General features: G+C 39.3%; 11 protein-coding genes, 3 long non-coding RNA genes and 3 pseudogenes across 19 annotated transcripts; 6 read left to right on the plus strand and 11 right to left on the minus strand.

Annotated features, from left to right (window-relative positions):
* The first annotated feature begins 951 nt into the window (after positions 1-951).
* On the plus strand, positions 952-4139 carry LOC120290222 (annotated as a pseudogene).
* A 6813-nt stretch (positions 4140-10952) lies between these two features.
* On the minus strand, positions 10953-13476 carry LOC120290214. The gene is made up of 2 exons (XM_039306017.1): positions 13078-13476; positions 10953-12978 (listed from the first exon to the last, which is right to left on the minus strand). Exons 1-2 carry the CDS (start codon positions 13444-13446, stop codon positions 11077-11079), a joined length of 2271 nt encoding a protein of 756 aa, XP_039161951.1. The 5' UTR covers positions 13447-13476; the 3' UTR covers positions 10953-11076.
* Positions 13477-18720: 5244 nt separating this feature from the next.
* LOC108957784 lies at positions 18721-21391 on the minus strand. Of its 2 annotated transcripts, none has more exons than XR_005548069.1 (2): positions 21076-21391; positions 18721-20329 (listed from the first exon to the last, which is right to left on the minus strand). It is a non-coding gene; the product is annotated as an uncharacterized LOC108957784 (long non-coding RNA). The 2 variants fall into 2 exon arrangements; XR_001984810.2 differs by having other exon boundaries at positions 18721-20335.
* Positions 21392-22411: 1020 nt separating this feature from the next.
* LOC104446821 lies at positions 22412-27285 on the plus strand (annotated as a pseudogene).
* A 912-nt stretch (positions 27286-28197) lies between these two features.
* LOC104445264 (DNA-directed RNA polymerases II, IV and V subunit 8B) lies at positions 28198-31885 on the plus strand. Its single transcript, XM_010059436.3, has 5 exons — positions 28198-28319; positions 28412-28485; positions 29945-30102; positions 30620-30735; positions 31526-31885. The coding sequence occupies exons 2-5, from the start codon at positions 28419-28421 to the stop codon at positions 31635-31637; spliced, it is 453 nt and encodes a 150-aa protein (XP_010057738.1). The 5' UTR covers positions 28198-28319; positions 28412-28418; the 3' UTR covers positions 31638-31885.
* Positions 31886-32171: 286 nt separating this feature from the next.
* On the minus strand, positions 32172-33483 carry LOC104429976 (annotated as a pseudogene).
* Positions 33484-36371: 2888 nt separating this feature from the next.
* Positions 36372-37496, minus strand: LOC104444468 (endochitinase EP3). The gene is made up of 2 exons (XM_010058474.3): positions 37053-37496; positions 36372-36971 (listed from the first exon to the last, which is right to left on the minus strand). The coding sequence occupies exons 1-2, from the start codon at positions 37471-37473 to the stop codon at positions 36565-36567; spliced, it is 828 nt and encodes a 275-aa protein (XP_010056776.2). The 5' UTR covers positions 37474-37496; the 3' UTR covers positions 36372-36564.
* Positions 37497-51535: 14039 nt separating this feature from the next.
* Positions 51536-52699, minus strand: LOC104443583 (endochitinase EP3). The gene is made up of 2 exons (XM_010057433.3): positions 52234-52699; positions 51536-52152 (listed from the first exon to the last, which is right to left on the minus strand). Exons 1-2 carry the CDS (start codon positions 52652-52654, stop codon positions 51746-51748), a joined length of 828 nt encoding a protein of 275 aa, XP_010055735.2. The 5' UTR covers positions 52655-52699; the 3' UTR covers positions 51536-51745.
* A 1071-nt stretch (positions 52700-53770) lies between these two features.
* On the minus strand, positions 53771-61251 carry LOC104442691 (2-(3-amino-3-carboxypropyl)histidine synthase subunit 2). Of its 2 annotated transcripts, none has more exons than XM_010056384.3 (10): positions 61032-61251; positions 60298-60521; positions 59992-60100; positions 58836-59190; positions 56894-56963; positions 56688-56755; positions 55973-56088; positions 55776-55882; positions 54565-54704; positions 53771-54459 (listed from the first exon to the last, which is right to left on the minus strand). In XM_010056384.3, exons 1-10 carry the CDS (start codon positions 61110-61112, stop codon positions 54212-54214), a joined length of 1518 nt encoding a protein of 505 aa, XP_010054686.2. In that variant the 5' UTR covers positions 61113-61251; the 3' UTR covers positions 53771-54211. The 2 variants fall into 2 exon arrangements, with proteins under 2 accessions (XP_010054686.2, XP_039161844.1); XM_039305910.1 differs by having other exon boundaries at positions 60298-60551.
* An 840-nt stretch (positions 61252-62091) lies between these two features.
* LOC104441813 (membrane-associated 30 kDa protein, chloroplastic) lies at positions 62092-70024 on the plus strand. The gene is made up of 11 exons (XM_010055427.3): positions 62092-62322; positions 63265-63389; positions 63486-63596; positions 63885-63949; positions 64023-64104; positions 65366-65440; positions 66123-66193; positions 66316-66398; positions 67716-67780; positions 68841-68915; positions 69707-70024. The coding sequence occupies exons 1-11, from the start codon at positions 62190-62192 to the stop codon at positions 69818-69820; spliced, it is 999 nt and encodes a 332-aa protein (XP_010053729.2). The 5' UTR covers positions 62092-62189; the 3' UTR covers positions 69821-70024.
* A 508-nt stretch (positions 70025-70532) lies between these two features.
* On the minus strand, positions 70533-73273 carry LOC104440960 (signal recognition particle 14 kDa protein). The gene is made up of 4 exons (XM_010054302.3): positions 73153-73273; positions 72161-72254; positions 71933-72042; positions 70533-71072 (listed from the first exon to the last, which is right to left on the minus strand). Exons 1-4 carry the CDS (start codon positions 73153-73155, stop codon positions 70926-70928), a joined length of 354 nt encoding a protein of 117 aa, XP_010052604.1. The 5' UTR covers positions 73156-73273; the 3' UTR covers positions 70533-70925.
* Positions 73274-74633: 1360 nt separating this feature from the next.
* Positions 74634-80809, plus strand: LOC104439408 (anthranilate synthase beta subunit 2, chloroplastic). Of its 2 annotated transcripts, none has more exons than XM_010053300.3 (9): positions 74634-74778; positions 76711-76886; positions 76973-77133; positions 78167-78237; positions 78381-78418; positions 78523-78633; positions 79032-79131; positions 79762-79897; positions 80523-80809. In XM_010053300.3, exons 2-9 carry the CDS (start codon positions 76772-76774, stop codon positions 80625-80627), a joined length of 837 nt encoding a protein of 278 aa, XP_010051602.2. In that variant the 5' UTR covers positions 74634-74778; positions 76711-76771; the 3' UTR covers positions 80628-80809. The 2 variants fall into 2 exon arrangements, with proteins under 2 accessions (XP_010051602.2, XP_010051037.2); XM_010052735.3 differs by having other exon boundaries at positions 76729-76886.
* Positions 80810-81081: 272 nt separating this feature from the next.
* Positions 81082-83900, minus strand: LOC104438442 (pentatricopeptide repeat-containing protein At4g01570). Its single transcript, XM_010051927.3, is given in 3 exon segments — positions 81082-82526; positions 82529-83029; positions 83032-83900. Coding segments are annotated over 3 exon segments (2400 nt in total). The 5' UTR covers positions 83792-83900; the 3' UTR covers positions 81082-81387.
* A 4131-nt stretch (positions 83901-88031) lies between these two features.
* Positions 88032-89294, plus strand: LOC120288360. Its single transcript, XR_005546677.1, has 3 exons — positions 88032-88071; positions 88153-88233; positions 89246-89294. It is a non-coding gene; the product is annotated as an uncharacterized LOC120288360 (long non-coding RNA).
* An 11-nt stretch (positions 89295-89305) lies between these two features.
* Positions 89306-96313, minus strand: LOC104430123 (2-isopropylmalate synthase 1, chloroplastic-like). The gene is made up of 12 exons (XM_039302299.1): positions 95515-96313; positions 94457-94670; positions 94295-94375; positions 93181-93273; positions 93020-93106; positions 91812-91912; positions 91624-91657; positions 91457-91531; positions 90541-90624; positions 90319-90453; positions 89776-89921; positions 89306-89689 (listed from the first exon to the last, which is right to left on the minus strand). Exons 1-12 carry the CDS (start codon positions 96264-96266, stop codon positions 89542-89544), a joined length of 1950 nt encoding a protein of 649 aa, XP_039158233.1. The 5' UTR covers positions 96267-96313; the 3' UTR covers positions 89306-89541.
* Positions 96314-108957: 12644 nt separating this feature from the next.
* Positions 108958-114051, minus strand: LOC104436423. 3 transcript variants are annotated; one of them, XR_005548719.1, is made up of 8 exons: positions 113965-114051; positions 113077-113182; positions 112566-112609; positions 112393-112475; positions 112029-112137; positions 111521-111534; positions 110771-110871; positions 108958-109442 (listed from the first exon to the last, which is right to left on the minus strand). It is a non-coding gene; the product is annotated as an uncharacterized LOC104436423 (long non-coding RNA). The 3 variants fall into 3 exon arrangements; XR_005548720.1 differs by having other exon boundaries at positions 111521-111797; XR_005548722.1 differs by having other exon boundaries at positions 111521-111797; positions 111917-112137.
* Positions 114052-138773: 24722 nt separating this feature from the next.
* Positions 138774-139472, minus strand: LOC120292745. The gene has a single exon (XM_039311129.1). It carries the CDS (start codon positions 139470-139472, stop codon positions 138774-138776), a length of 699 nt encoding a protein of 232 aa, XP_039167063.1.
* Positions 139473-142115: the final 2643 nt, after the last annotated feature.

Consider the following 142115-nt stretch of genomic DNA (forward strand, 5'->3'; position numbering starts at 1 on the left):
GCACGCATCGATTGAGCTCGGCGCAAGAACGGCCAAGAAACAAGAAAAACATAACAAACAAATCGCGCAGAGAGAGAGAGGGGGGGGAGACCTCGAATCGGAGAGGAAGGAAGGCGCAATCCAAATCCGAACGGGGACGCGGACGGAGGAGGCGAGTCCGACGGGACGACCGGAGCAAATTGGACGGTCTGAGGATGGTGGCGACGAGATGAGCGACGAAGAAGGATGCCCAAATGGAGAAAAGCCCATGAACAAAGAAGAATGCCCAAATGGAGAAAAGAAAAAAATTTCTATTTCTATTTCAGAAACCGAGAAATTAAAAATTTCAGCTTTTGATTTCTTCGATTTCTCTAATTTTGGAATAGAAATCTGTTTCAAAATATAATTATATTATCAAACGAATTTCTGTTCCAAACTTATTTCGGGAATAGAGAAACAGATAAATTGAGAAACAAAAATTTTATCATGCACACCCTTACTCTATTAATAATGATCTTTCTTATGTTGATATGCTCACATAAACATTATTTTTTGGTAGAAGTAAAATTATTCTTTTCCCCTCAAGAGTGCAAGTACGTGAACATAATTTAGTTAGATTGAAAAGCACTGGACCAATTATAATTAAGCTTTTACTAAAATCTAGCACAACATACCATATTATATTAATAGAAAGAGAACTTATGCTCCTCAAGGAAAAGTTATTATAATTTATATTTAAAGAAAAATGGCGTTAAGAATATGACAGTAATAATACTAGCAAAAGAAAAAAAAATTAAGAACCAACACAATTGATTATTCAGTAAATACAAAATACCCGATAAAAAAATAGTAAATACAAAATAATAAGGGGAAAAGTAAGCCCTCTTCTCGTCTCCTCGTATCCCCGGCCTTCTCCGCGTCACTTCGCACCAGTCGAAACGTTTTGATGTGTCTGCTCTGGTATGGCTCGCTTTCCTCTCTCTCTCTCGTTCTTTCGTGTGTGAATCTTATGTTGGCTATAAACCTCAATTCGGGTTCTTGATAGGTGAAAGATGATGCTTCTCGATGATGTCTTCAATGTCGAGAGGCTCGACCCCCGACGGCAATAAGTTCGACAAAGGTATGCCCATGCTTTTTCCGTTGCTCGTTTGCTTCTTCTCTGCTAATTTTCTCGTTATGGGTTCGTCAAAAAACTGTTATTTTTCTTCCGTTTTTCATTCATCTTTCGCGCAGACGCCAATTTACTGTTGAGCCTGTTCATGGGACCTAGCAAACAGGAGAGTTGGTTCGTTTGTATCGGTTGTGTTTGTGCTTGTTGAGAGATTCGTTGCGTGGAATGTTCTTCTTTTTTCTCCAGTTGGTTTGTGGTTTGCGAAATCTAGCTATTGGTCCTTTGCTGTTTCGCGGTTATGGAGCTAAGTATGGAGTAGTTGTCGCTTCTTTTGAGACTCCTTAATCTTGAAGTCTCATTGCCCTAGGTTGGTCAAATGTTGGTGTGGCTCTTGTTGCGTGCGAACACCTTGTGACCAAAAAATGTGACGCCGGAAGGGATAAAAAAAAAGGAAAAATGTGAAGGGGAGAGATCGCTTAAAGAGCTTTCACAATGTCTTCTGGTCACTCCAAACTTGAAAGAATGATGGTGGCATTTGGGAAGGGGAGTATTAGAATACCCTAAACAAAGGGTGTTGCTACCTGGGGCATGTTTACTTTCTTGTGTGCTGATTGTTATATGCTGGGCTAACTTAAGTTGAACTCGTTGCTGCTTTAAGAATTGACTGGGGATGAATTAGGCGGAGAATGAGCTATATGGGACATGACATGCACCTACTGAATTCATTTATTGCGTTGGAAGAAGTTTCTAGTTGTTTGAAATAACTTGAGTTTTAAATCTAATCATTCAGTAAAACAATGGAAGCGTATTGGAATTAGGGACCAGTGAATGGAAGAAGAATTTTACTCCTTTCCTTACATAGGCAATTGTGAAATTTGGCGGACATCCTTAGGATTCTCATTCTGTGAGGTGCCTAAGATAGGAATTTTCTTTTGATGTGCAAACAATCTTTTTTAATCCATGGATTATGGTTTCTGGTGTGCCCTAGTGAAGTTAAGTAGTCAAGTTATGTGGTTCCTGCCGTCTTCAGCTACATTATTTTGTATATATTTCTTACTTACGGTTTACTTTCTTTCTTTAGTAACTTGGACTGAAGCACGAAGCAAAGGCTTTGACATGTTCATGCATCTGGATGTGAATACCGAAATATACCCATTGAAAGAAGGACGAAAGTTCACCATGGCGTTACCTACTAAATCAAATTGGGATGGAACACCTGACACAGGAAATAATACCCTGGTAAGATCTTCCTGCTTTTGTTCACAATCTGTCGCCTATTTTAATGGCAGTAGATTGTCGTTCTTTTGTCTCTCCATAACTTGATGCTTGTCTATATCATGGGTCACCTTTTCTCTATGCTCTCTCAATTTTAAGCCTGAGCTGTTTTGAGTAGAATCAGCAATCCGCTTGGAGGTCTGAATGCTCCAAAATTGTTGTAGATAACAAAGAGGAAAATTTTCTCTTTTCTGAACCCATCAAGTTGGTTTTGCCGTAACCAGTGGTTAGCATTTTGAACTATAGAAATGTATATCTCTTGCTGTCTTTGGATTCTCCAATCTAGTATTGTTAGTAGTTAAATGTCATTTGCTAGAAAGCCAGCAATTTAATTCCTTTAAACTTTGGGTCTTTTCTGGAGGACTAATTTTTAGCATTTTGAACTGAACTATAGAGATGATATCCTCTCAACTCAGAATTCTCTCTCTCTCTCTCTCTCCCCCCCCTAGTTTTTCGTACTTTTTTTTTTTTTTTTTTTTTTGGGCATTTCATACTCTTATAATAGCTTTGAGTCTCTGACCGGTGAAAACCATTATCAGGGTAATAGGAAATCCATTGCTGACAAGTATGAATGTATCATGCATGGGAAGCTATGCAAGATATCTGAGGATGATCCTGGAAGGGCTTCTAAAGGATCAATAAAAGGAGTCAAAGCGTGAGTTCTGCTTAATTTGACTTGCAATTTTTTTAGTCATGCTTTTCACGTCTCTTCTACAATTCTTTGGTAAGCTACAGTTAACATCTAACTTTTAGCTTCATATAGAAGAATCTTTGAAATTTCATCTTTTCTTTTTTTAAATCTTATAACTTTTATGGACATCTATGTTATGGAAGGATTCTCTTTTTAACTCTATAAATAAATCCATTGATGGAGTGTCATGGTTTTTCTTATTAATGTCATGTCTTCAACGAGCAAGAATGTATCATGCATGGGAAGCTATGCAAGATATCTGAGGATGATCCTGGAAGGGCTTCTAAAGGATCAATAAAAGGAGTCAAAGCGTGAGTTCTGCTTAATTTGACTTGCAATTTTTTTAGTCATGCTTTTCACGTCTCTTCTACAATTCTTTGGTAAGCTACAGTTAACATCTAACTTTTAGCTTCATATAGAAGAATCTTTGAAATTTCATCTTTTCTTTTTTTAAATCTTATAACTTTTATGGACATCTATGTTATGGAAGGATTCTCTTTTTAACTCTATAAATAAATCCATTGATGGAGTGTCATGGTTTTTCTTATTAATGTCATGTCTTCAACGAGCAAGATGTCTGTCTACTTTATGTCATGTCATTTGCTTCCAACAGGAACTGGAGCCTATTTCTTACCAGCTTAGAGCTTTGGGAGTAAATTAGCAAGTGAAAGCATGTTTTTTCATAACAACGTCCAGTTTCATTTGTACCTCTTATCTTCATCTGTTGCTTCCACTTTCCCTCTACATGCCAATATAACTTATTCATGCACTGATCGCTATCCGGTGTCTCGACTCTTGGGAATGATTTCAACCCTCGCCTCAAGTTACTCAAAGTCTTCGAATGAAAGCTTTACTTTTTTCTGCATTGACAGGTTAATTTAAAGACCTTTAGCTATAGGGCCATCTAGTCAAACACGAGCCAAGTTTGTAAAACTAATGATGCAGTGGATATTTTAACCTAGTACTACATCGGGACCTCATGTTTACATGTCTAGTCTTGTGGTTTTCGCATTTTGTATTTAATATGAACGGATGTATTATGATATTTTTCCTACTTAAATCGATTTACAATTAACTGTGACAGCCAAGGAGGGCTAATCAAACTGGTTATTGGGGTGGTATTGAATAAGCTGAAGATAATACATTAGTCCGTGACTGAACATTTGGTCGAAATGAATAATGGAGTAGCAGATCTGACCAATCGAAACAAGTGGTGTGCGGCTGGTCATAATTGCCAAAGGTTGTCTTCAATCAACTATCATCTCACTTTCGAATGTGCCGTAGTTTCTTTGAAGACATCTAATAAAAATTTAAATGAAGAAATGGGGGTGTAGGCAAGATAACTCTGGCTAAAATCATCTTGAATCAACTGTTACTTCGCTTTGAAATGTGCAGTAGTTCCTTGAAGACATCCAAGAAAATGTTATTAAGAGATGAAGTGACTAGACATCCAAGAAAAAGTTATCAAGAGATGAAGAAATGGTCACGTTACAAAAAAAGTCAATATTATAAGTTCTTCTACGGCGAACAGCATTGATGACGTTGATTATGGAGAGCACAGGATTGAAGAAACACTCTGCAAAAAGGTCTTCGATGATGTGGAAAAGAGTAAGCAAGTCCAGAAGTTTTTCAACAAGTTAACCTTGTGCTTCAGGTTCTAGAGTTATCACTACAACTAGGAGCAGAACTTCTAGCTGCCCAATGCTCGCACGGCTGTAAGTCCTCAAACAAGATCAAACGATCTCCTCTTTGGCTGTAAAAGAAAAAGAACAGAAGTTAAGAACTTCATCTTCAAGAGGCCAAGTTTCAAGTGAAGATATGTCAAAAGTAAAGTTCAAGCATCAAGAAAGCGAAAGGATGGTAAAAGCTAGAGTCGATGCAATAATACTTCTCTCAGCCACAGGAAGTTTTCATTAGTGAATGGAACATTGGACTCAAACAACAAAATTGCGTCATACATCCCAATAATTTGTTATAACCAATCATTGATGAAAAGAAGGAATGCATTCTTAGTATAAATGTAGAACATGCACGGAAGCAAAACATCTCTCAAAGAAAGCAAAAAACAAATTGGACCACCGACCAGAAAGTACTGCTGTTAGGGGTAGTATGTCCAAAACTCCTACTTAAACAAGCCAAGAGTATAAAGCTCTAGTTCATGTTGCATCAAACATTCATTTTTGAGCAATGATGACAGGCGTTAAAGGAAATTCATCTCCAGACAACATCCAAGAGACATGAGCACTTACATCAAAAGATAATCCCAGAGCTGCTGAAGACAGGAAGGATCAGAGAGAAGCCCATGCAGAAAGAAAGGCATATAGAGAACATAATGCTAGAATGAGCATGGAAGAGTGAAATCCTACGTATTTCTTTCAAACTTCTTCTAGGAACTTCTCAGGAGAGTCCAAATATTCAACACAATCTCTCTTCACAAACTCCACCAGATCTTTTTCTCCGGCCTTCTCTAGATTTCTTATCAGAATCATCAGGGTAAATTCGTTTGAGGTACAACCAGCTGCTTTTCGTCTTCTCATAAGTCTGCATTCCCTTTTCAATCATGTCCACCCTTAGATATGTTCCAATCCTCTCGGCATAAGCCCTTGAGTCAGGTTCAACCCCTTCTTTCAGAAGTCCTGAGAAAACAACTTCAGCGAGAGCAACCATTTTGTTCTTTCCCAATAGTTGGATCATGTCGCAACGCAATGCAAGATCCGTCCGTACCATTCCTCCTTGCACACGGCACCTATAGCTGGAATCTTTTTAGATGGAATGAGAACAGTAAAATGGAGATATTGAAATAGTGCATCCAGAATTCACGCCACCTGTATAGAATATCTCGAAAATAACAATCTTGACCATCCTGCTTGGACAATATAAACTGAGGTGCTTGTGCTCCTGGTCAATGTGGGACTCTGCCTGATTTCAACTCATTATAAGACTGGCAATTGGGTTCTCGTCGCTTGACGTTTTTTTATTCATATAAGGCCCATATTTACTTCCAAAGTTTGGACATATGGTCCAAGCAACTTGGCCATTTGAAAAAGAACTGTATTATATGTCCCTTTTTTAGTATATAATGCAAGACTTAAGTGTTCTGCTTTTGTGACCCTTTCTCTTTCAGTGTATTGGCTATTGTGTAGTGTCTTATGTATTTTGTTGTCTTCAGGGTTCATCTTGACAGAATCATGTTCTGCCGTTATCTTCCACCTTAGTGTGTGGTATCTGCACTGTGATACACTGGAAGAGTAGATAATCAAGTTGGCCTGCCAAATCTTTGCTTTCCTGCCTTCTCCTACTCTCTTATGATCCAAGGTAGCTTTATCTAAAGTAATCTACTTAACAAAACCACTTTGAGTAGTATTATTACGTATAGTTAAGGGAATATCTTCACCAGTTGCTAACATGGAAAATATTAGAAAGACAGTATATAACTCAAGCTGCCAAACAAACAATAAGCAGTGATGACTTATGATGCACTTGGAGGCTGATCTCTGCAAACTTTTAGAGTCTGGAATGAGTAGCGACGGATGTGTTTGGAGGCGAGTACCAAGTGTTTTTGAGCTTCAGAAGATCAGACTCTTGCCATGGATTCACCAATTGCCTCTACCATGGCTTGGTGGACGTCGGCTTTTGTGTTTTTAGAGACAACGATGAATTCCAAGCTGGCAAAAAAAATGAAAGAAAACTTCCCTGTGCGATAGAGAATTGCATCATCTACATAGCTTCTAGCCATTGATGCCTCTGCAAGCTCAAAGGCATGGTGCAACGAACTTCTAAATTGGAGGGGTTGAAAGAGATTCTTCCCATTTTCTATCATGTGGAACCCAAGGATGTCAAATTTAAAACTCCATTCTACTGTGATGCCTTATTGAAATTGGAGCAAGAGTAGAAGTTGAGTATTCTTGAGGTAGTTGAGTATTCTTGAGGTTGAGGCTTGTCGAAAGGCTCTTCAAGAAGTCGATGAATTAAAGAGATGAATCTGATAAAGGATGATGGGTGAGCTCCTCACTTTTTCTTTTTCATAGAACACATGTTCTTGATAAGCAGCTTTACCCGTCAGAAAAAAAAAATTGTAGTAATCAGGATTTCTATTGTTTAGTACATGTGACGTTTTCGTGTTTTGCTTAGTTTCTGCTGTTTTAACCTTTTTTCTTTTTTCTTTTTTTAATCCCTGGTCTTTTACTTGGAAAAGGAAAAGTAAATTTGGAAAAGGAAAAGTAAATAAAGCGAGTACAAACATGAACGGATGTATAATGATCTTTTCCCACTAAAACTGGTTTGCAATTAATTGTGACAGCCAAAGAGGACTGATCAAACTTGTCGTTGGGGTGGTTTTGAATAAGCCGAAGACAATACACAAGTCTGTAACTGAGCATTTAGTCGTAATGGATGATGAAGTGGCAGATATGGGATAGTTCTTAGATATCAAAGCAAGTGGTTTCTGGCTGGCCATAGTTCGTGGAATGGGAGGCATAGGAAAAACAACTCTTGCCAAAGTCATTTTCAATCAACTATCGCCTCATTTTGGAATGTGCAATAGTTTCCTTGAATATATCCAAGAAAAAGTCATCAAAAAATGAAGGAATAATCAAGTTGCAAAAAAGGTTATCATCAGATATTGTAAATCTTCTGCAGCGAACAACATTGATGATGTTGATTATGGAGAGCAGAGGATTGGAGAAACACTCCACAAAAAGAAGGTCCTTATTGTTCTTGATGAGGTAGACAAGAGTGAATAAGTCCAGAAGTTAGTCGGCAAGTGTACCTTGTGGTTCAGGTTCTAAAGTTATTATGACTAGGAATAAAAAGTCTTGCACAATAAAGAATTAATGTGAGTCGTTCTAGATTACGAAATGGAGGAAAGAGTTTTGATCATTGACTGTGGCTTTCCAGCAAGTATGCCTTCGAGAGAGACACTACTTTACATGACTGCCACATCCTTTCAAGAGACGTTGTCTTCATGACTGGAAGACTTTCTTTGGCTCTTGAAGTGTTAGGTTTGTTCCTTTGTTGGAAAAGGAAGGAGATATGAAAAGAGATGATAAATTCAGTGAAGTTCCTCACGAGGATACTGCAGGAAAGTTGGAGATCAGTTTGACGCCTCAAGTACTGACTGATGACAAATGTTTTTGTAGATATTGCTTACTTTTTCATTGACGAGAATGGGTATCAAGAAGCATATCCTCAATAAAGGTTCAAAATGACGAGGTGTCCTGGATGGATGACCAACTAAGAGATCTTGGAAGAGAAATTGTCCATCAAAAAGCTCTAACAGATCCTGGAAATAAGCAAAACAACAACGATCAACACATTTTTTTTTACTAAGTATCTTTCTTTTGAGTCGTTTCTTCTTCTCTGTGAAATGTGGACAGAGGAAACGAAATGTGGACAGAATAGTTTTTACTGTCACAGAGGAAACAAAATGTGCAAGCACTCCATCTAGCCTCACATAGTTTTCCAAGATTCCATTTTACTGTTGGAAATATGTATAAATTTGGACAACTAAGGTTCCTTAAATTGGACAGAGGAATTTTTGTTGGGGATTTCAGCCATTGACTTTCAAACTCAAGATGGTTTTCTTGGGCTTTTCCTCAACCAGATTTTTGGGTGGCCAGTATACATTAAAGAATGAAGCATGGAGCAAACTTAAGGTATTTTATGAGTTTACTTGAAGCCTAATTGTCTCATCCTGTAGCGTTTTTTTTTTTTTTTTTTTTTTTTTAGTTGTTTATTATCTTCTAGTATGTATATATTTTTCTTTCCTTCAGTTATATGATCCTCTATAGATGATATTTCACTTCTACAATTCATTGTTCTGTTTTGCAGATTGTAAGTTCTGACGATGAAAAACTGTTCTGGCATGACTAAAACCCCAAACTTTTCTGGTTGCTCTCAAGTTTGATGGAAATTGACTGCTCAACGGGAAAACTGAAGTGCTCGACTGACTTGGGTATTGAAAGTTGCTGGCGTCTAAAGAGTTGCCTGAAGAAAGTGGAGGGCTGGTGAATCTTAAGCGCTTCTCTTTAAAGGGATGTTTTTTGGAGAAGAAACTCCTCGACTAATTTGGTAAGTTAGCATCATTGAACAGAGTCTTATGTATGGAGCACGGTGATCCATTGCTTTTTAGTGGACTAAACTGTTTTGTCAACTATCAGCATATCACACACGCCAGTCACCGAACTTCTGGAGTCTATTGAAGGGCTGGTGAAGCTGGAGTACTCGTCTTTCTTTCACCAACTTTAGGATACTTTCTATTCCATCAGAAAGTTAAAATCATTCCATGTGTTGGAATTGTCAATACTTGGAAACCGATGGGAGTTTCCTAGTAATATTGGAATGTTGGAATATTTGGAAGAGCTACATGCCTATAGTCGTCCTGTGTTAGAGGTCAAAATCCCTGCCGAACTCGGGATATTGTCTTGTTGAGATTCCTAAATTTATGGCGTACAGGAACTGTCAGTTTGCCAGGTACGATGAATCTGCTTCCTTGCCTTGAAAATTCGAACTTAGTATAGCGTGTGATCAAAGAGTTGTTAGAGCTTTCCATGAGTTTGATGTATTTACAATGTTGCAGCTGGTTCCTAACCTCTCAAATCTGACAAATTTGTTGGAATTGATTCAACAAGCTGGCACTGGTTATACATAAGGATTAAAGTTAGTGCAGACTTGTGACCTATGGTGGATTGGGAGATTGTCTAAATAGAAAGAAATTACGTTGTATTTTAGGAATATAACTGTGCCCCCAGTTAGGTTCGCTTTCTCTTCTAAAAACCAACTTCGTCTGTACTAGACCTGCAATCCTGCACGCAACTTCCATCTTTTCTGGTGGATTCTAACCTTGATAAAGTCAACCCGCCAAGATCAATCTTGTCCAGCTTGAAAAGCTTTGAAAATATGTTGGCTTTAAAGCTCTCTCCTTCTTGAATGAAAGAGATCACTTTGAGGGACCTCCAAGTTGGAGAAGTCTGGTCATGTGGTGTGAACTGGAGAGATCACCCATTTGATTAAGCTTAAAGAAACTAAACGCATTAGAGGTGAGCTGGTGCTCGTTTTGGGCAGCGTGCTGGAACTGCTGAAGAGATTAACTAAGTATCTAGGGCGGTGAGTCTTTAGAAAGGTCAGGTTCTGTCAAGGAACTAGAATCGTCGAGTGAGTTAGCTGCTCGTGGGTGGAGAGTTTTCCTTCTACCGAGCGTCTTAAAGAATCCACAAGAGAGTTTTCCGAGTGCCAAAGGCTACCAACATCCATGTCGTCTGCAAGTTGCATTCATATTGTATAAGTGGGAACGTTGCAAAAATAAACAAAAAATACATTTTTTTTTTCCTATTTCAACATTATCTTTCCATCTTGAACTACTTAGCTTTTTCCAACTTCGACTGCATAACTTTGTGGAAAGTCGATCCTTTCCGGTAGTTTTAGCTTTACCGCGGTGAATTGAGCTACTTTCTCGAGGGCGAGAATATAATCATGTAACTCGCTAAATGAAATTAAGAATAATTAATCGGACTGGTTGTCTTATAAAAATTTATTGAATCTAGTTGCTGATAAAACATGATAATTGGAGAGGAAAGTGAAGCTGGAAGAAATCTGTAACGATGGAAACTGATTTTTATTGTTGTATCTATGATGATAATTTTTTCTGTCTTGTTTTGACCGGACACCGCCTCTTTGCTTCGCTTTTATGTCTTTGATGCAGTCTTCATCCATTGTGTATATCATTCAGTATTCATTATATTCGCACAGGCCATCCGTTATTTTATTAGCACAGGGATTGCATGTAAACAGAAATCACCAGACATAAAATTGCACGTCGAAATAAATCATGCATTGATTATTCTGTAGCTGTTGAAAGATAGCTTCCGTAATAAAATATGATAAAAAAATATACACCGATTTTATTCGTTAAAGATATAAGAAATACAAATGGAGGGAATTAATAATATCGCACGGAATGATAAAATTCACTAGTGAAGGCTTGGGATTTAGAAGATTAATGATTCACCATCATGATAGTGAATCAACACATTCGCAAAATATAATACGGGGCCCATTCAGGTCTGTGAAACAAACCAAAATGAGTCATTAACAACCAAACAAAGGTTAGAAGCTCTCCACCTTTACTCAGCACCTGCGCATGTGCCTCTCCCTTAATATGACCTGCCGCATATGACAGCATCTCCACCCACACTCCGCTCATCACCTCCCACTTCCCTTCCCCGAACTCTTCTAATTCTCTGGCCAATTTGGCCCCACCGGAGATCAAGTAACCCACCTTTACTTCAGCGCCCGTATAAGCGAGATCTGGGACATATGAAAAAATTCTCCTGCATAAGCCCTTCACATTGTTGGGACGGAAGTCCCTCCGTAGAATCCGCAATATATCTGGCAATCTAATTTGGGCAATGCCGGCCACAGCATACACCAAATTAGGCTGATTAAATAAAAGATAACACATATAATCGGAGAGAATCTTGCTGAATTCCCTTTTATCATTTCTTTCGTCATTTCCGGGTGTGGGATCCTCTCTGTTATACCAGATTTCGGTAGCAAGGTGCCACAATATAACACTCTCGTAGTAATTAACATCGGTGACACTAGGCATAGTTATCCTCCCACGGATATTCTGGTTATTCTGGGGAAACTCATTATCTGTAGCCTCGTGTATGCCCTCCGTGTCACAATCATTGAGGCTACGAAGACGGGCCTCACTCTGGAGAATCCTGAGAAACCAATTACCTCTAGCCTCATATATCTCCTTCGTCCTTTCTACCTCCCCCCAGTCATCAATTTCCAGCTCATTATGTCGGTAAATCCAAAGATTTTTATTCACCGTCGTCCAATCTCTCTCACTCCAACCGATCTCCGGACTCCAATCCGGATCAAGTGTGTAGATGGATTTACGTCTCAGCTCCTCAAAGATAAAAATCCATAACTTCAAAATAAATGGATTCGTTGAGACGTACCTCATATTCGCAATCACCGATCTTTTTCCATCCATTGTCATCAGACCACAGCCTCCAGCGATTGAAATAACAGCTTGATGGAAACAAGAGATGGTTTTATCAGCCATATAAAATGGAAAGCTGCAGATATTAGAAAAGGCGATGTTTCCCCATTGCCAGCCGTGCTTATACATCTTCCGCGGACTCTTCTTTAAACTCTCAGATAAAAGGTTGCAAGCACAAATAGATTCTGACCACCTTCGAATTAATAATGGAGTATCTAAGACCGCATAAGTAACCTTGTTGTCAGGCTCTGCTTCACATTTGGCGAATCGGGGCTTCCGTAGGTCATCTGCAGTGGATAGTAGGCGGTAGAGAAATGAATTTAGTTTAGATGATCCTGTTTTGTGCCACTGGATTTTGGCAACAGTCCAGTCAGAGAAAACGAGCATGAGCACTGCGATCACATCAAGAGCAATCCCTCCAAAAAGAAGTAAATACGTAATTTTCACATCGAGTTTAGGGAGCTGATGCTTTTTCAAGCGATTGAAGAAGACAAAAGCCATCACAACGTCAATGAAGGCTATGAAGCGGAAAACATAGCTCCACTTGGAACGTATTGTCAATGCTTTTGTGTGGAGCACCTCATAAATGAAATGGAGTTTGACTGATATTACCCTCAACGCATCCACCGCAGACACGCTGCGAAAATATCTTCTGCTTATATAACGTTGTCTATATGTGAAGATGAGATCTGTGAGGAAGAGTTTAGAGATTTGAAAGAAGTAATAAGCATGTTTCACTACAATGCTCTCGGGAAGCTTTGCTTCTTCTTCACCATGAGAATATCCATCCAGTTCGGCAACGATATCTTCATCGTCAAAGATACTTTCATCATCAAGAGCCACATCCTGTGAGAGCACCCGTTCCCTAAGCCTTGGGAGGCTTGAGAGATTAAGTGCTAGTGTCCTCTCCACCTTTTTTATGACCCCAGCAAGAAAAATCAGCATTGTTGGGAGCACCAGGGACTTGTCGCTGGGAAATATTTGCACAAAGACATAGATGGCAGCACCGACCTGGAAGGTGAGATTGAGCAAGTGCCGTCGCCAAAGCGAACTGTCCTCGAGAGAAAATGCAGTGATGGTGTCCGGACCGCCGAGATGTAACAAGAGAAATGAGGCCCAAAATGCCCGAAGTGCTCTATCTACTTCAGCTACATGAGCGCATGAACTGCCTTCATTGTGAGAGATAAGCCCGATCCCAAATACAACTACTGAATCGGCTATCAAATAGGCTAACCACAAGAGGAAAACGATATGATTGTTTTTTGTTTTCTTTCTAAGGGGTGCAAATAGAATGAGAATGATTTGAAGCAAGAGACTTAATAGAACGAAACCTCGGATGTTCCATTTGTTCCATGGATACAAAGTGGAGCTAACTGCCATATTTTTATTGAGGTTGAATTTTATCGATTATCTCTAATATAACTCTGAGTACAACATGTTTAGGACAAATAATGACAAATATATTGAGATGGTCCCTTGCTTGTTTGTTAGAAATAAGTATATATTCAAAAACCCAGCGGGGAAAAAGAATTGTGAACCCATTCGGCGAATGAACACAAGTAAGGTATCTCGTGCATTAAATTATAGAAGAAAAGCATCTCTTGCGTGAACAGATGATGCTTGCTGCTTTGTGTTGGGTTGATGTTTTATCGTCCAAACGGTCCTATCTCAATTTCATTTGCACATCCACTTCTGGAATTCGAATTATGAAATTTCGATATCCGTGATTAGTTTATTGGATTCTTTAGTGATACTACATCTAACAAGACAATTGATGTTATTGCTCAATAAGATACTATCTAACAAGTCATAGGAGTGTGCTTGTATAGGATGAGTAGGTTATCCTCCTGTTAGGAAAATAAAATCCTCTTAAATTAACTTAAAATTGAGAACTCATCCGGCTGAATTTATAATTATATTTGGGTTACGTTGAATGGAGGTAATCGTGGTAGTTGCATCCCCTCGCCCTTTCGAGTGTCAAAAGGTTAAAGAATAAAATGGTTCAAATTTATAATATTATACATGCTACTCTCTTCCACATGTCCAGTAATCAAGAACTAACAAAACCACATCCCACCCAACAAATTGACTGCAGTGCTATACGTTTAATTAAGATACGATAGAGTCATATCCAGTAATGATTGTAATTTCACAGATTAAAAAATTTTGAATTAGTGTACATGATATTTTCCCTATATTTGGAACGGGGGAGGAAAATACAAAGGAAATACGCACTAATTTGAATTTTATAGTCTTAAAATTTTCCCCTTTTCTCCCCCTCCGTTTTCCTTCTCTCAAAGATAGAACTGATTAATTTCACTGTCTATAAAAAAAAAAAAAAAAAAAAAAAAAAAAAAATTCAAGATCCTGCTACAAACCATGGGCAATGATTTCGATAGAAGTGGGCAAAAGTGGTGCGTCGTTTCATGGCTGGACAGAACTTCGAGCTGCCCGTGCCTGCATAGCTGAAAGTCCTCAAACAGGATCACTCGATCTCCCCTTCGGCTGGAAAAGAATAAGTATAGAGGTTAAGAAGTTCGTCTTCAAGATCCCAAGTTTAAAGTGAAGATATGTCAAAAGTAAAGTTTAGGCATAAACAAAGGGAAGGACAATAAAAGCTAGACCCGTCACAATAATATTTCTCTCAGCCTCCATAAGTTTTCATGATAAGCAACTGGTAGTGAAAAGAAGGAATACGTTCTTAGTATAAACGCAGAACACGCATGGAAGCAAAACAATTCTTGGTATGAAGGCTAGGCCGCCATGGCCTCAACAACCACGGCTGAAGATCGCCATGGCCTTGCCAGCCGCCGGCGAGGCCACCTTTGCCTGCAGCAAGGCCGTGGTCAAGGTCAGTGAGGTTGGACGAGGGCAGTGATCCTTTCTAGAGCCTTGCCAGCCACTACGGGGAAAATAAGTCAAAGTGGAAGAAGAGAAAAAAGAAAAGAAAAAAAAAATAAAATAATTCGAATAAATAAAATATTATTAAAAAATTGTCATGTGAATGCCGGTAGGTCAAATTTGGCCTAATGGATTGAATTGGCACAATTGTAAAAGGTTTAAGATTAACTTAACTTAAAAAAAATTAAGATTAAATAGGCACAATTATAATAGGTTTAAAATTTTTTTGGTAAATTTCTTGCGAAACAACACTCGAAAGAAAGTGAAGAATAAAGTGGATGATTGACAGAACGTGCTGCAGTTAGGGGTTAGCATGTTCAGAACTCTTGAACAATACGAGGGTATAAAGCTATATTTCGCGTCGCGTCGAACACCCAATTTTTGAGCAATGACTACTGGCTTTAAGGAAAATTCAATTCCAGATAACATCAAAGAGACACGAGCAATTCATATCTGATCATAAAGCTGCTAAATACAGGAAGATAAAATAAAGATGTAAGATAAAATAACACTAGAGTGAGTGAAGTATGTTAATCGTAATATTTGAACTTAAGTGATATTCATTTGTGTTAAGTGAAATTTGTTCATTCAATCAAATAAGCTCTGTTGCAAATTATAAATGATCTATGTAAATATTATAGGATCTTCAAGAGAGAAGGGAGAAAAAAATGAGTAAAGACTATATCTTTACTCAATTGGCTATTTTTTTTTAATTCACTAAGTATTAAATAATATCCATAATATTTAACAATATCTCTAACAATATTCTACAACAAGGAAATCTCTAATCTCCATAAATATTCTTCATCACTCCCCCCTCAAGTTAAGCATGCAGCTTGCGTATGATTGGTGCAACTTTCTTTGAAAGTCTGTGATCAGACACCGTGTAAATCTGACCTTACACTAAACAAACCAGATTTGACAAGCGCTAAAGCAACACATGCTTAGAAAGTTGACATATCTTTCTCATACAATTTTGATAGAATTGTGTGGAAGCCCAACTTGAATTGCAGCAAACTAAACCACATCACCCCACAGTGCTCATCTTTGGCTACTTGATGAAAGTGTGTTTGACTCCGGTGTTCACAGCTACCTGGATACTTGATGACACCACCCCACGACGCTCATCTTTGGTTGTTTGATGAAGGTGTGCTTGACTCTGATGCTCACAGCTACCTAGATATTTGACGACGACTTCACTCATCAATGGTGGTCGTTATTAGAAGAGAGTACTGCAACAAAAAACGTCCATAGTAGTGTTGTTGAATGCCAACAATATCAGAAAGTTATTGAACATGAGATGACTAAAGACAGCATAAAAACAGAAAAAGCTAAGGTTTGATTTAATTGCTTTTCTCTCGGTGGCTCTGATATCATGTAAATATTATAGGATCTTTAAGAGAGAGGGAGATAGAATCAATAAAGACTACATCTTTACTCAATTGGTTTTTTTTTTTTTTAAAATCACGAAATACCAAATAATATCCCTAATATCTAATAATATATCTAATAATATTTTCTAACAAGGAAATCTCTAATCTCCATAAATATACTTCATCAATCAACTTATTAATTGGATGACATATTATTGTTGTTATTTACCATCTTATTTTAATTGTAAATCAAATGGATGTCCTTGACTTTGTTAACATAATTTGTTTTCAATATAACTTACATAAGCATTTGAAACAAAAGTTATATGATTCAGGAATAATTTTAAAGATTGTGCTCATTTGAACTCCACTAGAGATAACAGTTTGTGGATGATCAATAAGCTAAAGCTTGTTGTTGAATCACGCAATGACATTTGTGAGGTCAATTGGGATGTGGCAAGGACAGACAAAAGTATTCTCTAAATTTCGACTTTAAATTTCGTCATTAACTACCTAGCTTTGTGATGAATTGATTCCTTTTTGGTATTTTTGGCTTGATCACCATGATAAATTGAGCAACTTCCTTGAGGGTCATAAATCATGTAACTCTTAAATAGAAAAAGCTTTAACATTGCACCCTTAAGAATAACTAATTAAATGCCTGTCCGATAGAAATCAATGAATCCGGTTGCCGATAAAACCAAGATACTTGGAAAGGATAGGGAAGCTAGCCTTTTAGCAAACCTGAAACAAATCTGTAATGATTGAAATTGACTCTCTTGTAATCAATTAGAAGAGTTGTGATCATTTTTTTTTCTTTATATTGTTTTGCTTCGCTTGGATATCTTAACGGATTTTTCTCCCCTCGTGCGATTTCCACCGTATTCTCACAGCCATCCATTATTTTATTGGCATAAGGATTAAAATTGCATATTGTAACAAAGCGTGCATTAATTATTCTATAGTTAACAATGCAATGTTCGTTGTTTTTTTTAAGGGGTGCAAACATAATAAGAAGGACCTAAAGCGTGAGACTCAATATGACAAAGTCTAGGATGTTCTATTTATTCCCCAAATCCAAAATAGAGCTAAATGCCATGTTTTTGCTTAGTTTAAATTTTATTGATCCTCTCTAACATAATTTCTGGTACAACAAAATTTATAGACGAATAATGGGATTGATATTATTCCTTGCTTAATTTTAGAGAACAGTCTATTCCAAAACCCAACTGGAAAAAAAGCCACAAGCCAATATATATATGTTGAGATTGTTCCTTACTTGATTTTTAGAAAATAGTATCTATTCCAAAACCTAACTAGGAAAAAGAATTGTGACTATTATATGTGCATGTGATAAGATTGTTCCTTGCTTGATTTTTAGAAGACAGTATCTATTCCTAAACCCAACTAGGAAAAAGAATGGTGAACCTTTTGTTACATATGTGTGTGCATGTGATGAGATTGTTCCTTGCTTGACCTTCGGAAAATAGTATCTATTCCAAAACCCAATTGGGAAAAAGAACCATGAACCAACTATGATATATGTGTATTGAGATTATTCTTTGTTTGATTTTTAGAAAATAGTACCTATTCCAAAACCCTACTGGGAGAAAGAATTGTGAACCAACTGTTATAGGTGTGCGTGCGTGTGATGAGATTGTTCCTTACTTGATTATTAGAAAATAGTGTCTATTCCAAAACCTAATTGGGAAAAAGAATCGTGAACCAACTATTATACATGTGTGTTTTGAGATTGTTCCTTGCTTGATTTTTAGAAAGTAGTATTTATTTCAAAACCTAACTAGGAAAAAGAATCTCTAACCAACTATTCTGCGAATGAACGCAAGTAAGGCATCTTATGTATTAAATGACAAAAGAAAAGTATATTATGCACGAACTTATGCACGAATGATGTTGATTGCTTTGTGCTGAGTTGATGTTTTATTGTCAAATCGACCATATCTCAATTCAACTTGCACATTCACCTGTAATTACTGAGTTTCAAGCTAGGAAACTTCAATATCCATGATTAGTTTATTTAAGTGTTTATAGATTCCACGTGTAAATAGACACTAGATATTATTATTCAATGAGATACTATTTAAGAAGTCATGTGTGCGCGCTTAGACAGGTTAGGAAAATAAGATCCTCTTAAACCACCTTAAAATGAGGGCTACATTCAAAGGAGGCAATCACGCTACTTGTCTCTCCTCACCTTTTAGCGTGTCAAAAGCTTAACGAATAAGGCGGCTCAAATTAATAATCATACAAGTTACTCTCTTCAACATATCTAGTGATTATACATCAATCCGAGAAAAATCAACCTAGCCGAAGAACTCAATAAATTTGCAATATACCAGATAAACATTCAAATCGAGAATTAACAAAATCACATAGCACCCAACGAATTGATTGAATAGTTACACGTTCGGTTAAAATAGGACAGAGTTAATCTAGTAATGATTGAATTTTCACAATTTAACTAATTTGAATGCGTATCTATATCACAATAGAAGAAAATATTCAAGATCCTGCTGTGAACCATGGGTAACGATTTTGACAGAAGTCGTTCAAAAGTGGCGCCTGTTTTCATTGCTGGAGCAGGACTTGCAGCTGCCCATGCTTGCATAGCCGTGAGTCCTAGGTCAATCGATCTCCTATTCGGCTGTAAAAGAACAAGAAGAGAAGTTGAGAACCTCATCTTCAAGAGGCAAAGTTTCCCATGAAGATATGTCAAAAGTAAAGTTCAAGCATCTAGAAAGCGAAAGGATAGCAAAAGCTAGAGCTATCGCAATAATACTTCTCCCTGCCTCAGGAAATTTTCGTTAGTGAATGGAACACTGGACTCAAACAACAGAATTACATTGTAAATCCCAAGAATTCATTATAAGCGACTAGTAATGTAAAGAAGGAACGCATTCTTATTATAAATGCAGAACATGCAAGGAAGCAGAACAACTTTCGGAAGAAAGCGAAGAACAAATTTAACCACTGGCCAGAAAATACTGTGGTTAGGGGTAGCATGTGCAGAACTCCTACCTGGACAAGCCAAGAATATAAAGATTTAGTTTATGTTGTGTCAAACATTCATTTTTGAGCAATGATGACTGCCCTTAAAGAAAATTCATCCCCAGATATCATCCAAGAGACATGAGCATTCGTATCAAAAGATAATCTTAAAGCTGCTTAAAACAGGAAGGATCAGAGAGAAGCCCATGCAGAAGGATATGCATATAGAGAACATAATGCTAGAATGAGTATGGAAGAGTGAATTCCTACAAATTTTCTGTTGACATCTTCTAAGAACTTTTTAGGAGAATCCAAATATTGAACACAATCTCTCTTCACAAACTCTACCAGATCTGTTTCTCTGGCCTTCTCTAGATTTCTTATGAGAATCATCAGGGTAAATTCATTTGGGGTACGGCCAGCTGCTTTCATCTTCTCATACATCTGCGTTGCCTTTTCAATCATGTCCACTCTTAGATATACTCCAACCATCTCGGCATAAGCCATTGTGTCAAGTTCAATCCCTTATTTCAGAAGTCCAGAGAAAACAACTTCAGCAAGAGCAACCATTTTGTTCTTTCCCAATAGTTGGATCATGTCGCAATGCAATGCGAGATCAGTTTCGCACCATTCCTCCTTGCACACATACCCGAAGACGTATAGCTGGAATCTTTTAAGATAGAATTAGAACAATAAAAAGGAAATATTGAAATAGTGCATCCAGAATTCATTTGGGGTACAACCAGGTGCTTTCATCTTCTCATAAGTCTGCATTGCCTTTTCAATCATGTCTGCTCTAAGATATGCTCCAATCATCTCCGCATAAGGCCTTGTGTCAGGTTCAGTCCCTTCTTTCAGAAGTCCAGAGAAAACAACTTCAGCGAGAGCAACCATTTGTTCTTTCCCAACAGTTGGATCATTTCGCAAAGCAATGCAAGATCAGTTCCATAACATTCCTCCTTGCACATGTACTCGGGGACCTATAGCTGGAATCCTTTTAGATAGAATGAGAACAGTAAAAAGAGAATATTGAAATAGTGCATCCACAATTCACACCACCCGTACGTACATGGTGAGTGTATTACTTTACTTCTTTTTTTGCTCAAAATATTAATGAGAACAGTAGTTTGAATATGCCCTATGCTGTTTCCCTTGATGAACATGTAAAACCTGCATTTCTGCTTTCTTTTAATTTAAGACTAATCTGCACAGTGGTTCTGCTTTCTTTATGAACGCCTAGTGTAGAAGATTAAAAGGAGTACCCAAACCCAAACTAAGAAAATCCTAAACACAGTTAAAATCTATAAGGCCAAAAAAGCCTACAAGAATCATTGTTACAAGGTAACCCAATCTCATTGGTCAGCACTCAACCCGTTCTCTACAATTCACCCATGCCACTCACTAGCTTGATGTACCGGTTGAATCACCAATAACCAATACGAAAAACGAATTCACTGAACTTCAGAGCAACACTCAGTTGCCAGATCACTTGCTCTGCTCATACCAGTTAAAGCATCCGCTACAATCAAAGAATGTAACTCACACAGACATCAAAAATGGCCTTCTAAACTTCCAACTCCTATTTTCACGGGCAGATATTGTTCACACACCACACGCCAAAGTTACAAAGCGAGAATTCAAAAACCAACGAGAAAAGCAAAGAATATAAAGACCCAGAACCACAAACTCCAACAAGGGAAGGCCCCGGCTGCGTAAAAGGCGATACCTCGAGGGCCAAGTCGACCTCGTTCAGTCTCTTGAGCTCAGCGAAGGCGTTCGAGAGATGGGATTACGAGAGCCGAGCGAGGATCGTGCCGAGGGCGTGGTTCAACCGAAGAGTGGATTTGGGCAGCATGAGGGACTGGACGGCTCGTGTGGCCTCCGTCGACAACAACGTTCGACCTCCACAGTGGCCTTCTCGTACTGTTGCGAAGCCCGCAGGTGACGATGCTCGTGGCGGGCGCTTGGTGGAGACGCCGTCGTACAGAGCGAAACGGAGACAGAGAAAGCCTCCATGCCTCCACTTCGGATTTTGGGTTCGGTATGTCCTAAATGGTGAATAGGCGTATGAAACGAGCGGGTATGATCGGATCGGATCGAATCGAATCGAAAAAGATCGCATACAACTTGATGAATTTAATCCATTTTCATTTGGAAAAGTTATCTAAAAAGTCCTAATCTTATTCTAATTTTATCAATTTAATCTCTAACCTTTAAATTTTATTAATCAAATCATAATTTTTTCCCTTTTTGTCAATTTAGTTTGTCTAAGCAATTTTAATCGAAAATCACTGAGGAGGATAACGGTGACATGGATAACTTTTAACAATATTTAAATATACCCTTTCTTCCTCCTTTAATCAATTGTGGGGGCATCTGCGACTAGCTAGAGACGTGACCACGCCAGCCTCTAGCGAAGCTTGCCCTCATCAGCCATTAGCGAGGGAGAATGTTGCCATTGCTGGGTGAGATCAACTTTGCCCTACCATGATGAGGCCAACTTTGCCTAATGACAGTGAGATAGGGTGGGCTTCACTAGAGGTAAGTGAGGTCCTCTTGTTGGTTCTTGCTTTGGCCTGTCGTCGAGGCTTTAGCGACTAGCTAGAGGAAAAAGAAAAAAAGAAAAATTAAATAATTTCAAATAATAATAATAATAATAATAATAATAATAATAGTAATAATATTTTATTAAAAATTATTTAGATTAACACCAACCATACCATATAAAACGCTAAGTATCCATCTTAGTGAAATTAGCTACTCGGTTGGCATAACATAAAAAAATTTAGTACTGAATTTATAAATTAAAATGTTCATAATTGAATTAGGAAGAATGTGAAGAGTCACCTTGTAATATATTCCAACAGTAGAAGGTGATTCTTTTATAATCATAGTAGAATTAGTTCCTTCTCCGTGTCCCTTCCTTCACGCCAGTCGAAACGTCTCCGTTTGTCTGCTCTGGTATGGCGCTCTCTCTCTCTCTCTCTCTCTCTCTCTCTCTCTATCTGGTTCGTTCTTTCGGGTGTGAATCTCATATAACCTCAATTGGGTTCTCGATAGGCGAAAGATGATGCTTCTCGACGATGTCTTCAATGTCGAGAGGCTTGACCCCCGACGGCAATAAGTTCGACAAAGGTATGCCCATGCTTTTTCTGTTGCTCGTTTGCTTCTTCTCTGCTAATTTTCTCGTTATGGGTTCGTCAAAAAACTGTTCTTTTTTTTCCGTTTTTCATTCATCTTTCGCGCAGACGCCAATTTACTGTTGAGTCTGTTAATGGGACCTAGCAAACGAAGAGAGTTGGTTTGTTTGTATCGGTTGTGTTTGTGCTTGTTGAGAGATTCGGTGCGTGGAATGTTCTTCTTTTTTCTCCAGTTGGTTTGTGGTTTCTGAAATCTTGCTCCTGGTTTGTTGCTGTGTCGCGGTTATGGAGCTGACTATGGAGTAGTTTTCGCTCCTTTTGAGACTGCTTAATCTTGAAGTTTCATTGCCCTAGGTCTTTGTTGGCGGTCAAATGTTGGTGTGACCAAAAAATGTGACGCCGGAAGGGATAAAAACAAGGAAAAATGTGAAGAGGAGAGATCGCTTAAAGAGCTTTCGCAATGTCCTCTGGTCACTCCAAACTTGAGAGAATGATGTTAGCATTCGGGAAGGGGAGTGTTAGAATACCCTATACAAAGGGTGTTGTTACCTGGGGCATGTTTACTTTCTTGTGTGCCAATCGTTATATGCTGGGCTAACTTAAGTTGAGCTCGTTGCTGCTTTAAGAATTGACTGGGGATGTATTAGGCCGGAGAATGAGCTATATGGCACATGACATGCACCTACTGAATTCATTTATTGCTTTGGAAGAAGTTTCTAGTTGTTTGAAATGGCTTGAGTTTTAAATTTAACCATTTGATAAAACAATGGAAACGTATCAGAATTAGGGACCAGTGAATGGAAGAGGAATTTTACTCCTTTCCTCAGATAGGCAATCGTGAAATTGGGCGGACGTCCTTAGGATTCTCATTCTGTGAGGTGCCCTAAGATAAGAATTATCTTCTGACATGCAAACAATCTTTTAATTTTTTGTTTGTGAGCTCATGGATTACGGTGTCAAGTGTGCCCTAATGAAGTTAAGTAGTCGAATTATGTGGTTCCTGCTGTCTTCAGCTACATTATTTCGTGGATATTTCTAACTCACAGTTTACTTTCTTTCTTTAGTAACTTGGACTGAAGCACAAAGCAAAAGATTTGACATGTTCATGCATCTAGATGTGAATACTGAAATATACCCTGTGAAAGGGTGTTTACCATGGCAATACCTACTACATTAAATTTGGATGGAACTCCTGATACAGGATATCATACCCTGGTATGATCTTCCTGTTTTTGTTCACAATCTACTGCCGTTAATAATCTCTTGCCTATTTTAATGGCAGTAGATTTTTGTTCTCTAGTCTCTCCATAACTTGATGCTTTTCTATATCATTCGTCACCTTTTCTCCATGCTCTCTCCATTGTAAGCCTGAGCTGTCTTGAGTAGAATCAGCAATCCACTTGGAGGTCTGGATGCTTCAAGGTTTTTGTAGATAACAAAGAGGAAAATTTTCTCTTTTCTGAACCCATCAAGTTGGTTTTGCCGTAACCAGTGATTAGCATTTTGAACTATAGAGATATATATCTCTTGCTGCCTTTGGATTCTCCAGTCTAGTGTTATTAGTACTTAAATGTCATTTGCTAGAAAGCCAGCAATTTACTCCTTTGAACTTTGGGTCTTTTCTAGAGGACTAATTTTTAGCTGGATAATATCCTTTCAACTCAGAATCTCTCTTTTTGCTTTTTTCCCTAGTTTTTCATACTTTTTTTTTTTTTTTTTTGGCATTTCATACTCTTATAATAGCTTTGAGTCTCTGACCAGTGATAACCATTGTCAGGGTAATAGGAAATCCATTGCTGACAAGTATGAATACATCATGCAGGGGAAACTATGCAAGATATCTGAGGATGACCCTGGAAGGGCTTATAAAGGATCAGTAAAAGGAGTCAAAGCGTAAGTTCTGCTTAATTTTACTTGCAATTTTTTTGGTCATGCTTGTTACGTCTCTCTTACGATTCTTTGGTAAGCCACAGTTAACATTAACTTTTAGCTTCATATAGAAGAATCTTTGAAACTTAATCTTTTCTTTTTCTAAACCTTATAACTTTTATGGACATTTGTGTTATTGAAGGATTCTCTTTTTAACTCTATAAATAACTCCATTGATGCAGTGTCATGGTTTTTCTTATTAATGTCATGTCTTCAACAAGCAAGATGTCTATCTACTTTATGTCATGTCATTTGCTTCCAACTGGAACTGGAGCCTATTTCTTACCAGCTTAGAGCTTGGGCAGTAAATTAGCAAGTGAAAGCATGTTTTTTCATAACAACCTCCAGTTTCATTTGTACCTCTTATCTTCATCTGTTGCTTCTACTTTCCCTCTATGTGCCAATATAACTTATCCATGTGCTGATCACTATCCAGAGTCTCGACTCTTGGTAATGATTTGAATCCTCGCCTCAAATTACTCAAAGTCTTCAAATGAAGGCAATACTCTTTTCTGTATTAACAAGTTAATTTAAAGACCTTTTAGCTGTAGGGCCATCTAGTCATACACGAGAGCCAAGTTTTTAAAACTACTGATGCAGTGGATATATTAACCTACTACTACATCGGGACCTCATGTTTACATGTCTAGTCTTGTGGTTTTTGCATTTACTATTCAAATATAAACGGATGTATTATGATCTTTTTCTTACTGAAATCGGTTTGCAATTAACTGTGACAGCCGAGGAGGGCTAATCAAACTGGTTATTGGGGTGGTAATAAATAAGCCGAAGATAATACATAAGTCCGTGACTGAACATTTGGTCAGAATGGATAATGGAGTGGCAGATCTGAGAAAGTTATCAGCTATTGAAACAACTGGTGCGTGGCTGGTTATAATTCATGGAATGGGGGGCATAGGAAAAATAACTCTTGCCAAGGTCGTCTTCAATCAACTATCACCTCGCTTTTGAGTGTGTGGCAGTTTCCTTGAAGACATCCGAGAAAAAGTTATCAAGAGATGAAGGAATTGGGGGCGTAGGCAAGACAACTCTTGCTAAGGTCGTCTTGAATCAACTATCGCCTCACTTTGGAATGTGCAGTAGTTTCCTTGAAGACATCCAAGAAAAAATTATCAAGAGATGAAAAGATACTCTGCAAAAATGTTATTGTAAATTCTTCTTTGGCAAATGACATTGATGACGTTGATTATGGAGAGCAGAGGATTGAAGAAACACTCTGCAAAAAGGTCTTCGATGATGTGGAAAAGAGTGAGCAACTCCAGAAGTTTTTCAACAAGTGAACCTTGTGGTTCAGGTTCTAGAGTTGTTACTACATCTAGGAATATAATTTTTTTGCATAATAAATAATTAATGTATGATGTTTTGGATTATGAACTAAAAGAAATGAGTTTGATCATGGACCCCGGCTTTTCAGCAGGCATGCCTTCAAGAGAGATACTTCTTTAGATGACTATGACATCCTTTCAAAAGACGCTGTCTCCACAACTGGACAACTTCATTTGGCTCTTGAAGCGTTATATTCTTTGCTTTATCTGAAAAGGAAGGAGATATGAAAAGAGACAAGACAAATTCAGTAAAGTTCCTCATGATGATGTCTTAGGAAAGTTGAAGATCAGTTATATGATGCCTCAAGTACTGATTGATGACAATTTTTCCAGATATTGCTTGCTTTTTCATTGATGAGAACAAGAATAAGGCAATTCACATGTGCAAGGATTGTGCATTTTCTCCAAGAATGGGTGATCGGCATCCTCAGGAGCATGTCCTTGGTGCGTGATCAACTAAGAGATCTTGGGAGGGAAATCGTCCATCAAAGTGGTGTGACAGATCCTAGAAATAAAGCAAAGCTTCAACAAGTACCTTTCTCTTTCTGTGAAATGTAGTTATTGAACAGAGAAGAGAAGAGGAACTTCGACTTACTGGCTATTTTTTACTGCCACAGAGGAAACAAAACGTTCAAGCACGCAATCTGGCCTGGCATTGTTTTCCAAGATTCCATATTACTATTGAAGAGATGGAAAGGTTTGGGCATCTAAGGTTCCATAGATTGGATGGAGGAACTCTTAATGGGCAACTTCACCAATTGTCTTTTGAACTTAAGATTGATTTCTTGGGCTTTTCCTCGACCAGATTTTAGGGCAGCAAATATTCATATAAAGAATGCAGTCGGTTTTGAACTTTGTTACAATGGCTTCTCAGGTGAAGTATGGATCATAATCAAATTGTGTTATATGTCTTGTAGTATGCTTTTTTGTCCTCTGGTTATATCATCCTCTAATACTTGATGTTTCATTCTGCAATGGATTGTCGTGCTTTTGCAGATGGCCAGCAAACTAAAAGTTCTGACGCTGAAAAAACTGTCCTGGCATAATTAAAACGCCAGTCTTTTTCTAGTTGCTTGACGCTAGAGAGGATGGCTCTTATAGAATGCTCAAGTTTGATGGAAATTGACAGCTTCATTGGAAAACTGAAATGCTTTTGATTGACTTGAGTTTTAAACGATGCGGGCATCTTATTGAGTTTGCCTGAAGAAAATTGAGGGCTGGTGAATCTTAAGCACTTGAAAGGCATGTTTTGTGGTCGGGAAACTCCCCGGCTCATTTGGAAAGTTAGCATCATCGACAAAGTTTTATGTATGGAACGCGGCGATCGGGTGCTTACCGGATTCGATTGGTAAACTAATCTGTTTACTTACGGGATTCGATGGGCTGGTGAAGCGGGAGTACTCTTATCGTTCTTTCACTAGTTTACTTCATCTATGTTTTGATGAGATAAAAGTATTTTGGTCCTAAGATATGTGGACACCAAATCTGAAAGTTGGTTTTTTATGTACCAGCAAATGTGCACACTCATGCCATATGGGTTATTATTATTATTATTATTATTATAGTTTAGTAAATCCATTTACTAGGAAATAATTAAATAATTAATAAGGAGACATATTATTGGTAATCTACACAATCTAAAGAAATTGTATATACAGTTGCCCATGGATACGACATTTATAAAATAAAACACTCTGAAGATATTCGAGGAAAAACAGAGAAAAAAAGATTTAAGGTCCCAAAAATTACAAAGTATTGTTCGTACTTTAACATTTGATATTAAAAAAACATGCATAAAACGACCAATGAATTATTCTGTCGTGTCAAATAATGTGGCGCATGCTTTTACATCGTTGTCTTCAACAATTGAATTTAGCATGTGCCTTACTTTAAAATAGAACAGGTAAATTATGTTAACTTGGATAGCTCGGCGTCTCAATCTTTTGAAAGAAAAAAAAATTTATGGTCCTCGACTTTTATATTTAAAATAAAGAAAAATCAAATGTTAAAAAGTTCCTCGAACATATTCTTTTGATAACCGTCAGCTATTACCTCCTAAATTTATGATTGCATGGAAGTAACTCCATTGATGGTGATCTTTCTTGTATTTATCAATTGTTAAAAATGTAAATTTTCAATAGAAAGAAAATTATTGATTTACGACATAACTTAAAAATCTTTTTTTTTTCACCTTAAAAGTGCACATGGCGACTACCATGAACATAATTTAGTTAGATTGGAAAGTGAAAAACCAACTATATCTAAGCTTTGCTATAATCAAGCATAGAATATTTTTTTAAATATTAATAGAACTTATAATCCCCAAGAGAAAATATAATATAGTTTACTTTTTTTAAAGAAAAATGACCACAAGAATATGACATCAATTATATTCTAGTAAAAAAGAAAAAAAAAAAAACCAACCTGCATAGTTGATTCTCCATTAAATAGAAAACAAAAGGCAAAACAAATAAGCCCTCGTCTCCTCCAGCTGCCGACCTCTCTGTCTCGCCTTCCTTCACACCAGTCGACAACCTCTTCGCCTGTCTGCTCTGGTATGGCGCTCTCTCTCTCTCTCTCTCTTCGTTCGTTCTTTCGTGGGTTGAATCTGATGTGGGCTATCGACCTCAATTGGGGTTCTTGATAGGTGAAAGATGATAATTCTCGAGGATGTCTTCAAGGTCGAGAGGCTCGACCCCGACGGCAAGAAGTTCGACAAAGGTACGCCCTTGCCTCCTCTTCGATTGCTCCGCTTGCTTCTTCTCCGCTAATTTTCTCGTTTCGAGTTCAGTCCCCTTTGACCCGATGATCTCGTCTTGACGACACCAGGGTGGTCGGCCTCGGTTCGTGCCATCTCGAACCTGCTTGTGGGCCGCCGTCGTCGAGCCGAGTAGGGCCCCGTCACCCGAGCGCCTCCTTTTATTCGAATCTTTTTTTAGTTCACCGGACCGGAGCTCGCGGTTCTCTGGCCCGCTCGAGTCTCCGATGTTGCTTCTGCCTTGACTGTTGATTCATCTCCCAGTTGAGTCTTCGTTAGCTTTTCAGTCGGCGCACCCCGGGTGTTCGACATTTTGTCTAGGCTAGGTCTACATATATTTTCTTTCTTCTTTTTGTGGGTTGGTCGTGGATGGTGCCAGGAAAGGGAAGGTGACCGGTGATGGCACTGGTAGGTGTTGGAGGATGTCGGTATCAGGGCTATCTCGAATGGTACCTGGTCGTTTAGGCCGAGTTTTGTCCCTCGGTTAACCTCAGTGGGGGCCGAGCCATGTCTTGGCCAACGACCATGGCCGGCATCGGTCGGACTGAACGACCGATGCCGGGTGGTGGTTTGGCGGCGATCCCAAACGTTGGTGAGGCCTCTTCAACCACCCTGGTTTGTGAAGTTTTGCTCATGGTTTCTTGCTGTTTCGCTGTAATTAAGCTAACTATGGTGTGGGTTTCACTGCTACTGAGGCCCCTTAATCTCGGGTTTTCGTTGCCCTAGGTCTTTGTTGGCAGTCAACATGTAAATGTTGTGCTGGTTGCCCTGTGAACGCCTTGTGATCAGGAAATATGATGCCACAAGGGATAAAGATTAGTAAAATTGTGATGGGGAGATATTGCTTAAAGATCTTTTCCATTTTCGTCTTGTTGCTCCAAACTTAGAGTTGTTGTGCACCGATTGCTATATGCTGGGGTAACTTAAGTTGAGCTAGTTGCTGCTTTAAAAGAATTGACTGGGGATGTGATAAGCCAGATAATGAGCTATACTGTGCATGACATGTGCCTATTGATTTTATTTATTGGTGCGAAAAGTTTCTAGTTGTTCGAAATAGCTTGATTTTTAATTTAACCATTTGGTAAAACAATGGAATGCATTGGAATTGGGGAGCAGTGAATGGAAGTGGACTCTTTTATTACATAGGCAATGGTGAAATTGGGCGGACATCCTTCTTGCTGCTCGGATTCTTTCTCTGTGAGGTGCCCTAAGATAAGAATTATATTTCGACTCGCAAATGAAGCTTTTAGTTTGTTGTTTAATTGAATAAGGAGCTATTTGTTGGAGTTGTGAACTAATGGTTTATGGTGTCTGGTGTGCCCTAATGATGTTAAGTAGTCAAACTATATGGTTCATGCCTCAAGAGTTTTTTTACAGTATTTTGTGGATATTTCTTACTCACGGTTTGCTTTCTTTCTTTAGTAACTCGGATTGAAGCACGGAGTGAAAGATTCGACATGTTCATGCATCTAGATGTGAATACTGAAATATACCCAATGAAAGAAGGACAAAAGTTCACCATGGCGTTGGCTAGTACATTAAATCCAGATGGAACACCTGATACAGGATATTATACCCCGGTATGATCTTCCTGCTTTTGTTCACTATCTCTTGCCTATTTTGTTAGTCAGTGGATTGTTGCTTCTTTTACTCCATAACTTGATGCTTGTCTATCTCACTCGTTACCTTTGGTGATGCCAATAATGTAAATAATTGGGCTGCTGTTCTAGGGTTTTCCAAACTCTCTCAATCATAATCCTGAGCTGTTTTTTAGTAGAATCAGCAATTCGTTTGGTGGTCTGGAGGCTCCAGCATTGTTGTAGATAACAAAAAGGAAAATTCTCTCTTTTCTGAACTCATCCAGTTGATTTTGCCGTTACCAGTATATATATCTCTTGGTAGTCTCTGTGTTCTCCAATTTATTATTGATGTTATTGGGTGCCATTTACTCAAGAAAGCCAGCAATTTACTTCAAACCTTGGGATAATTTGCTTTGAACTCATAAACCTTTCTTTTTCCTTAGGATTTCATACTTTTCTTGGCATTTCATACTCTTATAATAGCTTTGAGTCTCTGACTAGTGATAACTATTGTCAGGGTAATAGAAAATCCCTTGCTGACAAGTACGAATATGTTATGCATGGGAAGCTATACAAGATATCTGAGGATGACCCTGGAAGGGCTTCTAAAGGTTCAGGAAAAGGAGTCAAAGCGTAAGTTCTGATTAATTATACTTGCATTTTTTTTTAGTCATGCTTGTTCCATCTCCGTTTCATTACTTTGGTATGCGACAGTTAGAATTTAACTTTTGGCTTCATATAGAAGTCTTTGAACCTTTATCTTTTCTTTTAACCTTGAACGTTGATGGAACATTTATGCTATGGGAGGCTTTTTGTTCTTAACTCTATAAAGAACTCCGTTGATATAATGTCATGGTTTTTTGTGACAATGTTGTGTCTTCAATTTGTCGATCTACTTTATGTTGTGTCATTTGCTTCCTACTGGACCTTGAGCCTATTTCTTACCAGCTTAGAGCTTGGAGAGTAAATTAGCAAGTGAAAGCTCTTTTTTTTTTTTTCATGACAACTTCCTTTTCATTTTTACCTCATATCTTAGTCTGGTGTTCTGCTTTCTTTTTACATGCCCTCACCTCAAGTTATTCAAAATCTTCAATTGACAGCAACAATTTTTTTTCTGCATTAACAGATTAACTTAACAACCTGTAATCTTAGGGCCATCTAATCATACACGAGAGCTAAGCTTTTGAAACTACTGATGCAGTGGATATTTTGATGTGCCACTGCATCAGGACCTCATGTGTACATTGGGATACTAATGCGGGAGATTTCGCATTGGGACCTCATGTCTAGTCTCGTGGTTGTCTGCTGATCATGTGGATGCTAATGCACGATATTGTGTATTTAGGAATCTTCAATTGATCTGGTTAGCAAATAAGTAGGTGTTTTTTAGGATTTACTGATGCTGAAGTTTTCTTGGCTTCAGGGAGATATATGTTTCATTTGGAGGACTTCTCATGATGCTGAAAGGTGACCCTTCTAATCTCCATCAGTTCGATCTCGACCAAAGGCTGTTCCTTTGTATCAGGAAGCTCTGAGATTTTAGCTGCCTGTATCATCTGAATTCTCTTGTTAACTATATCGAGTTGTAACTAATTTAGCAGGCCCTGAAGGGACTACGTTCTCCTCTGTGTGTCGTGTCGACTGTTGCTTTGTGCTTTCACCAGGGCAAAGGCACTTGATCCTGTTGGTTCTTTTGCTGAGGACTATACTCATAAAAACATTTGTTAGGGTCCAATTTGTTGCCATCGTTTAGTCCCAACGGTTTAGTTTGATCGAATCGAGATACTCGATTGCAATTTTCTTCATGAACTCGCGCCCTCATTGTCTTTGCAGTTTTGCCTCCAAAATCCGTTGAAGAATTACATGATCGAAGGGATAATATGGTGAAAATGATTAGTGTTGCCACTTCATTCAGCAATTTTAGTTCACGATATCTCAGTCTGAAAGTCACAACTATCTATTTCTCATCTGTTGTGCGCATCATTGTCATAATGAATCCACCTGAAAACTACTTGCCGGTTCATCGGCGTTCCACACGCTACTTGCTTTCACTTAATGGTCTACTCCGGCTAGCAAGTGAGATTATCTCCTGGAGCGACCCCGAGTTGGTTACAGTATTCAGTGTAATACTGAACCTGAGCCTGAACGGAGGCCGTGTTCTTGCCACCGCACTCAAGCACGCCGTTCATCACTCTGATGGTGGCTCTGAACCCTTGGTCCATGACCGGCTGGATGAAGTTCATCCAGTACCACAAAGAAGCCTTGAGGAGATCAGCGGGCCAGTGGACACGGTCTCGGGGGAGTTGAGCCCGTCGAACCCGATGCACTCTCCGGCCAGGCCATAGTTGAAGTTCCAAGAGAGCTGGAGGGGGCGCGGCCGTAGTACCCCTTGTTCGGGTTGCATGGGTACTGGTGGCTGTCTCATCGCAGAAGTCCATGGATGCTCCCTTTATCTCGTTTATGTAGCACACATCTGCACGACCGCAAGCAGCAATTTTTTCGCTTTAGATCAGTCGCAAATTAGTCTTGCATTCGATTTTGCATTCAATCACGTTCTACAAGAGAGGCAACTTACATCCATTCTCAAAAGTGACATGACCGAAAAATGTGGCAATCTCGTGTATCGAATCGTTGACGCTCTCGACTCTGCCGAACAGAGGATAGCTCCCCACGGCCTCCAGAAACGTTCCTCTCGAGTAGAAGCCCTTCCCTTCGCAGCTCTCCGTGGCCTGCCCGATTATCCCGTCGAAGAAGGCCTCCGTCACCACGTCCACCACCGACACATTGCTTGCCGGTGGCGGCGTGCTGCATGGGCCCGCCTGGCAGCCGATCCCGCAGTAGGTGTCCCCCATGCAGCAGTAGCCCCACCGGCTGCAGCACAGGTCGCGCGGACTGGCAGTGTTGGGCCGAGGTGGTGTCGGGCAGAGCGGAGACAATGATCACAGCGAGCACGGCGGGCAGGCAGGAGGTGCTTATTGAGTTGGAAGGTTGTCATCTTGTTGTTGAAGGGAGGAATGACGGATTGAATTGTGGTTTTGATGAGGTGAGGCTTGGATATTTATAGTGATGAACGAGAGGAACAATGTTGATGGAACATTGCAAGAGCTCCAAAGCCGGCAAATTTGGAACATGCAAAATGGGAAGAGGATAAAAATAAAGACAGTTTGAAAACGATGACTGCGATGATGGTGTTGACGTGGGGTTTTGGACCGGAGGGCATTAATCTAGAGATAAAAAGTGGCCACACACAAATCACCATGCACATTGCACTGCAATTCCTGACTTAAATTACGACGGCCAAATTAATCCTAAATCTTTAATGATGTCAATTTGATCATAAATCTATTGTACGATAGCTAGTTTGGTTCTAAACCTTTCCATTGTACCAAGTTAGTCTTAAACCTTTTAATAATTTACCAAGTTAGTCATTTTGCATAATTTTGGCCGGAAATTGCTGAAGGACCACATTGGACCACATTGGCAAATTGACCTTAAAAATTTGACAATTGTCTTTTAATTTGAGCAAGTTACTTTTGCAAAATATCTGACAACTCTCTTGAGTTGGCTATGAAGGGATCAATCACCCACAGGAATAATCAAATGGGATTTCCGGCTTCTATTCCGTTGATACAAGGGAATTACAATTATAAGGATTGAAAGTTCGTGTCTCTTTATAAGGTGCTCCGAAGTGGCGGACCTATGGTGGCGGGTGGTGGTCGCCGGCCCCCTAGGTCCAATAATAATTCTATGTATAGGTAAGAAATGATTTACATTATAAGGGTTCGAGTGAACCGGTCAGCTCTAACCCTAAATTTTTGGTCCGAAGTAATGTTATGCGCTTGAGAGTAACGTCTACTTGTGAACCGCATTCTTTTTTGTTTTGCTCTTGACATGGGCATCTGAGCATAGTTCCTCTTTGCTCTTAACCATAAATTTTGTCACTATATTTGTCCTTTTATTCTGGATTGCTTCTTTGCTCCCAGTTGGATTTTGTCCCCTCTCTCATGTAGATCTAACAAGGTTAGCGTCAATTACTTCGACCGCTTGTACATAGTCGAATGAACGTGAAATGCATGCAAGTGACATTTCATTTTGCTAGTTAAGTTTATAAGCCGATGTCGCTTATTTAATGATAATGATCAATTCGGCAAGCATATAATGAGATGTCGATTTTGATTCCATAGACAATTTCAAAGTTGCAAAATGCATTAGAAGTCAAAACGCTCTTGCTCGGAAGGAGATTTCTATTTGGACTCGAGTTTGTATGAACAAAATTTGTCGTAATTATTGATCGTGTGGGTACCACGTGACCAAATTGTGAAGTGAATCTAGACAAGTCTTTTCTACGAAAGCATAAAGCGTATTTCACAAATCTAAAAAAAAAAAGGTAGAGTATTAGACTTGAACCTATCACCAAACTTGTAATTAAGGGCATACTTCAAATAAGGCCATGAATTGGGACAATTTTCTCAAAAGAAGATTCATAGCAGATCTCGTCTGGAGTAAGACCTTAGGATGGCTAATTTAGTCTCAAATAAGACTAAGAGCTCGTTAAACAATGCCCTGAGCTCACTAGATAAAATCAGAAGAAGAAGAAAAATGAACTTTTACCAATTTCTAAATTTCAATACTCATAGGTCTTTCTAGGGATTTGATTGATCGATGAGTCTTTACCATTTTAATTTTAGGATAATTACAGAAAAGGTCCTTATATCGTCCCTAAATTATTAATTTGTTCAACATGATTCCTAAACTTAAGCTCAATAAGTAATGTCATTCTTGAGTTTTTAATTTGTTTAATATGATTTACATTCAAGTTAGTCATGAGTCAGCTGATTTGTCTTTTAATCTGAGAAGTTTGAAATCTGAACAAAATAAATATACATAACATCGTACGTGAACTATTTATGTAAGATATTAAACTCAAATCGCGGTAGAGCAATCGAAAGGATACTTATCCTTGTATGTGATTGTTGTAGCCATTGCTAGTCTTCGTCTCTCTCTCTCTATGAAAATAAAGGGAGCTCAGGCGGGGGGTCTCGACAGTCGACAAAAGAGCGACAATGACTAAGGAGAGGTTCAGGCTGTGCACAACGGAATCGGAGGAGGATTCCAACCTCACACACTCAATATCAGTACTTACTAACAACCTATGGAGAAATGCAAATCTAGTTTTTCCATCATCGGACCAAAACCAAGATCATGGACAGCAATAGCCGCGACCAAGTGTTGGCGGGACATTCATACAACAATTCACACGGCTAGTTCACGTCGGTCGGCATGTGTAAGAATGAAAATTTCATTTAACGATCATGCCCATTTTAGGAAACCCGCCTCTGAGCCGCGACAACAAGGATCAATCATCCTCGGCTCCACGAGGGCTAGCCCGGTGCGTGACCGGTAAAGCTACAAACACCAAGGCGATGTAGTCGGGGCTCAATTCGAATAAACAGCGGAACATATGTGTTCCGGACGGTTCATGAATGAAGTGACCGGTCGCCAACATTCTGGCCCCTAGGACGGACGGTCCAACCTCCGATTGCAGTCGCCCGAAGCGCCGACCCAGCATGCCCAAGAGATCATGGCTAGAACTTCGGTGAAGGCGACCGTCGACAAATGAGGTCCAATTAGAAAAGTGAAAAAAGGAATAAAAAGAAAAAGATGACATCGATTGGCACGAGTACGAAAATCTTAAAAACAAAGACTGGAGCCACAGTCCAATTAGAAAATGCACAGTGGATACCACCTGTCATTAAAAAAATAGAACTCACATGCATCGACTCGCATAAAATGAGACAAAATGCGTCTGCAAATTCAACCAATCAATCCAAAGCAACGCTAGAAAAAAGACTTTCCTCCTACCATCACCGTCGTCGCTACCATCGGTGTGGTATTCCATGATTATATGCCCACACCTTGTCAAGGTGTTAGTTTCAACAGGCTGCAATCGCCTCCTCTTGGGAGAGCGAAAGATCAGTCGCGTCAATTTAGGAAACTCACCTCGGTCGAAATGATGGAAATCGGAGGGACTTGAAATTTACATGGAATATACACTTCTCCGGCCAAGTTGGGACTTTTACTCAAGACTAACTTGTTCATTTCATACCCTTATTTGAAATAGGATTTACTCTCGACTCTCTTTTCATAAAACGACTCCACCTCACATGCTCTTGTTCGAAACTTCCCTTTTAATTAATTGCGATTCCCTTAAGCTTAGACGGGTCCATGTCATCACCGAACAAAATACTTAATACCTAAATAAGCAGATGATATATGAATGTCTTGTGAATTGAAAAAAATCTAGAACTTGCTATTTTATTTCCATTTTTCTCTATGAAGTCCTCATCTTCTCTCCATTTTTCAAGTGCTGTGCGCATTATTGATAGAACGAACACACATGTAAACTACTTCTAATTGGCGTTCCGCATGAACAACTTGATTTCGCGTACAGTCTACTCTTGGCTAGCAAGTGAGATTATCTCCGGGAGCGACCCCGAGTTGGTTGCAGTACTCGGTGTAGTACTGAACCCGAGCCTGGACGGTGGTGGGGTTCTTGCCGTCGCACTCGATGGCGCCGTTGATGGCTCTGATGGTGGCTCCGAACCCTTGGTTTATGACCGGTCGGACGAAGTTCATCCAGTACCACAGAGCGGTCTTGAAGGAGATCAGCGGGTCGGTGGCCACGGTCTCGGGGGAGTTGAGCCCATCGAACCCGATGCTCTCCCCGGCCGGGCCGTAGTTGGAGTTCCAGGTGAGCTGGATCGGGCCGCGGCCGTAGTACCCCTTGTTCGGGTTGCATGGGTATTGAGTGTACATCTCATCACAGTAGTCCTCTGAAGCTCCATCTATCTCGTTTATGTAGCAAAAATCTGCATATCCACAAGCAACAACTCTCTGATCACGTTCTACTCGTAATTTGATTCATTAAGTGATTAAGAGAGGTAACTTACGTCCAGTTTCATGAGTGACGTGAGCGAAAAATGCGGCAATCTCCCTTTTCGAATCGTCGACGCTCCCGACCCTGCCAAATTGAGGATAACTCCCTGCGGCCTCAAGGAACGTTCCTCGCGAGTAGAAGCCCTTCCCTTCGCAGCTTTCGGCGGCCTGCCCGATTATCCCATTGAAGAAGGCCTCTGTCACCACATCCGCCACCACTACGTCGTTCGCTGGCGGCGGCGTGTTGCACGGGCCTTCCCGGCAACCCTCCCCGCAGAAGTCATCCCCCATGCCGCAGTAGCCCCACTGGCTGCAGCACTGGTCGGCCGCGCACCCACAGTTCTGGGCCAAGGTCGTGTCAGGCAGGGCAGAGACGATGATCACAGCGACCGCGATGGCGGTCAGGAGGAGCTTCCTGAGCTTGAGGGTTGTCATCTTTTTGGAAGGGAGGAATGATGATGGCTCGAAAGTGTAGTTTTGATAAGGTGAGGCTGGGATATTTATAGTGACGGATGAGGGCAATTTGCAATTTGCATGAGCTTCAAATTAAGCAATTTTCGACCATGCAATACAAAAAGAGAATAAAAATCCAGATATTTGGAAAATTAGGACTTTGAAAGTGGCGTTGACTTTTTGAGTGTTTGACCGGGGGCATCATTCTAGATGTAAATGAGTGGCGGGCCTGGACTTGAACCAGTCAAACTTGTGTTTTTGTTTTTCAAAATGCTTAACTCGCTAAAACTAGTTCAATTATTAAACCTTTAATCAGCCAAAGAGGCTTAGATTGCTTTGGCAGAACTTAATATCCGAGCAAGTGCATTTCGCTAATCGCACCTTCTGGAATCACTACTTCAGTTCCTGTTCTTGAGTCGGGTTTCAAGGGATCAATCGCCCGCGATTGCCGCTAGGCTGAATGCGCAGTAGCTGGTCAGATGGGATCGTTATCTCGGCCTTTACACGGCGATCGTGCTACTGAAATTAGACTGAGAAAGAAGGATCATTAAGCTAATCAGATAGGAATGCTTCAAGGGTTCCAGAAGGTCAAACCGCAATATTTGATGATCTCTACTCATTTTCAAACGTGGGCATTCGAATTCGAGAGAGTCCGTTTCATGGATGAAGCTTCCCACATTATCGTCCCAGACACAAGTTCTGGGAAACATCCTCACTGCAAAAATCCCAAAGTTGACCACAATGCCATTCGTCCCTTTGTTTCTAGATTCATTCTGACCGATTCTCAGAGCCATCACTTTCGTAACGAAGCGGTCGTTGACTTGTGTTCCGTCTTTCCCCGTCCTTGAAAATGATCTACAGCCATGTATGAACTCGAAAGAGCGGTCACGCGTTTCTCTTTTCCCATGAAAAGAAGTCAAAAGTTATAATCCAAAATGCCGTACGGGTAGCTGTGATTGCGCATGCTTGCTGTGTTTTCTTTGGTGAAAGGAGCAACCACAACACAGTATCAAAAAGTGGCTATGGAACCGTAAATGTAATTTACAGAACGCAGTAAAGCTAAAGCCATGACACAGCAAGAACTAAAACCCGAAAGCCACTTTGGGGGGCAAAAAAAAAAGGAAAGAGGAAACAAGAACCCAAACAAAGCATAAGCCCTCGCTATCATGTAATTACAACAGAATTTTCTCCAGTACTTCATGACAATCCCCCCAAAACTAGAGACCAATCATCATATGTTACATTCCATGTTCACCATTTTATGAGCTCCGGATGATTAACAGATGCACCCTTCAATACCAAGCGACGCACCCGGTGTCACTGCTTCCTGCTTCCCGGCCACATGAAAGGTATTGAGACTTGATAAAAAATGATGAGAAGAGAACCAAATGAGGGGCCACTTGAATTTGCCCATCAACTGAACCACACCAACTTGATCGATCGAGATGGTCAGTGTCGCGACCAATTTTTCGGGTTATGAACCACCTAGAGTTTGGCTAATGGATTGTTAAGCCTAAACTTAACTCGGGCTCTCCCAAGCCCATACCAATTCGCGACTTAGGTTTGAATTCTTAACATGCAAATTGATTTCATTTAGGAGTCGTCACTAATCAGTTTATGGTAGGTCGATTAGACACCTAAGTAAAATAATGGGAGAATTACGTTACTCCTACGAACCGAGACTAAGGGTACGGGGACTTGATTACATTAGATTTCTCTAATGCCCTTTCGGTACCATTCTTTTTATTTTCAAAAATGTTTGGCAATTGAATTGATTTTAAACTAACTTCCTAACATGTGAGGTGATCATACATGTGCGCATACCACCAATTTAACACTCAAGAAAGCAATTAAATATTGCAAAACATACCTAGGAGCAACGAAAGCATCTGCATCGTTAAATTAGAATTCACATCAGCAGCCCTAGATATGATTTCTAATTAACACGCAATTTCAATTTTTGTTTTCATTTTATTTAATGAAAATCATGACTTATGCAATGCATCTAAGATGACATGGCAGCATGACCTAAACTATATGACATGAAGAAATGCAATAATTAAATGCCATCTAAATGACCTAATTCTAATGACATGCAATGCGATGCAATGACATACAAAATTATTTAAACTAAGATGACATGCCGCATATAATTTAGCACGCGAGTTATATGTCATGCGACATTTATTAAATGATTTAGTCTAATTACGAGTAAGTTCTAATTAAATGAACCTACATGACATGCATTTGATATTTCTATTTAAAAATGCAAAAATGATCTAGCTAGATTAAAATTCTATCTAATTTAAACTAAGATATTATCTTAATCTAAACATGCAATTTATTTAATATGCGATGACGTGTAAAGAATGCCCTAATTCAACATGATATATGCATGATGATTCTTTGTGTTTTTTTTTTTATTAATTTCGAAATTAAAATTTCACATGCAATTCAAATAATGATAAAACTAACAACCTAAATGAATGTGCCTTCTTGTTTTTTTTTTTTTTTTTTTTTTTTATAAATTTGGAATAAAATCCCTATTCTAGATATGCAAGATAGCGAAAAATATTCTAAAACAAATTGAATCCTAATTCAAGTATTTTTTAGATTTTTTAGTGGTTTTTAAAAAAAAAAACAATTATCAACTAAATCTAACCAATCAAGATATTCAATCAAATAAAGGATCAAAATAATCGAAAAAATAACCTGTTGTCTCACAGGTCAAATTAACGATTATTATAACCCTAATTATCACAACAAGAAATTCAAAATAACTAAAAATCTGATCCGAATTCTTACGGATCAAATTAATAATTACATTGATTCAGCACTTAAAACACTATCAACAAACCCCAAAAGTTAATATAATTAAAAAAATGATCCGACATCTTACGAATCAAATTAATAATTACGATAATTTTAGGGAAGACCCTATGGATAATGCCTACAAAATCCATGAAATAAATATCACTCCTAAACTTAAAAGAAATAAATAAAATAAAGTAAATAGAAAAAGAATAAAACAACCTAATTTCCCTTTCCTTTTCTTTTTTTGTTTTTCTTTTCCTGCTTGTAACCGTGGGTCACCAAGGGCAGCGGGTCAATCGGTCCGGCGAAGGGGAACTCCGGCAAGGGCGGCAGCAGGCACAGCTGGTCACGGGTCAGGCGAGATAGGGGCGGCACGGGCGAAGGAGGCGCGGCGGGGCAAGACGGTAGATCTCGGACCAGCGCGGGTTGCAGGCAGATCGCGAACAGAGGGCAAATCGGCTCGGCGGTACGACTGATTTGGGGCTCCAGTGGCGTCGCGATTTTGGGGCACGGGCAGTACTCAGAGCAGGGCACACGAGTCGGCTCCGAGTAACAGCAGGCGACGTTGAGCGGATCGATTACCGGCGAAAAGCGGAGGAGGGCGTCGGGCTTCGTGGAAGGCGAGGAGCGGTGGTGGTCGCACACACGTCCTGCAGCGTGGCGAGACGAAGGAGCTCTGAGCAGTGCGGATGGAGCTGCAACGAGCGTCACGGATGGAGCAGCAACGTGGGCAGCAAGTTGGGGGAGACGATGAACAGTAGGGGTCAAATCACCCCTTTTCACTTTACCTTTTCTCCTCTCTCTCTCTCTCTTTTCCTTTTTTTTCCTTTCTCTCTCACGTTCTGACTTTTCCTTTTTTTTTCCTTTCTCTCTCTCACGTTCTGACTTTTCCTTTTTTTTCCCTTTCTCCTCCACGGATGGCTTCTCTCCCCTTTCACTTTTTCTGAATTTTTTTAAAAGAAGCTTCATCCAGTCATCGTACACGGTTGCTTTTACAGGGGGTAAGAGATAAGCTTTCGATTTCCCCTTCAAATCTACATTCGCGATACATTTTCACCAACCGATCACTATTGATAAAGATTTAAGATTACGATGAGTATTTTCTCGAAATCCAAATCTCGCAAAGATAAATCGCAATATTTTTTTTTCACACATGTGCTCTTATCCAAAATATTCATATCCCGGAAAATTTTCAAAATATTATATTCCCATGAGATAATTTTTAATTATTAAAAGAAACGCGGGCTTGGGCCAACCTGCTCGCTTCATGGGCCTGATCCATCTAAATTCGAATTCATCCGCCACCGGTCCAATAGATAAAATGCAAATATAAATCTATATGCTATGCAATTAATAAAATTTAACCCCTAATTTCCTATGTAATAAATAAATAAACTAAATCGTCAAAATTTAGGTGTCAACAGCTGCCCCTCTTTGAAGGTGAGCTCGAAGAGGTTGCCTTCAAAGATAATTTGAGACCTAAATTTTGGTTATGTGTATGCAATGGATGATTTTTTTTCGGAAAATGAATTCCATTTTTTAATGCAATTTATATGATGCATGGAAATGCTAATGCAAATGATAGATGTACCTACCTGAAATAACTTACCTTCGAGGAGGATAGAATAATTCGAGGTAGTGGGTGTTACTTGTCCAGGACCCGTACCATTCTACGGTCGCCTAGAATAGTAACATGACTTTGTGAAGATCTTTGCTTTCCCAGGACCCGTATCATTCTACGGTCGCCCGGTATGGCAAAAATGAGCTGCTTTCTCAGGACCCGTACCATTCTACGGTCGCCCAATACGGCAGAAATATTTTGTAAGGAACTCTGCTTTCCCAGGACCCGTACCATTCTACGGTCGCCTAGTACAACAGAAAGGTTTTGTCTAGGACCCGTATCATTCTACGGTCGCCTAAACGGGGATTCATTTTCCAGGACCCGTACCATTCTACGGTCGCCTGAATAGGGAAATAGGTTTTGTCTAGGACCCATACCATTCTACGGTCGCCTAAACGGAGAAATTGCTTTTCTAGGACCCGTACCATTCTACGGTCGCCTGTTAGAGCAATAAATGATGTCTAGGACCCGTACCATTCTACGGTCGCCTGAATAGGGAAATATGTTTTGTCTAGGACCCGTACCATTCTACGGTCACCTAAACGGGGAAATTGCTTTTCTAGGACCCGTACCATTCTACGGTCGCCTGTTAGAGCAATAAATGATGTCTAGGACCCGTACCATTCTACGGTCGCCTAAACGGGGTTTTGCTTGGCTAGGACCCGAACCATTCTTCGGTCGCCCAGCCTTGTGACAGAAATCATCCGACCAGGACCCGAACCATTCTTCGGTCGCCTTAATCAGATTGAATCTGGGGAGAACTCTTTGGGGGACAACTCAGTCGAGTGTCGGTGTTTTCAAAAGGGACTCTGGGCTATGACAGCACGCTAGGTCGATATAAAGGGACATCGGGCTACAAAAGCACGCTAGGTCAATATAAAGGACACCGGGCTACGAAAGCACGCCGGGTCAATAAAGAGGGGAACTCTGGGCTACGAAAGCACACCAGGTCAAGAAAGAGACATCGGGCTACGGAAGCACGCCGAGTCAATGAAAATGACTCGGGCTACGAAAGCACGCTAGGTCAATATGAAGGACACCGGGCTACAAAAGCACGCCGGGTCTATTAAAGGGACTCTGGGCTACAAAAGCACACCAGGTCAAGAACTCCGGGTTACAGAAGCACGCCGGGTCTATTAAAGGCGACATCGGGCTATGGAAGCACGCCGAGTCGATGGAAATGACTCTGGGCTACGAAAGCACGCCAGGTCGATATAATTGGACAACTTGACCAAGTCAAGTGTCGATGTACTTGAGAGAGAATACCTGCACAATGACAAGTATTTTAGAGTATGGTAAAGATATACTTACCTGATGATATCTCTGATTCTTGGGGATATGTCTTTTTGGAATTTGGATATCCTGTGGAGGTCTTTCACCTCCTGGTGGAGGTTTCTCATCTTCTAATATCATGAAACATTCTGAAAGGAACTTGAATTACTTGTCAGACATGAATTAGAGCAAAAACTGATATGCATTCATCAAAGAGATAGACAATCTAAGCTACTCTAGAATGCACATTTCAAAATTCAGTGAGGTTTTTATCAACTCAATCAAGGTTTATGCATAATGACATTTGTATCACCCAAATTTCCACTGGAGAGAATTATCATTTAAGACAATCTTCACTCATAACATGGATTTCTTAAGAATACTAAATGAGAGACTTTCGGTTAGAAAGGACTTTCACTCACTCTCATTTAGAATAGCTATTTTATGAGAATCACTCAATTTTATCATATCGACATGGGTCCGAGTATTCTCGCAAGCGGTACAATTTTACCAATTTGAGAGGTCTTTAACAAGGACCATAATGTGGCTTGGTCAACGGCTTAACAAAATGACTATTTGAGTCAAAGCTATTGAATGAACTATCTTGTAATCATCTCCGGGTTTACAAGTCAAGAACCCTGCAAAATGAAAAAGAAATAATCTTGCTTGCACTTCTTCGAGCGATGCTTATAAACATATGAACTCTTACGTTAATTCAAATGCCCTAATCTGAAGAGACTTTGTAAGGGACGTAACGTAGGTTGGGTTCATGGGTTGAGAAATGAAAGGATCATTAGGCTCAAAATGTGTGTAAAAGGTTTGAGTTGATGATCATCTTGGCATTGCCACCAGTTTTCTTTTTCACCATTGGGGATTGCCTTTATGAAGTCCCATTGATTGCAAAAACTCAGCATTTGAGTTCTTTGACTATTGCTCCATTGGGATTCGATACTTGTAGTTGACAGTCACCTATCTTGACTCTCTTTTTTTTCATCTATGGGCATTGACTTTGCTTTTACCAAGCACACCACTTTTTATGCCCATAGCTCTCATGCATTTTTTTTTCACTTTTTTTTTTCATGGGCATTGGCCTTGCTTTTACCAGGCACACTGCTTTTTCATGCCCCTTAATTCTATTTTGAATTCAATTCTTGCGCACAATGCATGCGTCAAGCAATTACACTTTGAATGGCACTTGAACTTTCAAAGGTCCTCATTTGGCTTTTGCCTTGCCCCAGTGTGGGGGATGATCACCAACTGGGTTTAAAGAAATAAAATTGCAGGCTCAAATGGGCTATGCAAAGGATATAAGTGTATGGGATAGAGAAAGAAATGCTCTTCATCATCCTAAGGCACTTAAATTAACACATGAATTCAATGTAATAGCAAGACAAGAAGATTGATGCAAGTGAGAGCAAGAAAATTTCAATTCATTTTACTCACCTCATGATGCAATTTTATCTCTTAGTTGCCCCAATGTGGGGTGATTCTTGACAGGGATGATTTGAAAAGAATATCCATAAGTGTATGGGCTCAAAAAGGGTTAAGCAACGGATCACCTGTAGTGTTTGGGATAGAGATATGAATTGCCTCTCATCATTTCGGTTGCCGTACCTTTTGCGAGAGAACTCTTTACCTTATGGATATGAACCTTCCTACACTCATCTCACAAGTGTATGAACATGGGACTGTGTATAGGATAGGGTTTGCCTTTCATCATCCCGACTCATCTCATTTAGTATGCTTAATCAATTCCACATCATTCATTAAATTAGTCCATCTTGATATTCTTTAGTGGAATTGATGGATAAAACATGTAAGAGTCAACATGCAAAACCCTTTTTAAAAAGAACTCAACAGCTTTAAGCATGTCAACTTCAAACAGTTTTCTATACTGCAAAATGGTTTTAAGCATTCATTCAAGGATTCATCTACAATGGGAATTGCCTCAGCAGTTGATGTCTTTAGATTGTTCCTATCATTCAAGACTGAAAATCCACTTTTGACCCTGCACAAGAGAATGTGCATCAGGATAATACTATGCAACATTAAAGTAAATTCAAATTGCACATCCATTTTGGCTCGAGTTGAGACTTTATCCCAGTCGGATCACTACCAAAATCTGTTATGTCCCAAATTGGTCATCTCCTCCACCAGGGGAATGATGGTCATCTTTTACTTGCCCCAAATCTTTTTCATTACAAGTGCGCTCTAAACCCGTTGATCACAAGTCAAGTTTATGATCATTGAGACTTGATACGCCATTCTCAGATGTCCCTTGTCATAAAGTTATAGAATCATGTTCTGAGACAAGAAGCAAATGAGTCAGACAAACAAACAAGTTTAATCTGCTACAAGTTTTGGGAATTTTTTTTTTGTTTTCGAAAAGGTTTTTGGGAGGAAACATGAAAAAGTCCAGCCCTCAGGATTTCTCCATGTATGATATTTTTCTTTTTCATGGTTGGATATCGTCATTGGACCGGTTTGGTATACCCCATCATGTCCTCAAATTTGGAAATAAAATTGTAATTTCATCAAATGAATTACATTATTGGAATGGAAATTGTGATTCCTAACCCCTAAAAAGAGAAAAAATCGAAAACAATTCCTAAAAAGGGAAAACTAATTCCTAAAAAGCAATAAGAATTCCCACGCAGGGGAAGATGCAACCGAGCAAGTTACTCTTGCAAGCTAACGTCCATGTCTTCCGAAGGTCCTTCGTCATTGGCTCCTGTGAAGAGGTCATCGAACAAACCTGTGATTCCTTCCAAGGTGTCATCAGAGTTCTTTGTCTTTGGAGACGTCAGATCGTCCATCATCCCATCCACTTGGAATTATGTTGCGGGAGTCAAAGTAAAAGCTGGGAGGAGCCGAATACTTCACCAGGTAATCAAACTTACCACTAGGCTGCCCTAGAGTGTCCATCACTTCCACTTCATCTTGCCCCATCTTAGGGACATTGTCAAGTTTAGTTTTTTCGGCAGCGACCAACAGTGGGTCATCTTCCAGGTCAGCCATGTCGCCATTGCTCATTTGGGTCTTGCCCGACTGCTTCAGAACTACTGTCTCAAGGAGAGCAGGTGCAGGAGTCAAATCCGTTCGGAGTGATTGGATTTGAGCTGTCATGAATTGCATAGAGGCGAGCAACTGTCGGAGTTGGTCTTCCATAGCGGAGATACGATCACGCATTTCGGTTTGGTCAACCATTCTAGTTCTTGATCACCTAAGGAAAATGGAGATATGTAAGAACGAGGTATACTGAGAAAATCAATCCATGACAACAATCTATTTTTTAGTTAAGAAAAGTCCACATGAAAAGGATTTTCAAAAAAATAGACTAGGAAGACAAAGACATGGGATGCTCCAGTAGGGATAAAATTTCCTAAATATGAACTAGGAAGAGCCAAAACATAAATTGAAAACAAATTTCCATTTTTTATTTTCCAAATGATTCATTGTATGACAATTTATTTCCTCATTTCATTCCTAATTGACAAAGGAATTAAATCAATGATTAACCTAAATTGTCATGGATGGACAAAACTGCAATAAAGTAAGTAAATTGCAAAGTGAGGCTTTAGACAACTTACTTTCACCGAAATGGATGACAATCACATAGACATGCACATGAAATGTGAGGCTCGATTTCTACCTAGGCGGCTTAGCAAGGTGGAGCTAAGAGGATGGTATGACCGTTGCAGTCTCGCATTAACGTGTCAGGTCCTCCTAACCCCGGCTCAGTCGAATGGAATACCCAATAATCACGCAGTCTCGCGGATATGGACAAACACATTTGACACCATGAAAGAAATTTCGGGGAAGAGAAGGTCAACCTCTACATAGCAGTCTCGCTTTGGAGGAAGTATCCTTCTCAACACCATCCTAGAAATCTTATCGCAGCCCAGGTCCGATCGCAGGTTGTGTGTGCAAATAGTGTGGTGCTAAAGCAATAAAGCATGCACAACAGTTTAAATGCAAACAACACTTCTATAGTTTTAATTCAAACATTCATCCCTAACTCCAACCTGCAAGACAGGGGTTAGCAAAGACTACTCCCCTTATACCTCCCATATGCAAAAACATTTAACACCTTAGAAATGTTAGGGATAGAAATGTTAGGGACATACCTGAGATCCTCGCTGCCAAACAAAAATATTTTTTAAAAAGAAAAATTGGCCTAAGTCCACTAAGTGTTTTAATACAAGTCCCCAGCGGAGTCGCCAAGCTGTCGCGACCAATTTTTCGGGTTATGAACCACCTAGAGTTTGGCTAATGGATTGTTAAGTCTTTAAGCTTAGCTCGGGCTCTCCCAAGCCCATACCAATTCGCGACTTAGGTTTGAATTCTTAACATGCAAATTGATTTCATTTAGGAGTCGTCACTAATCAGTTTATGGTAGGTCGATTAGACACCTAAGTAAAATAATGGGAGAATTACGTTACTCCTACGAACCAGAGACTAAGGGTACGGGGACTTGATTACATTAGATTTCTCTAATGCCCTTTCGGTACCATTCTTTTTATTTTCAAAAATGTTTGGCAATTGAATTGATTTTAAACTAACTTCCTAACATGTGAGGTGATCATACATGTGCGCATACCACAAATTTAACACTCAAGAAAGCAATTAAATATTGCAAAACATACCTAGGAGCAACGAAAGCATCTCGCATCGTTAAATTAGAATTCACATCAGCAACCCTAGATATGATTTCTAATTAACACGCAATTTCAATTTTTGTTTTCATTTTATTTAATGAAAATCATGACTTATGCAATGCATCTAAGATGACATGGCAGCATGACCTAAACTATATGACATGAAGAAATGCAATAATTAAATGCCATCTAAATGACCTAATTCTAATGACATGCAATGCGATGCAATGACATACAAAATTATTTAAACTAAGATGACATGCCGCATATAATTTAGCACGCGAGTTATATGTCATGCGACATTTATTAAATGATTTAGTCTAATTACGAGTAAGTTCTAATTAAATGAACCTACATGACATGCATTTGATATTTCTATTTAAAAATGCAAAAATGATCTAGCTAGATTAAAATTCTATCTAATTTAAACTAAGATATTATCTTAATCTAAACATGCAATTTATCTAATATGCGATGACGTGCAAAGAATGCCCTAATTCAACATGATATATGCATATGATTCTTTGTGTTTTTTTTTTTTTTATTAATTTCGAAATTAAAATTTCACATGCAATTCAAATAATGATAAAACTAACAACCTAAATGAATGTGCCTTCTTGTTTTTTTTTTTTTTTTTTTTTTTTATTTTTATAAATTTGGAATAAAATCCCTATTCTAGATATGCAAGATAGCGAAAAATATTCTAAAACAAATTGAATCCTAATTCAAGTATTTTTTAGATTTTTTAGTGGTTTTTAAAAAAAAAACAATTATCAACTAAATCTAACCAATCAAGATATTCAATCAAATAAAGGATCAAAATAATCGAAAAAATAACCCTTGTTGTCTCACAGGTCAAATTAACGATTATTATAACCCTAATTATCACAACAAGAAATTCAAAATAACTAAAAATCTGATCCGAATTCTTACGGATCAAATTAATAATTACATTGATTCAAAGACTTAAAACACTATCAACAAACCCCAAAAGTTAATATAATTAAAAAAATGATCCGACATCTTACGGATCAAATTAATAATTACGATAATTTTAGGGAAGACCTTATGGATAATGCCTACAAAATGCATGAAATAAATATCACTCCTAAACTTAAAAGAAATAAATAAAATAAAGTAAATAGAAAAAGAATAAAACAACCTAATTTCCCTTTCCTTTTCTTTTTTTGTTTTTCTTTTCCTGCTTGTAACCGTGGGTCTCCAAGGGCAGCGGGTCAATCGGTCCGGCGAAGGGGAACTCCGGCAAGGGCGGCAGCAGGCACAGCTGGTCACGGGTCAGGCGAGATAGGGGCGGCACGGGCGAAGGAGGCGCGGCGGGGCAAGACGGTAGATCTCGGACCAGCGCGGGTTGCAGGCAGATCGCGAACAGAGGGCAAATCGGCTCGGCGGTACGACTGATTTGGGGCTCCAGTGGCGTCGCGATTTTGGGGCACGGGCAGTACTCAGAGCAGGGCACACGAGTCGGCTCCGAGTAACAGCAGGCGACGTTGAGCGGATCGATTACCGGCGAAAAGCGGAGGAGGGCGTCGGGCTTCGTGGAAGGCGAGGAGCGGTGGTGGTCGCACACACGTCCTGCAGCGTGGCGAGACGAAGGAGCTCTGAGCAGTGCGGATGGAGCTGCAACGAGCGTCACGGATGGAGCAGCAACGTGGGCAGCAAGTTGGGGGAGACGATGAACAGTAGGGGTCAAATCACCCCTTTTCACTTTACCTTTTCTCCTCTCTCTCTCACGTTCTGACTTTTCCTTTTTTTTTCCTTTCTCTCTCTCACGTTCTGACTTTTCCTTTTTTTTTTCCTTTCTCTCTCTCACGTTCTGACTTTTCCTTTTTTTTCCCTTTCTCCTCCACGGATGGCTTCTCTCCCCTTTCACTTTTTCTGAATTTTTTTAAAAGAAGCTTCATCCAGTCATCGTACACGGTTGCTTTTACAGGGGTAAGAGATAAGCTTTCGATTTCTCCTTCAAATCTATATTCGCGATACATTTTCACCAACCGATCACTATCGATAAAGATTTAAGATTACGATGAGTATTTTCTCGAAATCCAAATCTCGCAAAGATAAATCGCAATATTTTTTTCACATGTGTCTTTCTTATCCAAAATATTCATATCCCTAAAATTTTCAAAATATTATATTCCCATGAGATAATTTTTAATTATTAAAAGAAACGCGGCCGCCAACTCGCGTCGCGCTTCATGCGCCCGATCCATCTAAATTCGAATTCATCCGCCACCTGGTCCAATAGATAAAATGCAAATATAAATCTATATGCTATGCAATTAATAAAATTTAACCCCTAATTTCCTATGTAATAAATAAATAAACTAAATCGTCAAAATTTAGGGAGCACAGGTAGGGGGGGTCTCGATCTCTCTCTCTCTGTATGAAAATAAAGGGAGCACAGGCAGGGGGGTCTCGATAGTCGACAAAAGAGCGACAATGACTAAGGAGAGGTTCAGGCTGTGCACAACGGAATCGGAGGAGGATTCCAATCTCACACACACTCAATATCAGTACTTACTATCAACCTATGGAGGAATGCAAATCTAGTTTTTCCATCGTCGGACCAAAACCAGGATCATGGACCAAGTGTTGGCGGGCCATTCATACATCAATTCACACGGCTAGTTCACGTCGGTCGGCATGCGTAAGAATGAAAATTTCATTTAACGATCATGCCCATTTTAGGAAACCCGCCTCCGATTAATCCTAAGTAATCCATCAAAAGGTTAGCACTCAGTGCAAAACGGCCGCGACAACAAGGATCAATCATCCTCGGCTCCGCCGAGCGAGCCCGGCGCTGTGACCGGTAAAGCTACAAACACCAAAGCGATGTAGTCGGGGTTCGATTTAGATAAACAGCGGAACATATGTATTCAGGACGGTCGATGAACGAAGTGACCGGTCCCCAACATTCCGGCCCTAGGACAGACAGTCCAACCTCCGGTCGCGATCCTCCGGAGCGCCAACCCAGCATGTCCAAGAGTTCATGGCTAGAGTACTTCGGCGAAGGCGACCATCTAGAAATGAGGTCCAATTAGAAAAGGAAAAAAAATAAAATTAAAGAAAGATTTCATCGATTGGCATGAAAATGAAAATCTTAAAAGCAAGGATCAGGGCGACAGTCCAATTAGAAAATGCACAGTGTATACCACTTGTCATTAAAAAAAAATGCGACTCACATGCATCGACTTACACAAAATGAGACAAAATGCATCTACAAATTCAACCAAACAATCCCAAGCAACGCTAGAAAAAACTTTCCTCCTACCATCACCGTCATCTCTACCATCGGCATGGTATTCCACGATTATATGCCCACACCTTGTCAGTGTGTTAGTTTCAATAGGCTGCAATCGCCCTCTCTTGGGTGAGCGAAAGATCAGTTGCGTTAATTTAGGAAACTCACCTTGGTCGAAATGAAAGACATTAGAGGGATGCTAAAATTTAGATGGAATCGATAGTCCTCTAGCTGAGTTTGGGCTCTTACTTGAGACTCGAGAGTAACTTGTTCATTTGACACCCTTATTTAAAATAAGATTCACTCTTGGCCCTCTTTTCATAAAACAACTCCACTTCATGTCCTTATTTCAATTTAATTAATTGTGTTTCCCTTAAGCTTAGTCGTGTCCATATCATTATCGAACAAAATATAGAGTACCTAAATAAGCAGACGATGTATTAATGTCTCGTGAATTGAACAAAATATTGAACTTGCTACTTTATTTCCATTTTTCTCCATGAAGTCCTCATCTTCTTTCCCTTTTTCATTTGTTGTGCGCATTATTGATACAATGAATACACCCGAAAACTACTTCTAATTGGCGTTCCACATGCACAACTTGATTTCACGTACAGTCTACTCCGGCTAGCAAGTGAGATTATCTCCGGGAGCGACCCCAAGTTGGCTGCAGTACTCGGTGTAGTACTGGACCCGGGCCTGGACGGTGGCGGGGTTCCCGCCGTCGCATTCGAGTGCGCCGTTGATGGCTCTGATGGTGGCTCCGAACCCTTGGTCTATGACTGGTCGGACGAAGTTCATCCAGTACCACAGAGCAGTCTTGAAGGAGATCAGCGGGTCGGTGGCCACGGTGTCGGGGGAGTTGAGCCCGTCGAACCCGATGCTCTCTCCGGCCGGACCATAGTTGAAGTTCCAGGAGAGCTGGATCGGGCCGCGGCCGTAGTAACCCTTGTTCGGGCTGCACGGGTACTGGGTGTTTGTCTCATCACAGTAGTCCTTTGAAGCTCCATCTATCTCGTTTATGTAGCAAAAATCTGCACATCCACAAGCAGCAATTTTCTGATCACGTTCTGCTCGTAATTTGATTCATTAAGTGATTAAGAGGGATAACTTACGTCCAGTTTCATGAGTGACATGAGCGAAAAACGCAGCTATCTCCCGCTTCGAATCGTCGACACTCCCGACCCTGCCGAACTGAGGGTAACTCCCGGCAGCCTCAAGGAACGTTCCTCGCGAGTAGAAGCCCTTCCCTTCGCAGCTCTCGGCGGCCTGCCCGATTATCCCGTCGAAGAAGGCCTCCGTCACCACATCCGCCACGACCACGTCGTTCGTCGGCGGCGGCGCGTTGCATGGGCCTTCCTGGCATCCCGTCCCACAGTAGTCATCCCCCGTGCCGCAGTAGCCCCACCGGCTGCAGCACTGGTCGGCTGCGCACCCGCAGTTCTGGGCCGAGGTGGTGTCGGGCAGGGCAGAAATGATGATCCCAGCAACCGCGACGGCGGTCAGGAGGAGCTTCCTGAGCTTGAGAGTTGCCATCTTTTCTGAAGGAAGGAATGATGGTGGCTTGAAAGTGTAGTTTTGATAAGGTGGGGCTGGTATATTTATAGTGATGGATGAGGGCAATTTGCAACTTGCATGAGCTTCAAATTCAGCCAATTTGGACCTTGCAACACGGAAAGAGAATAAAAATCTATATATATATATATATATATATTTTTTTATATATATATATATATTTTTAACGGAAAATCTAAATATTTGAAAATGAGGACTTTAATAGTGGCGTTCACTTTTTGAGTGTTTGACTGCGGCGCATCATTCATTCTAGATATAAATGAGTGGCGGGTCTAGACTTGAACCAGTCAAAATTGTGTTTTTGTTCTTCAAAATGCTTGACTTGCTTAAACTAGTTCATAAACCTTTAATCAGCCAGAGAGGCTTAGATTGCTTTGGCAGGATTCAACATCTGACCAAGTGCATTTCGCTAATCGCACCTTGTAGAATCACTATTTCGGCTCCTGTTCTCGAATCGGTTTCTGAGGGATCAATCGCCCAGATCGCCGCTAGGGTGAACATGCAGTAGCTGGTCAGGTGGAATCGCTATCTCGTCCTTTACACGGCAATCGTGCTACTGAAATTAGACAGAGAGAAAGGAGGATCGTTAAGCAATCAGATGGGAATGGTTCAGGGGTTTCATAAAGTCAAAACCGCAATCTTTGATGAGCTATACTCATTTTCAAACGTGGGCATTCGAATTCAAGAGAGACCGTTTCATAAAAGAAGCTTCCCACATTATCGTCCCAGGCTAAAGTCCAAGGAAACATCCTCAATGCAAAAATCCAAAGTTGACCACCACTTTGTTTCTGGATTCATTCTGACCAATTCTCAGAGCCACAATCATTGCCTTTCGCGATGAAGAAGTTGTTGACCTGTGTGTTCCGTCTTTCCCCGTCGTTGAAAATGATCTACAACCGTGTATGAACGTCAAAGAGCGTTCACACGTTTTACTTATTCCATGAAAAGAAGTCAAAAGTTATAATCCAAAATGCTGCACATGTAGCTTTGATTGCGCATGCTTGCAGTGTTTTCTTTGGTGAAAGGAACAACCACAACACATTATCAAAAAGTCGCTATGTAATTTACAGAACACAGTAAAGCTAAAGCCATCACAGGGCAAGAACTAAAACCGGAAAGTCACTTTGGGGGGAAAAAAGGAAAGAGGAAACAAGAACCCAAACAAAGCATAAGCCCTCACTACCATGTAATTACAACAGAATTTTCTCCAGTACTTCATGACACTCCCCCCAAAACTAGAGACCAATCATCATATGTTACATTCCATGTTCACCATTTTCTGACTTCCGGATGATTAACAGATGCACCCTTCAATCCCAAGCGACGCACCCGGTGTCACTGCCTCCTGCTTCCCGGCCACATGAAAGGTATTGAGACTCGATCAAAAATGACAAGAAGAGAATCAAATGAGGGGCCACTTGAATTTGCCCATCAACTGAACCACACCAACTTGATTGATCAATGGTCAGTAACTTGCATCCAGGAATTCCAATGTGGCTGTACTTTTATCAGACCCATCTAATCCTTATCACAGCTTTTCTCATCCTCATACCCCGATGCCTTGCCACTCCTGCCAACTATAAACGGCTCTGGGGTAGAACTGTAGCTATCCATGTCAAGACCGTGATAAGTTCTAGCTGCGAGAAACTCGGCCCCAGATTTAGCCGTTCCTTTGACAACAGAATCAGGATGCCTGTCGAGCAGTGAAAGAGCCTTCTCTGTAGCATGACCCAATGCGAGATATTCATTATCTTCCTCGTCAATCCCTAGTGGAGCAAAAAATTGAGCAGAAGAAGTAAGTCGCTAACGATCATAACCAGGGGACATTTCTCTGCATGTCAAACATAAATATGTTGAGAAAGAAAAAATACCATCCAGATTTTGGTCTTCTACATATCCACCCTTAAGGAAGGAAAAACGAGCTTCTTCTGATGGTTTCCTGACTTCTTCTGGGGATGATGTAACCAAATCCCGAAATTCCATAACATACTCTCCTGTCCACTGACTTCCACTAGCGCAGTGAAATAAAGATGCATTAGCAAGCATATTTAGCATATACACTGAGGGATAATGACAGAGCCACACATAACTGATGCTTTAGTGAATAATCACTTCGATTTACTTATACTTGGCTCATGTGAAGACAGGAACTCTTTTTGTTTTCTCTTTTTTGGGCTGACCAGAAGGAGCAGACACATAGGTTGATAACTCAACATTCGTACTATAAAGCACTTTTTGGCCGTTTATCACATTCTTTCAATCTCATGGCCAGAACCTAGGTAGAAGGCAATGTCAAGAAATGAGCAGAAAAAGGATAACTCAAAAACAGTAAAACTGAGTGGGGGTAGACACACTTCACAAAAAAAGAGGTGAGACATGTCAAAGAGCCTTCTAAAGTTATCAAAGCCTCTTGATTATGTCAAATTTGACATGTTTGGATTTTCAGAAAATAAAGTGGAAATGCCTGTGCAAGACACAATGGTAGCACTGTGATTTCACCAACATAAACTTGGATGTTTTTCTATGTATCAGATTCAGAGATTCCCGCTTAGCTTGTTATGATTTGCATGGTTCCTTCTCCTACTTATAACTGACCATGGCTATAGCAAAGCCTTTCCACCATACAATTTCATGATATAGACCAGGAATTTTGGTCTTCAATGCTCACCTCCTATACAATTTAATTTTCAAAGTTTATGGGTAATTTACCATGTCAAATTTTCATAAGGATTTAATTTGTTTCTTATAGTGGCAACTAACAATGCTCTTCTTCATTTCCTGTAATTCAATTGCAACAAGAAAACTCAACCATGAACATGCTGATATAAAACCATTCCCTATCATCAGCCAGAGTAAACATAGACATAAGGAGACTGACAAGAAAGATGCTGTCTGGAAACTGTTCCTCAAATCCTGAGACCAATTGTCATCATAACACTGTAACTACTTGAACCTTCAACCAGGGGACATCAAAGATGGAAAGAACTTAATGAAGGGAGGGCAGAGAGATTGAGAATCTTGGAAGTCTAAAAGCTAGACATAACTAGACAATGACAGCATTTAGATGTCAATCAATTGATACCTCTTGAAAGCTATCATGGCTTCAAATGGTGTGATTACAGGAGCCAAAAACTCTTTGCTGTCCAGCAGAGCCGTCTGGGGACAGGAGACATAGATGAAAACATCGCACTGCAGCAAGAATAAAATAGCCATCAGAGATTCTGAGCTAGTCTTGCCCATGGGGTCAAGAAAAATAATATTTCACGCATCGGAGTGTACCTCAGGGAAGTTAGCAAGCTTTGCAGGATTTGGTCTCCCCATGGCAAGAGTATATGCCTTTTTTCCAGCTCCAGTGACCAGCTCTTTCATTTGATGTATCATATGAAGGTAGCCGGCTTCAACACAATTTGAGAGTAAGAGAAATGTCCCAACAAAAGCACAAGCATAATCATCGCGAAGCTTTTCTCCTAGTGGGCAGATGTAAGATATGAAACTTTGAAACATAGTGTGAGACAACCAGAGATTAACAACATGTCAAGATAACATCTGAATCTGTCACAGCTTTCTTTTCCAGCCACAAATTGATCGCATCTTCATGAGCTCTCTTTTATTAGCCCCCTCACATTCAGCAATTCTATCCAAGTATATTTATATTTCTCTTAGATCATCTTGAAAATATACATTGACAACATCTGATTACAGAATATAATATGGTTATTTCGAATCATCAATAATGTAAACAATGTACATAGCTTATATTAGACCACCCTACCAACTTATAAATTATGAAATACTGGAAAGTGTTAGATTGGGCAGAGATATATGTTTTAAGACTAGCTCAAAGCTGCACAGGACTAGCATATTGTGAGCACTTATAAACCTTTCAGAAAGCACATAATCCTTCTGCTCGAAGGACAAATTTAGTATTCCCAGAAAAAGGAAGACTGGCTACTTAAACACAAGCACTCTACCAGAAATTATGAGCACAACATACCAACACCGAGGGTCCCCACCAAAATCCCAACAATATTAGCATCTTTTGCTTTCTCCACCAGGAAGTATCTGCATGATATTAGAGTGAATTTAATGCTGTGCCGATTCCAGAAACAAATTACAAACTTTCATCGTTTCTATCAAGAAGATTAGAAGTAGTAGGGCCTTGGGGGTGAGACAGAAGCCACAATTTCGTTGAAATAATACCTACGCTTAAGTATCCTTCTCTGTTGTGATAAATCTGTCAACAAGCGATCTTCTGTCGCATCATATCTGACTGAAATCAATCATCATCAGTCTAAAATGAAGTTTGCTAAAATGGAAAAGCAAAACAATGATAAGACTTGTCTAAGATGAAACATCTAATTATACACATCTCATCTATCCTTGTTTTTTTGAGGTAAATGGAAGAGTAAATGCAAAACTTCTTTGATCCAGCAGATGTTAACTTTATCCATACTTTCTTTAAAACCTGTACGTAGCTCACTCCAGCTCAGGCAACAAGTACTTATTAGGATGATTAGACCAATAAAAACATAGATATGATAAGATTGATCAGACAATAAGCCCAGACAGAAGTACTCAGTAAGATGATTAGACCTATATGACTGAAGGTCAACTAAAAGGGCTGAAGTTTAGACAAAATCATGGATATTGATTGTATAGCAAAATGTCCAACATCAGGCATATGCAATTTTACACCAAGGCACTGAAGTAAGGGATAGAGGACTTTATTGAGGAGGAATGTCAGCAGGAATAAGAAATTTTCAGCACTTGACTGTGGTCATCACAAATTGCCACAGAACATCCTATGCCACAATACTATTGCCATCATAACCAGATATTGAAACCATAATTACAGCCACCCTTGATCCAGCCCCTGTCATCTTCTTGACTTTGCAACAACCACGAGCAAGATAACAAAGAATAATACAACACAGAATACGATCTCTGCATCAAAAATCGTGGGTCTATACAAGGTTGAAGCTGCAAGTATCAGAGAAAAAGCATTCCATAACATAGATTCTAGGTTTAATTTCACAAAAAATAGACGCCCACAGCTATTAAGTTTTGGCGTTCACCCAATATCATAGAATCACACTCAAGACTCATTTAGATTTGATATATTCTGTCTCATGAATGTAGTTTTATACATGGAAGGCACTCACTTGGTTAATGAGTTTTCTCATTAGTGAAAGAATTATGGACACATTACACTTTCACTTATTTCACACGCACAAAAATATATAGGCTATCATCATATTTATCAGAATCAACAACATGCTGATAAATGGTACATCTAGAGAACTTTCTGAGAAGAAAGGCAATAAGCACCACAAATCTAATCTATGAGATGAGTTCAATGGATCCCACTCGCAAGGAATCTATCAAAATTTAAGAACTTGAAATTGGATCACATTTGCATAGTTGCAATAGTTAAGAAGACCTATTAACGCAGAGTCATACCTCCAGATGACACTTTACATAGACCAGACTCTTAGTAATGCTATAGTTGCAAGAGCTTGCATAGTTTCTACATGGTCTACTGATGTATGATGGAGATTATTGAGGTGTTCAATGAACCAATGGCAAGCATTGGATACAGAATGTTTGCTGACTCAGGAAGTTCTTTCCTCCTTAATCTTCTAATTAGAGGTTGGACCCTGTTTGACATTGACACTGCCCCTCACCCTTGCCCTCATCCTTATCCTCACCGTCATGCTCCCCCAACCCTGGTACCATCCCAACCACAACAAATATAAAGTTCCCACTCCACACACAAGAAATGCATGAGAGAGATGGGGCAGAATGTAAGAAAAGTACAGTGGCATTAAAAAATTTGTGTTAAGTATGATCCCACTTAGCTAGACTGTACAAAGAGCAGGTCATTGTCAACAGCTGTATTTGTAAAAGAGTATTATTATCAATTCAATTTTGCAGAAAGTGGCAAAATAAATCACAAACTTATGCAAATTGGATTCAAATGCAGCAAGTAGAGATTCAGGGAATATTCTATTGAGCAAGGACAGAGTTCATATCAAGCCACATAAAAATAGATTTAAGGAAGGCCTAGCCTCTTCTCCTTGCCAGCTTGAGGACCTTTACAACAAACACTTAAAAGAACACAATATATCTCAAATTTACATACCTATTTCACACCCATTGAATGTCAAAACCAAATTTGCAAATGCAGCATTTTCTGATCCTATCCAAAACATTGAGTATTCCTCCACTTTGCGCCCTTGAGGCACATTCCAGACTAGACCTCCGGTGCTGTGCCTAGTGCCAGTTTTTACACCAGCAGCATCATTGGCATGAGATACACCAACCAATTCCATGATTCCGCCAGAGTCACCAGACTTCCCAGATGGATCTAGCACTGAACAGACAACATCAGAAAATTGGATTTCCAGTTCAGCTTGGGATTCATAGGATACTAATGCTTCCAACATTGCCTTTTTCAAATCCAGCATAGCATAGGCATATTCCAGCCCAAAAAGAACCTGCAGATGAGAATGAACCATGTGACATCACAAATTCTTGCAAATAGCTAAGCCCCTTCTTTCTTTTTAGGGGGAGGGCAGGGTGCACTTACTCAATATTTTTAAAGATTTCAGGAGTTAATCATCAATATAAAAATTGAGCATCCAATTGCTAAAGCTCAAGGTAAAAAAAAAAAAAGGCTAAAAGCCAAACCCCTCCCCCCAATTTTAAGCAAGTCAAACAAACACCAACCTTAAAATAGCCATAGTTTCAACTCTTGAAACCTTTATATCTAATATAAAATTGAGGGGCTGTCTGCATACACTTAAGCAAAAGCTAAAGGTACTTTTTCGCTTTGCCGCCAAAAATATGAGAAAATTGTATGGGAATCTACATGTCAACATTTTAGTGTTTTAAAAGTTTCTGGGGTTTTGGATTTAAAAAAGTCAAAGGTGAGTTGAAAATTTAGATTAAGCAAAAAAAAAAGAAAAAAGGCTAAAGGGCAACATAAATCAAGTAAATGGAGGCTTCTTTAGTAATGTCCTTATTTTATCAAGCCATATATGGATATATATTTACAAATCACAGTCGTGCCTAGGCACAGAGAACTATCAGAATGTCCCAATGGAATCATTAGTCAGGCTGTAATGAAAAGCACATGGGCAGGTATCAAATTACTTATCAAAATCTTGCGGGCAAATAAGTTGTAACATAGAAAAGGTGGGAACTGTCCGTAATTTTCCCAAGTTTTAAAATTACAAAAGGATACACTATGTCATTCCGTAATTTAAAACAGTAGCAGTTAAAAAAAAATCTCTTACCATAACAGGTTTACCAGCTGTACTAGCAGTGTGCAATAGGTTGTTCACACAATTTGATACATTTATAGGAGCCTTTCCAAAAACAAAGAATGCTGGAAGGGTTGATGTGCTGCAGAGGAAGCAAGAACGAAATCAATATCCAAGGCAATATAGACACATGTTAATTGATATCTTCTTTGGCTTTCTAAAAAATAGGAATTAGGCAAACCAACACAGATGAAACGATATTGCAACCGATCAAATCCATAAACAACTCCAAATGAACCAACAACGTTAGATGAGCGACAACTCAATTAGAATACTCACGGAGTAAGACAAGTATGCCCATAATGTATGACGCAGTCAGCATTAATATGTGAAGCCCCAACCTCGTCCACGCAACAGCTACCAAAGGTGGTGTCTGCCATCACAAATAGTCCGATGTCACCATCTCCTCCGATTTCCTCACCAGAAGATGCTCTCAGAGAAGCAAGTTTCGTATGTAAAGCTCTCACCACCTTTGTTGCATCCTTTAACAGGTCATCTGGAAACTGTCCGGAAAAAAAAAGCAAAATCGGACCTTGCAAGTACTACATTCCCTCAATTCATCATATCTTAAACTAGAAATATATTCTTACACAACAAAGGAATAAATGGATCGACATGGACAACAGAATTGACCATAAGCTCATTAAACCATGAACAGAAAAACAACACCCTGTCGACACGGAAACAGCGCCGATGCACACTCGACACGCCACCATCCCTTTCGACCTTACTTGCTCCACTATCCAATTTCATATCCGCGATCAGGATTCAGTCAAGATCGCAACTTTAAATTCCTTTTCTCCCTACTTTTAAGCAGTCACTAAAGAGAAGTGCGCTATTCATATCATCCGGCCATACGCGAGCTCAAAAGCGTCAGTTCCTGCTTCGCCTTCGAATACAGGCGACGAAACGAAACGAGAGCAACTTCAGCTCCAAATCAGTCTCGTTCGCGGGCTCACGAGCTAGCAGAGCGATCGACGGAATCGACGGAAGAGGCAGAGGTGGATTCTCACCTGCAAAGCGACTCTGGCGAAGTTCCGGCTCAGGATGAACTCCGCCGTGCGATCGATCTCGTAATACGATTCCAAATCCATGCCGCCGAAGACGCCTTTATAAAGAAGCTCCCCCGGGGGAAGGAGAGGCGGCGACGGCGGCGGCGACGGCGGCGAAGATGAGGGGAGAAGGAAGCTCTCGTTTCGGCGCCGGCGGCGAATGGTGGTGGCTGTCAACCTCCGTCGTTATATGATCAATGGGCGGGGCCTGCACAAAGCGGGTCGGGCATCGGATCCGAAGGCCCTTGGCGGATTGGGTGATGTTTAATTATTATTCCCTGGAAAATGACAAATGATTCATGTATCAATTTGTTTAACGTGATTCCTTAACTTATACCTAACGTGTGATACCATTATTAGAACTTTAATTTATTCTTTGAATTTTTAGTATATGTTCAACTTAATCCGTAAATTATATTAAAATGTTTAATATATTCATTCTAATAGTTTAAGTTTAGGGACATCCAATGACTAGAATTTGGGATGATTTTTTTTTGATCTGATTTGATTCCCAACTAGGGATCAAATTGGTTGGGTTTCCAATCTAGTCCGATGGAATTGATCATATTTAGTTCTAATTTTATCAATTTTTGAAAAAATAATAGATATATATACGATTCTTGTTTATCTAGTTAGGAAGCAGGTTACCTGGATAATGAATTGATAGGAAACAGGTTACCTGGATGATCAATTGATACTCTCCAAAATCGGACACAATCAATTGATTCGGTCCAATCTAATGATTTTGATATTTAATTCAATTCGATTCAAGCAATTCAGACACTTCTAACAAGAATGAAATATAAAAAAAAAAATTAAAGGATATTAAATCAATTAAAAATTTATAGATCAAATTATATATTGATTTAAATTTATAAACCATTTATATAATTATGCCATTATTTTTCTCATAATTTGTGACGGGCACTTTTTATTTCCTCGTTTCCTCCTTTTCCGGAAAATGAAAATTTTATCTGAAACTAATGAAAAAATTAAATATTATCTCGAAAGAGAACGCATTCGTACGACGCTGCTCCTCCTCCTCCTCCGCTCCATGTTCTTCTCCTCCTGCAACATTCGAACTTGGGAGAGCGCTCAGTCCGAGACCGAACTCCCTCGATGGCCGCCAAGCTGCAAACTTTCGCCGGTCTTCCTCCGCCCGCGCTGCCGCCCGCCTCCTCCTCCGGCTCCGGCGACGGCCTCTGCGTCGTCAAGAGGCCGCCGCTCGCGACCTCCTTCTTCAACGGCGGAGGTGCGTCTTCTCTTCTCCTCGCGCTACGATTTCTTACCGCGTTTTCTCCGGAGCCGGAGTGCTTGATTGTAGCGAACTTCGATGTTCCCTGGGCGAATGCGAATGAATGGGCGGCGGGCGTGGAGTGATTGCAGTGTTAGTTATTGGAGATTCCTGGTCGGTAGTGCGGAATGCGATTGAGGGGAAAAGGGAGAGGGAATCGAAGTGCGGTGCCTATTAGGACTGTGTTCGAGCGGAATGATGTTGCTGGTGAGTACAGCGATGAGAAAATCGGAGGCGGAGATTGGTTCGCTCGGCGTGTTTCGCGAAGACAGGATGGATTCTGGTGGATTTTTTTTTGGAGAAGAAAGTAAAGGGATGGGGAAAAAGAGAGGTTTTGATAGCACCGTGAGAACACTGTGAGGGGGGATAAGTGAACCGTCTACTTTATACTCAGGGAGAGAATATAGGTAGGAGTTGAGCATTGCCAGAGACATTGGAAGATATCTAAGATGGCTCTATGTGTGTGGTGATAGATGCGAGACACAGTTTATTTACCTTATGCTTCCATGTCTGCGGTAAATCATAGAATTGCTGGACTTTCAAAGAAAAAGGATGTGCATTTCCTTGCGAAGATCTATGGAAGAGGTTCTTACCATGAGGCAACACGTTTGGCCAAGTTTAAGTGGTCTTTAGCATGCTGTTAGATGTTCTCCCTTACAGTTTGTCAATGCACAACCCTCTGTTCGACATCAGCCAAATCTTAGATGCTTAAAACTAAAAGGTCTAGATGTTGTACCTTTACTATGCCCATACCAGTGCTGAAAGCGTAATTGTTCATTTGCAATACATATTAGAAGGGGGATACAGGCATGAAAGTCCTAAAACTTATGTATATAGTGCAATTCCACCCCATATCTTTTTGATTGAACAGTTACATACACAGCATAAATGTTCATGCAGTTGGGAATTTAAGAGTTATGAAACTCAGAATTGCTCGTTGCAAAGGATTGGATTGTCAAAGAAGAGGTGGTGGTGCTCTTGGTGCTCGTATGAATCTTTTTGATCGGTTTGCTCGAGTGGTCAAGGTTGAGTTCATGGAACTGTTTACATATGCACACCACAGTATCTTATTTTACTTTCAAATACAGTATATGTCCTGATTCACTTCTTCCCAACTGCAGTCTTATGCCAATGCAGTCATAACTTCTTTTGAGGATCCAGAGAAGATTTTAGAACAGACGGTGCTTGAAATGAATGACGACTTGATAAAAATGAGGCAAGCAACAGCTCAAGTAAGCTTTCCAATTCTTGCTGCATGTTTTCCTTCTCTTTAAGTCCTGTCTTGTTTCACTTCCCCTTATTCACTTCACTTCTTCAGTATATAATTCTCTGTCTTCTTAAATGTGGAAAGGTGAGCAACAAGTGATTTGAGCTTGATGAAGAGTAGTATAGTTTGAAAATTCCTACTCCTAGAAGCTTCAAAATGATCTTCGTTATGAAGTTGCCTGGTTTACTAACCATAGTTTGTCTCTTATTACCTCAAAATGTTGCTCTAAATAGATCCCCTTTGTTCCTTACAGGTAATTGCATCTCAAAAGCGGTTGGAGAACAAATATAAAGCTGCAGAGCAGGCCTCAGAGGAGTGGTATATGAGATTAGAACCTTTCCTGCTAATTTTCATGATGTTATTGTTGTACATTACTCATTCTTTGTCTTAGGTATCGCAAGGCTCAACTGGCTCTACAGAAGGGTGAGGAAGATCTTGCACGTGAGGCTCTTAAAAGAAGAAAATCTTATGCTGTAAGTTGTTTTTTCATTTGCAATGTTTTCTTCTTTGGAGTGGTGGACGATTACTTAACTAATACCGGTGTTCTCTTATCTTGCTCTTCTTTTATTTTCTTCTGATTATGATGAGATTTCTGGCAAGATTTTCATTTTACTGGAATATAGGGGTATTGACATGCGTGGCCCTTGAACTTTTCTTCATATTAAATGTGTTCCCCAAACTTCTTTTCTTTTTTCAATCTAATATCTAAACTTTCAAAATCCGCTCAATGTAGTCCTTCAATTAAGTGTACCACCATGTCACATGCATTTTTCTAATGTGGATGCTCACATCAACATTTATTGGGCCAAAATAATGATGTGGACTACCATGTCGTTTTCCCAAGTCAGCAATTTCTTTTTCCTCCTTTCATTTTGGGCCAGAATAATGAGAGAGAGAGAGTCTTGAGGACCACATTGAAAATTGAAATGTTCAGGTCAATGTCATTATCCCTTTAATATACTATGCCAGTACTGTGTTTTGTATAAGTTATTTTCTATTATTCATAGTGCTTCTCATTCTAAATGTAAAGCAAGGAAATATCAGCCATCACCTTCTCTACAAGGTATCACGGTCACATTTGACTGCTTTATCCTGTGCTCTTTGAGTCTGCACTAATACAATAACTGGGTTAGACATCTTGACACATAGCTTGTGATAAGCTTCCATGATCTGGCAGGTTTTTGAGTCCTTTTTAGAGAGAAAGAACAATGGATGCACATAATTTATCCTTTTTTATTTTCTTCTAAATTGCTTAAGCTTTGACTCACATGAAGTCCCTTTTTCACTACATATTAGGTAAAGTTCTGATCTTCTGTCTATTACATATAAGGTCTGTCATATACACAACATTATTCATCCAAGCCAGTCTAATTTTTCATCAAATATTTCTTGTTAATTTTGTTTGGTAGCTACAGAAACCGGTAGAGTTCAATGGTTAGGTTTCTCAACATGGTCAAACATTTACATTATTGTAATCTTACCTTTTACTTTATAACTGAATTCATTACAATGTGATATGTATGAACACATCCTTTTTCTTTAATTCTTGATAACGTCATATTTATTGCCAAATGTTATCCTTACTTTTCAATAAAAACATGTATGGTCCCCTTTTTTTTGGTCCTGAATACTCATATGATGCAACTTGAGATGATTTTCATTTGCTTATGGCTAGAAATAGTAAGAGATAGATGGTGTCTAATTTCTTTTTCAACGCAATATATTCTTTTTCAGGACAACGCCAGTGCTTTAAAAGCACAGTATGATCAACAGAAGAATGTGGTCGATAATTTGGTCTCAAATACCAGGGTATGTCAAGTTCTCATCTTGTGAAGGTCACTTCACCCTAAATGACCGGTGAAGGCATATTTTGGCATTATACTTTTGTAACTCAGTCATCAATTATCTTTAGGTGAGAAACGACCTCTGGTAATCCATTGGGATGGGAAGACTCCTTTGACAAAATTATGTCTCTATACTAACTTTGAAACAACAGCTTAAAAGGAGGTAGATTTGAAAAGAAAAAAGTGGAGAAAAGGTCATTTACAGCCCTTTTTAAGCAGTGCAATATGCCTTATAGAAACTCGACTTCTCCTTCAATGTTGCTTGTGATCAATCATTGCTTTCTTTCATGGTTAGCTCAAGCAGTTTTTCAAAAGCATAACAAAAACGATGGGCATGGAATAACTTGTACTGCACTTTAGCCACCAGCTACTTGATCAAAACTTCGTAATAGCTGAATGCACTCATTGAATGAGTGGTTCTTGGTGAAGGTTTGCTTTTTGTACCCTTAAAGGAATCAATGCTAGTAAAGAGTAGCTTAACATGATCGTTTAAAGTTACCTAGGGTATTGTTATGTATAGGCCTCTGGATTTTAAGAGAAAATTGGCCATACTTTTTTGTTGGTTATTTTATTTCTTTGAGGAGTATATTCATGTAGAGATACTGATTTTGTCACAGTTGCATTCCATGAAATCCATTTTTGTGTAGCTTTTGGAGAGCAAAATACAGGAGGCAAAGTCCAAAAAGGATACTCTGAAAGCCCGTGCTCAGTCTGCGAAGTTTGTCTCTGTCATAATTTCCCATAGCTATATCCCTTCCTGTTTTTCTCCGTCACTCATATGAGATGCTCATCTCTTTCTTTTTTTTTCTTTTTTCTTTTTCTTTTTTTCCCCTCTCTTAGGACTGCAACCAAAGTTAACGAAATGTTAGGAAATGTTAACACAAGCAATGCCCTTTCGGCATTTGAAAAGATGGAAGAGAAAGGTAAAATTTCTGCTGAATCGAATTTATTGTCTGCTTGCTTGATGGGCAGTCTGCATATATTCTTTTTGTGTCAGACGGTAGCTGTTATTCACTTCCATTACAGTTCTGGACATATATAGATAGAGATTTTTCATCTTGTCTGAATTTAAAATTGAGAACTAACCAGAATGACAAACTCAAAATTGTTACTTTCTATTTTTCCTGTACAGATTTTATTAACGAGTCTATTATGGAAAAAGAGATAAGGATTTGAATTAAGCTTGTTTTCTTCCTACTAGTGCTCTACATTTCCTGGGCGATCAGTTTCTTTGTACATGTCATCCTTTGAAGAAGAATGACATGGTCTAGAGGTGTCTGAAAAGGAAAAGAAAAGGAAAGGAAGCTATCAGTATGAAAATAGACTCAAACTGAGCAAAACCATAGCAAATTCTCTTTTTATTTTTAATTGGGAAGAAAGTGAAAGAGGATTGTGTTTTGTTTAGGTTTCATATTTTCCCTACACTGAAACGAAATTGGTAAATGAGTCCTGCTTAATCATCTAGGCTGTATTACATATTAGTCTGTGGGACAGCAATCTTCACATAAAGCTATCAATGTCTTCTCATTAGGTTTGGGAACATTAGTCATAATCGGTAAAGATAGAACATGCATACTGAATGTTAAACATTATAGCTGTCCATTTAAAATTTGAACCTACATTGTGCTTAAGTGGTTCAAACTAAAACAATTGGACTGCCACCTTGTTTTAAGGTTTCCCCTTTTTTTTCATTTTCTAATGTCGTTTTCTGCTGTCAAAATACACTGAGTTTTGGATTTCTGCTCCTCCAAATTACATCATTCAGGCTATTTTTCATTGGGTGCATGCTAGAGTATATTTAAGGTCATGTAATTTAACATAGTTGTTGCAAGGCAAAAAATTGCTATGCAACTTAACCAGTTGCAATTTGATCCAACTTTCTCAGACCTTTGAACAAAACTTTGATGAAAGTTAGGTGGCCAATTTCTTATATTCAAAGAAAATTTAATTTGAAATTAAGCATGTAAGTTAAAAGAAAAAGAAACTGGAGGCACTGAGGTTTTGCAAGTGATGGATTCATTTATGATGTATTATATTTTAAGTGAAGAACAATAAAAACAGATAATCTAATGATAACTTGAGATGGGTTTTTATGACAATTCTGAAATTTTCTAAAATTATGTTTTGCCGCCTGTTGAAATGCCACATGTCTACTAGGGAAATAAAGTAGAATAGCTCAAATTTCTGCATTAACATAGTGTTAGTGAAGTTGTCAAACTTTCCATTTGTTCATTTGACAGTGATGGTAATGGAATCTCAAGCAGAGGCTGTAGGCCAGTTGACAACGGATGATCTTGATGGAAAGGTAACTGGTTTATCCCTGCATTCTCGACCTTTGGTTTATTTTTACATTTAATCCTCCTCATTAGTAAAATGGTTCCATTTCTTCCCCCATTTAGTTATCTTTGCAGATATTTTGCTCCTTAGAAACTACTAGAGTGAAGCAATTGTCCTTGAGAATAGATCTTGTTAACACTATGATAAAAGGACAATTATAGTCAAACTGACTAAAAATTGGTGAGGCCTCCCTGTAAACTTTGGTATGCTGTGCCAAAAGTTCAAACTGTAACCTGTGGCTGAAAGCGTGAAGTTTATTTTCACTTCTTACCAGTTGGTACAAGGAGTCCTTTTTGGGCACTTTTAGGTTTCCTTTCCTCATTAAACCTTTTTCATATTAAATGTTCTTTTGCATTAAGTCTCATTATAGCATGTTACCGTGTTTCTCAATTTCCTTGAGAAAAAGCAAAGAACTCATGGCCTGGGGCTTTTCCATTCAAATACAGCAGCTTCAGCTTATTTGAGGTCAACCATGCACATGTTTCAGCTGCTGTGCAACCATTTTGCGTCTAAACATTTCCAGTTCATTATTAAAATGGGGGCGCAAGTAGCACTTCTGATCCCAACAGCATCATCCGACAACATCTGACAACATTTGACAACATGTCAACCATTTGTGTTTAGACTTGTAAGAAGGTCCAACCTAAAAGTTTAAGCCATTCAGTGGAGGGAGACTACATGAATATAAGGCCTTGATGAACCCCATAGCCAAGTGATGTTGGATACTTTATCATGTTACATGCAAAGCGAATGAATAATAAAACATGGGATTGAAGAACAAGGATAAGACAAAACAAGAACCATGCACGAACAAACCATGCCATCCATCTAGGGCATGAACGACTGAAATATGGCTCTAACCTATGTTTAAAAGTCCATCTTAAAAGCTTTAGCCGTTAACAGGAAATAGAGGGTATGTAATAAGACCTAGATAAACCATAAGAGATGGGATACTTTAACAAGACGATGATGCTTATGAAAAATGATATTGCCTCCAGATTATAACTCAGTATTTTTCCTCTTGGCAGTTTGCATTGCTAGAGGGCTCATCAGTTGATGATGATCTTGAGAACTTGAAGAAGGAACTCTCTGGTAGCTCAAAGGTAGGTCTTTTACCCCCTAAGAAGATAGTATTGGTCCGGTTTATTATTTCTCCTTGATTTTAAAGTGTGAGATTGTTGCAGTAAATGTCTTTCACTTATTTTCCTGCTGGAGGAATAAAGAGACATTGCTTTAATAATTATGATCTGGTTAACATGCATAACAAACTTACTGGGCTATGAGAATTAAATACTGATATTGTGAAGAGCTGGGAGAAAAGAAAACGGGAGTAAAGAAGAAAAAATGTTGGGCTGTCGGTTGTCTGGACTGAAGCTTTAGAAGTCTTATGGACATAAAAGCTTCCTATTAATATGCTTGGTGTTTTGTCGAAAGACTATATTTGTAACTCCCAGTCAGCATGGCTCTTGATTTTTCAACCAGCTTTCTTTTAGGACAAGAAACTAAGCACTATATTGTCATGATGGCACATATAGCTACTCAATAGCTCAAGTGATCCGCGACACTTATGATAAAACTATTGGAAGTTTAGATGATGAATTGGCATAACCAATTCATGGTTTAAAACGGTAAATTTTTCCTTCCTGATTGCACTTCATAGTTTTATGTTTAGGACTTCATATTTTATGTTTAGCACCTTTGGATACTCCCAAAAACTAATAGTTTCATGTTTAAATACCGATGAAAGAAGTTCTGCCTTTTCTACCTGTTTCTCTTTGCCAAGGAAGTGGGGAAAGAAAGGAAAATCGGCTATTCATCTTTGGAATATCTCATGAAATGTCTATCTTCAATATGTACGTCTTTAAGTGTTGTGTGCTTCACTCTTTTCCATCAGAAAGGAGAGCTCCCACCAGGCAGAACGGTTCCTGCCAGCGCAAGTAGGTCTCTTCAAGATTCGGACATAGAGAGGGAGCTGAACGAACTAAGACAAAAAGCTAAGGAATTTTGACATTCCTTGTTGGAACTTCAGAAATTCTTTTGCAACCATTGTTCGATATGCTTTCTCCGAATGTAATTTTGTACAGGTAAATTTGAAAAGAAGATATACAATATTGGTGAAATGCCAAAACTCAAACAGAAATTACTAGTTTCGATTTTAGTATGTACACGGATGGTGCACACTAATGTATGATAACTAAAGCTCTCTTTCTCAGTGCTGCTGCTGCTGCTGCTGCTGCAGGCTAGCTTTTAAGGCTAAATTGCAAGAAGTATCTGTCTTTCAAAGTACGAATATGTGAAATAATAAAGAAGAAGATGAAACAATTGATCCATAACGACGGAAGTTGTAAATTTCTTATATCTGACTAACGACAATTATTACTTTTCATATATACCGTCGGACTAAGGAAAATTATCACTGAGTCGATGCTGGCTGAAGCTCAATCATCTGGAAATATGAAAAGATTGAAAGAGATTGCAAGCCATAAATCTTTTTGCAAGCGTCAAAAGCGATAAATGAGGCCATCTGATCGTTCGATTTCCAGAAACACGTGAATAAAATGGGAAAGAGTAGAAAACAGAGAGACGTTAACAAGAGTAAACAATGGATAGCCATTTAGGGTTTGGGAAGTCAGGAGGGAGCTCAAAACCGAACTGAATAGCCACAGACACGGGCATGCAAGAAAAAAAAAAGGACCTGCATAACAATCACTGCAGCGAAGAGAGACAACTCAGACAGCCTACTTCAAAAGATGAAGCTGATTGCAAAACGTCGCAGAAGCAATCAAAATGCGCGATGTACAATTTCCTGAGCCCAAGAAAGAAGCATCAAAAAGCCGTAAGCAGTCACTCAGAAGATGAGATGTTCAAAAACTCCAGCTATTGAAATATTGTAATCAAAGGCTGCCTGACTGAAAAATCCCCAGAGGCTTCAAGCATTTGAATCTCAATGGCTAATGTACTTGTATTGACAAAACTTGATGAAAAAACAGCTTTCGCGGCCCTTGTGACATCTTCTTCGACCATCCTATACTTCTTCAACCATCCTATACTTCTGCAGCTTTTGTCTTCTCCTTTAGGGAGCAGTCCTGCGTACCTTAATGAAAAAATGGCTTTCACGACCCCTGGCGTGCCTTCTTTGACCCCGCTCCTTCAGCAGCCTTTTTCTTGTCCTTCCTCTCCCTCTTCTTTAAAGCAGTCATGTGTGCCTTGAGAATCGTGGCATAAGAAGCTTGAAAACGCTGATGATCTTTAGCTCCTACCTATTTATACATTATAATAGCAACAATTACGGCAATATCAGTCATCAACTCCTCACTAGAGATAGAAAGGATAACATAACTCGAACTACTAACTACTCTTTGGAGAACCAAAAGTGTCATCCAAAATCACATAGAACTCAAGGAATACTGGTTTTTGATCCCCCAAAAAGAGTTGACAGATGGAAATTGAAAGTACTCTTCTAAGATATCATTGTAAACCATCAAGCATTTACTGCTCTCAACACTCTTTATTGTGTTTATGATATGATCCTCAGACAGAATCTTGCTCCTATTTGAAGAGGATTAATCACATCCAAAGAATCTTCTAATAGCATTTGGATCTTGAAATAGTTTTGCTGTGTTGTGTGTTGTTTCTTTCCAATTCAGGGGTATTCCCAACAATTTGTGACAACTTGCTAACCAGATTTGGTGATCTGAAAAGAAGTATACAAGATAGGACAAACTAAATAGTATTTGCTTCTTCTGAGTAATCACACTGAGAGGAACAAACAATTGTTATCCCAGACAAAGGCTTGAAACCACATTACATGCCTAGAAAAGTCCTCCAATCCAATGTAACTTAGTTATTAAGCAGTTCTCAACTGACGGTCAAAATGGAGCAGGTGTAGACGCATATGTCTATGTATATCTGTATAAAAATAATTAGTAGCCCATTCCAAGCACGATGCAGCCTGCAGCCTATCTTTTCTGACCCAGAGAAATGCCAGAGATTGCATTTGGTTGAACTTACAGATTGCACCAAGGAAACAATCATAGAAAGGATCAAATTGCATGCACGTGTACACATGCATCTCTGTGTGGGTGCGCACGCATGAGAGAGAGAGAGAGAGAGAACATACCGAGGTAGATATAGTCTTTTTGCCGTCAGTTGCACGTATGAGGCATCTGTACTCAATTGACTCACCGGCAGTTTTTAGCTTATTCCTTTGAACCTTAGACTTCAAGGACGCTAAAAAACGGCAATCACCACACTCAAATCAGACATGTCCGTCGTGCCAATCGCAAGAATAACCGACAAACCAAAAAAAAAAGCGGAATCATCCAAAGTCACAGAAGTTAATTCATACATCGTTTGAGAGTAACCCAGACAGAGCCCTGCTCCGTGCTTCTCTCGTACATGCTAGTGAGCTCATTCAAGAACGGGTCTGGCTGCAGAAGAACCTAAAGAACAGGAAGCAGGCACAAAATTAGAGAACCAAGAAAAACCCCAAACGAGCATATCACATCACAAAACAGCAGGCGCTGCCAACTCAGACAACCCAACACCCAGCACACACTCCGCAGCAGACCTAAGGCTACTAAAAAGATACGCATTGTGGCACCGAAGGCACTCAATAGCTCTCCGAAATCAAAACCAATCTATCTCGCAATCGTCAGCGATCGATTTGAAAGTTGCCTGCTCAATCGCTTCAGTTCATGCAATTGCAGGGATTCTTTACGCAGCAGCCCTATATAGTTTACTAAAAAGATACAGTTTACTAAAAAGATACGCAGGCTCAATCGCTTCAGTTCGTGCGATTGTGGGGATTCTTTACGCAGCAGGCCTATGTAGTCTACTAAAAAGACATGCACTGCAACACCAAAGGCACTCAACTGCTCTCCAAAATCAAAACCAATCTATCTCGGAATCGGTAGCGATCGATTCGAAGTTGCATGCTCAATCGCTTCAGTTCGTGCAATCGCAGTGACTCTTCACCCAGCAGGCCCATATAGATTTACTAAAAAGACACGCATTGCGACACGGACGGCATTCCACTGCTCCCCGAAACTCGTTCGACACGAACTCAAAACCGATCGAGCTAGCGAACTGAAGCGATAAAGCACGCAACTTTCGAATCGATCGCTGACAATTCCCGGACAGATCGGTTGCCCACAACACAGAATGTCATCGCGAAGCGATCCCACCAATCAAACGCGCGAAGGAGGAGAAAAAAAGAGAGGCGACGGCGCGAATCGGAGCGGCGATGCGAGAGGACGGCGACGAAATTGACCATCGCGATTCGCCGATTCGCGACACCGGCAGGGCGAATTCCCCGAAGGGAGAGAGGAGGGGCGGTACCATGGCGGAGGATGCTCCGGGAAGAGAAAAACCCTAACTTCGTCTTCCTCGCCGCCGCGTGCTGGGGCAGCGATTTTGCTTCTCTCTCTCTCGCTCTCTCGCTCTCTCGTTCCGATTCCGAGTCTTTCTGAGGGGAGACTCGATCGCGCGTATCTAATTTTATCTCATCTTCCGTTATTATAGTAAAGATATTTTCTTTTTTTCTTTTCTTCGTACTATTCTTTATTTCATTGAAAATAGATTTGTTTCGTAAAAATATTTATTTGTATCGTTTAACATCATTAATCGATAAAAAAAATATTTTATTATTGATAATAATTTATGTGAAAATATTTTCATGACGATAAAAGAACTTCTTGTTCAATTTTTTTTTTTTTATGGGCGATGCAAATGATTATTTTTCATTGAATGAATGTGCTCTAAATGCATTGAATTTTGTTAAATAGAGTCACTTTCTTTTAAGACAAATTGAAAGTTCAAAAATAAAATCTCAATGATAAAGTATTTGTAATCGATAATTTCATGCATAATTCATAATTCTTGATACATGATTTGATATTTTTATTCAGATATTTTACTTAGATATCTATAGGATAATAAGGAGAGTAAAATAGACTTATAATTACTTCCATTCCATGTAATACAACATGGTGTAGAATGAAATATTATGGTTAAAAGTTATTAAATAGAAACAGTTTCTAATATATTCAATTTTCCTCGAAACATGACATAGTAAATGTTTGATAAGTATAAAGAGAATTTATATATAATGCGAATGAGCCCATAATGTTCGATTATTTTCCAAATGATATTATCATTTCCAAGTGATATATGTCTTCTTCAATTTCGTTAGTATCGTCACTTTCAAGCTTTTTTTATTTTTATTTTTTTAATGTCCAAATGATTCCATAGCCCTTTTGTCCATAGAAGTTGCATGTGCAAGAGTAGAGAAAGCAAGTGTAATAACCATAAATTATTCTAACCAAAAAAAAATACGTACGAAAATTCATGCGGAGCATGGGACTACCATATTAGTTAATCGAGTAATTTTAACTTTTAATGAAAAATCATAATAAATTAAGAAAACAAATTAATAAAATCATGAAGTGTACTTACCATATGGCTGTCTGAGTCTTGCTTATGCATTGTTTCTCGTTGCAATTCAAGTTTAGTAAGTTTGCCAAAGGAAAATATTTTGACTATTCATACCCATGAAATTTTCTTTTCAAATTTCATTTCCATCACCTTTTCTTCCTTCCTTTTTTTTTTTTTTTTTTTTAAACCCAGAGTCACCCAACCATTATAAATCCAGTCAATTGACTCGTTTTCTATTTACAAAAAAAAAAAAAAAAAAATTTTATTTTTTCTTTACAATTTAAAAAAAAATTTTGGACACGACACGCACATGGATCCCAGTCCCACTAATCGCGGCAATTCTCAATCAAAAAAAAAAAAAAAAATTTAAAAAAATCAAGATCAACTCAAAGAACCGCGCGGCCATTCACCCTTCAATGAGAGAGCCACCCACGACTACTCCTCCGCCGCCATCCCGCCTCGACGCCTCCGCCGGCGGCCTTTCCCCGGCAGCCCATCGCAGCCGCCCCGCCGCTCGTGCCGCCATCTCAGGTCATCCCTCTCTCTCTCTCTCTCTCTCTCTGGCTGTGACATGCTCTGTGAATCTTTCGTGGTTGGTTGTTTGATGTGTTTGGGAGCTGGATCTGTTGCTTTAGTTTCTTCAGTGCAGGCATTAGAAAGAAATTTAGTTATGCATTCGTGGGGGTTAGTCGAGCCAAAGGATTCGCATACCGTTTTATGATAAAGGAGAGGTCTTTGTTGTGCGGAGGGCCTAATGCCTGCGGGGACCGCGCAGGAAAAGCGCTTGCCATTCGTTGGTTATTAGGAGCATCCTGAAAACGTCCGGGTCGGGCAGGCATTTTACCAGAGATTTATATTGTATCAATCTACCCTTGTGGGGCACCGTGGGTTGGTTTCCCCGGGGATGGGGAATGTGGTCGCGGGTCCTGCCCTGCTCCTTGGTCGTCTCTGTGGCGGCAGTGAATTCTGGGTTGGTTCAAAATGGGGAAACGGTCGATGCATTTCGCTCATTCTGGCATTGTCGGCTCTTGTGCTAGTGTGGATGTCTCAGAACTTGGGAAGCGGGCACATGGTCTTGTTGTAGTTTTTGGGTATGAATCAAGCCTGTTCATAAACAATGCATTTATTGGTATTTATGCCGAGTGTGGCGGCATTCTTGGTGCAAAGAATATGTACAATGGGAAGACATGCAGAGAAGAGACATCTTGAGCTTTAGTCGTGGTTGGCACTGATCAGCATGGGAAAGCTGAGGAAGTGTTGGCAATTGTTCGATAAGATGGTTACTGCTAAATGCATTTGCTTTGTGTAGCTGTCTCAAATTAAAGAAGAGAGGTCCTCATTTTTTTTTTCTCAATTCTATGAACAAGGGCTATGGCATTAATCACTATACTTGCTTATTGGATCTTTTGAGTCATTGGGAACATCTTGACGAGACTGGGAACCTCGTCAATCAGATGCCATTTCAACATGATGGATCTACATGGATAACTTTTTTCAGTGGCTGCGAACAATATGGTTAACCAAAATGGCAATCGGAATTGCCAAACAACTATTAGACCATAAGGAGAAGATTTTTCAGTTTACGCACTTCTCTCCAATATCTACACTCATGTTTGCAATGTCAATGGGATAAATGTAGCCAAAATGAGAAAGTTGATGGCATTAATGGAAGTAAGAAAGATGCTTCTATGTGGTTGCATTAGCATTGTATAGGAAAACCAACTATTGTACGTGGGGAGACAACTCATCAATGAAACCTGATGTTTGGCTTGCTCAAGAAATTAGATGGATAGAAGAGAAGAAGAGGCTATGCCTGGACATAGTTCAGTTTTGCAAGATATGGAGCAGCAAGTGAAGGAAAAACAGTTTAGATAAATATTATTGAAGTTGTCATTTTTGTTTTCGCACATTGGGTCATCTTTGCTCGTGACTCTAGTTGTAAAATGAGGCTTAATGGTTTCACTTTACTTCTTAGTATGGTTGGTTTGTAGGATTTGTTTACTTTATTGGATGCTCTATTTGGTGTCAATGTTGCCTCTTGTAACATGGATATCTGGCTTAGTCAAGATGGATTTACTTCTCATATCCCAGTATCTTATTCCACTTTTGAATCTATTTAGAATAAAGATAATGAGGAGCGAATGTTGGATGAGAACGATGCTGACTGTTTTGTGTGCCTTACCTTTAAAATGAAGAACTATATAAGGCAGTGTTATAAAAAGAAGAACTATATTAGCACAAAATCAGAGAAAACATTTGTCCTTTAAAGTTTTTCCTTGTATGTTTAGAAAAAAAGGAGCAATGAAGAACCATATAAGGCAGTGTGAAAAAGAAAGAACCATATTAGCACAAAATCAGATTTGCCATCTGTTCTTGAAGGTTTTTCCTTGTATGTTTAATAAAGAGGCAGTGATTTGTAGGGTCAATAGCATTTGCTTCCCTATCTCAATTAGAACTATACAGGCTTTCTCTACTGTGCAGTGCACACACAATACACTCACCACCGAACTCCAATTCCATCAAGATGGCTGCTGCTGGGATGCCTCACTGCTCTCTCAAGTACCCAAAACCTTCCTTCTCTCATAAACCCCTACAGAATCCTCACCTAAATCGCCTCTTTAGGACCACCCTTACCTCAAGTATGTAATCTTTGATCACATTCTACCATCCTCTGCTTTTCTCTGTTATTTTATAAACAAAACTAAGTTTTCCTTTTCATTTGCAGACCCGCGTTTTGTGGCACAAAATAAAAGAGAATTTGTCACAAAGGCCAGATCTTTATCTAATTCTGAGTTGAATTCCAGGTCTCCAGTGTCCATTAGAAAGAGTGATGAACCAATTATTGTCATTGACAATTATGACAGTTTCACTTACAACCTTTGCCAGGTAATTTCATTTTTCTCTGGTTTTGCTTGAACAGAGAAAAACGATAAACAGAGAAAACAATAAATAATATTTGGTGGCCTCAATTTTACGTCAATTGCTGGTTTTCGTATTCACATCTAACATTTTGTTAGGAATTTTTTTTTTTTTTTCCTTTTCATTGTGAGACTGGGGTGTGGCTTCATTTGAAGGAGCGTAGTTGGTGAAACTGGATGCATGTGTGTGCACGCGTGTGTGCTTGTGTGAGGTAGGGTTTCCAGGCCTTTTGATATCACCCAATTTCTCTCATCAACTTGTGAATATGCCTTCTCTCCCATCTCAATCGGGTAATTATCAAAAGAAGAAGCCACTGAGGCTGGGCCCTAAGGGGTTTGCTTTCGCTAGGACTCCATTCTTACAAGTATGCTTTTTTGCTCTGTAGTTTGATATTGAGTGTTGACTCTTGACCACTTCAGTCATTCTTGGGTGGCATTGTGGATACTGGATGGTCTAACTCATCCATCATATGGTTTAGTTGAAGAGACCGAAAATGGCAAAACCTGGAGTTAATTGCAGTTGCGACGTGGAATCTGCATAGATTTTGTTCTTGTCAGTATTGAACTGATGCTAGTATAGTATATGCATATGGTAGTCCATTCTCTAAGACATTCTTGAAACTCACATCCGCCTTTTGCTGGGTCAATCATGGCAAAAAATTTTGTTAGATGAAAAAAAGATGCTTCACTGAAATATTTAACATGTTAAAGTAGAAATCTGGAAGCTTTTCCACTTGTAAGGTGATTTCGATGTAATATGAGGTCTGTCCTGAGCAAAAGAAGCATTCTATGAGTCTTAACAATGAGTTGCTATTGAACACAAGCATCAACCTCATATTTCTCTCTCTCTACGTGCGCGCACAAAGAATCCATCTGCATGCAAGCACTTAGCTGTGTTTAGGAGGTCATTCATGCAATTGCAGAATGTAAGAGCTCTGCAGGTGGATACTTGTGATGCAAATGTACAGCAATACTTATGACCTTCTGTTGTCATTTTTCAGTATTTGGGAGAGCTGGAATGTAAGTTTGAGGTTTACCGGAATGATGAATTGACTGTGGAGGAATTGAAAAGGTAAGAAATTTCCTTTTCTTCTTTTTAGTTAAGATATAATAGCGTACCACTTTTTATGGCACAACAGGCCTTTCTGATCATTTGATTGATGTGCCTCGCTTGAAAGGAGCACTCTTTTAACTGATAGCTTCCACGTATTGTAGCAAAAAGCCAAGAGGAGTGCTTATATCCCCAGGACCAGGTTAGAGCTTCTATGATATGATTCCATTTGATCAAAATGCTGGCTATTTCTTGAAGGTAAATCAAAGGGAATATCATACCTATGCCATGGCATTATTGTTGTAGGCACACCCCAGGATTCTGGAATTTCTTTGCAGACTGTTCTTGAACTAGGCCCCGTGGTTCCACTCTTTGGAGTTTGCATGGGTCTACAATGCATTGGGGAGGCCTTTGGAGGTGTGTTTTTTGAACAAAAGCATGTGCTTGTGGCATATCTATTGGATCTTTATTTTGATAATTGCTTGTTTCATGTAACCAAGAAATATTTCGTGTAGATAAATTCTTATTTTGTGCAGTAAAGCACATTTTTGGAGCCTCTAAAAGCAACTTTTAGTGGCACGAATTATTATTTGTGCAGGATCTTGAATTACCTTGCTTAATTCAATCTCAAGTAAAATTAAACAAGTTATTATGCTGCTTTATGCTTTCTCTGCACAGAATTTGGTGTTTGTCACCAGTGTACTACTGGCCACTACTTTCTTTTGATGGAGAAAATGGTTCTAGGTGGCATCTGAACTTTTTGTTATATTTATTGGTGATATGAAGCATTTACAATGTGGCATGTGGTGCATCAGGAAAGATTGTGCGTTCTCCTTACGGTGTGGTGCATGGAAAAAGTTCTCTTGTATATTATGACGAGAAGGGAGAAGATGGCTTATTTTTTGGATTATCAAAGTATGTCTGCATTCCTTCTCTAGCATTTTTATTCTACAAGTATAGCTGGGGCCTATTCTTCTGTCAAGCTATGAGATGGACATTTGTTGGTCAAATGCAACTCTGTGCATAGTAGAATCAGTGCTTTTGATGTCCTTTTTTGGCAGAATCACTTTCTTGTCAGTGTTCCAAACTGATATTATACATAAATCTTCATTTTATTCCCAGTTCCCACATAAAGAACAGATTATTCATTTATCGTGTGTAAAACAGCTTCCTTTTGTGTATAGCTAGAATCAGCGCTTTTATGTAAAACAGCTCTGAGATGGATAGTTGTTGGTCAAATGCAACTCTGTGTATAGCTAGAATCAGTGCTTTTGATGTCCTTTTTTGGCAAAATCACTTTCTTGTCAGTGTTCCAAACTGATGTTATATATAAATCTTCATTTGTCGCCAGTTTCACAGCTTCCTTTTGTGTAGCGACCTGCTCTATTGTGCTTGCAGCCTTGAGCTCTTGTTGACGGAAAGTTGCTCTAATACCACGTTGATGGCATTCTGTATTTTAACTTCTCAATTGCAATGACAGATCCTTGTAATGGTGTATAGCAAGAAAATCCTAGAACCTCTACCCATTCCCCTTGTCTTTTGCAGCCCTTTTACTGCTGGTAGGTACCACAGCCTTGTGATTGAAAAGGAGAGTTTTCCTGGTGAAGTTCTGGAGGTCACGGCATGGACTGAGGATGGACTGATTATGGCCGCTCGTCACAAAACTTACAAGCATCTCCAGGTCTCTCCTCGTCTCTCTTTCATTAAAAAGATTTCTGACTTATTTCAAAACTCGGATGATGTTCTCTTGGTTCATGCTTATTTGGCCCCACCTTCCACTATGTGGGATAAACGATTAATAACTAGTGCAATCTTGTCAGTGTGGGTGGATTTTTGGCATATGTTTGTCAACGATTTATCCTTTTTCTGCACGTGTGTTTGCTTGACGGCATTATTAGATGTCCTACTTTATGATCTACATGCACGCTTTGATATTTTTAGGGTAAGTCCTGTGCTTTTAGATAGCGTTCATTAATGCTCATTGCACTGAGGCTTCATAAGTATGTCTCTGCACTCAATTCATGTTTAATGCAAACAGAGATTTTAGTTTGTTGACCACAACATGTTGTCAAGATTAAACATTATGCTTTCCGGATTGTGGTGACTACCTCTGATGTCTAGTCTGTGTGCAGTGAAGGGGTTGATATTATTCATCTGTGTCATGTAATTTTTGGACCTTTCTCTTTTTGTTTAGTTGTGCTGTGTCGTGTTATTCCATTGTTAATATGTTGATACATCTCCCAATGTTGCTAGTTACTCTTTACTACAACTGCAAAAACCATATCGAGCTGACATGTGAATTTCAGGGTGTACAATTTCATCCAGAAAGCATCATAACCGATGAGGGCAGGACGATTGTTCGCAATTTCGTCAGAATAATCGAGACCAAAGAGGCTGAAGCTCAGAAGTAGAGGAGACTCCTGTTGAAGAATGTTGCATTGTTGTTCAATTTAATTGACTCAGTTGGACATTTTACTCCCTGTATTATCCAACAGGAGGTAGCCTATTGAGCCACTTGTGTTTTTTACTTTTTACTTTCTTTTATAAACCTGCGGCTCTCGTAATTCAAGTTTTATCTATATTTTTTTTTATCTCTATCTGTGCATAGTTCTTGCTCTAAAGTTCTATCGATCAACTTAGTGATATTAGTAGTTCATTACTTTAATTGAAAGATGTTCACTTGATACATAGAAAGCACAACGTACTACTGTGAAAGGTATATAATCTCCTATGTAACGACTGAGAAGCTACTCCCATTATTATCATCAAACTACTAAAATGACCAACCTTTTGGAGAAGTTTACTTGAAATAATCCTTTTAGGCATGGACTGTAAAAGGGTATGCAGACTGCCAAACGTAAACTCTTATACGCAAACCAACTTTAATAGTTTCAAATGTATGACTATCCAGATCAATTGTGATCCAGGAAAAGAAAGAGAATACACCAAAGAATGATCCTCCGGACAATAATAACCATCTCACTAGAAGTACAGTTTACCACTAGAACCTTATAAAATAGTCTAACTCAAACTTGTCTGCATTACTTTCAACATCTAACGCTAAATTCAAACGATGCGTGAAACATTAGGTGATCTCTCCATTTTCATGAGCAAAGACCGGGAAGATAGTTCAATCACCTGCGAACCAGACACCCCGAGAAAGTTTCCACATTAACCAGAATCATCCCTATCCATGCGCACCATTGAAGCCTTCTGATACCTTAGTTTTTCGATCTCCCTCCCGAGAAAATCCAAAGTCGTGTCGGTCACATGGTTAGGAGAGACCCCGGCATCGAGCATCATTTTCAAGAACTTATATGCATCCTTCAGACGCCCCGCCTTGCTGTGCACTTCGATGAGCGTGTTAAATGTCACGACGTCAGGGCAAATCCCACTCATCCTCATCTGCTCGAAAAGCTTGCACGCTTCGTCAATCCTACCAGCTTTCCCCAAGGCGTTAATCAGCGTGTTGTACATCACTACATCTAGGTAACCCCCGTGCTTCATTAGCTTGTCCAGGACCACACTCGCTAGGTCCGCTTTCCCCATCTTACCAAGCCCTTGAATGATCACGTTGTATGTCACAATGTCTGCGGGGCAGACCCGCTCGCCCATCTCATTGAGAACACCCATCGCCTCGTCAAAATAGCCTTTCTTGACAAAGGAGCTCATCACGGAGTTGTACGTGTAGCTTGTCGGGTCAACGCCCAGGTCACTGAACATCTCAAACAACTTGCAGGCCAAGCTCAACTCTCCTTTCGCTAGAAAGATCGATAAGAAAGTATTCACCATGTCCATATCTAATGTGCCTGCCCCTTGGCCTTGAACCCGCAGCCCTTTCAAAAGCGAAAACAACTGAGGAGAATAATCCCCGGACTTCACTTGACTGGCCAACTGATCCATGTATGGGGACGATGACCAGTCATCAGATTCTGCAGATGAAGCCTTATCATCTCCCGTTCCAGTCTCTTCCGAACCCTCCTTAGGCGATGTCTGCAAGTCAGGAGGAGAACCCACCAAACTCAAAATTTCAAGGAAGCCACCTCTAGATGGGAACATCGGTGTGCAATCCTTTCTTTTGCTCTTATGATGCTTCATTGCGGCTTCCATATCGGCTTGCCACTTGAGAACACTTGGGACCAGATTTCCATCCCTAACATGCTTCATGAGCATCTCCGTCCCGTCCCACCAACCCTGCTTGTGAAATCCAATCAAGAGGGACGTTATTGTGACCAGGTCCACAACGAAGCCTCTGACTTCCATTTCTTGCACCAGTTTAAGAGCTTCCTCGAGCAGACCTTCCTTACAAGCTGCACCGCGACAATGCTATAAGTAATGCTGTCCACAAACTGACCCTTTTTCTTCAAGTCGCAGAAGATTGTGTATGCACCCTGGGCCCTTCCATTCTTGAATAGTCCATCAATGAGGATGTTGTATGTCCAGCATGTTGCCCTTATTCCATCCTGAACCATCTTATCAAAAAGTTGGCATGCCTCATTCACTCTCTTCGCCTTAAGAAGTCCATCTAGGAGAGAATTGTAAGCAATCACATCTGGTCGAAATCCATTGTACTGCATTTCGTCAAAAATTCTGGCAGCATCATCAATGAGGTACGATTTTGAGCAGCCTTGAATGAGAATCCGATACGTAAAGGCATCGGGGTCATGGCCAGACCCTTTCATTTCCTCCCACACGATCAGCGCATCTCTGACCTTGCCGGCCAAGCAGAGCGCCTGGATCAAGCTATTGTAGGTGCACAAATCGGGCCCAAACGATCCCAAACCCGAACTACTCGCCTTCATCTCCTCAAAAGGTGCAGAGAAGTCGGCAAATCGCCCCAACACCCGAACGCATGAATACAAATGTTATAACCCCAAGCATCCAACTCAAACCCGTCCTTCCCTCTCAATTTGTCAAACACCTCCCTGAACTCCGCTCTCATATCCGCCTTCCTAAGCGCGGCAAGCAGCTCATTGCACGCGACCGTGCTCGGGACCGAAACCGCCCCATCTGAACCGTCCAAGAGCTTACAGAAAATCGACAGCGCCAGCCCTACCTGGCCCTTCCTGACGAGCGCGGCGAGCACCGAAGTATACATATGGGAATTCAGCCTCATGCCGAGCTCTTCCATGTGATCAAGAATCTCGAGAGCGGCATCAAACTTGCCCGACCGGATGAACGCGTCGAGGAGGAGCTTGAAGGTCCAAGAATCGGCGACGACGCCGTCCTCCTTCATCAGGCGGAGGAGGGGACGGACCTCCTCGAGCTGGCCGGCCCGGCACATGACCCAGAACAGGTGGGAGTACACGCTCGCCGTGTGTTTGCCGAAATGCGCGAGAGAGCGAGACCACGTGAAGAACTCGAGCTTTCTCGACGGGTGGAGGGACCTGTGGGAGAGGATGTGGCGGAGGAGCGAGCCGGTGACCGGGACGGCGTCCGGGTCGAGGTTGCGGGTGCCGGACTGCGAGAGGGTCTTGGCGATGGAGGCGACGAGGAGGGTGTCGGCCAGCTGGTGCGGCCGCGAAGAGGGTGGCTTCTTGGAGGCTCTGAGCGCATGGCGATGATGATGATGCATTGGGATGAATGGCGATGGCGGTGACGACGACTCGCGAGTGCAGTCATCACAAGGAATTCAGTTCGGCTCAGGGTGCGCGAGTGAATTGAAAGCTGTTGACAGAACCGAGTGTTCTCGTAAAGAGCTTTTGCTGGAGGGGGAGCTTTTATGGCATATTACCTAGGCTGAGCGCGGTTCCCGGTTCCAAGGGGGACCGGTTCCGGAACCGGAACTGGTTACTTAGGGCAGAAAAAGGTCGACCTTAGATTTTCTAGTGACTTGTATGTGATGTTCTAGTTGAAGTTTGGCTTCGGCTTCTAAATGAAAGTTGTAAAGGACTTCTTGGAGTATAACATACTCAAATTTGGGACAAAACAAACAAGTATAAGTGGGTGAAATCGTTATTCTTTGGAAAGACTGGATCTGGAGATTTTGGGACCGACCCTTGATGAATGCATGGACTGTAAAGCAACCTTTTTGTCGAAATTTCACTTTGGTTTATTAACAAAAGTTGTAAAGGACATCCTGAGGTACAACATATCGAAAATTTAGAGAAAAAAAACAAGAATAGGTAGGTGAAATTGTGGTCCTTTGGAGATGGTTAGATCTGGAATTACGGTACTACGAACAGGGATTTTAACCGTCCATATTTAATTATCTAGGAAGAATTTGACTTCGATGTTTTCATGAAGTATCTACCTTATGGTCTTGGCTATCACATAGTCGAATTTAATAATTTTTGAAGGTCATTTGGGTATTTAATCATAAATTTTTCTAAAACTGTGCAATCTGATGTGTTCGGATCTTGTAAGTTGCAATGCGTGGACTATATCATTTTGTATGAGGTTCTTTTGGAAATATGTTCTGCATGAAATATATTTCTGCATGAAATATCTTTCTTCATGTCTTCCCTACAACATATTTAAATTTCGTAATTTTTTTAGTTCATTTTCCTATTTAACCAAAAATGTTTCAAAAACTGTGCAAGTAGAGAATAGGAAAAGTAAATCGATTTTATCTTTTAATCCAAAATGAATTGGACTACGATTTCTTCATGAAAATTGTACCTCTAGGTCTTAAATACAACGTGTCTAAATTTCAGAATTTTATGAGTTCATTTAAGGGTTTAATCGAAATTTTTTTCAAAATTTGTACCTCTAGACATTCTTGTTCTAGTAGTGTTTTATTTCTACTTCCTAGTTTGCTATTTGTTTTGAAATTTCTAATTATATTCTATTATTGTTGTGCAGTGCGAAGTTAATGTATCAAGATAACATGTCAATGGGAAGTTACCGTGTAGTATACACGTACATTATAGTTTTTTTTTGGTAACGTGCGCATATGTTATAGTTTTTTTTTTTTTTATAGTAACGTGCACGTACGTTATAGTTTTTTGGATAACATGCGCATATATTATAGTTCAAATTTGAAAATAAAAAAAAAAAAAAAAAACCTGTTGGAACCTGGAACCGACCTTGGAACATGTGACAGGGTAGGTTCCAGTTCTCGGTTCTTCCGGTTCCTCATTTTGAGGAACGGGTAGGTTCCGGGTTCTAGGTTCCAGACGGAACCGAACCGGGAACCTGGAACCGCTCACCCCTAATATTACATGCGGTTAGATGGGTGGGTCAGGTCGGGCTTGGATCGGGTCGAAAATGAATCAACCCATATTTGATCAATTTAGGTCCCGTTTGGTTGGACTTTCTCAAGGGGTTTTGGAGTAAAATATTTTGTGTTTGGCATATGTTTTTGAATGCCCATTTGCCCAATGCCAGCATTCCCAATGCTGAAAGCTCAAAACTGGGGTAGGGCTACTTTGAGCATTGGGTATTTCGGAGATGCGATTTCACTGTTCACCGAGTTACTGTTCATCATCTCCTCCGCCATTCGACTTCTTCTTTGCCGTTCATCTTCTTCCTTGCGGTGGGCGGCGCTTAACCGCGAGCGGCCAGATTTGGCCACCGGGAAGCCTCGCCTGAGGTCGCACAACCTCAAGCGAGGTGGCCTGAGGTCAGGCGACCTCGGGGCGTCACTTGGGTCGCTCCGAGAGGCCAGATCTAGAGGTCCTGTGGCCAAATCCTCAAGCCAAGCTTCGGCCTCAAGTGGCCATGGCGACTGCAAGCTTCGAAGCTCAACCTTCAAGTAGTTGCTTCGAAGCTTGGCCTTGGTGGCTTGAGACCACCTGCAAGCTTCAAAGGTCAAGGTAAGATCCTCAAGCCAAGCTTTGAGCGGTCATGGTGGCTGCGAGCTTGAAGCTTGGCCATGGCAGCTCGCGACCACCTACGGCATTGCCTGAGGCCGCTTGACCTTAGGCAGCGCCGCCTGAGGTCCGCTTGAGGTCCAATGACCCAAGCGACACCTTGGGTCGCACTTGAGGTCGCGACCTCAGCTACCAGATCTGGCCGTTGGGAGGCTAGATCTGGAGGTCCAGTGGCTAGATCTGGCCTCCGCGACCTCAAGCCGCTAAATTTGGCGGTCCAGCAGCCAGATTAGCCATTCAGCAGTCGCCGGCCGTCGGATTTTATTTTCAGACTAAAAAAAAAAAAAAAATAGCAAAAGCCAATAACAAATGCAAGTTTTGCCAAACGGTGTTTTTGCTAAAGTTATTTTTCAATACTACTTGAGATTATAATTTATCAAACGCTGTAACATTTTGGGAAGCCCTATTTGCATTCTCCCAAGACATTTCCCCAAAGTTGAACCAAACGGGTCCTTAATCCGTTATGACTCATATTCATATAGTGTAAATCAAATGACCCATACCCGACTTGACCTATATTCGACCCGACCCAAGACCTATTAATATTCTAGGAAAACCCATCTCTCGCTATATGCTAATTAGACTAAAACTTCAAATTAAAATAAAAATAGTAAATAAATAAAAAAACGTTTAAAAAAATTATAAATTAAAATTTATAAAGAATTAGACCATGCACATGTTTCTCTTATTTGATGTGAATACATTATTGAGTAATTAAAAACTATAACATGAAATTTTTTTAACTAAACCTAAAAGAGCTCATTTTTATGATTTTTTTATATATAAAAAAAAAGTATTGTTAAAACACTTTTATGCAGTACAAATTTAATGGAATTTTTTTGTAATTATTTTTAAAATATATTTTTTAAATCGATTTTTTAATTATTTAAGAATATATTTGTTAATTATTTTTCTTTTTAAAATATAATTTTTAATTTTTGATTTTTAATAATTATTTTCTTGTTTTTTTTCTTCTTCGGCCGACAATCGGCCACAAGCGAGATCAAGCCTTGCCCGATGCTAGCGAGCTCGAGTCTTACCAGATCTAGTGAGGCCAAGGCTTTGCCGGCGTTAGGCGAGGTTCAATCTCGCCGATTTGGCGAGGTCGAGGCCTTGCTCGACGTCGGCGAGCTCAAGTCTCACTAGATTCGGTGAGCCTCGAGCCTTGCTAGGTGTCGGCGACCTGACAAGCTCGAGCCTTGCCTCGCTTGTCGCCGACCGCCGGTTAAGGAAGGAAGAAAGGAAGAAAAAAATAGAAAAAAAAATTGAAATATGAAAATAATTATAATTTTGATTTTTTATTTAAAAAATATAAAGTTAAAGAGGGAAAGATTGTGTGAGGCTTTAGTTGAAAATTTAGAAATAGGTTCTAATTTCTAATCCACTTGACATTTTAAATGGATCGAAAATGGGTCATAAGTTCTAACTAATGTAAATCAACTCACTTTTTTAACTCATTTTTAGTTGGGTTTTTAAAAGCCTCTGACTCATATACAACTCATATAACTAAAATATGAGTCAAAAAATGGGTCAATGACCCATTTTGACACCTCTGCTCATTGTTCAGAACCCTTCGCCGATCTTATAAGAATCATTTGTTTTGTTCCCTGTTGTGCTCGTTTCGTACATTTCCCTGAGGATATTTGCAGCTGCATTTCATTATTTACTACTGTCGGTGTCGCTAGCTTTTAGTAACAGGAATGCTGCTGCTTGCACCCCCTATGGTGGATGAAAAAGATTGATTAATGGGTTGTATGAAGCTTCAGAATGTTACGAAATCCTATTTGTTCTTTGATTTTGATATTTTTAACCTTGATTTCTAACTAGATCGGGGAGAGAGTTTCTCTATGAAATTCTGGGTGAAGTTATCAAGGCAGGTGCCACAACTCTCAACATACCCGACATTGTGGGTATTACTATGCCTGAAGAGTTTGGTAAATTGATGGCAGACATAAAAGCGAATACACCTTGAATAGAAAATGTTGTCATTTTCACACACTACCAAAATGATCTTGGTCTTTCGACAGCCAACACCATAGCGGTATGTGGAAATTTTCTCTCCCTAGTTTGATGAAAAACTTTTAGTGAGCATTAACTTATATATTAGTACCTCTGAATTCAGGGTGCATGTGCTGGGGCAAGACAAGTGGAAGTGACAATTAATGGCATCGGTGAAAGAGCTGGAAATGCTTCTTTGGAAGAGGTGACTGTCGGCTCTGGCATGGATATAAGGCATGGATATTTGATTTTCAATGAGTGATTGTGTACATGAGGTGAATGGATCTGTAGGAAGGTAGGATGGTCGTAATCAGGCAGATTTTCTTTGGATTGATGATTCTAGTGCAAATGACACCATGAACAACAAATATATTTTTGTTATCAACCTGAAATTATTTGATATAATCAGTTTATAAATAAGGACTGTAATAATGTTTCCAGTTATTTTATGATGTTTCCTTAATAGAAGAACTCACGGGCACTTTAATTTTCAGCGTCAATGAAATTATCACAAGTTCTGCTTTTTGATAAGCAATATTTATAGAGAAAAGGAGCTGGGTATTGTATCAGTACATTTGAAGAATGCTGGAAAGGATGCCTAGAAAACAAAAGGGGGAAAAATGGAAGATGTACAAGCATGTGTACTGTTAATTCTATTTTTCTTGCTCCTTTCTCTTTCTTTAGTTTTTGCAGTTCTGAATGCTTCATGTCATTTCGATCATACTTTTCTCTTAGCATGCATCTTTCACTATTGAATGGGAACTGAATCATGCTGGAATATATAAAGTTTTAACTCATTCCCGCTGCATAGCAGCAAATGATGATCAATTCTTAGACTGTAAGATAAGAAAAGCTTGTTTGATGTGATCTGGACACATAGAGGCAATGTTCAGAAGCTCTACCAAGAGACTGAGCTCAATAATTGGATTTAGGGTAAGACATATGGATGACCTTAACCTACAGAGGTGTGGTCAGATTTGTAAAGATAAGATTTGAGTATTTGTATCATAATGAGGACCTACACTAGCTAGAGAGAACCAGCATAATAAGTTCTATGCATGTCATTGGTGCTTGTACTTATGATTATTTAGTGTCAATGTCTTCCTGTTTGTTTCCTTTTGCTGTTTGGTTGAAAATTGTCTGGAGTCCTTTTCTGTTCTTGTTTTGCTAGTCTTCCTTACCTTTTGTCTTTTCTTTTAAAAAAAAAAAACTTATAGGTGGTAATGGCCTTAAAATGCAAAGGGGGGAGCATATTGGGAAGTCTTTTTACACTGGAATCAATACTCGTCATATTGTCATGACTAGCAAAATGGTATATAATTTTGACTTAATACATTTCTTACCTAAATCAACTGTACTTCTGATATCTGTTCAACAATTTTAGAGATAGAAGGGTACTCGAGCTTGCATGTACAACCTCATAAAGCTATTGTTGGAGCTAATGCCTTTGCTCATGAAAGTGGCATCCATCAGGTTAGTGGCTATGAACATTGGGTTTGTGGTGTCTTTTCACCTAGTTGTCGGGCATGTTTACACAGACACTGGGCATCTCTGTAGGAACCTCTGAGGGAGTCAGCTCCATGAAACCCAACAACTTGTTCAATGCTCCAATATAGGCCCTCACACTTGAAACTGCAATATCCATGCTCGACCCAGTACCACTGGCATTCAAACAATAAATACAATAACTTGAAGTTTACATGAAGTAAACCAACATGGTTTGTAAACATATTAAACACTCCTGTACCTGAAGGTTCGGTGTATAGTCTCCCCAGTTAAAGCATGCGTAGACGTGTGATTGTTTTCGCCACGGATCAAAACTCGGGTTGTGGCTATTGCGTCAATGCCCTCTGTCACGGCGGTCATGGAGTACTCGAGAAGCGTTGCAGGTACCTGTTCAGCATGATGCAAGACCACACCTGTCAGTTCTGAAACTGAAAGTCAACCCTCAAGAAAATTAATTCCAATATTGTCAACTTTATTTGGTACCTATAATTTTTTGCAATGTTAATTTGATAATAAACTAATGATTATACTAAACCCCAAATTTGAAAGTACCTAGATGAAAAATATATTTTCAGTGGTTACTGGAAGCAGCTTTCCATACCTGGTTATGATGACAAAATTCAAATGTGTTCTCCCTATTTATTCCTTATTAAATTAACACTACAAATATCCCACTTCTAAGAAAATGATACTACAAAAGTAAAATAACATTTGGTAGAGGTATTCTTTAAACTGACTTCTTAATACAATATGAGTGTAATAGAACCAAATTAAAAGTTCAAACCTTAACAATTAGGTCAACAGCCTTGTATGTTGAATCCACAGGTCCAGTACCAACAGCACAAGCAATATGCTCTTTCCCATCAGCACTGATAAGTTTCACAGTTGCCGTCGACAGACCAAGAGTTCCACATGTAACCTGCATGGCATTTGCTATGATTTTCTAACCAGACGGATTGGCATTGGAATCACCACAGTATAAGCTGGAAAAACTAGGCAGATATACCTGTAAATCATGAAGCTTCCATACAACCGTTGGTTGGAAAACTTCATCAAATACCAGGGCTCTTATGTCAGCATCAGTAACTCTCTGGCACACAGCGCAACAAAGAATGCAGTCACATAACATGCCATCCTAAGAGCCAAAAAAAGCAAGCATACAAAACTACAACTCGCAAAGGGGATGAACTTATTATTGTCTTTCCATATGAAAACTTTGCATCACTTATGCAGCTTACAGGTCTTACTACTCAACATATGTTCAGCCACAACTATAAAATGCCTGCAACTAGGTGTTAACTACTCAAGTCTAACTCTGTGTACTCGTACTTTCTTGTCAATGTCCACTGTTCAATTGCTGCTTAATCGTCTCCACAGATTCAAGAGTTCTGCCATTTGTAAAAGGTGGGGGATGGTCTCTAAGTTCTTTTTGACTTGGTATTCATGCTACCAATGATGTGCGTATTAAATCTATGTGCATGTATGCTGAGACAAAAGGAGTACAAAATGGTTCACATTGCAGTAACATACAGCAGGCCTGAACCAACCATCCAGTGAACTAAACATGGCAAGAAACAGACTTAAGCTATCCATTTTGCTCTGACCACCTTATGGATTCACGAGGACACAAAGAAGATTATAAAAACAAGATAATCGTAAAACACTCTAAAATAGACCCTTGCAGTGATGGAAGGGATAGGCAGCAGTAGAGCCCACTTTCCTCTTACCCAGAGAAAAAAAAGTTGCAATCATATTTTCTATGATGTTCTGTTTTGCATTATTCCAACCAAGGTTTGAAAAGAGTGACACCATGAATATGTATAACTAACATAAATGCAAGTAACAAATTATGAAATAGTCAAATTATGGAACTATTCGAATCCAGTAAAATCAGAAGGTCAAACATACAGCATCTTGCCCACCTTTTTCTGCTCAGCTACTGCCTTAAACCGCCAGAAGATACTGTCCAGTTGTTCAACATCAATATCATAACCAAGCTGAAGAGGGCAGATAGAACGTGAGACAATGATCACGATAAGGAAACTCACAACTAGGGCAAACATGTAGTTGTTAAACAAATGCTGCCTACCTCTACAAGTTTCATTTTCAAAGCATGGCGCCCACTGTACCAGATAGATTTGCCAAGAAAGAGAATAAATTTAAGACATATTTGAATATGTAAGAGCGAACTTCAAAACTTCAACAACCCAAATGCACAAAGGAAGTGACATGATTCTGTGAGGGGAAAATAACACAATCACCACAAAAACACCTCACCTCAATTTTCCAAGGACAATACCCGCTTCATTAGCTCGCTCAAGTCCAATATCGTCAGGAGATATAATTTCATATGTACCTTTGTGTTTCAGCATTCCGTCCTATAGAGAGAAAAAAAAACACTATTAGAGGCAATATCATCAATTTTTTCTCAAATATATTTAGTTGTCAATTGGAATGAGAAATCAAACACAAACTAAAATCCCAAGAAATTAGAGAGATTACTTGAGATATTTAAGTTTTATACTTATATTTTCAGCAGCGACCCAGAAAATGGACACATTTGGCAATTTTCCTTGCGTTTAAGTTTTCTGAAAATTGAAAAGAGTCTTCTTCAAACTAGGAGACAAACAAAATGATATTCTCTTTACCAAAAAAAAAAAAAAAAAAAAAAAAAAAAACAAAACAAAATGATATTCTCAATGTTTTCGAATAGGAATAACAGAAAAACTAAAGACCCATTTGGTTCTTGAAAGATCTAAAGAAGTTGCAGTTCCTAAGATTCTTACCATGGCTCAATTAATTTCTTCAAAAGTGATGTTCATTATGCAAACGTTTGGATCAATCTACAGACCATCTATTTCTGATTGGACCATTTACAGCCTCACTGCCGTGTTATTCTTGTTGTATTCCTTTCTAGATTGACGAATCCTCCGTTATCTATTATACATATTTAGATTGTGCACTGCTCCTCCAATCATATCCACCATTCATAACCACATTAACAACCACTAAACGTCAGTCTCTACAAAACCTAAGATAGATCTCCTAAAAATGCGACCAAAGCTTAAATCAGCTCCTTCAAGTTTAGTGGCTAAAGAAAACATCATCTGGAACAGAGAACAAAAGCCAGAAGAATAGTATTTACTGCTTCTAGAATCAATGTCTTGAGGTAAAAATGTCATAGTTAAACTCCGCATCCAGCAGAAAACTAGGCAATAGAATAAAAGAAGATTTGACTGGGCTACGTGAGAAGACCAAAAGATATCAGTTTAAGCTCCTTAGTTTCAGCAGGCACCGCAATTATAATGATGGCAAAAGTTTTCGCACCATATAATAAGTAACCAATAAGGAGATTTATCCCAACAAGGGCATTAACAGTTAAGCATCTAAAATGAATTGCTAGAGAAATTACTAAAGAAATTATTGAAGAAAAGTAAGCAAATAGGTCAAAAGAAGCCACAAACTCAAAGTTCATAGCCACTGACCTGATGGATGCCACTTTCATGGGCAAAGGCATTAGCTCCAACAATAGCTTTATGAGGTTGTACATGCAAGCCCGAGTACTCTTCTACCTATGAAATTGTTGAACAGATATCAGAAGCACAGTTGATTAAGGTAAGAAATGTATCAAGTCAAAATTATATACCATTTTGCTAGTCATGACAATATGACGAGTATTGATTCCAGTGTAAAGACCTCCCAATATGCTCATCCCTTTGCATTTTAAGGCCATTACCACCTATAAGTTTTTTTTTTTTTTTTTAAATAAGAAAAGACAAAAGGTAAGGAAGATTAGCAAAACAAGAACAGAAAAGGACTCCAAACAATTTTCAACCAAACAGCAAAAGGAAACAAACAGGAAGACATTGAAACTAAATAATCATAAGTACAAGCACCAATGATATGCATAGAACTTATTATGCTGGTTCTCTCTAGCTAGTATAGATTCTCACTATGATACAAATACTCAAATCTTATCTTTAGAAATCTAACCACACCTTTGTAGGTTAAGGCCGTCCATATGGCTTACCCTAAATCCCATCATTGAGCTCAGTCGCTTGGTAGAGCTTCTGAACGTTGCTTCTATGTGTCCAGATCACATCAAACAAGCTTTTCTCATCTTACAGTCTAAGAATTGATCATTACTTGCTGTGATGCAGCAGAATGAGTTAAGACTTTACATATTCCAGCATGATTCAGTTCCCATTCAATAGTGAAAAATGCATGCTAAGAGAAAAGTATAGGCGAAATGACATGAACCATTCAGAACTGCAAAAACTAAAGAAAGAGAAAGGAACAAGAAAAATAGAATTAACAGCACACAAGCTTGTACATCTTCCATTTTTCCCCCCTTTTGTTTTCTAGGTATCCTTGCCAGCATACTTCAAATGTACCGATACAGTACCCAGCTCCTTTTCTCTATAAATATTGCTTATCAAAAAGCAGAACTTGTGATAATTTCATTGACGCTAAAAATCAAAAAGCGCCTGTTAGTTCTTCTATTAATGAAACATCATAAAATAACTGGAAACATTATTACAGTCCTTATATATAAACTAATTATATTGTATAATTTCGGGTTGATAACAAAAATATATTCATCGTTCATGGTGTCATTTCCATTAGAATTATCAATCCAAAGAAAATCCGCCTGATTACGACCATCCTACCTTCCTACAGATCCATTCACCTCATATACACAACTACTCACTGAAAATCAAATATCCATGCCTTATATACATGCCAGAGCCGACAGTCACCTCTTCCAAAGAAGCATTTCCAGCTCTTTCACCAATGCCATTAATTGTCACTTCCACTTGTCTTGCCCCAGCACATGCACCCTGAATTCAGAGGTCCTAATATATAAGTTGATGCTCACTAAAAGTTATTCATTAAACTAGGGAGGGAAAATTTCCACATACCACTATGGTGTTGGCTGTCGAAAGACCAAGATCATTTTGGCAGTGTGTGGAAATGATAACATTTTCTATTCCAGGTGTATTCGCTTTTATGTCAGCTATCAGTTTACCAAACTCTTCAGGCATAGTAATACCCACAGTGTCGGGTATGTTGAGAGTTGTGGCACCTGCCTTGATAACTTCACCCAGAATTTCATAGAGGAACTCTCTCTCCGATCTAGTTAGAAATCAGGGTTAAAAAAGTCAAAATCAAAGAACAAATAGGATTTCGTAATATTTCGAAGCTTCATACGACCTATTTAATCAATCATTTCATCCACCATAGGGGGCGCAAGCAGCAGCATTCCTGTTACTAAAAGCTAGCGACACCGTCAGTAGTAATGCTGAAATGCAGCTGCGAAGATCCTTGGGGAAATGTACGAAACGACCACAAGAGGGAACAAAATAGACGATTCTTATAAGATTGGTGAAGGGCTCTGAACATTGAGCGATCACAGTAGGTCATGATTGCAAATTCACTGGGATACTCACATTATCCGTGAGTATATGCAGCAGTACGCTACTCCCGAATGAAAAAACCATGTCATTGTGCTCTAGATGGAGTAGAAAAGTCACTTATCTATACCCATTCACGAATGCAAGCATCCATACATAACACCTAGAAGAAGGAAATAACCTGCCCCTAGTGCACCACTGCCTGTGGCCTTCAAATTGACTGGGAACTACTAACTAGACAGCAACAAATCAAATGATTAACAAACTCGACGCTAGCAGGAAGTTCGAGAATTAGAAAGATCCTTTTCAAGTTTTAATTTGTTCATTTGAAATCTGGGTTCTTCTCTTTCATTTTTATTTACTTATTTTTTATTATTTTTCCCTCTCTTTTTTTTTTTTTTTTTTTTTTTGATTTCTTTTTTTTTTTTTATTCCCTTTCATCATTCCTTAAGTCCCATAGGTTTGATGCTGTAGAATCTGACCCGTTTTCTCATTGGGCGAAGGGTACGAAAGATTGGTAAGTCAGATCACAAAGGCCACGCAAAGACAGGAACTTCGGAAACAACCTGCCAGCATCCTCGGGGCTGAACTCGACATCATTGCAGCCCAAGCTCCGGGCGAAGGCCACCATCCTCCTGGCAATGTCGATCACCTCCTGCTTGCTCTTCCTCAGCTTGTACTGCATGTGGATCGCACTGGTGGCGATGAACGTGTGGATCCTGGGCCGCCTGGCGAAGCGGACAGCGTCCCAGGCGGCCCAAATGTCCTTCTCGTTGCACCGGGAGAGGCCGCAGATGACAGGGACGTAGCCGTGGGGGTCGACGGCGTTGCCGACCTCGAGGGCGATGGCCTTGACGGCCTCGAAGTCGTCCGGGGAGGCGGCGGGGAACCCGGCCTCGATGATGTCGACGCCGAGCTTGGCGAGCTGGCGGGCGATGTCGAGCTTCTCCTTGGAGGTCATGGTGGCGCCGGGGGACTGCTCGCCGTCGCGGAGGGTGGTGTCGAAGATGCGGACGTAGTTGGGGTCGGGGATGCGATTGGGGATGTACTCGGGGCGGGGAGGAGGAGCGGTGGTGGGGCCCTCCGGCTGGGGAGGAGGAGGAGGAGGAGCGACGGAGCATCTGATCACGGAGGAGGAGGCCCGTTGCGGGGGAGGACGGGAGGCAATGCGGGGGAACGAGACGGCGGCGGGACACTTCGGGGTCCGGCGAGAAGAGGAGGAGGAGGGGCGGAGCTTGGGAGCGGCGGTGGCGGCGGTGGCGGCGGAGGAGGAGGAGGAGGAGAAACTAGGGATGACGAAAGTGGCAGCCATGGCCATGGGGAGGAGGAGGAGACGAAAGTGGAGACAGAGATTTGGGGAGTGAGTTAAGAAGAAGAAGAAGAAGAAAGGGTTTGAATGCAATTGATTAATCGCCCGCCACCCCCACTGTGCACAAGCCGACGTGGCCATTCGTAGTCCAAGTTTGAATTTTGTTCGTAAGTGATTAGCAAAACATCAAATATTATTGGAGATGCAAATCGGTTAAGCTCTCTCACCTTTTCTTTGCTGGTGATGTTTTTTGGCCAAGCTGATTGGGCCTCGGTGGCTTTACTTTAAGAGAGGATTGGATATTTTTTCTTTCTGGAGTGGATTGTTGCCTAACAAAAACAAGAGTGAGATATTTCTTTCTGGTGGGTCTCCGTCTCTTCGCAACAACATTTTACTAGCTTTTGGCTTTAATGAAGGCAAGTTTCCGGTTCGGTATTTGGGTGTTCCTATTATATTGGCAAAGAGATTGTATTGCTCTGATAGATTGTATTACAGCTAGGGTCCAGTCTTGGGCTCACCAGGTTTCTTTCTTTTGCTGGAACACTCCAACTCATAAGGTTAGTCTTACATTCTATTCAAGCCTTTTTGGGCTAGTGTGTTTACATTGCCTACCTCAGTCATGATAGACATTGAGCACATTTTGAGATAATTTCTTTGGAAGGGTTCTTCTCTTGGCCGTGGTGGGGCAAAGATCTTGTGGGATGACGTTTGTTTCCCAAAAGCTGAAGGTGGTCTAGGCCTTCGTAAATTGAAAGATTCTAATAGAGCAGCCATGCTTAAATATATTTGGATTCTCTTCATAGATAAAGAATCTTTGTGGTGCCGTTGGATCCATTCAAACTTTTTAAAAAATGATAACTTTTGGTGTTCTTCCTGTCCTACTATATGCTTTTGGGCATGGAAGAAAATTTTGCTTTTAAGAAGGGATTTCCGTCTTTCTTTCTTTGGGGAAATTGGAAATGGTCTCTCAGTTTCCTTATGGCATGAGCATTGGCTTCTTTGTGGCCCCCTAGACTCTTTCATACTAGCTTCTCTTATGGACAGTCTGGAGCTTCCAAGCTCTGCGGTGGTCGCCGATCTTTTCACCTCGAGGGGCAGTGTTCTTAGATCCCTTTTGGAAGATTGGGGACTCATCCTCCCGACCCTTTCCCGATCCCGTGACAGGTTCTCCTGGCGGGGTGATTCCTCCGTCTCCTTCTCCGTCGCTTCAGCTTGGAATATTATCAGAACGAAGAAGCACGCGTTCCTTAGGCGACCTTCATTTGGGACAACACTATTGCACCTAGATTCCAATTCAACCTGTGGTTAATCTCCAGGAATCGTCTTCCTACTCAAATGGTTCTCCTATCCTATCATAGGATTGGTTATGAAGTTTGCACTTTCTGTGGGGTCTTGCCAGACTCAATTGACCATTTATTCTTTGATTGCCCTATTTCTGCAACTCTAGCTTTTTTTTGGGCGGCCAAGTGTAATCTTCCTTGGCACAATGGATCATGGAAAGATAACCTCTCTTAGGCCTTGAAATTCTTGAAAGGTAAAGACTTCTACCATTCGATCGCTCGGTTCTCGTTTGGTGCCTTGTGTTACCTTATTTGGAAAAAGATGAATAATATCATCTTTAGAGGGGAAGCTTTCATTGTCTTGGCGATGAAGAATCACCTAATCAAGCTAGTTAAGGACAAAGCCTTAACTTTTTCTAATGTTCCAGTCTCTCCAAGGAACATAAGGATTCAACAAGGGTGGGGCCTAGACCCCTCGGTTTTCATTGATTGTCACTCTCCCTCCTAGGTCTACTCGTGCCTACTATCTTCAGCTGCTGCCCAACTACTTCGGCTCTATGTGGTCTGCTGGGTTTTGTAGTTGTGGGTTTTCTTTGGTGTTTGGCTGTTGTGGTCTATTCGGTGTGTTGCTTGTACCTTTTATCGGCTCCCTCTCACTCTTCTTGCTTTTAGCTTCTAGAGTGTGACTTTTGGCGCCAATCTTTTGTACTTTTGTCCTTAGCTTAATATATTCTTACTCTTACCAAAAAAAAAACATCAATTATTTTTAATGGGATTAACGCTTAAAACCCCAACTTAATATATTTATGATAAATTTATTTAAAATAAATTAATATACCTCTAATAAAGTTTCCCAAATTGATATATTTTTGATAAATTTACTCTATATTAGTTTCCGTTAAATTTTATTATCAAATTATTGAGTTAGATGGTATATAACAGTTGACTAGCGTACCAAATTGGGATTTTACTCTTTATCTATTACAATTGTATTAGTTTTGTGATTTTCTATGATATTAATCCAATTCAAAATAATATATTTATCACAAATATACTAATTTAGGCTTTTTGACAATCAAAAAAATTACTTTGAATAAATTTATCACATATATAATAGTTTTGAGTTTTTGTGATCAAAAAATCAGTTTGAGGTAAATTTTTTATAAATATATCAATTAGCGTATCAATTTGAGATTTTTCGTTATATTAACCTTTCTTAATATTTGTATATATGTTTTTATTTTTTAGATTTCCCATGACTTTCAGAGAAAAATTTTCTCCCAAGAACGTACAAAATCGCTCGGAAAAAAAAAATCAAATTACGTTACTCTTTCCGTTGCTAGAAAATTTTAAAGGACAGAATCTCAAAAGGAAATGTGAACTCGACGTTTGCAAATAATATGAAAACTACAATGAAGATTCGTACATATCTGGTGTTTTTCATATTGCAGATCGATCGTGTTACATGGATCCGTCTATAGTTTTGAGATTTTCCGCTTTTGCAAATTTTCATCAATGGCTAGAGGTATGTTGATTTTTATATTTCCGCAAATCGATCCCGAATTTTGTATGAATTTATCCGTGTTTGATAAATCAGGATCGTCAAGTTTTAGTTTATATTTAATCTAACAGCCAGACTTTCGTGGTGGTCGTTGATGTGCGCTCTCTCACGTCGCTGGTACCCATTTCATCATCAACCAAGAGGCACTCTGTTTCCGTCTGTTATTCGGCCGTGAAGTTCGACGAGTCCCGTTCTCAGCCGAAACTTCAAATACCGGCGCTCATCCTCGACCAGTGACAAGTTTCGGAACATCTCCTTGCTTGCTTGATCATCGTTCGTGTTCTGAAAGTTCGCTTTGTCGAGGTACGAACCTCCTCGTTTTGTTTTAGTTTAAGGAAACATGAATGTCTCGTGTAATGCTTGAGCATATGGACTGAAATCGATGATGTTTTGTGCATTGTGTTGAAACGGGTCACCAATTCCATTTCATTTGGAAATCGCAACATCCGTCTTCGATCCATCCATTTTGCGTTCTTTCCCCGCGGCGAGTCAAGGTTGTGATAAGTGATGATGACCCGGTGGCATTAGACCTAACTTGTCTCATGATGATGGTAAGTGATTAGTACATGATGGTGTCCGTGATTCGGCGAAGGCCAGGAATGGCCGGGGACAGAATCTGGTCTGGGTCTCTCTGGTTCACGGTTGAGTCTGGGCTAAAGTTGGTGTAGCGAGTTTGGGCCCAGCCCGACCCCTTTTATCGATTTTTTTATAATAATAATACTAAAATATTAATTTTTTTTTTTCGAAATTAAAACACGCTTCGAAAGGGAAAAAACCCTCTAGGATTAGGATCGTGCCCATTGGATTATAATGCGTTGTCGTTTGATATTAGAAACTAAAAACCCTCTAGGATTCCCTATCCCTCTAGGATTAGGATTGTGCCGATCGGATTATAATGCGTTGTCGTTGATATTAGAAACTATTAACTCTTCCATCATCCATTGACTCCTATCAATCAATGGCGTCGAATGCACCACCAGAACTTCAAGAGTCATCGGCCATGGTGTCATCTCCGAACCAGTCCTTTGCTGGAAGAACCGGAGATACTCAAGTTCCAGATTTAGAATTGGCTATTCAGAGGCCGACGGACATGTCGAATGGATATCTCAACTCCTCTGCTCCCGACAATTCGCTCGTCGAGGGAGACCTAAATGCCCCTCCACGAGCACATAATGGCGACCCAATCTCTGACGGATTTGACGTTTCCCTGGGGGAAGCGTTAAGACTTTTCCTCAACATCGTCACCGAGGTTTTGGGTGCCGCACTCCTGATTTATATTGCCGTTGACCATCCCAGTCCTGTTCTCATAATCTCAGCGTCTTTATTCACCGTGGTGGTATCTGTTACTCTGTTCTCGCTGCTAGCCGGATGGACGCGCCGCAATGGCTAGATGTTTTGCATTGGGAGTTTTCTGGCCTACGTCGGATTTTGTTTGGCGCTGTTCTCGTGCGTACTTGCGATGAGGCGATTTAGTGAACGGTGAGAGCAAGAGGAAGATGCGGGGTCAGCGTTTGCATAGTAAGGTCTTTTGTTTTTTTTTTGTTTTTTAACACCTAGGTTTCATTTGGTGATTTTGCTACTTCACTGTAGGATTGGAGATTTTGCAATTTTTTTCTTCCCTGTCTGCATCTTCTTTCTTCTTCTTTTCCCGCACTCTGTTTGGTCTTTCGTTACTCAAATTCAATTTGCCAGGATTTCCTCTAGATTTGTCGTCCCGAATCTCACTATAATTTCAAAGGATATTTAAAGAAAGCAAATTCAAAGAGAGGGAGGATTGCATGACGGGCTTATTGATTTTCCACAACAATGTCGTAATGTTTCCAAGCCTAGACTTTGTGTGATCAAGAGTTTTGCGTGAGGTGTATTCGCCCTAAATTCAGAAGGGCAAAAAAGAAAGTAATTTCTCATCTAAAGAGAAGCTTAAAGGTATTGATATGTTTTATCTCCCAATTTTCTTATCTTTCCTCGCTAGCTGGGGGGATTTTTAAGATGGCCTTTAACTGTGGGAAAACGAGCAACTGCAATTGATTATAGCTATTATCCTTTCCAAATATATTAATAGAGACAAAATTATATTATAACTGTTATCTTTCCAAAATATTTATCCCTTTCAAGTTTTATCTCTTATTCATCTTATAATTCAAAAACTGAAAAAAATATATATATACATATATTGATGGATAATTTATTCAGTAAATTGAAAATTAAATTATAAGGGGAAATAATCTTATCGTACAATGAATAAAATTTATCATTTGAAGGATATTTCAAGATGACAATGAATACACAACTAATTTAGAGTTATAGCTTATGTTATGACTTTTTTGCTTAATGTTCATTAAGTATAGATACTACATTAACACTAATCTAGTTATAGCTTATGACTTTTTTGCTTAATGTTCATTAAGTATAGATATTACACTAACACTAATCTACTTTAAAAAAGTTAAATATTATAACACAACTTATTTATTAAAAAAAAAGAAGTTAAAAATTTAATATACTGACATTTCATTCGATCAAAGGTCCTTTTGAAATCCACTTATTTTAAAAATGTATCCTAAGTCGCTTAAAAGAAAATGTTATTCAGTAGAAAATAAATACGAACATAGTTTTAGTAAAGTTTAAATAACTGGAAATTTGATTAAAAAAAGATAAGAGAGAAGTTCGTAAGCTTTACTATAGTAGTTTGTTGTTGGAATAATTTTTTAAGTACTACAATTCTGATAAAATCTAGCTAATGGATAAAAGGAGATGATCTCGAGCTCTGATTTAGAAATTGAAAAGATTATATTGTTGAAATTGGATGGCCACGTTTGCACTATACTTTGTCTTCCTGATTATCATATGGCAAGGCACATCAAGTGGCTCACATTCGCCCAACAAATGTTGTTTTATTGATTTGTTTTCTCCAAGCTTTGATCTTTTATGGATTTCGAATTTCAAGAAAGAAAGAGGATTAAAGAGAAAGCATGTCAAATTTATTCTCTAATATTCACCTCTTGATGATTTTAAATTTGCGAAGAATTCAAAATAGACAAAATATTTTCAAAATAATTATTATTATCCTTACGACACATTTATCCCTTTCAAATTTTATCTCTTATTCATTTTAAAAATTGAAAAAAAGTGAAAACATATAAAATTATTGATATACATAACTTATTTAGTTAATTAAAAAACTAAGTTAGAGAGAGAAGTCTATATCTTTTTCATATTTTGAAGTAAAACATATTTCGACATGTGAATAAGTTGTCAGTTTATTTACCTAATTTAAGTCGTGTTAATATATTTTGAAGGATAGCCTCTTAAATGAATTTTTGCTTAATAATCATTAGCTATAACTATCACAATAATTTATGACAAGCAGAAATTAAAAAGTTTAAGTTATTTGAAACATGCATATTGACATTTCATTCAATTTCAGATACTTCTTTTCAAATCCATTTATTTGGATATGTCCCATATCCATCAAAGCAAATCTATTCAGTAGAAAAAAATGAATATAACTTTATATAAAGCCCATGTAATTGAAATTGTTTCAAGAAAAGATAATAGAGAAGCTCATAAGTTTTAATGTATCACTTTGTTGTTTAACATATATATTGAATATTAAAATTTAAATAAAATATAGATAATGGATAAAGACAGATGATCTCAAACTTTAATGTAGCCATTCGAAAGATTGAATGAAAGTGACATTTGAATGACATTAATAAAGAAACCCACGTACTCTAAACTGAAAAAATGTTAAATTTATAAGGAAAGTGACCATAATATAATCTTATTTTCTAATGGTTGCACGATACACTAATTTTTTTTTTTTTTTGGGCCTGTTACGATACACCATTTTACAAAGCATCAAATTTAGACTTATAAGCTGCATGATTTTAAATTTAATTCCTCAAAAATAATCCATCCTTAGGTCAAGTCCTAAATCTACTTTGAACTTTACTTTTTTCTTAATAAAACTTACTTTCACACGGTAGTCCCAAATCTGCCCTCGTTTTGTTCAAAAATCGCTCTTCATCATCCCTAATTTCTCTGATTTTCACAATAAACTAGTGGCGAGGGTTTACATGGTTAGATTTAAGATTAGTTTGGAAGGTGGTGTTTATTTTAAAACCAAAAAAATTTGAGGTAAATGAATTAAAGTTGGTGATTTTTTAGACAAAAAATAAAGTTTGGAATAATTTTGGGATTTAATTTAAAGTTTAGGATTTTTTGTGAGGCAAAAAAATTTAGAGCAGAAATCGAAGATTAAAGTTGGAGTTTTTTCAGATAAAAAATGTTCGAAATAAAATTGGGCGGGACCCTAATTTTGAGATTTTATTAAAAGAATTAGCCTGTTTTGGATTCTTATTTTCTTTGCTTTCGCTTTGCTCCAAAAGTCACGCACCCTTACGCCACGTGCTCCGGCATCGGCTAAAGAACGCGTCTAACGATGCGTGGAGTACATGAAGCAGCGGACGGTGTAGAAATCGAAACACAAAATCTAAAAGAAGAAACTCTTAGTCCAAGATTCAAGATTCCGTCTCCCAGCATGGCGGGAGCCCCTCGGTTGCTGCGGAAACCTCCCCTGATCGACAGCCACCGCCGAACGTGAATTACCGGCCGCCAACATCCAATGGCAGAAACTCGTCGGTCTGCTGTCCAACAAGAGGTGGTAACGACCATTGAAGACGCTTGATAGTTGTCCAAAATTTTTATTCTCGGTTAAAAATGCGTTTGATAAGATTCTTAAATTCTTTTTTGTTTTTTTAATATTTTAAAACTTTAATTATATTTTTATTATTTTTCTTTTTCTTTTTTTTTCCTTTTCTCTTCTTCTTCCACCTTCTTTGTGGCCGGTTGCTAGCCATCGCTAGCAGTGGTAGTGGCCGATAACCGGCTAGGAGGAAGAAGAAGAGAGAAGGAGAAAAGAAAAAAGAAAAGAAAAAAAGAAAAACGTTGAAATTAATTCTGAAATTATTCCAAGAAACAAGAAGCTACTTTTTTTTTTTTTTAACTTCTTGATTCTGTTTAAAATCTATTTTAGTGAACAAAAAAAATGGATTTTTATTCTTGGGAACAAAAAATTTATCAAACGAATTTCTGTTCTTTTTTTGTTTCGGAAAACAAAATAATAGAATCAATTATTTCTAGGAGTATTACTAAATAGGGCCTAACTAGCCAAAAAGTCTATGTTTCCATACTGTAATGTTTCCGTAGTGGAAACTAAGGGTGTAAATCTATGTGAGTCGACAATCGCAATTGTCACAGGAAATTTTAGAGTCGAACCTATAAACATGTGAACCATCCCAGCCATCCCAGGGTCACCGCACATTCTAGAACTAGACACTAATTTCCAAATTAAAAAGGAGTCACTACTTTCTTTCTCTCTTTTTTTTTTCCCTCTTTTTGGCGAGCAAGAAACAATGTTATCAAAGATGTTCATTGACCTGCACACCGCCGTTGGTATGGTTCCCTTGTACCCCGCGAGATCTTTGATGGACGAAGGCACCCTGAAGACCCAAAAGAGAGAAAGATTCGGCACTCTTTGTATTCCCAATTCGATCCGGCACACCAGAGAATCTGCATTCAATTAAAGACTCACCAGGAGCATGTAAATGACGATGAAACCTGTAGAGATGGGATAACAACAAGAATCTGAGTCAACACTGAATAGCATTTGTCATATCAATCCAAGAGTGACAAAGGAAGGAATAGGTGTGAACCTCTGTGTGGGTGATCAGGAAATCCAGCTGCAGGAAACACTGCAAAATTCGACAAGCCATTTGGGACTAATTGGAAAAAATAAAGAAAAAACACAATAATCACGAGCATCTCACTAGACTACCAAAAACAGAATATAGACATCTTTCAGTCCGAAACCTGAGAATTCAATCCAGCATGAGAAAGGGGTCCAAGTTCCTCGAGTCATTCCTGAAAATCCAACCCACCCATGCAAGTTTACAATCTTAGGATCTAGCAAACAGAAGAGAACAATAGGAAATGAAAATTGCCCGGAAAAGAGTCCTGAACCCACTGAAAAATCGAATCAAGTTTACGGAGAAACAGAGGAGAGGGAATGGAAAGGTCAAACCTGCCAATGCTTCTTCGGACGGCAGCACCTTGGCCCTCGCGTTGTTGCTTGGCCAGGATCTTCTTGACCACCATTCGGGGCGTGCCCAAATCGGATCGAGACATGAGGCTTCTGATCAGAGTCGGGCTGGGAGAAGGAAGACGATGGAACAGCAGTAGAACAATGATCACTATTCTAAACCCGCCCATATGATCAGTCTGAGTCGATCAATTTAGTTTCCCCGTTAAAGGTCCAAGATTTATGAAGCTTAAAAAAGAATGCAGAAAAGCAAATATAGATGTAATGAGCGAAGAAGCAAATTTACCCTATAAAATATAGCATCAATGAATTTAAAAAAAAAAAAAAATTGATGGAAGGGATCACAGGTTGTATGGATTAAGTGTAGCTTTCACTTTTCTCATGCATGCCAGAGCCTGCGTCGGAGAAAAACGTAAAAGAAGAATTCTATCATCATCCCCCACCTCTTCGAACAGTTGACAAAGCTTTAGAATGAGACCCGATATTAAATTAATCTAAATGATATATGAAGTTACACTCTATTAAATGACGATGGCATGGTGAAAAGAGGATGAAGGTCAGATGGGCTCGTGAATCGCATGCATGATATTCAATGTCTTGAATAGTTGTTTATGAGATGATCATCATCATGATGGTGTGCGGTGGCTTATGATTTCGCCTCTCATTAGTTAGTGGCGGCGATACATCGTTAATCGAGATGAGTCATAGCCAAAGACGAATATGGCTACTGTGTATCTCAGTAAATTACTATGCAGTGACTATAATTATGAAATACTACGTTATCTCGCTTGCATTTGAATGAACAATTTTTTGTCACATCAACGAGTTATTTTAATTTGAGTATCCAAGTAAAAGCTAATAGATCTGTTCATTTTCATTTTGTATATGCAACCATGTTAAACTTGTCTTGAGTTTATGTTATTGCATTTGACACTTGGTCGAGTAATCGCCTACCTTAAACCTAGAAATCTCTAGCTACCCCTTCTATTTTAAAGATTTGTAGCAATTGACCCACTTTCCATGATGAGATTTGGGGCACCACTGTTTTTCGAGCGTGACTATTAGTATGTCCTTCTACTCAGATTTATAGTGGTGTGTATTAGGTGTAGCTCTATAGTTTGGGTTCGACACAGGTTACCACAAGTTACACCTTAAAGGGATATTACCTAGTATGGTCGTATTAATGGCAAGTTGGTTAGACCTCTCGAAGGGTTTGAAAGTGTGCCTGGTTTTGATGACAAGGACAACTAGTTGGCGCCAGAAGTGATAGACCCTTGAGTATGGGGGTGGTCTGAATATTTTACAGGCAATTTTTTTTATCAGATTTATATATATACTCGTTCACAAGACTGGTTTGATGTACTAAGCTATTTTTGTATGTTTGTATTCTTATATCGATGATTAGTATATATACAAAATGTTGATGTTGGGAGCGATCATTTGTACTCTTTTTTTTTTCGGACAAGGTGATCATTTGTACTTATACTGTTATGTTTCCACGCGTTCATCATTTTTTTTTTAAACTATAAATAATAAATAAATATATGAATATAAGAGAGGAGACGTGTTCCGCATGACGTCAGGGAACGTCATAGCCACGGAGCTGGAGTAGTAATGGGTCTGCAATGATGAGCTTGAGCGGCCCCGGCTGCCACAGTGAAGAAGATAAAAGGAAAAAGAGCAAGAAAATACATCCAACGGCGGAAACCTCCGCTTCAGCAGCTGCGGTCGCCGCCGACGAACATCCTGAGCAAAACACCGGCCATCAACATCCAACGGCGGAAACCCCTTGGTCTGCCGCGGAAACCTCCGTTGTAGCCGCCACCTAACGTCCTGAGGAAATCACCTGTCATTGACATCCAACGTCTTCGCTGCAGTCACCGGCGGACGTCCTGAGGAAACTACTTGTTGAATCCCAGTCCGCCATCTAACTATTAGTCGCATTAAGTCTCTTTATGTCATCATGAAAGCAGAAGACATTGAGAGGATGACTACACAAACCCGAATTGCTCGCCTTCATCTCCTCGAAAAGGTGCAGAGAAGTCGGCAAATCGGCCCAACACCCGAACTTGTGAATACAAATGTTATAACCCCAAGCATCCAACTCAAACCCATCCTTCCCTCTCAATTTGTCAAACACCTCCCTGAACTCCCCTCTTATATCCGCCTTCCTAAGCGCGACAAGCAGCTCATTGCACGCGACCGTGCTCGGCACTGAAACCGCTCCATCTGAAAATCGACAGTGCCAGCCCTACCTGGTCCTTCCTGAGGAGTGCGGTGAGCACCGAAGTATACATATGGGAATTCAGCCTCATGCCGAGCTCTTCCATATGATCAAGAATCTCGAGAGCAGCATCAAACTTGCTCGACCGGATGAGCGCGTCGAGGAGGAGCTTGAAGGTCCAAGAATCGGCGACGACGCTGTCGTACTTCATCAGGCGGAGGAGGGAGCCGGTGACTGGGACGACGTCCGGGTCGAGATTGCTGGTCCCGGATTGCAAGAGGGTCTTGGCGACGGAGGCGACGAGGAGGGTGTCCGTCAGCTGGTGCGGCCGCGAAGACGGTTGCTTCTTGAGGCTTTGAGTGCATGACGATGGCGATGCATTGGGAAGAATGGCGATGGCCATGGTGACGACGACTCGCAAGTGTGGTCATCACAAGGAATTCAGTTCGGGTCAGGACGGCGCGCGAGTGAATTTGAATGCTGTTGAGAAAGCCGAGCGTTCTTGGCAAGAGCTTTTGCTGAAGGGGAGGAGCTTTTACGGCAAATTTTGCCTGCCATGCTGACGAAAAACTCCACGAACGATGCGATAACATACGAAACAAATTGGATTTTCACAGAGAGAAAGATCGAGTTGGAATCTTTATTGTTCTCATTCACGACTACGTTTAGATTTTGCTTGAAATTTAACGATCATATGGAAAATTAATACTATTTTCGAGAGAAATTACTGCTGCATGAAGTAATAGACTTACTTAAAAAGTGAATTATGTAATATTAGTTAATTCAAAAGTAATTCACGCTCTCACGAGAGTAGTTATTCACTCACAATCATAACTAATTATTATATTTGAGAATGGCCGTGATTGCGATAATTTGAGATTGATTTACTAGGTGCTTGCACTTGTGATGTTACGAAATGTATAGCCAAAATTTTAAGATGACTTTAGGCTAATTACGACGAATAAAGGTAAATTACCGCCATAAAATGAAACACACTATTTTTTTGACCTCTGAAGCAAATATTGACCCACGGAATGAAACTTCAGAGGCAAATTACTTCCTATCAGGAAGGTTATTAACTAAGTCGGAAATACCATTGTTGAGGTTGATTAGGACAATTTGAGGTTAATCACTGAAGTCCTGCATTCTGCAGTTTGGAAAATTATAAACAGACTACTGTTCCTAAAAATAAAATGATTTACATACTTTAAGAAACAGCTCTCTCTAATCTCATCTCCAGTGAAATCTAAGAGGCGACAGCACTTCACCTTTAAGGCAAAATACTGACCATCAGTGTTTGTCAAAGAGGTAAAAAAGGATGACATAAAAATAGTCTTTGGATAGTAATAGCACGCCAAGCACGCCAAGTAAGTAAGCATCAGAATGCTTCAAGAATGGCTACATCGGTGTTAAAGATGCACCTGGGATAGGGGTAAAATCCGTTTTCGCTTGAAGAGAATAGCAGGGGGAACTCGGGCTGTAGCTTTATCAATGAAACAACTGTCTGTGAATTTGGTGTGAGACCTGTATCGTTGACACTCTGAAAATTTGGTAGTACTTATGATGATGATGATCAATCTACAATCCGTTGGATCACAGTCTCTGTCCCATCTATCAAGCCTAGGAGTTGAGAAGAGAAGCAATATCTTTCCAATAGGTTGCAATTCTACTTCCCCGCAATGTTCCGTATCACCACTCAAATGACATCTTCAGGTGTTTTCCCCATACTTGACTGCTCACTTGAAAAATTGCAAAAAATTCACGAGCCACTCAGCCGCTCATATGAAAAAAAATTCGATTCATGCTTTCCTCATTTTAAATGGATGCCCTTCATGTATAATTTTCTTGATTCTCCTAAGAATGCTGAGCATCACAATCAAGACCCTGCCTGGCTCGTTTCATTCCAGCAGTTGCACAACTGCACTGAAACTGAAGGTTTCGCCTGGTTCAAAACTGTCTTCTAGGTCCCCTCGAAACTCTGCTCAACCGTTAAATCTTTCCCGACTTTTAAGCCGTTCTGCAAAAGAAAAACGTAATTAGAAGATTTTCATAAAAGTTCCCCATGCAGAGCTCTGACAAGTGAGAAATGGATACTCCAAAGGAAGGAGATGTTGTCTTTTTATGTGATACTCCCTTGCACAAGCAACAGTGAGTGATGGGCTTAAATGCTACTTCCCCGAATTGTTTTGTCCAGTTTTCTCTAAATGCAACTAGAAAGAAAAGATTATCTAGAGTACAGACCTCCCTACAAATTTGACCTTACCTCCCCACGTGTAGCGTGAAAAATAACATCTTCACTTAAGTGCCGAAGAAATAATATCTTTCCTTGCTCTCCCATTTGGTTGAAACACAGGGGAAACAGAAGTGCCAGCGAATACCTATGTATTGTGGGAATGCACGAAAGTGTCTTCATGTTGCGTTACACATGGTGATGACTAAATCACCACCTTGCTATATATAATGCCCATCTCTTGATTGTGGTTGATTGGCCGAATGAGAGAGAGAGAGAGAGAGAGAGTTTGATGAGAGAGAAAGACCATGAATAGAGAGAACAGAGGATGATTTAACCGAGGTTGACAAGGAGGAAGGATTTGAATCTTGGCTTAACTTTGATGTATATGTTCTATTTGTAAACTGGATTGGTTATGTTAATATGTATTCATCGTGTATGATATTGAATATGGGATTTGTGGCCGAGTGACATCATGTGCATCAAAAAGGGACTGACGTTTGTGCACATTGGGAACTAAGCATCACTCTAGACAAAGGACTTTGCCCTGGGAGCCACCTCTTGAACCTTGGCTATAGGGCAAATGTTGCATAGTGAGAGCCATCTCTTGAAATCATGAAGCCAGCTCTTGAATATTGATGGGATTAGCCATATGACACGCATCATTTGATAACATCTAAGCTATCTATTATAATTAGCATTTCCGATCCGCAGAAGAGGTGGAGAATTTCTTGCTCAGCCAGTGATGTGCTCACCCAGTGTGGAGGCTGGCTCACAAATAGTGTGTGCAGGATGGCCTAGATTAAGGAGACTTGGAAATCGAGGTTCTATAACAGAAGTGCGCAGTGCAAATAAAGTGAACTTGGCGGCATTACACATAGGATAGTCTTTTTGATGTTTGTGAGGAAAAGATTAGACAGTTCTACCATTGGGACATATCTAGCAAATGAAACACTGTGTAAACTCAGTAGAAAGTTTAAAATTACGTTAAATGAGAAGGAATTCTCAGCTTCACTGAGGTCACAGATCACAAACATAAGTGCATATACAGAGGAGTCGAGAGACGTTATAAACTAATACGAGAGTGCATCTATGATAAAGAGTTAGACATCTACCTTCTGAACATACTCAGCAACAGTGGAGTTTATGACATTCTTGATCGTTTGCTTGTAAACTTTAGAAGGTCCAAGAATTTCTAGCAAAATTTCCTGGGTATCTGCACTAAGACAAAAGCCACAGATATTAGCATTACAACCATGCCACAAATGGAGGTTATGCATCGACACAACACCCTCACATGCTCCGTAGGTAGGAGGGGAAAATTTGCGAGCAACATTTAGTGTCAAACCAAGCATATATAGATTAAACAATGGAAGATTCAAATTCAATCATCATGCACATGAAAAAGGATATCTCCAAGACACAGAACAAACAGATGTACCCAGCAAACAGTGAATTTTAAACTGGAACACCTCCATTTCAACAGTCCCTGGTTTTGTTTTTTTTTTTTTTTTGGTAAGTAAGTCCCTGGTTTTGTTGAATATCACTAGATTAAATAAAGGAAAATAACCCCAAAAAAAAAAAAAAAATCTCACAGAAGGTTAATTAGCATGAGAACACTGTGTGTCAAAGATTCCATCTATATTGAAGTCCCAGATATGGCTGAATAAACTTCGAGGAATATTATGCCTCGCATTCAACTTGCACCGTTTAATTTTTCACCAACAAATTATTTTCTTTTCATTTGTTATATGCCCAATCTTTAAGTATATAAGCTCATCCTTGGTCTAAATTTTCTATTTATAGAGCTAAGAAGCAATGCCAATAAAGTATCCACAGCATGATAAGAGGATTTGGAAACTTACGTTCGGCGTTTTCCCTGGCAATTTGCAAATGTCACCGAAGATTTCAGAAGAAGATACAAAAGAAGAATGGTTAGATTGGTCAAAATGATAAAAACAATGAACAAAATCATATTTATCGAGTGAGCAGAGAAATGGATTTCACTACGCAGCAATCATATCCTTGCATACACAGTGCTTCAATAAGTCATTATTTGGCACTAGAAAAGAACACCGCATTTAGAATTTTTCTTGCTTTCAGTTCCGAAAGCAATTTCAACGTACTGCGGGAGGCTTCCTTCTGAAACAAATTGATGAGAATAATTTAGGAAAGAAGGAACATTTCATCTGCATGAGTGAAAGCTTCACAAAGTTGCCTAATAGGAAATGAGACAAAGCCATAGGGTTGATTATTGTGACCTTGAAAATGATAGCATCCATGGTTGAAAACATCATATTCCATAGTTCCTTTCTCATGATAGTAAGACAGCAAGAACTACTGTAATAGGCATTCTCTAGTAGGTGATTTTACCTCCTTTTTCTCTACGAAACCCTGGAATTGGCTGGGCAGCAGCAACCAGCTTGTCAAACACATCATTGAAAATCACTTGAGTTTTCGCACCAGATACCTCGGCCCTTACCTAGACAAAGAATTAGAAATATCATCATGCCAAAAAGTTGAGTGCTGAAGTGCCAAAAGAGCAAAAAATGTACTAAATTCGTCTAATCCACAGGCAAGCTCTAGGAAACACAAAGGCCATTTGCCTTTGGCACAGTTCCCTTGTTCTTTAATTATTACTTATTTAACAAGTTTGACATGCACCCATATCAAGCTTTTGAGACACTACAGACTGAGAAATTTCCTAGATGCAGCATAATAATATAACGCTTCTCACCTTCAGTTCTCTATCACTGCTGCTAGTTGTGTTGGTAACTGAAAAGTCTTCAAAATGAGAAGGGGCCTCAACATTTTCAATTCCTAATTCATTCACATATAAGATGTAGGAAGCCACAAACATGATTACCAGAAAGTTAAGAGTGGTACATGGACCAAAAGAACTTATTTAACCTGATACTGCAGCAAAAACAGCTCGGGAACTTTTATTATTCCTCCTGAAAAATGAACAAAAAAATCTCAAAAAATCCATATGGGATGGTAAACTCTTGGTGATAGAGGCCCACTACATAAGATTGGCTCAAGCCATTCCTGCAGAAGCATCAGCTATTGTAAAGCAAATTGATCAAACCAACATGAAGGAATTTAAGGAACTCAAGGGCTATAAGACGATCCAAACATAAAGCGAAATTATGGGAAGTTTATCTTCAACATCTTGTGGATACAAGACCTGATAATATAGAGTAAAAAACAACAAAAGACCCTGGCTAATGTAATGGAGTGACAAAATCTGAAGAATAACCATGAGATAATTATCAGAAACGACAATGTTCAAGGCAATAATCCCTAATAATGAAGGGAGGGAACTATTATTATACGGAACTGTCCATCCGAGCAGTGGTACAAACTTATGAGTTCATGATTATCCCAACATATATAGTTACAAGACAAAGAGCAAAAGTACCTTCCACTGAACACTTGAGGCGAGTATCTCCTTTGAAGGGAGACATAAGCCAATTTTGAGACACGCTTGGGATGGAAACATTCACCGCTTGCTTCACACTTACTATCTGCACAATTGCAACAAAAATTCTGACTTCAAAAGGAAGTGATGCAACATTGAGCGTAACAAGACTCTACACAAAATGAACTCAATAACAATCTCCTAAGACTTGCTCAGAAAGACAATTTGATATTTCCAGAAGCGGGCCATTCTGATGCCACCTGATTCTTTACGGATACCTGTACAATTTCTGCAGCAACATCAATCCCGGGTTACATTTTCTCTTTCTAGAGGGCGGGGAAATCTTCCATTCCTTTTGAAATTTTTACCATTTTGTTGACTTGCACAACAAAAGATTTGCCATTTCATCGTTGAAGCTCGTTAAAAACAGAATCAGTTCAGCTAAAGAAAGAAAATGGCACAAGGGTAGGTTTGCAGCTTCGGCCAACGTGCTTTTGCATGTGTAAAGACAATACCTTTATCTCTTCACAACCTAACATTGTCAACATCATCAAAGCACAAAACTCACGACTAAGAAGCACCTCTCAGAGAACGCGAAAATTCGGCAATTGCCCATTATCACAAGATGCTACTTCAGCGGCTGTCTAGTGTTCATATCCAATGTTATCTCTCTCAAGAAAACAACAAAGAAAAGCCCTCCGTGCAAGGCATTGACTGAGGAAGAAGAGCAGTCACACACAAGACCAATCAGTAGAATCTACAAGAGATGGCAATTAAAGCGGCGGAACAGAGCATATTCACATCGGAAAATAACGGTCGAATAACGAGAATTCGAAGTAGAAACGGGAGAATATCCGAAGAAAGGGGTCTCGTTTCGACGAGGCTAACCTTATGATTCGATCCCAAGAGAGGAGGATTGCTGATGGTGACGGCTACTGCCATTTCCCTCTCTCTCTGAACTCTCTGCTCTCTCTGCTCTCTCGAAGTCCCGTGCCGGCAAAATGGAAGAAGATGATATACCGGACCGGTTCAATCCGGTTCGGTCCCAAATGTCTTACCGGCTCAAATCCGGTTCGGTCTCGATAACATTTTATTTCATATTAAAAAGAATTTAATATCATGAAAACCCTTAGAATTGGTATACCTACTACAAATTAACTCAAACTAATTTTTGATTATACTTGTGCATCTATAATAAATTTACTTCTAAATTAAATTTTTATCATGAAAAACCTCAAATTTATCGCAGATGATTTTCTACCAAAAAAAATGTCAAAATGATATATTTGATTGAATTAGTAACGTGAATTACTTATAGGTTTATTTATGATAAATGGAAGGCAAAATCTTAAATTGGTAAATTCATTAATTGTAATATATATTTTAGGTATAAATAAAAAAATTATAACATTTATTTTTTTAGATATATTATATATATTATATACAATAAGTGTTGGTCCGGGTTGGACTAACCCTAAATTCTCAGAATCGATGACTAATTCGCACAATGCTGATCTAAGGATCCTAGGATTAAGGACTGATTGAGTCAGCCTAGGAACCGGACTGGGACTAGCAAGGTTGAGCTAGTCTAAGATTGGTCTAGGTTGACCCTAAATCGATACTCACCCCTAAGTAAAAATGAACTAAAATTTTTACAAATAGAGATAATAAAAATCTATCGCGACACTCTTGCTTACTTTATTTTATTTGTTTTTTAATTTTATTTTCCTCTCTTTTATTAATTGATTTCTTTTTTATTTTCCCCTCCCACCATTATTTAATCAAATTTTATTAACTAGCGACTGTACAAATGTACTTAAAATACTAAAATACCTAAAATATATAATAATTATAAATATATATTTATATTTATATATTGAAATTATTTTATAAAATATAATTAAATTCGAATATATAAATAAAAATAATACTAAATTAAAATAGCTATGTTTTTTGTTATTTTGAATTTCTATATTAGAATTCAAATATTATTTATATTGAGATGTCATTTTAATTTTGTTAATTTAAAAAGTCTATCATTTGAGAAAATAAATTTCCTATTATAAATGCTAGAAATCTTATATACCTTTATCTCATCTCCCATAGAATAATTTTATCTGATTCATATCCACATTTATCATGTCTTAAATAAGCACCAAATATAGGATATGATAAATTTTCTCCTATTTTAAATTTCATTTTGACTACTAAACGTAACTCCAGAGATTCTTTGTCGGATTTGTGAAGAACGTGATTTCAAGAATCCTGACTATGCTAGTAATCGCAATCCATTGAGTTTTTAGAATGTAAGTATATAGTCGACTTACTAACTCAGCTAACCATTTAAAGTTGGAATTTCTTCTTACCCGATCCGTGATACCATGAGAGTTTATCATGAAAAGAAAAACCCTATCTTGGATGACCTTTCTCTGTGGAGATTCTCCAACAAGGGAACTTGCACGAGCCTTGAAATTTGCTCAAAATTCCCTCATCTTACATTTTCTAAACAGTGAACACTTCACGCTCAAATCGACACTCATAAGTGTATGTGATTGAAAGCATCACCCAATTGTTGAATCCTAATTGAGGTTCATCTCATTTCAACCTTATCTCTAGCTAAAAATTAGGAGAAAAAGTTTATTGAAGCCCATGTATGTCGACACCTAATTTTGCTTACTATTCAAGCGTTCTTTCTAATGAAAATATAAAAGAGCAAAAACAACCCAAAAAATGAATAGATAAATAAATTTGGCGAATTCAGACGACAAAGAAAATGAATTAGAAAATATGGTCCCAATATTTCATGGCCCCCACGATAAACATTTCGCTATTAGCCCCAAGCACAGCGGAGCGCATGAAAAGAGACAGCCCCACATTCATTAAAGTCAGGCCTTTCTTGGCCAAACCTTTTGCCAGCGCTGCGTATTCTCTCCTTTTTTTTTTTTTTTTTGTCTTGTCTTCAGACGCTGAATGGGAAAATGGAACGTGCATTAGGAAGAGAAAATATTCATTCACTGAAGAAGGGAGAGGCCAATGCTTGAGACTTTCGCGGTGGTCGATGCTGTGCGCTCTCTCACGTCGCTGGTACCCATTTCATCATCAACCCGAGAGGCACTCTGTTTCCGTCTGTAATTCGGCCGTGAAGTTCGATGAGTCCCGTTCTCAGCCGAAACTTCAAATACCGGTGCTCATCCTCGACCAGTGACAAGTTTCGGAACATCTCCTTGCTTGCTTGATCATCGTTCGTGTTCTGGAAGTTCGCTTTGTCGAGGTACGAACCTCCTCGTTTTGTTTTAGTTTAAGGAAACATGAATGTCTCGCGTAATGCTTGAGCATATGGACTGAAATCGATGATGTTTTGTGCATTGTGTTGAAACGGGCCACCAATTCCATTTCATTTGGAAATCGCAACATCCGTCTTCGATCCATCCATTTTGCGTTCTTTCCCGCGGCGAGTCAAGGTGGTGATCAGTGATGATGAGCAGGTGGCATTAGACTGACCTGTCTCGTGATTATGGTAAGTGAATAGTACATGATGGTGTCCGTGATTCGGCGAAGGCCAGGAATGGCCGGGGACAGAATCTGGTCTGGGTCTCTCTGGTTCACGGTTGAGTCTGGGCTAAAGTTGGTGTAGCGAGTTTGGGCCCAGCCCGACCCCTTTTATCGATTTTTTTTTATAATAATAAAACTAAAATGTTAAATTTTTTTTTTCGAAATTAAAACACGCTTCGAATGGGAAAAAACCCTCTAGGATTAGGATCGTGCCCATTGGATTATAATGCCTTGTCGTTTGATATTAGAAACTAAAAACCCTCTAGGATTCCCTATCCCTCTAGGATTAGGATTGTGCCGATCGGATTATAATGCGTTGTCGTTGATATTAGAAACTATTAACTCTTTCATCATCCATTGACTCCTATCAATCAATGGCGTCGAATATACCACCAGAACTTCAACAGTCATCGGCCATGGTGTCATCTCCGAACCAGTCCTTTGCTGGAAGAACCGGAGATACTCAAGTTCCAGATTTAGAATTGGCTATTCAGAGGCCGACGGACATGTCGAATGGATATCTCAACTCCTCTGCTCCCGACAATTCGCTCGTCGAGGGAGACCTAAATGCCCCTCCACGAGCACATGATGGCGACCCATTCTCTGACGGATTTGACGTTTCCCTGGGGGAAGCGTTAAGACTTTTCCTCAACATCGTCACCGAGGTTTTGGGTGCCGCACTCCTGATTTATATTGCCGTTGACCATCCCAGTCCTGTTCTCATAATCGCAGCGTCTTTATTCACCGTGGTGGTATCTGTTACTCTGTTCTCGCTGCTAGCCGGATGGACGCGCCGCAATGGCTAGATGTTTTGCATTGGGAGTTTTCTGGCCTACGTCGGATTTTGTTTGGCGCTGTTCTTGTCCGTACTTGCGATGACGCGATTTAGTGAACGGTGAGAGCAAGAGGAAGATGCGGGGTCAGCGTTTGCATAGTAAGGTCTTTTGGTTTTTTTTTTTTTTTTTAACGCGTAGGTTTCATTTGGTGATTTTGCTACTTCACTGTAGGATTGGAGATTTTTGCAATTTTTTTCTTCCCTGTCTGCATCTTCTTTCTTCTTTCTTTTCCCGCACTCTGTTTGGTCTTTCGTTACTCAAATTCAATTCGCCAGGATTTCCTCTAGATTTGTCATCCCGAATCTCACTATAATTTCAAAGGATATTTAAAGAAAGCAAATTCAAAGAGAGAGGAGGATCACGTAACGGGTTTATTGATTTTCCACAACTATGTTAGTAATGTTTCCAAGCCTAGATTTTGTGTGATCAAGAGTTTTGCGTCGGGTGTACGTCGCCATAAATTCAAAAGGGCAAAAAGAAAGTAAGTTTCTCATCTAAAGAGAAGATTAAAGGTATCGATATGTTTTATCTCCCAATTTTCTTATCCTTTCTTGCTAGCGGGGGATTTTTAAGATGGCCTTTAACTCTGGGAAACGAGCAACTGACAATTATTTAATTAATTGATTATAACTATTATCCTTTCGAAATGTATTAAAAGAGACAAAAGTATTATGTATATTATAACAGATATCTTTCCAAAATATTTATCCCTTTCGAGTTTTATCTCTTATTCATCTTATAATTCAAAAAACTGAAAAATATATACATATATTGATGGATAATTTATTCAGTAAATTGAAAATTAAATTATGAAGGGAAATAATCTTATCATACAGATGAATAAAATTTATAATTTGAAGGATATTTCAAGATGGCAATGAATACACAATTAATTTAGAGTTATAGCTTATGTTATGACTTTTTTGCTTAATGTTCATTAAGTATAGATACTACATTAACACTAATCTAGTTATAGCTTATGAATTTTTGCTTAATGTTCATTAAGTATAGATATTACACTAACACTAATCTACTTTTAAAAAGTTAAATATTATAACACAACTTATTTATTAAAAAAGAAGAAGTTAAAAATTTAATATACCGACATTTCATTCGATCAAAGGTCCTTTCGAAATCCACTTATTTTAAAAATGTATCCTAAGTCGCTTAAAAGAAAATGTTATTCGGTAGAAAATAAATATGGACATAGTTTTAGTAAAGTTCAAATAACTGGAAATTTGATTCAAAAAAAGATAAGAGAGAGTTCGTAAGCTTTATTATAGTAGTTTGTTGTTGGAATAATTTTTTAAGTACTACAATTCTGATAAAATCTAGCTAATGGATAAAAAGAGATGATCTCGAGCTCTGATTTTAAAATCTAGCTAATGGATAAAGAGAGATGATCTCGAGCTCTGATTTAGAAATTGAAAAGATTATATTGTTGAAATTGGATGGCCACGTCTGCACTATACTTTGTCTCCTGATTGTCATATGGCAAGGCACATCAAGTGGCTCACATTCGCCCAACAAATGTTGTTTTATTGATTTGTTTTCTCCAAGCTTTGATCTTTTATGGATTTCGAATTTCAAGAAAGAAAGAGGATTAAAGAGAAAGCATGTCAAATTTATTCTCTAATATTCACCTCTTGATGGTTTTAAATTTGAAGATTTCAAAATAGACAAAATATTTTCAAAAAAATTATTGTTATCCTTACGACATATTTATCCCTTTCAAATTTTATCTCTTATTCATTTTAAAGATTGAAAAGAAAGTGAAAACATATAAAATTATTGATATACATAACTTATTTATTTAATTAAAAACTAAGTTAGAGAGAGAAGTCTATATCTTTTTCATATTTTGAAGTAAAACATATTTCGACATGTGAATAAGTTGTCAGTTTATTTACCTAATTTAAGTCGTGTTAATATATTTTGAAGGATAGCCTCTTAAATGGATTTTTGCTTAATAATCATTAGCTATAACTATCACAATAATTTATGACAAATAGAAGTTAAAAAGTTTAAGTTATTTGAAACATGCATATTGACATTTCATTCAATTTCAGATACTTCTTTTCAAATCCATTTATTTGGATATGTCCCATATCCATCAAAGCAAATCTATTCAGTAGAAAAAAAATGAATATAACTTTATATAAAGTCCATGTAATTGAAATTGTTTCAAGAAAAGATACTAGAGAAGCTCATAAGTTTTAATGTATCACTTTGTTGTTCAACATATATATTGAATATTAAAATTTAAATAAAATACAGATAATGGATAAAGATAGATGATCTCAAACTTTAATGTAGCCATTCGAAAGATTGAATGAAAGTGACATTTGAATGACATTAATAAAGAAACCCACGTACTCTAAACTGAAAAATGTTAAATTTATAAGGAAAGTGACCATAATATAATCTTATTTTCTAATGGTTGCACGATACACTAAATTTTTTTTTTTTTTTTTTGGGCCTGTTACGATACACCATTTTACAAAGTATCAAATTTAGACTTATAAGATGATTTTAAATTTAATTCCTAAAAATAATCCATCCTTAGGTCAAGTCCTAAATCTACTTTGAACTTTACTTTTTTCTTAATAAAACTTACTTTCACACGGTAGTCCCAAATCTGCCTTCGTTTTGTTCAAAAATCGCTCTTTATCATCCCTAATTTCTCTGATTTTCATAATAAACTAGTGGCGAGGCTTTACAGGGTTAGATGTAAGATTAGTTTGGAAGGTGTTGTTTATTTTAAAACCAAAAAAAGTTTGAGGTAAATGAATTAAAGTTGGTGATTTTTAAGACAAAATAAAGTTTGGAATAATTTTGGGATTTAATTTAAAGTTTAGGATTTTTTGTGAGGCAAAAAAAAATTAGAGCAGAAATCGAAGATTAAAGTTGGAGTTTTTTCAGATAAAAAATGTTCGAAATAAAATTGGGTGGGACCATAATTTCGAGTTTTAATTAAAAGAATTAGTTGGGCTGATTTTGGGCCCACATCTCTAATTAGCCTGTTCTGGATTCTTATTTTCTTTGCTTTCGCTTTGCTCCAAAAGTCACGCACCCTTACGCCACGTGCTCCGGCATCGGCTAAAGATACTCTTAGTCCAAGATTCAAGATTCCATCTCCCAGCATGGCGGGAGCCCCTCGGTCTGCTGCGGAAACCTCCCCTGATCGGCAGCCGCCGCCGAACGTGAAATTACCGGCCGCCAACATCCAATGGCAGAAACTCGTCGGTCCGCTGCCCAACAAGAGGTGGTAACGACCGTTGCAGCGAACCTCGCCTTGTCTAATGGTGCGGATGGAAGTCAACAAAATGGGTTCCTTTCCGTGAATTTGACCGTGGCTGGCATTATCGCTATCTTGGTTGCCATGATGGGCATAGTTTTGCGGGTCTTTTTCTCATCTGCACCTCCCAGCCATACCGTTTGGAATTCATGTTATATAGTCACCGCCACGATAAATTTGACTATTATTCTTAATTGTGGGTGGCTGGTTGGTTCAATCACCTAGAGTTGATTGCCGCGGGGTCGTGTTGGCTGGCGTTGATGTTCTATTGATGATGGTCTTCATCTGGATAGTCATTACAGATAAGTAATAAGTGATAGTGTTCATCTTTGGTACTTGTAGATTGGTTTTGGAACAATTGTTGATATATATATATATATATATATATATATTTTGTGACCCAGGAGAACCCCGCAGAGCCGTCAGCTGAGAGTAAACCCCTCGGGAGGCACGTAGGAAACCACCACTCACGCACCCCGAGTAAGTCGCCAAGTGTCTCCACCTGCCTCCCTGCAACTTGCATCGCAAGGGCTTCGAACTCCGGCCTCTAGTGTGAAAGTCCCGAGCCTACCAAATGGAGCCACCCTCGCGGGTGGTAACAATTCTTGATATTTTGTCCTCCCTGGCTGAGCAATTCTTGATACTGTGGCCCAATCCTGTAGTTCGACCAACAAACCTAAAACAACATTCCTTGCATATTCATTAAGGACACATTTGATAATTATTCTGTTCCCAATAATAATTTTTGCTCGAAAATGATTTTTTTTTATTCTATACTCAGTAACAATTTTTGAGTTTTTGAAGACGCTTGATGGTTGTCCAAAATTTTTATTCTCGGGTTAAAAATGCATTTGGTAAGATTCTTAAATTCTTTTTGTTTCTTTTAATATTTTAAAACTTTAATTATATTTTTATTATTTTCTTTTTCTTTTTCCTTTTCTCTTCTTCTTCCACCTTCTTTGTGGCTGGTCGCTAGCCATCGCTAGTAGTGGTAGTGGCCGATAAGGGTGCGTTTGTTTGCATTTACTTTAAAAAATTGTTCCGAAAAACGAAATAGAAAAAAAGTGTTTCGTTCCTTAAACAATTTCGAACAAAAACGCGTTTGGTAAACTTGTTCCGGAATAAAAAATAAACAGAAACATGTTTGGTAAATTTGGATAATTTTTTTATTTCTTTTATTTTTTCTATTTTTTTCTTATTTTCCTTTTTTCTTTTTTCTTTTTCATTTTTTTCTTCTTTTGGCCGGTCGCCGGCCAAGGCCTTGGCCGGCGACCGGCCGGCCGAGGGCCGAGCTCGCCCAGCCGGGCGGGCGAGGCGCGGCTCGCCGGCCACCGCCGGCGAGGCCGAGGCTCGCCGGCCGGGCGAGCTCGGCCTCGCCGGGCCCGGGCGAGCTCGAGGCCGGATCCGGGCGAGATCGAGCTCGCCCGGGCCGGCGCGAGGTCGGCCTCACCTTGATCCGGCGAGGCCGAGCTCGCCCGGCCGGGCGAGCCGCGGCCTCGCCGGGCCACCGCCAGCGAGGCCGAGGCTCGCCAGGCCGCCGGGCGAGCTCGGCCTCGCCGGATCTGGGCGAGATCCGGCGAGGCCGAGCTCGCCCGGCCGGCGCGAGTCGGCCTCGCCATGGTCAGCGAGCTCGAGCTCGCCCGGCCATGGCGAGGCCGACCCTCGCCCGGCCACGGCGAGCGTCGGCCTCGCCGGGCCGCGAGCCTCGCCGTGGCCGGGCGAGGCCGCCGGCCCTCGTCGGCCGGTCGCCGGCCGTGGCCGAGGCCGGCGACCGGCCTCGGCCATGAAAGAAGAACAAGAAAATAAAAAAAAAAAAAAAAAAAAAAGTGTTTCTGATTTGTGTTCCGTAAAACAAAAACACGAATTTTGTGTTTCTTGTTTTTTCTTTTTTGTTCCCTGAACAAAAGAACAAAAAGGAACAAACGCACCCAAACGCGTTTATTCTTTTTTGTTCCCAGAAAAAACAGAAAAACTGTTTAAAAACAAAAAAGAAGTGCAAACAAACGGGCCTAACCGGCTAGGAGGAAGAAGAAGAGAGAAGGAGAAAAAAAAAAAAAAAACGTTGGAATTAATTCTGAAATTATTCCAGAAATAAGAAGCTACTTTTTTTTTTAACTTCTTGATTCTGTTTAAAATCTATTTTATTGAACAAAAAAATGGATTTTTATTCTTGGGAACAAAAAATTTATCAAACAAATTTATGTTCTTTTTGTTTCGGGAAAAAAATAATAGAATCAGTTATTTATGGGATTATTACCAAATAGGGCCTAACTAGCCAAAAAGTCGATGTTTCCATACTGTAATGTTTCTGTAGTGGAAACTAATGGTGTAAATCTATGTGAGTTGACAATCGCAATTGTCATAGGAAATTTTAGAGTCGAACCTATAAACATGTGAACCATCCCAGCCATCCCATGGTCACCGTAGATTCTAGAACTAGACACTAATTTCCAAATAAAAAAGGAGTCACTACTTTCTTTCTCTTTTTTTTTCCTCTTTTTGGTAAGCAAGAAACAATGTTATTAAAGATGTTCATTGACCTGCACACCGCCGTTGGTATGGTTCCCTTGTACCCCGCGAGGTCTTTGATGGATGAAGGCACCCTGAACACCCAAAAGAGAGAAAGATTCGGCACTCTTTGTGTTCCGAATTCGATCCGGCACACCAGAGAATCTGCATTCAATTAAAGACTCACCAGGAGCATGTAAATGACGATGAAACCTGTAGAGATGGGATAACAACAAGAATCTGAGTCAACACTGAATAGCATTTGTCATATCAATCCAAGAGTGACAAAGGAAGGAATAGGTGTGAACCTCTGTGTGGGTGATCAGGAAATCCAGCTGCAGGAAACACTGCAAAATTCGACAAGCCATTTGGGACAAATTGGAAAAAATAAAGAAAAAACACAATAATCACGAGCATCTCACTAGACAACCAAAAACAGAATATAGACGTCTTTTAGTCTGAAACCCGAGAATTCAATCCAGCATGAGAAAGGGGTCCAAGTTCCTCGAGTCATTCCTGAAAATCCAACCCACCCATGCAAGTTTACAATCTTAGGATCTAGCTGATGATTTTATTAGTGATGGGCCTAAGTTGGCCCGTCCGTCCATGTTTGGCCTAAAAGCCCGGCCCACAAGAGTAGGGCCCATGGATGAAGAGGCACGATTATTTGTTTTTGGAAGGACATATATAAGGGAGGAGAGAGAGGGAGAACGTACTTCTTGGACAATCAACATACGTATGTCTCCCTCTCTTTCCAACGCTCTCTCTCTCTCCAAAAGAAAAGAAAAATAGTAAGCGTTTTTCTTCCATTCAAGGCGTCATCGGATCGAATAGGGCTAAATTCTCTTCCTCTTATCGGCGTCGGTGTCTAATCTGTGGTTAACAAGGTACGCTCGAATCCGTGGTATGCTTTTGGATCGGTGATACGTGATTTTCCCGGGCTTGTCTTCCGCATTGCTTTAGGGGTTCGATTTAGTCTCGAATCCGGTTTTCGGGGATCCGTTATTCCTAACATTGGTATCAGAGCTCTAGTTCACGTTTTCCCGACCCCTTTGATGATTTTTGATTGATTTTTCGCGAAAATATTCGGCCAACACGGATCCGAGCGAGAAATCCCAACACCCGAGCACTGTTCGTCCTTTTTTTTCTGAGTTTCTGTAAGTTGAAATCAATTTCTGAAAACACTAGGTGAAAGGGCTTGTCGAGACGAGTCTGTCGACATGTCGTGCGCCGTCAGGAGACGCTGCACGAGCCCACACGCGCGGCCGGAAGCTGCTGCGCGTGGGCGCAACGCACCTGAAGTGCTGGCATCGGCCAGTGCGTGCGCCACACGCTCCGGTGGCGAACCGGCACTTGCGTGCCGACGTCCGGCAAACCGGCGCGTGCTGACGTCACCGTGACGTAACGGTAACCGCCGAGATGACGTCATCGCTGACGACCGTTGGTCGGCCGGTCACCGGCGACGACCTACCCGACCAGCGCGAAACCCCGGCACACGCGTGGCACGTGCCGGCCGACGTCGCATGACGTTAGCCCGTGCACACGCGCGGCACGTGCCGGTCGGTTTGTCCGACCCAACGCGACCAGTCCGACCGGCCCATCCGATCCGACTAGTCCGACCGGCCCGACGACCGGCGAGCCGCCCGTTGACCGTTGACCGACGATCGTTGACCGTTGACTGAAAAAAGAAAAGAAAAAGAATTTGTTTCTTTTTAATCATGCCTATGTGGGTTATAAGGGCGCGCATAACAAAATTTATGTTTCTCGATTTCTCTCGTTTCTCTGTTCATCGGAACAGTTTGGAACAAAAATTCGTTTGGTAACGCAATTTGATTTCTCTATTTCAAACAGATTTCTATTCCGAAATAGAGAAATTGAAGAAATTAGAAGCTGAAATTTTTAACTTCTCGCTTTCGAAATAGAAATCAGAAACTGAAATCAAACCATATAAAAGAACCTTGCACTTTCTTGCTAACTTAATTCACTCATAATCACAATTTCACAAATTATTGCTAATTTTATTTTTCTTATTTTGCTCATGTTTTTTTTTTTTTGCATTTTTTTCAATTTTTTTTTTATAACTTCCTCTTTAGGATGAAAGGTAATTGAATGGGTCTCCAATTTTCAAAAGCGACCAAAGTTCTTAAATGCTTACTTAAAAACAATGGGGCTATTTTCTCCTAGACAAGGCACGCGTATGGCCAATTGAAGAAAAAATTCTTACGTAATAGATGAATAAAAAACGTGCTTAAAAATTTAACCTTATTTTTTTACGGATTCAAAATTCTTGCAAAATCAAAATAATTAGATTGTTACACAATCTTGAATTTTAATTCAAGGCAAGAGATTCAAGAGAATCTATCTCTTTGTTATGCAAGGGTTATTAAAGGTTCATTGAGCAACAATAAAAAAAAAATTAGGGATGAGCAACTGGACTTATTCAATTTGAGAATCAAAATAAACCGACATTCCCCGATTGGTTCCTAACCATAAACGTTACTTCAAGGTAGAATTCTCATATATTCCTTTACACCATTAATTTTATTTTGTTGATAATCTTGTATAATACTAGTTTTTGATAAAATGACAATGCTGTATAGGCACCATTGATGGCACCCATATTCATGCTTCCGCAGTACTTGTCTAAACCTACGCAAGATAAGCTTGCAAATGATGCATTGACTGAGAAGGGAAACCAAATAAATACACTTAGGAAAACAATTGCTAATAAAATGGCAATGGATAATAATATGCCAGAAATTCCATGAAATTATATTTTCAACTTTTGTAATGTATTAGTATTATTTCAACTATTATTTTGTATTTGAGGATTTTCTATGTTGCTTTAGTATTATTTCGACTATTATTTTGTATTTGAGGATTTCCTATGTTGTTATCTAATCAATTTCTATTCCTAGAATTAGAAATTTTGTTATGTTATCAAACGGATTTCTGTTTCAGAAATATAAATTTTGAGTCGTTATCAAATGGGTTTCTTTGCTCAGAAACTTGTCCGGGAAATAGAAATTAAGAAATTGATTTCTGGCCAGAAATTGATTTCTTGCCAAAAATCAATTTCTGTTTCAGAAATTTTGTCATGCGCGAAGCCTAAGCCGAAATCAATTTCTCAATTTCTATTCCCCAAATGGGTTTCGAGCAAAGAAACCCGTTTGATAACGACTAAAATTTCTATTTCTGAAACAGAAATCCGTTTGATAATAGAAAAAAAATTCTATTTCTATGAATCATGTTGTCCCCATCCTTTTACCTCACTCTTCTTGGTGCTTATGATGGTAATTTAATTTGATAAAAGTTGATAAATCACTTTAATTTATATTGGTAATTCGATAGAGTAGTTAGGAACTTCAAAACATTAGCAATTTATGTAAATAAAAGCTAGTAATTAGTATAAAAATGCTAATATGCAAACTATAAAAGATTTGGTATTTTCAAATGCTAATATGCAAATAGTGAATGTATTTATTCTCCTCATTCAAGATTCGGGTTTAAGTCACTACACTTTTTTGCATTCTTTTGAGACCACAAAGTGATTTTATGTTGGGTACTAGCTGACATGGAGGGAGGCGAAAATTTGCGAGCGATTCGAAATTAATAAAATGAAAGTTGTGCTAGAAATAGAAATTGATTAGATAACAACATAGGAAATCCTCAAATACAAAATAATATTCGAAATAATACTAATACATTACAAAAGTTGAAAATACAATTTCATTGAATTTCCGGCATATTATTATTATCCATTGCCATTTTATTGGCAATGGTTTTCCTAAGCATATTTATTTGGTTTCCCTCCTTGGTCAACTGGATGTTTGCAAGCTCATCCTGCGTAGGTTCAGCCACGTACATCAGATCTCCATATAGGGAAAAGTTCTTATCCATCTTGTCTTGATCGCGGATGTAATTATGGATGGCACAACATGCAATTACAATATGTGCTTGCTTTCGAAGTCCAAATGAGGGCATGTGCCTCAAAATGAAAAAGTGATTCTTCAATGCCCCAAATGATCTTTCAATGGCATTCCTTAGAGAAGAATACCTATAGCAATAATATCATCATAATTGCAACTTAAAAACATAAATAAACAAAGTCTCAAATACATAAGTCATGAAATGAAATACATAAGTCATGCACGTTTCTTAAACAAAGTCTCAAAAAAAAATTTCTATTTCTATTTCAGAAACAGAGAAGCTATAATTTCTAGCTTCGATTTCTCCCCCAGAAAACAATTTCTGAAACAGAAATCTGTTTCAGAAATAGAGAAATCAATTTGTGTTACCAAACGGATTGCTTTTCAAACCATTCCGGGAACAGAGAAACAGAGAAATCAAGAAATAGAAATTTTATCATGCGCAACCTAAGTAATCCATTTTTAATTATGCATTTGTTGCATGAATCATAGAAAATTATGTGTTTTCCCTTATGTTTATTATGGATTATAAGTGATCCATTTTTAGTTATGCATTTGTTGCAGGAATTATGATGCGTTATGCAAGGATACCTGCAATCCCGAGAACGGACGAGGGAAATGCAAGACTTAAAAGGCTGATGACAGAGTTAGCTAATTATCGGTGGCATGACGGTGATTTAGTATCACATGTGGTTAGGGTCAATCAGATGATACAGGAAATCATCTGGAATGATTATCTTATGCCGGACTTTGAGAAGGTGCCGGCTTTGATAAACACTCTTCCACCTGAATGACAAGCAGTGTTAGATCGGCTATGGGAGGTCAACGTGGTCCCGGGTTATAGGAGGCTAGTGGAAGCTTTTGTAAGAGAGTACTATAGGATTGAGTTAACCAAAACTTCAACCCTTAGATTGAGCGCCACATGGGGCCGAGTGAATGCGCCTTGGAGGCGACATGAAAGCTCTCCAAAAGTTTTTCCATGGTTGGCAAATGTGCCTTCAAATTTCTCGATATTTTGACTGATAGATTAGAAGGGACATTCCCTATTTATTTCTTAGATTAATTATGAGATCTTTTTGGGTGTGAATATCTCTTTCCATATTGATATTTTTCTCTGTATATATTGCTTAGTGTAATGTATAGTTGTATTAAAGTGAAAGCATTATTGTTCTATTGGATGTTAGATTTTATTTGCTTTCTATTATTGTTGACTGATGTGGGTAGTTCATAGAAGTTTTTTGTAACTTCATAAAATTTATTTTGCATAAGACAATTATATTAATAATAATTTTGAGTTAGGATTTTGGAGGATGATTGGAAATATAGTGACATTTTGATCCTGAAACCTTACTTGAAATTGTTCATTGATATGATGGGTCTATGCAAAGTGGATGCATAAATGATATGCATTAATTATTCGTGCATGTATGTCTGATGTGTTCAGATCGATGGTTTCAGCAACTAACAACGTAATTACTGATATGAACGGCAACAATTGTGAAATATTGAATATGAAGATTCAATATGTGCTGGAAAAGCAAGAAGCACTAGAAGCTCTTGACCATGTTATGGAAGATCTTGAGGATGCTATGCGCCACCTTGAGCTAGTAGAGGACCATTTAACGGCATTTGAGCCGAAAATAGGCATTTGCAATGCTGGTTCTAGCTAAGAAAGGGTTTTGAGCTCTAAGCGCAAGCGTATTGATTCGTTTAATATATGGGAATGCAAAGGATCAAGTCCTTATTGTAAGAAATCAAGAGTTAACCAACACAAGAGAGGAAAACGTCCTTAAGTGAAGAAAATGTCAAGGGTGAGGTGTTACAATTGTGACAAGAGATGTCACTATGCTCGTAATTGTTGTGAGCCGAAAAAGGTAAACACCTCTTGTACATTTGAGAACTTTGCTTATGTGTCAAGTTCTGTATTATTGGCTGAATCCAATCCTTTGTGGACTGTAGATTCAGAAGCGACAAACTATATAGCAAAGGATAAAGAATCCTTCGTGGAATTCCGACGATACCAATTGGAACTAAGTGGATCTATGGGGGAAATAACTTCAGAGCTAAAGTTAAAGGGATTAGCACCTGCCAATTGAACATGCGTGGTGGACGCACCTTGATGTTCTATATGCTTCAAAGATTCGTCGAAATTTAAGTGTCTGTTTTGGTGTTGGTTAAACTTGGTTTTAGTGTGAACTTCCGTAATAGCTGTGTAGATTTGTATTTGGATACAAACTACTATAGTTGTGGTTATTTTCTAGATGGTTTTATTGTACTAAATGTTAACTGTGGTGATGTCAATATTTGTTATTCCTTGTTTCACGTATTCAACTTCATATGATAATGATGTGATTATGTGGCATGCTAGACTTGGTCATATTGGCCAACAACGTATGAATAGACTAGCCAAACAGGCTTGTTGGGCAATATTGAAAAAGTTGATTTGTCCATGTGTAAGCATTGCCTAGAAGGGAAAACGACAAAGAAACCATTTGGAAAAGGTACAAGAGCTTAATTTCCTCTGCATTTAATCCATTCTGATGTCTGTGGTTCAATGAATGTGAGAGGAAGGCATGGGACTGTTTATTTCATCACTTTTATAGATGATTATACTCGATTCGGATATGTCTATTTGATTTCTCATAAATCTGAAGCATTGAGTTGTTTCAAAAGGTTTATGAACTTGGTAGAAAATCAATTAGACATGAAAAATAAAAGCATTGAGATCCGATTGAGGTTGAGAATATTTATCTGATGAGTTCAGAAAATTATGTGATGAAAAAGGAATAGAAAGACAGTTATCTATTTTATATACTCCTTAACAAAATAGTATTGCAGAGAGAAGAAACAGAACCCTACTGGAATGGTTAGGTCCATGATGGCTCATGCTAACTTACCTATTACTTTTTGGAGTGATGCGTTGTTAACTGCTGCCTATATACTTAATCGAGTGCCTTCCAAATCAGTTATTTCCATTCCATATGAGTTATAGACAGGTAGAAAATCAGACTTAAGTTTTTTTAAGCCATGGGGTTGTGCTGCATATACTCATGAGTCCTCTCACAAGTTTGGGAAATTGGGTCCCAAAGGAAATAATAGTATTTTCATGAGATACTGCGAACACTCGAAAGGGTATGTGTTTATTCATGAGCAGTAAAGTGGGAGTATAACTGAATTTGAATCACGGGATGTCACATTCTTAGTGGATGAATTTCCTAAGAAGGGCGAAACAGGAGAAGATTATTCCCTATTTGAAACCTTGGATCAAGATAATAATATCAGTGGAGTTTGTCCAAGTGGGAGTAATATGAGAAGTGATGAATTGAATTTAACTCAATCTCAATTGCAACCACATGATGAGACGACATCATCATTATCTAATCCAAGTGGGAGCATAATGGGGAATAATGTGCTAAGTGTACAATCTCTCATACGGTGAACAAGTCGCCAAAGTATTCCCCGTCGACGTTTTAACATTGAAGGGGAAACTTTTGTGATTGCTCCGCAAGATAAGGATGAGCCAAGAAATATTAATGAGGCTCTGAATTGCCTTAATAAGGAAAAATGGATTCATGCAATGAAAGAGGAAATGGAGTCAATGAAGTCAAACCAAGTTTGGGAACTGGTTGATCTTCCAAAAGGACGCTGAGCTATTTGGAACAAGTGAGTTCTCAAAATAAAGCGAAATGCTGATGGCTCGATAGAAAGGCATAAGGCTCACCTTGTGGCGAAGGGGTATAATCAACAGGAAGGAATTGATTACGAAGATACATTTTCTCTTGTAGAGAAATTTACCTCGATTCGCATTATTCTGGTAATAGTGGTTAGTATGAATCTTGAGTTACATCAAATGGATGTAAAGACTGCTTTCCTCAATGGAGAACTAGAGGAAAAACTATATATGGAACAACCTGCTAGTTTCATAGTGGAAGGCCAAGAAGGTAAGGTATGTCGACTTTTGAGATTGATATATGGCCTTAAGCAGTCATCGAGACAATAGTATATGCGTTTTCATAATGTCATAATGGCATATGATTTTACAATGATAGATGAGGATCATTGTGTATATATCAAAAGATCCAAGGATCCATTTGTGATCATATCATTATATGTTAATGATATACTAATTGTCAGAAGTAATATGGGGTTTGTTAATACTGAGAAGAATTGGTTATCTTCCAACTATGAGATGAAAGACATGGGTGATGTTGCATACATTCTTGGAGTTAAGATTTTAAGATTGTAAACCTATAGACACTCATATTACAAAAGGTGAAGGATTGAGCCATAGACTATGTCCAAGGACTCCACAAGAGAATGAACAAAAGCGATATGTTCCTTATGCTAGTGCTGTTGGAAGCTTGATGTACGCTATGATGTGTACAAGACCTGTCATATGTTTTGCAATTGGAATGGTGAGTAGATACCAATCCAATCCAGATCCAGCACAATGGAAAGTCGTTAAGAGAATACTGAGGTATCTAAAGGGGACTACTGATTATACGATGAGTTATAAATGAAAGGATTTGCGACTCTAAGGCTATTCTGATGTCGATTATGGAGGAGATTTAGATGAAAGAGAATCTACCTCTGAGTTTGTTTTCTTACCGAATAATGGCACCATATGTTAGAGCAGTAAAAAAAAATGTGTATAGCCTTGTCCACGATGAAAGTTGTGTTCGTGGCATTATCAGTAGCAGTATAAGAATGTGTTTGGCTGAAGAGATTTTTGGATCATTTAGGTGTTATTGAAAATGCTGCAGATTCATTGTTGGTTAACTATGATAGCTAAGCAGCAAAAGCGTACACCAAATATCCAAAATATCATGGCAAGACCAAACATATAAATATCAAGTATAATTTTGTTAAAGATATGATTGCACGATAGGATGTGAACTTACAGTATATATCTATGCATAGAATGGTAGCAGATCCTATGACAAAACCAATACCTAGAGATGTGTTTTGTGGTCATATGAAATCTCTAGGATTGCGTAGAGTCTGATGTACTGGATTGTAATTTCCCTAAGTGTTCACATTTGATGAATTTATGTTTTCATCATTAATGCCTATGAATTTTTGTTTGATCTTTATGCATCTTAATGCTCAGTGCATTACTTTAAGTTGAGAAAGTATGTCGAACATATATAAGATTAGCCCACTCACATGGGTAATCGCCTCTATTTACTTTGTGATGAATAGAGATGAGACTATTTTTAAGCTTATTATCTAAGTGATAATCGAGAGCTCAAGCTTAAAATACATGTGTCGCCTTAACTGAGTGTTAAGATGATGACATAATATTTACTATGTCTGAAAGTAAAATACCCCACATTTTTTACTTTATCTGTCTAAGATGCCAGATGTGAGTTCTGATGAATTTTGTAAATGAGTAGATACGTGAACTCAAGTTAGACATTAGGTATGTCTGAACTATCATCTGTACGGTATTGAAGGTGTAGACATACGCTCCATGGGAAATGAGTTAATACCGTAATACGCATTTCATACTATGTATGCATGAGACGACCAATAAGAGTAGCAAAAAGTTTGATCTCAACTTTTATGTCGTGTGAGACTCTTGAAGAAAAGAGTTTCTCAATTCTTAGTCCTCTCATGACTTTTACTTATTCTTAAGATTTTTATTTAGTGTTTGTTATCTTAGGATGTTGCCAATGGTCATGAGTTTGATTCGATCTAATGGGATATTTCTAGAAAAGCAATCTAAACTGAAATTGAGAGTTTGAAGAAAAGATGAAGATCGAATTTGGAGAATCACATTGTAGTTTTGTATTCACCGGTTAACCAATTATGACTGTCTTTGTGATAATCATAATTGTAAATACAATATATATATATATATATATATATATATATATATATATCATTGTTTGAAAGAGACCAAGAGAAATATAAATGTGATCGATCGATCTAGAATACTGCATACTAAATCTACTCAGGATGTGATGCCCATTATGAGCTGCTATATATTCCTAACAGATGTATGACAACGAGCTCTCAAAGTATGCTGGTCGCACGGATTATTCACCGGTATGAATGTTGAAGAGAGGTAAAGAGAATCCTGTTCGGCCCACCATGTGCGAGTGGGAGATGATGGTTTTATTAGTGATGGGCCTAAGTTGGCCCGTCCGCCCATGTTCGGCCTAAAAGCCCGGCCCACAAGAGTAGGGCCCATGGATGAAGAGGCACGATTATTTGTTTTTGGAAGGACATATATAAGGGAGGAGAGAGAGGGAGAACGTACTTCTTGGACAATCAACATACATACGTCTCCCTCTCTTTCCAACGCTCTCTCTCTCTCCAAAAGAAAAGAAAAACAGTAAGCGTTTTTCTTCCCTTCAAGGCATCATCGGATCGAACAGGGCTAAATTCTCTTCCTCTTATCGGCGTCGGTGTCTAATTTGTGGCTAACAAGGTACGCTCGAATCCGTGGTGTGCTTTTGAATTGGTGATACGTGATTTTCCCGGGCTTGTCTTCCGCATTGCTTTAGGGGTTCGATTTAGTGTCGAATCCGGTTTTCGGGGATCCGTTATTCCCAACACTAGCAAACAGAAGAGAACAATAGGAAATGGAAATTACCTAGAAAAGAGTTCTGAACCCACTGAAAAATCGAATCAAGTTTACGGAGAAACAGAGGAGAGGGAATGGAAAGGTCAAACCTGCCAATGCTTCTTCGGATGGCAGCACCTTGGCCCTCGCGTTGTTGCTTGGCCAGGATCTTCTTGACCACCATTCGAGGCGTGCCCAAATCGGATCGAGACATGATGCTTCTGATCAGAGTCGGGCTGGGAGAAGGAAGACGATGGAACAGTAGTAGAACAATGATCACTATTCTAAACCTGCCCATATGATCAGTTTGAGTCGATCAATTAGTTTCCCCGTTAAAGGTCCAAGATTTATGAAGCTTAAAAAAGAATGCAGGAAAGCAAATATAGATGTAATGAGCGAAGAAGCAAATTTATCCTATAAAATATAGCATCAATGAATTTAAAAAAAAAAAAAAAGATGGAAGGGATCACAGGTTGTGATGGATTAAGTGTAGCTTTCACTTTTCTCATGCATGCCAGAGCCTGCGTCGGAGAAAAACGTAAAAGAAGAATTCTATCATCATCCCCCACCTCTTCGAACAGTTGACAAACCTTTAGAATGAGACCCGATATTAAATTAATCTAAATGATATATGAAGTTAAACTCTATTAAATGACGATGGCATGGTGAAAAGAGGATGAAGGTCATATGGGCTCGTGAATCGCATGCATGATATTCAATGTCTTGAATAGTTGTTTATGAGATGATCATCATCATGATGGTGTGCGGTGGCTTATGATTTCGCCTCTCATTAGTTAGTGGCGGCGATACATCGTTAATCGAGATGAGTCATAGCCAAAGACGAATATGGCTACTGTGTATCTCAGTAAATTACTATGCAGTGATTATAATTATGAAATACTACGTTATCTGCTTGCATTTGAATGAACAATTTTTTGTCACATCAACGAGTTATTTTAATTTGAGTATCCAAGTAAAAAAGCTAATAGATCTGTTCATTTTCATTTTGTATATGCAACCATGTTAAACTTGTCTTGAGTTTATGTTATTGCATTTGACACTTGGCCGAGTAATCGCCTACCTTAAACCTAGAAATCTCATTAACTGAGCTCTAGCTACCCCATCTATTTTAAAGATTTGTAGCAATTGACCCACTTTCCATGATGAGATTTGGGGCACCACTGTTTTTCGAGTGTGACTATTAGTATGTCCTTCTACTCAGATTTATAGTGGTGTGTATTAGGTGTAGCTCTATAGTTTGGGTTCGACACAGGTTACCACAAGTTACACCTTAAAGGGATATTGCCTAGTATGATCGTATTAATGGCAAGTTGGTTAGACCTCTGGAAGGGTTTGAAAGTGTGCCTGGTTTTGATGAAAAGGACAACTAGTTGGCGCCAGAAGTGATAGACCCTTGAGTATGGGGGTGGTCTGAATATTTTACAGGCAATTTTTTTTATCAGATTTATATATATACTCGTTCACAAGATGAACTGGTTTGATGTACTAAGCTATTTTTGTATGTTTGTATTCTTATATCGATGATTAGTATATATACAAAATGTTGATGTTGGGAGTGATCATTTGTACTTAATACTGTTATGTTTCCACGCGTTCATCATTTTTTTTTAACTATAAATAATAAATAAATATATGAACATAAGAGAGGAGACGTGTTCCACATGACGTTATGGAGCCTCATAGCCACGGAGCTGGAGTAGTAATGGGTCTGCAATGATGAGCTTGAGCGGCCACGGCTGCCACAGTGAAGAAGATAAAAGGAAAAAAGAGCAAGAAAATACATCCAACGGCGGAAACCTCCGCTGCAGCAGCTGCGGTCGCCGCCAACGAACATCCTGAGCAAAACACCGGCCATCAACATCCAACGGCGGAAACCCCTTGGTCTGCCGCGGAAACCTCTGCTGTAGCCGCCACCTAACGTGCTGAGGAAATCACCTGTCATTGACATCCAACGTCTTCGCTGCAGTCACCGCCGGACGTCCTGAGGAAACTACTTGTTGCATCCCAGTCCGCCATCTAACTATTAGTCGCATTAAGTCTCTTTATGTCATCATGAAAGCAGAAGACATTGAGAGGATGGCTACACAAACCCGAATTGCTCGCCTTCATCTCCTCGAAAAGGTGCAGAGAAGTCGGCAAATCGCCCCAACACCCGAACGCGTGAATCCAAATGTTATAACCCCAAGCATCCAACTCAAACCCATCCTTCCCTCTCAATTTGTCAAACACCTCCCTGAACTCCCCTCTCATATCCGCCTTCCTAAGCGCGACAAGCAGCTCATTGCACGCGACCGTGCTCGGCACTGAAACCGCTCCATCTGAACCGTCCAAGAGCTTATAGAAAATCGACAGTGCCAGCCCTAGCTGGTCCTTCCTGAGGAGTGCGGTGAGCACCGAAGTATACATATGGGAATTCAGCCTCATGCCGAGCTCTTCCATGTGATCAAGAATCTCGAGAGCAGCATTAAACTTGCTTGACCGGATGAACGCTTCGAGGAGGAGCTTGAAGGTCCAAGAATCGGTGACGACGCTGTCCTACTTCATCAGGCGGAGGAGGGAGCTGGTGACCGGGACAACGTCCGGGTCGAGATTGCTGGTCCCGGACTGCAAGAGGTTCTTGGCGATGGAGGCGACGAGGAGGGTGTCCGTCAGCTGGTGCGGCCGTGAAGACGGTTGCTTCTTGGAGGCTTTGAGTGCATGACGATGGTGATGCATTGGGAAGAATGGCGATGGCCACGGTGACGACGACTCGCAAGTGTGGTCATCACAAGGAATTCAGTTCGGGTCAGGACGGCGCGCGAGTGAATTTGAACGCTGTTGAGAAAGCCGAGCGTTCTTGGCAAGAGCTTTTGCTGAAGGGGAGGAGCTTTTACGGCAAATTTTGCCTGCCATGCTGACGAAAAACTCCACGAACGATGCGATAACATACGAAACAAAATGGATTTTCACAGAGAGAAAGATCGAGTTGGAATCTTTATTTCTCATTCACGACTACGTTTAGATTTTGCTTGAAATTTAACGTCCATATGGAAAATTAATACTAATTTCGAGAGAAATTACTGCTGCATAGTAATAGACTTACCTAGAAAGTGATTTATGTAATGTTAGTTATTTCAAAAGTAATTCACGCTCCACGAGAAAAGTCATTCACTCACAACCATAACTATTACATTTGAGAATGTTCGTGATTGCGATAATTTGAGATTGATTTACGAAATGTATAGCCAAAACGCAATTTTTTTGAACTCTGAAGCAAATATTGACCCACGGAATGAAACTTCAAAGGCAAATTACTTCCTATAAGACAGGTTATTAACTAAGTCAGAAATACCATCGTTGAGGTTGATTAGGACAATTTGTGGTAAATCACTGAATTCCTGCATTCTGCAGTTTGGAAAATTATAAACAGACTACTGCCCCTAAAAATAAAATGAATACTTTAAGAAACAGCTCAGTGTTTGTCAAAGAGGTAAAAAAGGATGACATAAAAGTCTGCACAGGATATATCTTTCTAGCATTGTCGCTGAAAATTCTGTGTTTTGGCCCAGTTCTATCTGTGGTCAATGAACTCTTGGACTTCATATATCATATGGATTTGAATCTTTGCTTTAGAATATTAATCTCAATAGAAGATCTGGAACTGTTCGCATATCTTTATTTTCTCCCCCATTTGCTATCGAACCATATGTAGTTTTTTTGTTCGGATAACCATATGTAGTTAAAGGGCTGTGCTTTTTCAAGGAGGACCTCTTGCGATCACTAGGGTTTCCCACAAAAGAGCTTCCAAAACATTCCAAGGACGGGCAATACGGTAATTGAGCAAAAGTCTAGAACTCTCTTAGTGTCGGAAGTTGGTAGGTTGAGCGGTTCGATCTCGTCCACTGATGAATTCTCGATCAATGGTTGTAATCCGAGGGTTTCTAGTATAAAAGGGTGCCCCCTCATTTGTATCCATCCAACCATTCAGAAATGATTTGAGCTGAGAAGTGATTTGAGCATTCAATGATTTACTTATTAGTCTAAAGTCAACATTTGGAGTGTTTTTTAAATCTTTAAAAGGTATCAAATCTTTCTAATGAAATTAAGAACATGTTTTTTCTAGTGATAATATTTTTCTGTCTGTGATCTTTGGCATTTAATTTACTTTAGAATTATACATTTCGTTATCCTAGTTTTTCTTAATTCATGTCTAAGAATTTGAGGAAATCTTGCCAAGTGAGATTTTTTTTTTCGATGGAACGATTTCAATTACGTCCGACGAACTAATGGCACGACTTTGAAAGAAATGCAATCAACTCGTCATAACATGGATTGGGAAAAACATCGCAGAAGTTGCAGTCGGATTTCCTCGACAGAGGATTCAAGAACATATGGGTTTGCATTCATGATTTGCATGACATTTTTCTGGAGTTTTGGGGGTAACGCAAGCATGCAACAGGCATCCCTGTATATGGCAATATAGATTTGGTAGCGTTTCTGGCTTTCGTTGTGAGCCTATTGGCGCCAGTTAACAAAATCCAACTAAAATTAGTCGGAAAGAATTAAATTAGTATCAAGTAAAAATGTTTAGGACTAAACCGACATTAAGTGAAAAATTTATAACTAAATTGACACCAATAAAAGGTTTAAGACTAAATTAGTACAAATACAAAAGATTTATGACTTTTTTGTTACTTTTCCTGAACTCGATGCAGCTCTGCTGGAATCAATTGAGGTTGACCTAATAATTTTCATATGAATGAGAGCTTAGCTTGTCTGAAAAAGAAAAGGCTAATGAGCTGGGAAATGAAGAAGCGCACCGGAGTCGATTGGGCATTGATGCCTCTCCGCTTGACAAAGTTCGGTTCTTGCGCCCGACTTGATAAGATGGTGATTGTCAAAGTCCACATTCAACGGACTCAATTGTGTTTTTTTTTTGGTCGAAGAGGCAAATATATATAATTAAGGAAGAGTTACACCGTTTGCAAGTACATCCGTACATATTATATCCAAAAGCGGAGGGGGATAGACGAGGGCCAATTTAAAGGAAGACATCTTGAATGATGGGCCTTGGCAGCCCAGTTGGCTGCCTCGTTCGCGTCTCTGCTGCAATGGACAATACGCAGATTGGTAAACCCTTGCAGGAGCGCCGCAGCCTCAGCAAGCAGAGAGCGAAGCTCCCATGGCGGAGGGCAAGATTTGTTGACCGCATCCACCAGCTTCTGGCAATCCGATTCCACAGTAAGAGCGCGATTTGTGTGTCCTTTCTGCATCAGATCTCGTAGTGTGAGGGTTAAAGCTTGGGTTTCTGTCTGTAGAGCGGAAGATGCAGCAACATGGCTTGAGAAACCGTCCACGATTCGACCAGCATGATCTCGAGTAATTGAAGCCACCGATCCTTCAGATGATGCAGGGATAAAAGCTCCGTCTATGTTAACCTTCCAGGTGCCAGGAATCGGAGGATGCCAAACACAATCAGATGGAAAGGATCGACGCTGAGATGCCGGACTCGCTGCACAGAGACGACGATCTGTCAGTGCATTAGCCAAAGCCGTTCGCACCACCTGTATTGGATCAGGATGAGCTCTGCGAAATACAAAGCTGTTTCTGGCCTTCCAGATTTGCCACAGCGTATGAACAATAATGTCCAGATCAGGTAAGATATTGCTATTCATTATAATATCTGTTATCCAAGCATCCATACGTTGAGTGTTATAAGCCGCCGGATTGATATTTAGCTGCGAATGCGACCAAACCTTTGCTGTCCATGGACATAATAAGAAGATGTGTTCTGTGGATTCTGGGGTATGTGTGGTGCATAACTTGCATAGAGAGTCAGAAATAACATGTCGACGGTAGAGATTCTCACATGTGGAAAGAGCATTGTGGCAGAGAGACCACAAAAAGACACGGAGTTTTGGAGATGTTTTGAGCTGCCAGATCTTACGCCAAAGGGTAGGCATATAGTATATTAATAAATGAAAATAGATTCATTTTCTTTTAGCATTCCGAAGAAGTAATTGATTGAGCAGGTTAACAGATGATCCAAGAAGTTCTCTAGAAATTTCTTCGGATTTCGAAAAGGAATAAAAAAACCCACCATTTTATTTAAACTCTTGAACCATGATATGAAATGAGTCAATAAAGCCTAAGTATAGCATAAATAAGATTTCTAAAATAAAAAACAAGTGGTAAAGTAAGTGCGCAATATGTGACTTGCCAAGGTAAGATCTTATTATGCGTAGTCTATCCTTGGACAACCACTATGTATATGTTGTTTCCCATAGAAGGTACGTATCCACTTAATATAATAACCGAACGTTTTTCTCTTAATAAAAAGGGAAATAAAAACAAATAAAAATAAAATAAAAAGGAAAAAGGCTTTGCAAAACGATCTATAAAACAATCGATACAGTTTGATTCCTACCCGCTGTGAATGTTAATGGCATTTCCGCTGCAGATCTGATCGTAGAGGCTCTTGGTCAACTATCCGTAAGCGCAGCTATTGAATCTGTTCTTGGTGGAAGGTTTCATGGAAATGACTCCGGTACTCTTTCATCCGCCGGTACGAATCCGTTGCTATTGGACTTGGCAAGTAAGCCCCGAAGGAAGAAGTCGTAGCTGCTACCTTACCTTCTTCTTCTTTTTAGTCCGCTTCGAAAGGAAAGCTAGTCACTCGAGAGTAGAAAGAAATAGAATAGAGTATGACAATCCGTAGCTTTGAGCTTGAACGTCTTTCGGCTCTTGTTCACGACCCACTTCTATTGAATCAGCGTAAGGAGATGTCGATGAGGGTACAATATAGAAAAAATTAGCTTTGGTTCGGAGCTGAAGGAGTTCGGCTAAGCCGGAAAGATAGATCGAGTTTAGCCTCTTGATTGACTTTAGGACTGAAAGAAGCCGGTAGCAAAGGAAGTGGCAGCAGTGCTTTATCTAACTGCTTTTAGGTATCGAGATTCATCCCCTAGTCTGTGAGGAAAAGGGGCTCTTGGAGAAAGAGAAGTAGGGGAGGAGACCCGGCAACAAAGTCCCCAAAAGCAAAAGTTAAAGTGCTATCGTGGAACATTATAGGCATGGTCTGTCTTTTCTTCCGACACCATCCAATTTGCTTATCACGGCAAGGCGAGTATATTTGAGTATAAAAAATAGACTATCGAGAAAGAGAAAGCCGATATTTTCCAGAATAGGCAGACTCCATATTAAAAAAAAAAAGAAAGTATATTTATTTTCCAATCGTGTCTAGGAAGCATTGTTAACACAGATGTATTCACCGGGATCTCCGAGGGTATCCGCCTGGTGGTGGCACTCTTTCTTACACACAAATCCTCGGGAAGACATGCAGCTGTATTCAACATACACGGTCCCGCTATGATCAGTCTTAAAAGCCAATTCCAACTAGATTTGACCCTGACATCCTAAGAGAAAAACTCCGCTTGTTGCAATGGGGGACTTCAACTTCATCAAGGAACAAAGAGATAGAAAGGGGCGGCAAAACAGAAAGACATCACTCGATGGAGGATTTCAAAACAATGCTAGCAACCCTCAATCCAGAAGACATAAATCTAGTGGTTTCTTCACATGGACAAAAAAGGAAGGAAAGAACAGGTGGAGCGTATTGATCGAATGCTAGTTAGTGATAGATTTTTTTCCAAAACTGTGCAATCATAAAGTGCTCCCAAACAGCTATCGGACTATAAACCTATTGAAGTCTAATGCTAACGCCAAAATAGGGTCCAATTCCGTTCAGATTAGAACAAAACAGGTTCATCCCCTCAAGGGATCATAAATCAATCAAGTCTAGCAGGGGACAGGAAAGGTTGCATAGAAAATTTCAAAAACGAAAACAGGCGAAAAGATCCGAAAAGATCGGACCCCGGTCCGGTCGGACAGCTTCCGGGCAAACAAATGGCTTTCGTTAGCTGGCCGAATCACCCAAACCCTCATGGCCATGGTGGATTGCTATAATATATACTTCCTTGACCACTTCAAGACAGATCGATCTTAAGAAGATCATTGCTTACTCCTCAGTGGCCCATATGAATCTGGTGACTATTGGTATGTTTAGTCGGGCGGCGGCCGTTAGGTCACCTATTTTGAGGCGAGGAATCAAACTGTATCGATTGTTTTATAGAACACCAACACATAGAAAAAGGGCTATCTTTATCGCTAGCAGTACTACTAATTGAGGCGAGGAATCAAACTGTATCGATTGTTTTATAGATCGTTTTGCAAAGCCTTTTTCCTTTTTATTTTATTTTTATTTGTTTTTCTTTCCCTTTTTTATTAAGAGAAAAACGTTCGGTTATTATATTAAGTGGATACGTACCTTCTATGGGAAACAACAT

Source organism: Eucalyptus grandis, chromosome 1 (genome assembly GCF_016545825.1).
Source record: "Eucalyptus grandis isolate ANBG69807.140 chromosome 1, ASM1654582v1, whole genome shotgun sequence".
Classification (NCBI taxonomy): Eukaryota; Viridiplantae; Streptophyta; class Magnoliopsida; order Myrtales; family Myrtaceae; genus Eucalyptus; species Eucalyptus grandis.

Bases quoted from the DNA above. Each gene is read 5' to 3' on its own strand.
- LOC104440960 (XM_010054302.3), bottom strand. The intron at 72,043-72,160 runs GTATGAATTAAC...GCCGTTTTTTAG, and splicing joins CTGGGTTACTCTCAAACGAT to CGTCCTTGAAGTCTAAGGTT. The intron at 71,073-71,932 runs GTATGTTCTCTC...ATGTATAAATAG, and splicing joins AAAAGACTATATCTACCTCG to GTAGGAGCTAAAGATCATCA.
- LOC104443583 (XM_010057433.3), bottom strand. From the start codon at position 52,654: ATGGCAACTCTCAAGCTCAGGAAGCTCCTCCTGACCGCCGTCGCGGTT. The intron at 52,153-52,233 runs GTAAGTTATCCC...GTGGATGTGCAG, and splicing joins TGTCACTCATGAAACTGGAC to ATTTTTGCTACATAAACGAG.
- LOC104430123 (XM_039302299.1), bottom strand. From the start codon at position 96,266: ATGGCCATGGCTGCCACTTTCGTCATCCCTAGTTTCTCCTCCTCCTCC. The intron at 91,913-93,019 runs GTCAGTGGCTAT...TTCTCTCTATAG, and splicing joins ATGAAAGTGGCATCCATCAG to GACGGAATGCTGAAACACAA. The intron at 90,625-91,456 runs GTGGGCAAGATG...GCTGTGTGCCAG, and splicing joins CAGTAGCTGAGCAGAAAAAG to AGAGTTACTGATGCTGACAT.
- LOC104445264 (XM_010059436.3), top strand. From the start codon at position 28,419: ATGATAATTCTCGAGGATGTCTTCAAGGTCGAGAGGCTCGACCCCGAC. The intron at 28,486-29,944 runs GTACGCCCTTGC...TTCTTTCTTTAG, and splicing joins CGGCAAGAAGTTCGACAAAG to TAACTCGGATTGAAGCACGG. The intron at 30,103-30,619 runs GTATGATCTTCC...AACTATTGTCAG, and splicing joins ATACAGGATATTATACCCCG to GGTAATAGAAAATCCCTTGC.
- LOC104439408 (XM_010053300.3), top strand. From the start codon at position 76,772: ATGGCTGCTGCTGGGATGCCTCACTGCTCTCTCAAGTACCCAAAACCT. The intron at 76,887-76,972 runs GTATGTAATCTT...TTTCATTTGCAG, and splicing joins TAGGACCACCCTTACCTCAA to ACCCGCGTTTTGTGGCACAA. The intron at 79,898-80,522 runs GTCTCTCCTCGT...TGTGAATTTCAG, and splicing joins AAACTTACAAGCATCTCCAG to GGTGTACAATTTCATCCAGA.
- LOC120290214 (XM_039306017.1), bottom strand. From the start codon at position 13,446: ATGGCAGTTAGCTCCACTTTGTATCCATGGAACAAATGGAACATCCGA. The intron at 12,979-13,077 runs GTCGGTGCTGCC...GTCATAAAAAAG, and splicing joins TGCTCAATCTCACCTTCCAG to GTGGAGAGGACACTAGCACT.
- LOC120292745 (XM_039311129.1), bottom strand. From the start codon at position 139,472: ATGGATGCTTGGATAACAGATATTATAATGAATAGCAATATCTTACCT.
- LOC104441813 (XM_010055427.3), top strand. From the start codon at position 62,190: ATGGCCGCCAAGCTGCAAACTTTCGCCGGTCTTCCTCCGCCCGCGCTG. The intron at 65,441-66,122 runs GTATGTCAAGTT...ATTTTTGTGTAG, and splicing joins ATTTGGTCTCAAATACCAGG to CTTTTGGAGAGCAAAATACA. The intron at 67,781-68,840 runs GTAACTGGTTTA...TCCTCTTGGCAG, and splicing joins CGGATGATCTTGATGGAAAG to TTTGCATTGCTAGAGGGCTC.
- LOC104442691 (XM_039305910.1), bottom strand. From the start codon at position 61,112: ATGGATTTGGAATCGTATTACGAGATCGATCGCACGGCGGAGTTCATC. The intron at 60,101-60,297 runs GTGAGTATTCTA...CTTCCTCTGCAG, and splicing joins GGGCATACTTGTCTTACTCC to CACATCAACCCTTCCAGCAT. The intron at 56,964-58,835 runs GTATGTAAATTT...GATTGATTTCAG, and splicing joins ATTCAATGGGTGTGAAATAG to TCAGATATGATGCGACAGAA.
- LOC104444468 (XM_010058474.3), bottom strand. From the start codon at position 37,473: ATGACAACCCTCAAGCTCAGGAAGCTCCTCCTGACCGCCATCGCGGTC. The intron at 36,972-37,052 runs GTAAGTTACCTC...GTGGATATGCAG, and splicing joins CGTCACTCATGAAACTGGAC to ATTTTTGCTACATAAACGAG.